The 143,446-nt window shown below is 45.6% G+C and overlaps 8 protein-coding genes and 1 pseudogene across 10 annotated transcripts; 4 read left to right on the forward strand and 5 right to left on the reverse strand.

The window, feature by feature from the left end:
• Window positions 1-15,611: 15,611 nt before the first annotated feature.
• Window positions 15,612-16,240, reverse strand: LOC120666152. The gene has a single exon (XM_039945938.1). The coding sequence runs from the start codon at window positions 16,170-16,172 to the stop codon at window positions 15,837-15,839; it is 336 nt and encodes a 111-aa protein (XP_039801872.1). The 5' UTR covers window positions 16,173-16,240; the 3' UTR covers window positions 15,612-15,836.
• Window positions 16,241-18,637: 2,397 nt separating this feature from the next.
• LOC120667885 (putative cyclin-dependent kinase F-2) lies at window positions 18,638-19,679 on the forward strand. Its single transcript, XM_039947875.1, has one exon. The coding sequence runs from the start codon at window positions 18,638-18,640 to the stop codon at window positions 19,658-19,660; it is 1,023 nt and encodes a 340-aa protein (XP_039803809.1). The 3' UTR covers window positions 19,661-19,679.
• Window positions 19,680-20,550: 871 nt separating this feature from the next.
• Window positions 20,551-28,858, reverse strand: LOC120666153 (5-methylthioadenosine/S-adenosylhomocysteine deaminase-like). 2 transcript variants are annotated; one of them, XM_039945940.1, is made up of 11 exons: window positions 28,472-28,858; window positions 28,194-28,366; window positions 27,040-27,198; window positions 24,343-24,492; window positions 23,834-23,977; window positions 22,866-23,022; window positions 21,993-22,165; window positions 21,754-21,809; window positions 21,345-21,447; window positions 20,995-21,141; window positions 20,551-20,885 (listed from the first exon to the last, which is right to left on the reverse strand). In XM_039945940.1, exons 1-10 carry the CDS (start codon window positions 28,656-28,658, stop codon window positions 21,040-21,042), a joined length of 1,404 nt encoding a protein of 467 aa, XP_039801874.1. In that variant the 5' UTR covers window positions 28,659-28,858; the 3' UTR covers window positions 20,551-20,885; window positions 20,995-21,039. The 2 variants fall into 2 exon arrangements, with proteins under 2 accessions (XP_039801874.1, XP_039801875.1); XM_039945941.1 differs by lacking the exon at window positions 20,995-21,141 and having other exon boundaries at window positions 28,472-28,830.
• Window positions 28,859-36,446: 7,588 nt separating this feature from the next.
• On the reverse strand, window positions 36,447-36,972 carry LOC120666154. Its single transcript, XM_039945942.1, has one exon. The coding sequence runs from the start codon at window positions 36,906-36,908 to the stop codon at window positions 36,573-36,575; it is 336 nt and encodes a 111-aa protein (XP_039801876.1). The 5' UTR covers window positions 36,909-36,972; the 3' UTR covers window positions 36,447-36,572.
• An 18,061-nt stretch (window positions 36,973-55,033) lies between these two features.
• Window positions 55,034-56,380, forward strand: LOC120666155 (annotated as a pseudogene).
• Window positions 56,381-56,946: 566 nt separating this feature from the next.
• LOC120666156 (5-methylthioadenosine/S-adenosylhomocysteine deaminase-like) lies at window positions 56,947-65,171 on the reverse strand. Its single transcript, XM_039945943.1, has 10 exons — window positions 64,859-65,171; window positions 64,581-64,753; window positions 63,428-63,586; window positions 60,750-60,899; window positions 60,241-60,384; window positions 59,272-59,428; window positions 58,394-58,566; window positions 58,155-58,210; window positions 57,746-57,848; window positions 56,947-57,281 (listed from the first exon to the last, which is right to left on the reverse strand). The coding sequence occupies exons 1-10, from the start codon at window positions 65,043-65,045 to the stop codon at window positions 57,192-57,194; spliced, it is 1,392 nt and encodes a 463-aa protein (XP_039801877.1). The 5' UTR covers window positions 65,046-65,171; the 3' UTR covers window positions 56,947-57,191.
• A 3,647-nt stretch (window positions 65,172-68,818) lies between these two features.
• Window positions 68,819-72,476, forward strand: LOC120666157 (cyclin-A1-3-like). 2 transcript variants are annotated; one of them, XM_039945944.1, is made up of 11 exons: window positions 68,819-69,104; window positions 69,663-70,071; window positions 70,165-70,298; window positions 70,714-70,806; window positions 70,904-71,037; window positions 71,137-71,212; window positions 71,296-71,372; window positions 71,453-71,486; window positions 71,579-71,725; window positions 71,831-71,956; window positions 72,049-72,476. In XM_039945944.1, exons 1-11 carry the CDS (start codon window positions 68,874-68,876, stop codon window positions 72,115-72,117), a joined length of 1,530 nt encoding a protein of 509 aa, XP_039801878.1. In that variant the 5' UTR covers window positions 68,819-68,873; the 3' UTR covers window positions 72,118-72,476. The 2 variants fall into 2 exon arrangements, with proteins under 2 accessions (XP_039801878.1, XP_039801879.1); XM_039945945.1 differs by having other exon boundaries at window positions 69,666-70,071.
• A 29,766-nt stretch (window positions 72,477-102,242) lies between these two features.
• LOC120663347 (TPD1 protein homolog 1A-like) lies at window positions 102,243-104,225 on the forward strand. The gene is made up of 3 exons (XM_039942150.1): window positions 102,243-102,345; window positions 102,765-102,881; window positions 103,407-104,225. The coding sequence occupies exons 1-3, from the start codon at window positions 102,243-102,245 to the stop codon at window positions 103,841-103,843; spliced, it is 657 nt and encodes a 218-aa protein (XP_039798084.1). The 3' UTR covers window positions 103,844-104,225.
• Window positions 104,226-131,960: 27,735 nt separating this feature from the next.
• Window positions 131,961-134,749, reverse strand: LOC120666158 (leucine-rich repeat extensin-like protein 3). Its single transcript, XM_039945946.1, has 2 exons — window positions 134,454-134,749; window positions 131,961-133,037 (listed from the first exon to the last, which is right to left on the reverse strand). The coding sequence occupies exons 1-2, from the start codon at window positions 134,662-134,664 to the stop codon at window positions 132,136-132,138; spliced, it is 1,113 nt and encodes a 370-aa protein (XP_039801880.1). The 5' UTR covers window positions 134,665-134,749; the 3' UTR covers window positions 131,961-132,135.
• Window positions 134,750-143,446: the final 8,697 nt, after the last annotated feature.

Consider the following 143,446-nt stretch of genomic DNA (forward strand, 5'->3'; position numbering starts at 1 on the left):
CCATAAAGGTAATCCCGGCTAACACGCACTTCAAACGGAGTAATACGACAGTCCAGTCGGGTAAAGTCCCGATAAAACCACCTGAGCTACATTCGAAACCCAAAGCTTACATGTAACTCACACGAAGGTGAGTCCAGAGAGTACAACATTTCACAAATATATTACATTATCGAGTCTTAACTCATACAAACCAAGTTCGAAATCTCAGAAAGGTACTTGAAGTTCGAATTGAAGTAGTTCAGAGTTTAACTGCAGCGGAAATAAAGCGAGTTCTAAACGACGATACAAGATGTCATGATGAAGCCCGTACATGACATCACTTGGCATTGCCATCGTTGGCCAGAGTCGTCTCCCACTCCACCGACCAACCAGGAGGTAAAGTACACGGCCAAGTCAAGCTAGCTATCTGATCTTCAAACGTATCACCTGAAAACAAAGTTGAGCCACAAGCAAGGCTGAGTATACTAATACTCAGTAAGGCTTACCCGACTAAGGGTATACTTAGCCCTTAATCTAGACATGCAAGGCTTTTGGCTTGAGGGGTTTGTTTTGCTGAAAAGCATTAAAAGGAAGATCCTTAATTTCAGGTTTTAGCTTCCAAATTCTAGTTCAATTAACCATTCTAGGTGAGCATCTATCCAATAGCATACATGGTGGGAAACAATTATCTTTCATCATCCAAACAACCATATTCATCATCATCATCTTTCACTTCTTACTCTATATGGCAAAAGGGTTAAGCTGTCTCAATATCCGTGAGAGACGGACGATTCGAATCGAATTTGTTAACCTGGCCAGGCAGACCTAAACACACGCATGGGAACAAAGTCACCCACGCAACAGTTCCCTTCAATTCCCGCTTCACGGAACAGGCCCACCGCCCTCAAGTACAGTAGTATGACGACTCTGTACTCGCCATTAGCTAGATGTGAACGAGTTCAAGACGGTGGGGAGTATGTTCCGGCCTCGGTTCAATCCAGTACTTAAGCTTACCGATTACCATATTCTCGGCATGTGGTTAGTACGTTCAAACGCTTAACCACCACTACCACACACTGCGGCCTTATCCATTTTCACTAAACAGATGGGGCATCACAAGTACCACAGCCCCGCCCGTGAACCTTATAGTTGCAGTATGTAGTGGACATTCAATTCCTATAATTCTCGCAAGTGACAGAAAATCACTCGACTTCTACCGAACCATTAGCCTAGCCAACTAGCGACCTAAACCAACTAGTGTTCAAGCATAGGTACCTAGGATCATGCAACTAAGGTTTCAATCAACTCCTGTAAATGTAAATGCACAAGTATATAGAAATATAAGTAGTTGCATAAATCTACAATAGATAGGACATGCTCCGGGGCTTGCCTTGCTAAGCAAAGTTAGCCTTGGGCTCTTCCGAACTTTGGTTCGGGTCTTCGGCGGCTTCAGTTAGATTCACTTGAGCTTCACGCTGCTCACTCTCGGACTCGGGCACTAGATCGTACGTACCGTCGGCGAGAGTAGTCGAATCTACACGAGATGCATATGCATGAGTTTACGTGATGATCTCAATTCATGATTTAATTCACTATAAAGTGCAAACCAGCACAACTCCAGTTAAGTTGGAGATTATGTTCTCTTTATTGGGCAATCGTTTATAGAGTACTATCTAACATGATTTTATTCATAAAAGGACTAGGAGTTTGTTGTCTTTCATTTTCTTGACATGTAGAAATGGTATTTTTCTTAATTAATACTATACTAACCTGTAACGCCATAACTAGGGTTACATAAACTTTCTGGTACTGAAATTTTTATGCAATGTACACATCTGAGTAACATGCCTACTGTGTAATTTTTAGCTAAATTCATTGAGCATATTAATTATTAAAAAGATATTAAACAGCTACTACTAGGAGTAAGATTCATTTATACAGAACAAACCATACAAGTAAAGATACTAAAATTTTTACTAAGGCTTCATAATCTTATTTGAAGTCTACTGTTAATTTTTCAGATTTTATGGAGCAGTAAACAGAGCATGAAAAATAGAGAAACATATAGCTGTATGGATCAAAACTAATTTCCATAGACTGTTACACTAATACCTAGAGGCTCAAACTTTACCAAAAGGATTTAATACTCTAATATAAGCTCTAGTAAAAATATGAGATTTTTCTATACAGAAAAACTATTTTTCTTTATTTAGTACATTTCTTCCTACCATAAATTATTTGGATCAGTTTGACTTAACTAAAAATTTCCAAACTTTTTCTGGGGAATACAGGAATCATAATAGAGCAACTGTAAAAGTTTCAAATAATTAATATTAGCAAAACAACCTGGATAAATAAAACTATTTAACCTAGGCATAAAGCAAGATCTATTAAAACCAATAGCTAGATTTCTCCTATGGTCATGAAATTTTTACACAGGGCCAAAATATTTGGTAATAAAACACTGTCCAAAACTCAGAACCATAACATGCATATAACTTGAGATACCATAAAATCTACCTATTCTTTGTATTTTACATAGAGCAAAAACTAATGAGCAAAAGAAAAAGTTCATGTAACAAAAGTTGTAGATCTCTTTGCAAAGATTCCATAACAGTTGAGTTTGTATTTTTCTGATTTTTCTACGATTTTTAAACGAATTTACAATTTCGCTGTTTGAAACTGAAAACTGAAAACGAGATTTGCAGACATGCCCTTGACGTTAGCGCAAAACCCCCTGGGATCTAAAAACAAATCACAACCATGCCCTTGGACGGAGGTTGAAGAAGGGCAGGATAGGGTCGGCCTTTCCCGGCCGAAATCCGGCGGCTCCGGTCGCCAGCGGCGAGGGGAAAGTGGGGGAGGAGCTAGAGGAGACCGAGCTCTACCCGTTTGTGGGCTCAAACGAGGTTGGGGATGGCCGGAGGTGTGCTCCCTGCGGGAGCAGTGGGCGGCGGCGACGGCAGGCCGCGGCGGCGGCGCTCCGGCGAGGGGAAGCGGCAGTGGGGTGGTCTGGGAGCTTCACCAAGCCATGGAGAAGCTAGCTAGGGGGCTTGCTCGGGTCGAGGAGGGCCGGAAGGGAGAGCTCCGCGGTGGCTCAGGTGATGGCGGCGGCCATGGTGATGGCGGAGGTGTGCCTGGGCGCAGGGTAGGCTGGGGCTTGGGTCTTGGGCAAGAAAAGTGAAGAGTGAGGGGTGAGGGGTGAGGGAGCTTCGGCTCGAAGAAAAGGGGAGGGCCGGGGTGAGCTGCAGGGGTTGGGGCGTCGGTGGTGAGCGGCATTGAAGGCCAGCGGCGTCGCCACGGCGTTGTCGCCGAGCGCTCGTCGGGTGGTGGCGTGCGGAGGAGCAGAGGCTCAGCAGCGGTGCAGGCAGGGGCGCAGCAAGGCGGTGCGATCATGGCGGAGGCAGCGAGCAGGCTACGTGCTGGGCGTGCTAGCCGCGGCGTGCTCGGCTCTGCTCTCGGGGAGGAGGGAAGCAGAGCAGAGGAGGGAGAGAGAGAGAGGAGGGAGAGAGAGAGTTGACTTTGATTTTTCTCAAATTTTTCAATTGAAACTCGAAAAATTTTGAATATGAAAATTGTTCAAAATTCTACAACTTTCGTTTTAGGTACAAACTTATTTGAAGCCTAGTTTAAGAATTAAATTTAAATGTTCAATGAATATGAATTATTGCCCTATTCAAGTTCAAATTCAAATTTCTCTTCAATTTTTGTGTAGCTACTTGAAAATCCTTGAACACGAAAGTTTTTCAACATTTAAAACTATACAACTTTGGTTTTGGACAAAAGTTTATTTGAGCTATGGTTTGAAAATTATTTTCAAAGCATGTTGTAAAGATTTGAATTATTTCATCATTTCATGTGAACACTTTAAAATTTGAATTTGATTACTCTTGCAAAAATTTTAAACATCACCTAGGGTGTATATCATTGCATTCTATTTGTCATTTCATGGCGATGGTGAACAAATATATTTAAACCTATAAAAGATGTATTTTACCTAAAGGTACATGCACATACACACATACACATGCATTTATTTCAACTTTTCTTGGTTAATTAGGCATAATGCTATATTTAATTTCTCTTGCTTAGCATTTTAATTACCTGGGTTGTCACATTATGCTGATCACAAAGATTACAATTTTGAGAATAAGATTAGCATACCCAGCGGCAGAGCCGGAAGCACCCGAAAGCGACATGGCTTTGTTGTTGTAGTCGTCCCGCTCGATCCAGTGCAGAGATGTTGCAGTGACGATCACGCTCGCTCACCTAGCGCCGGGAAGAAGTCGTACTGCGTCATCGCCCAAACAGGAAAGAGTTGACGTCGCTACCGGGAACAGGAATAGAAGCGAGTAGTCGTGCCGCCGCCGACACTCCCCAAAAACATATTTGACGTCCTCACCCGAGCAGGTGAACTCACGGACAGCAGCGTTTCGGAGGCCTACTCTTCTGGTGCTCATGCGCGCAAGAACCGGAACAGGGCAGCAGGAATGCAGCACAACGATGGAGCTTTGTGTGTTGTACGTATAGAAGATAGAGAAAGGATGCCTCTCTATAGGTCTCAGGCGTGACCTTTGGCTGCTCAAGTTAATGCCATCAAAAGACACCGTGAAAGGCCTTTGGCTGCCCAGCTTAATGCCATGAAAGACACCATGAAAGGCACCGTGAAGGACCTTTGGCTGCCTAGCTTAATGTCATAAAAACTAGTAACTCCCAGCCATTGAAATGTCCGTTACTAGTCACTAACCACAGGTCAGTTAATAGTCATCAAATTGTGATCCAAAATGACAACACCCTTCTCAACTTCCAATGCGGTACTGTCACAATTGTAACTACCCCAAAATCATGTGCCTTGGGATTTATTGATCATTTTTAATAGGCATTTGGCCCATTAATTCTAACAATCCCCACCAAATTCCAAGGCACATGTTCAATTACACCGTTGTTTAGATATACTGGTGTTTCGATGGAGACCTGGTTAGGGTTGAACATCCACCTAGAGCATGAGCTAGGCTGCAAACTGCATCCCCTCTGTTTGGAGCATATAAGTCGTACTCTCGTGCCTTTCATGAGTCTCTAGAGATTACCCGATCTCATAGACTGTGACTAGCAGTCGAACTCATATAGGTGTGTCTCTTTTAGGATGTCCTGTAGGACAACATCCCTGCTTTACCAAGCCACTCGGATCACATTAAGAGTTTAATCAACCTCCCTAACAGTATTGGAGAGACGGTGCATCTCAAATGAGCTAGACTTTATTCTAAGGAGTCTCTCCCTCAGCCATCCACTAGTTTGTTTCGCCATCCTAATTCACGGGATCTCCGATCACAAAGGATAGGTTACCGCTATGGAATGGCTTCAAGTGGGTCTCAAGCCCAACTCCCTCCATGCACCTTCTATCATATTGCGTGATAGACCCTTAGTAAACTGATCTACCAGATTATTAGATGTATGGACATAGTCCAATGATATTACTCCGGAGTTTCTCAACTTTCTGACAGTCTTCAGGCGCCTTTTCACATGCCTTGTAGACTTCATATTGTCCTTAGAATTGTTTACCTTTGTTATTACAGTTTGATTGTCATAGTTCATGAATATAGCCGGTATAGGTTTCTCTACAATCGGCAAATCCATAAGGAGCTCACGTAGCCACTCGGCTTCAGCGCCCGCAGTATCCAATGCCGTCAGTTCTGCTTCCATTGTAGACTTCATTAAGATAGTCTGCTTGCAAGACTTCCAGGAAACAGCGCCACCTCCAAGTAGGAACGCATATCCGCTTGTGGCATACAGCTCATCAGCATCAGAAATCCAATTAGCATCACAATAACCTTCTAGTACCCTTGGATACCCAGTAAAGTGAATGTCATAACTCATTATGCCTTTTAGATAGCGTAGTACTCTCTCAAGAGCAACCCAGTGAATATCTTCCGGATTTGACACAAACTGGCTTAGTTTGCTAGCAAACGAGATATCAGGTCTGGTTGCACTAGTCAAATACATGAGAGAACCAATTATTTGTGAATATCTCAATTGGTTTATTGCAATTTTCCGATTTTTCCTCAAAATCACGCTTGGGTCATAAGGAGTTGGAGCTGGTGCACAGTCATCGTACCCAAAATGATTTAATACATTTTCCACATAGTGGGACTGCACAAGAGTAACCCCACCATTTCCTTCTTCTCTCTATAGCTTAATGTTAAGAACAACATCAGCCTCACCCAAGTCTTTCATCTCAAAATTGTTAGACAGAAAAATTTTCACTTCTTTGATGACTTCAATATTATTTCCGAATATTAAAATATCATCCACATATAAGTACAAAATGACACCATTACCTCCACCAAACTGATAATACACACATTTATCAGCTTCATTCACCACAAAGCCGGCTGATGTTAAAGTTTTATCAAATTTCTCATGCCATTGCTTAGGGGCTTGCTTTAGGCCATACAAGGATTTTAGCAGCTTACAAACCTTACCCTCTTAACCTTTTGCCACAAATCCATCAGGCTGATCCAAATAAATCTCTTCCTCAAGCTCTCCATTTAAAAAAGTTGTCTTAACATCCATCTGCTGAATGAGAAGACCGTGTGAGGCAGCCAAGGATATTAGCACATGTATGATCGTCAGACGGGCAACTGGTGAGTAAGTATCAAAGTAATCTTCTCCTTCCTTTTGTGTATAGCTCTTAGCCACCAGCCTTGCCTTGTACTTCTCAACAGTACCATCAGGTCTCATTTTCTTTTTGAACACCCATTTACACCCCACAGGTTTACATCCGTAAGGACGATCAACCACTTCCCAAGTCTCATTAGACATAATAGAATCCATCTCACTTTGCACTGCTTCCTTCCATAAGTCAGCATCAATGGATGAATATGCCTCAGCAATGGTTGTAGGAGTGTCTTCCGCGAGGTATACAATAAAGTCCTCACCAAAGGATTTTGCAACCCTTTGTCTCTTGCTCTTTCGAGTGACTGTATTATTATCCTCCACAGGAGTTTCCACATGAGTTTCAAAATCATCATTATTTATCGGTTCATGGACATCCTCAAAAGAAATAGAATCATGATTAGAAGTGCTAGGTGTATTTTTCATGGGAAATTCATTTTCGAAAAATGTTACGTCTCTCGATTCCATGATAGTACCTTCAATCATATCCGGTATTTTGGAACTTATTATTAAAAAATCTATAACCCACGCTGTGTATAGCATAACCAAGAAAAACACAATCAATGGTTTTGGGTCCAAGCTTTCGCTTCTTGTTAATTGGCACATTCACCTTTGCCAAACAACCCCATGTTCGCAGATAAGAGAGATTTAATCTTTTTTTCTCCCATTCCTCGAATGGTGTAATTTTTTTGTTCTTTGTGGGCACCCTATTCAGGACATGACACGCTGTCAAAATCGCCTCACCCCACCATTCCTTAGGTAGCCCCGCAGTTTCTAACATGGCATTAACCAAATCAGTTAGAGTACAGTTCTTTCTCTCAGCAATCCCATTGGATTGTGGTGAGTATGGCAGTGTCCTCTCATGAATAATTCCACGCTACATGCAAAACTCAGAAAATTCATTTGAAAAATACTCTCCTCCGCGATCAGAACGCACCCATTTAATTTTCTTTTCAAGTTGGTTTTCTACCTCAGCCTTATAGTTTTTAAAATAATAGAACGCTTCATCCTTTGTTTTCAATAGATACACATAGCAAAATCTAGTGCAATCATCTATAAGCATCATGAAAAATTTGTTGCCACCTTTGGTCAATATTCCATTCATCTCACAAATATCTGAATGAATTAATTCAAGCGGTGCCAACTCTCTCGCCGCAGCAGCCTTGTGAGGCTTGCGAGGTTGTTTTGCTTCAACACACACATGGCACTTTGAATTTTTTACCACATCAATTTTAGGAATTAAATTCAAACTAGCTAAGCGGGACATGCAGTCAACGTTAATATGACATAATCTCAAATGCCAAATATTAGTCTCAACATTATTAACCACATTGTTCACAGACTTAAAGCAAGTATCAACCAAAGACAAGCGGAACAAGCCTCTGCTCTCATAGCCTTTTCCAACAAAAGTTCCGTACTTAGAAATAACACATTTATTGGATTCAAATACTAGCTTATAACCATCACGACAGAGTAAGGAGCCACAAATCAAGTTCTTCTTTATTGAGGGGACATGATGCACGTTCTTGAGCTGCACGGTCTTTCCCGAAGTAAGTTTCAGATTGACCGTACCAACACCATGAATGGCTGCATGCGCTCCATTCCCCATCAGCAAGGAGGCAGCCCGCCCGGCCTGGTAAAAAGAAAACAAGGAAAAAGTCAGCACATACATGAATATTTGCACCGGTATCAACCCACCAATCAGTTGAATTACAAACTGAAAATGCAGAAGGTAAAAATTTACCATACCCAGAAGTAGCTGCTTCAGTCTCAACGGTGTTAACTGATTTCTGTGCAGGAGGCTTCCACTTAGCCTCCGGACACTCTCTCGCAAAGTGCCCAGCCTTGCCACAGGTGAAACAGTTCATCTTTTCCTTGGTCATCTTTTTCCCTTTTTTGAAAGAAGTGGAGGGCTTCTGCTTAAGCTCTTGCTGAAATTTCTTTTTATGTGGTTTGGGACGACTCTTTTGCACCATATGTGCGCTAGAACTCCCCTCAATGACTTTCTTGCCTTTAACATCTTCTGCTCTAGCCTTGTCCTCAACATCAAGAGTCCCAACAAGCTCAGCAGTGCTAAACTCTTGCCTCTTATGTTTGAGAGACGTTGCAAAGTGAGTCCATGATTGTGGCAGCTTTGCAATCATGCAACCTGCCACAAACTTATCAGGGAGCGCACACCCAAACAGCTCAAGTTCCTTCACCAGTGCCTGTATCTCATGAGCATGTTTGACCACCGGACGGTTCTCAACCATCCGATAGTCATGAAACTGCTCCATGATGTACAGCTCAGAACCGGCGTCAGAAATGCCATAACGGGCCTCAAGTGCATCCCAAATAGCCTTACCAGTCGGAAGCTGTATATATGCATCAATGAGAGAATCTCCAATGACGCTCAGCAAGCTAGCCTTACAATTGGTGTCATCATGATCGAACTGACGTTGCTCATCAACGGTTCAAACAGTAGCAGGCATCTCAGCCACCACATAAAAGCAACGCATAGAGGTCAACCACAGAATAGTTTTCTGGCACCATCTATTGTAGTGAGTGCCCTCAAACGGCGGTGGTTTCAACATACCCGCAAAGCCAATAGATGAAAATTGTCTAACATCATGTTTTTGGATTGTTAGAAATCTAGGCAATTTCATGTTTAATTTATTCCATAAATATGACGCAAACAAGAAATGCATGATCATGATATCATATATGTGCTTATCAAAGGAATTCATCATCAAAGTCATCATGAACATGAAACTAGTGCTAACCAGCAAAGCATGACATGTGAAAACTCTCAAATAAAGCATGTCAATCACAGTGTTTATGCTGATCACAAAGATTACAATTTTGAGAATAAGATTAGCATACCCAGCGGCAGAGCCGGAAGCACCCGAAAGCGACATGGTGCTTTGTTGTTGTAGTCATCCCGCTCGATGCAGTGCATAGATGTTGCAGCGGCGATCACGCTCGTTCGCCTAGCGCCGGGAAGAAGTCGTACTGCATCGTCGCCCGAACAGGAAAGAGTTGACGTCGCCTCCGGGAACAGGAACAGAAGCGAGTAGTCGTGCCGCCGCCGACACTCCCCAAAAACATGATTGTCGTCCTCACCCGAGTAGGCGAACTCACGGACAGCAGCGTTTCGGAGGCCTACTCTTCCGGTGCTCGTGCGCGCCAGAACCGGAATGGGGCAGCAGGAACGCAGCACAACAGTGGAGCTTTGTGTGTTGTACATATAGAAGACAGAGAAAGGATGCCTCTCTATAGGCCCCAGGCGTGACCTTTGGCTGCTCAAGTTAATGCCATCAAAAGGCACCGTGAAAGGCCTTTGGCTACCTAGCTTAATGCCATGAAAGGCACCGTGAAGGACCTTTGGCTGCCTAGCTTAATGCCATGAAAACTAGTAACTCCCAGCCATTGAAATGTCTGTTACTAGTCACTAACCACGGGTCAGTTAATAATCATCAAATTGTGATCCAAAATGACAACACCCTTCTCAACTTCCAATGCGGCACTGTCACAATTGTAACTACCCCCAAAATCATGTGCCTTGGGATTTATTGATCATTTTTAATAGGCATTTGGCCCATTAATTCTAACACATCAATCGAGCTGAGCACATCAATCCCCATCTGTTGTACACCTTCTTCTCTCCAGCCATCTTGCTCTTGCACAACAATGGAATGGCCAACAACAGGCGTGCTGGGGAAGACGGCTCCAACCAACCACGGGCAAACGGCCTAAGAGATCCGTTGTCTTCTCCTTCCATCCTTTCCTGGGTCTGATCCAATCTGTTTACATAGTGATGACGAGGCCTCCAGTACTTTGCGCCGCGTACCTTCTCCAGCCCCGGCGGGCTACTTCAACGACTCCGCGAGGATAATTAGGAGCTCATCCTATGCTACCTCCACGAGAAAGATGAGGCCCATGAGCGCCACTCCGAGGTGACTCATGAAAATGGGTGCCTCGAACGCTGCCAGGACGTGGTCCGCGCTGCGCTATCGGACGCCGAGGGCGAGACCTCCACTACTCGTGCCCAACTGGCTGATGCCAATGCCAGGGTGGCAAGTAAGTTTCCATTCAAATAGAGTCTCTTTAATGATGTTATGGACTAACCAATCTACCTTCTTCTTTTGTCAGCCCTGAAATCGTTAATCCAGGCCCTCCATCAAGCAGCGGCTACCTCTACCACGGCAAGGAACACGAGGTGTGATACTGTTGCCGAAAGCTTGCAGGACATCCCCAACCGCGCTCGGGAGATCGCCGGCCATGGGGTCCAGAAAGGGGCTGTTGTCGCCTTGACCATGGCGCAGACCCAATCTGGGAACGACCTCCGAGGTCTACATCCCGTCTTCCCGGAGGGCGACACTCGGGAGGACTTCGAAGAGCTCGTCACCAAGCTTGATTAAGTCACTGGTACCATCGGCGTCGAGATCAACATTGACAATGTTATCAATAAGGTCTTCCTCGCCAATGACTAGGCTGTAGCAGTAGTTATAGTGGTAGCAACCGATCTTGATGTAAATTCCAATCTTTCGATCGGCTTTTTAAATATATATCAATGAAGAAATTGGCTTCTATCCACTGTCTGATAATGTACAGCTCTGAATGATTTTGTCTTGATTTTTTGCACTTAGGGTGACACGTCTTGTATCGGCCATTATCCAGCCGATCCAAGTTATACAATCAGCTTACACGTCTACACAAAATGCTAGGATGGTACTTCTTTAGAAACTTCCTATTCAGAGCTCGGGAAAATCTTTCTCCTTCAGGTGTCTAAAATGTAAGTGTTACCAAGAACACACTCGTTTATCTGATAAGGACCTTCTCATGTAGGAGTCCATTTACACATATTTCTTATCCTTAGTCCCTACCAGTAAAATCAACTTCAAAATCAATTCGGAAAATTCCTTGACTCTAATTTTCTTATCATACCATCTGGCCACACGCACCTTATTTACCTCGACTTTGATTAAAGCCCTTAGCCAATGAGAAGCTAAATCCTCCAACTCATCTTTCATTAAGTTCAAGTATTCATCAGCTGTTAACTCATTCTACAAAGAAATGCGCCTCGAACCAGCTGTAATTTCCCAAGGAAAAATGACATCATGCCCATAAACCATTCGATAGGCCCAGAAAGCTTCATTCAGAGTCACATGCCATCGCTTCGGCTACTCATCAGTCTTCCTTTTGATTAGCTTAATGATCCCTTTGTAGGATGTCGCTTCTTATCCATTTGCTTGAGCACAATAAGGGGAAGAATTCAGCAATTTGATCCCCGTATTGGTAGCAAACTCTTCAAATTCCCCTAATGTAAACATAGAACCTTGATCAGTGGTAATGGTCTGAAGAATGCCAAATTGATAGATAATATGTTATTGTACAAAGCTGATCATATTCTGGGATGTCACTGTTTTCAATAGAATTGCCTCAACCCATTTGGTAAAGTAGTCTGTTGCCACTAATATGAACTTGTGACCTTTGCTAGATGACGGATAAATTGGCCGATCAGATCAATGCCCCACCCTCTGAAAGGCCACGGCTTTATGATAGGATTCATACTATGCATGGGCTCTCTGAATGTTACCAAACTTTTGACAACCCTGGTAATCTTTGTAATACTTGAAAAAAATCCTCAAGAATTGTTGGCCAAAAGTACTCGTTTCTCATGATAATCCACTTCATTTTATAGGTCGATTGATGTGCACCACACATGCCTTCATGTATTTCTCCCATCAGAACTTTAGATTTTTTCAACACCAAGGCACTTGAGTAGAACACCATCAATCATCCGACAGTGCAAGTCATCTTCCAGCAGAACAAACTTAGTAGCTTTGTATATTAATTGCCTGGAGACTTTCAGTGAAGGATACCTTAGATAATCAACAATTTCCTTCATCCAATCACCAGCCGAAAATTCCAGGGAATATGTTCTGCGCCAGCTTATTGGCTTCATCGTTATACATCTTGGGAATATGTTCTCTAGAAACCATCTGGAATTGTTTTTAATAACTCGAGACATTCTTCATGATAAATTCTCATAATATCGTTGTTGCAATCATATTTTCCAATCAATGATTGATAACAAGCATAGAATCCCCCAAACATTTCGAATGCATTGGCTTTAATTTATCTCGGCAGCTTCAAACCCTTGGGCACAGCTTCATATTCTGCCTGATTATTAGTTGATGTAGCATCAATCGGCAGAGAGAATTCAAAGCTTGCCCCACAAGGCGATATAAGAATTACGCTGATGCCAGAACCTTTCCCACAAGATGATCCATCAAAAAGTAGAGTCCACCGAGCAGGCTCTACAAGTAAAACCTCTGGTCCACAATGATGAGTAAGGAAATCGGCCATGACTTATCCCTTAACAGCTTTGGCCAATTCAAACCGTAAATTAAATTATGTAAGGCTATAATCCACTCCCAATTCTCCCATTTAAAATCAGCAATGACACATGTATCTAACAACATCATCTTTGCAAATAACAATGCATTCAGTCGATAATAAATAATGTCTAAACTTTGGTACACGTGAAATACAAGCATAAACATAGTTTTTTAGTGGGAGAAAACCTGGTTTCTACATCCAAGAGTCTTCTGCTGATGTAATAAAACACGCGTTCATTTCCTTCGAACTCTTGAATAAGGACTGATCCAATAGCACATTCATCATTCGATAAGTACAACTTAAACGGCTTGTGCTTCTGGGGAGGGATCAACACGGGTGAAGACACCAAGTGCGCAGGGGCGGAGACAAGGGGGGGCAGGGGCCAGGCCCCCCCTAACGTTGCTGCAACTCCACGTAAAACCCCCTAATCTCATTGCTAATATTGCTCATTAACAAGGTATGGCCCCCCTGATCTAAATTGCCCCCCCCCTATGTTTCAATCCTGGCTCCGCCCCTGCAAGTACGGATTCAATTTTAACCCATACTTTCTGGTGCACCCCAAAGTTCTACGCAGATCAACCAAATGTTCATGGAGCCCTTTCGACTTGACCACAGCATCATCAATGTATATCTCTACGGTCTTGCCGACGATATCATGAAAGATAAAATTCATCGCCTGATACGTTGCACCAGCATTTTTCAAACCAAAAGTCATGACAACCCACTCATATAAACCAATATGTCAATGGTTGTCTTCAAAATATCCTCTTTAGCCATGAAAATCTGATTGTACCCTGCATTCTTAGAGTTGTCACTTATATTTCCGCATGAAAAATGGTGGTTAATAAATAGGTAAGTTGAATGAATTTTTCTTGGATATTCAACTGTATAAACAAGGGTAAGATAAATAATGAATAAGAGGTAGTGTGACACACAAGTTTCATGCTCAAACTCAAGTTAATCCTATGATAGGGAGAAAGGAAGAAGTTAGTTGTCCGGGTTTTATGTACTTCTAATAATTATACAGCTCATATTACACATTACACCATACACATGATTATCCTAACTCTAGACAACCAGATACTACCGGGTGACCGCTCATGACTGACAGATAAGACTATCTAGCTCATCACGGTACTTTATGGACCTCCTACCCGCCTAACCGAACGTGGAGGATTTCGATGACCAAAATAGGGCTATCACCACCTGCAGGCTACCTCTACAAACCATGAGAAAGGGTGACATCTAGCAATACTTGATTAACCCAAACACCATGTTTACATTAATAAACAATACTCTAGCATCCCGCGTGGAACTCCCACCCTCCGAATGAACATCATACTAGAGCAAACATTTGAATACTGGAACAGGTACCGGTGTACTAAATCTAATTCTCTAGTCATGCAAATCATAAAGTATGACTATAAACTAGTCATAAAGTATATATCTAACACCGCAGGATATAAGTCATGCATAAATAACTGTAAGATAAGTTTGTTATAGCTATCCGAGAATTACAAAGGAGAGTAAGAGCTAGACCCATACCGAAAATCCTGAGCATCCTTGGGGACCCAAAGACTAGCTAATTCATCCTAAATCCACTAGCCAAAAGGACTAAGCAAGAGGGAATTGAAGCTTGAGCAACTTGGAGTGAACTTGTGGTGTGTCTCCAAATGACCCCCCCCCCCCCCAAACCCCACCCCTCATATTTATAGGAGGGAGTCAGAGGTGTGCTCTGTGAGGAATTGCAGCTCACTGACCAAGAACCGCCGTGGAGGACAATGGGGAGGCGTCACATCAAAGGGGAAGGTCGGTGGTGCCGACCCCAACTCGACTAACCAAGCCTAGGCCCCAACCGACCTCAGCTTCGGCTGAGAAGCTGGTAAGTGGGCTCTCGAACTCACTTAGATCCGCCTCTATCTCCGCTTTTGGTTCTGGTGCAACCTCTCTTGCCTAGTTCGACTAGTCGATCAGGGGGGCATGCTGCTCGCTTTGCTTTGCATGCTCGCAGCTAGGCCCTGAATATGTGACGTTGTAGATGTCGCAAGATCATTTGTGAGGCCAAATTTTTTTTCTCCTACTCACTTATTTAGGCCTCACTTGTCAGAGACATGATACGAACGTCTGCTGCCCTAAATATTATCTGGGTCCTACTGACTTATACTTTCTGATACGTGGACTTTTGAACTCATGATTGAACTATGATGGATTCACGAACATGGATAACAGAAGTCAATATGATAACTATGATGATTATACTTTCTGATACGTGTGTGTGCGCGCGCGCGCACACGTGTGTGTGTGTGGAGCTCATACTTAGCTTGAATCCCAATATAAATGTATAACTGAAATGAAAAAGAAATGAATGGAAAGGAAAATAGGGGAAAAAGAATATTTGGTCCTGCTTCGTAACACCAATCGGGACCAAAGGTGCCCTGTTATCCTGATTGCCTGATCCGGGACCTTCAGTCCCAGATTGGTGGTCCCGGTCGAAACTGAAACAATAAGGATTTTCCAACCGGGACAAATCAAGCTTTAGTGCGACCACTTCACCCAAGATCAATTAGAAGAGAAAGGACCACATGAATGCATCAAGTTAATTTAAAATCAAACTATGAATAAGTGCTCTTATTGAGCAGTGAACTGTTTTCACAATAATATCAAATGGAAACCGAACATAAGAGGCTGAGACTATACACATAAATATATAACCACTCCGATCCATGGCGAATTACACCCAGATCAAACGCGCCTGAACTTACGGAAGAACCGTGCAGATCGACGACTGACTGCAGCGCTGCTTAACCGCGGCACTGGTATATGGCCTGGCAGCCGTTGCTGTAGGCCTGCCCGCGGGCGGGGCACGGGCCATAGCAAGCGGCCTTGCTCGCGGTAAGAGCGCCGTAGTTGATGTACCCGCCGCTGTACAGCGCCCTCCTCCGCGGGTACGCCGGCGCCTCCTCGCCCTCCAACACGGAGCTGCTCGCGTCGTCCTCGACGCGCCGCAGCGCGTGCAGTGACGGCATCGCCTCACGGCCAGCCGAGAGTCCTCCGGCTTCTGCAGCGGCGGCGCCGCTGGCCAGCAGCAACAAGGCAGCGAAGGCGAGACCAAGCAGCACTCGAGTTCGCCGCGGCATTTTTTTTTGTTGCTACAAGTGTTTGTACTGCAGTGCAGTGCGTGCTGCCGGAACTGTGTAGAGCGGCAGGGAGCGCTAGGCTGGATTTGTACTCGTCCGATCGGGTGGTTGATGTGCAGTGCGACAGCAACAGCGCGCCTAACAACACACGTGAAGCTAGACGACGATAGTGTCGGCTGACGAGCCCTTTCTTGCTCTTAGCTTGCATGATTAAAGAAGAACCTTTTCCGCCGGAACCATGTGGATCTAGTTGTGGGCTTGTGGCAGTGTAGCGTACCCAGCTCTACTGTGTAACTAACGATGAATTCAGTTCTCAGTTCTGTGCCGTCTAGTGTAGGCATCATACCCAGTGCAATGGTTGTTAGCGTACCCATAACTCAATTAGGGTAGGTAGGCACCGCAATGGTTGCTAGCAAATTTACAACTCAGTTTTTCTGATGATCCGTCACCATTGCATGTCTTTCTGATTGTCCAAACGCTTGGAGGTTTAGTCAATGAGCCGCTGCCCTTTGTCTTCCTCGTACCTCTACACATTGGCATGCCAAATTGGCCCTGCATCCACCCAACATTCACCGTACTATACGTCAAAAACTAACAAAGAAGACACCAAGATTAGTGACGTAAAAATAAAACACATCACTAATGTGAGATTAGTGACAGGTATAGTTCAAAGGCGTCAATAATATCGTTGTCCAAGTAAGAAATGCCTCTAGCCCAGATATATTAGTGACGCGTCTTACATAACTAAGGATAGGTGATTTTTTATTGGAGACGGCTTTTTGTTGAAACGTGTCACTAATGTTGGAAGTAGTTAGTGACGCACTTTCTTTAGCCACATCTCTATTGTAAGCTACTCAGATCTATGGAACAGCTGGAATAGAAAAATGATAGCAACCTGGGTTTGGACCACTGCGGCCTTTCAGCTAGCCCAAAATGCCGCACTTCCCTCTCTGGCCAACATAAAACAAGCCTAACCATTACATAAAGCTATGCATTTAGATGCTCTCACAAGTTTTTTCCAATTAATTGCTTAATTAGTGTAATTTATACATAGACAAATATAAATAAATTTGCTATGTTCTACTTCGTCTTTGTACATAAAAAATATAATATGAGTTAATTATAATCCAAGATATTTGTTTTATCCTTCAACGTTACTTTCTAATTAAAATAAATGCATCTTATAGCTCTTATCCTTTCCTTTACAACCAAAGTTCTCCGATAGATGTATGTCTTCAATGATAGCATCGTTCTTAATGTTTCTTGCGCTTTCACGATCCTAGAGTCGAGCCTTATCCTTTAGTGTGCTCTTTTTAAAGCATTTCTTGATTGGTATATTGTTCTTAGTTGTGTTTGCTGTTTGTTTTGTATGGTTGCGTCCGATGAATGCTTCGAGCAGAAGGAGTGTTGTTCGATGACTTGAAGATCAAGAGTTTCAAGAGAGCAAGAGCCAGTAAGAGTAACTTTCGTTGGAGAAAGGTGTAACATCCTTTGTTTACGGAATGTTATATAGTGAAAATTGTAGTTTTTCAAAAACTTTTTGTGTGCAAGTGTAAATAGTTAGAAATAGTATAAGGTTGAAATCATCTTCCTTCTCAAATTCCTAGTGAAATAAAAATTTTAAATAAAAATAAGGATTAATAATGCTAGTGTGATTTATTTGGAGTTGCTTGGATCTTTTTGAATCTACCTTGTTTAAAAAAAACTTTGAATGGTTTTTGGTTGAAATTGTGTGGGTTTTAATTTGAATTTGGTCATTCAAATTAAAATTAAATCCTAACAAAAACCTCAAACTAGCTTGGGCCAAAACCCTCCTAAGGATCCAGCCCAGCCTCTAAACATAACCGGCTCCAGACCTGCCACAAACCCGTGTGCGACCCACGTCAGCCCAACCAGCTCCCCTCCTTTCTCCGCCCGCTGTCGCTGACAACCATACCCCACCTGTCGGGCACACTGTGCGCCTTTCCCCTCTGCCCCGCCTCTGCTTGGCCACCGCCTACTCCGAACCTCGCAGCCCTCACTCTGCGACAAGCGTCGCCAGCCGCCCGCATCGCCCGCCTCACTCACTGCGCGCGCCCTTATCTGCGCTCGACGCCAAGGCAGCGAAACCGCCGAGCCCGAACCCTAGCTTCGTGGTCACCCAATCCCGCCTTGTGTCCCATGGCCCGGATGCCGAAATTCGCCAGCCTCTAGCCGCACCTCCAATCCTAGCGCCCCTATAAGGGCCACCAGCCGCTCTGTGAACCCTAGCCGGTATGGGACAAAAAGAAGCCTGCGCGCAACGCTTGCGCCACAGGATCGCTGCGATGGGAGAGACGCCACTGGGCCCGCTGCAAACACACCGTCGTGCAACGCGGGCAAAACGTCGTTCCGACTTCCGACTTGCTATGAACCATGTCCGACTGGGATTCTTGGTCTTCGTCGGCTCCAAGTCTTCCGATATAAATCAGCCTTTGCCACTCGCGATGCAGCAAGCAACCTGTCCCATCCGGCTCCTCTCCCTTCTCCCACTAGCGAGGATGCAGCAGGCCGCCGCCACCGTCGACGGCCACGCCACCGCAGGGGCGCCCCTCAAGAGGCAGCGGATACCGATCGCCTGCGCCCAGGACTACGAGGAGATCTGCTGCCTCGGCGTCGTCTCCAAGGCGCGCCACCGTAGCACGGGCGAGACCGTGGCCATCAAGCGCCACCGGTCGAGCCACGGCTGCAACGGGGAGCTCCTGCGGGAGGCGCGCTTCCTGGACGCCTGCAATGGCCTCCCTTTCCTCGTCGGGTACCAGGGGCTCGCGCGCGACCGCGCCACCGCGGAGCTCTGCCTCCTCACGGAGTTCGTCGGCGGCCCGAGCCTCCGCAACTACCTGCGCGGCCGCCGCCGCGGCCAGGGACCCTCGCCGCCGCCGCTGAAGGAGGCCACGGTGCGCGCCGCGATGTGGCAGCTGCTGACGGCGGCGCAGCGGATGCACGAGCGCCGCGTGGTCCACCGGGACATCAAGCCCGCCAACATCCTCGTCGGGGAGGACCACCGGACCGTCAAGATCTGCGACCTCGGCCTCGCCATGCACGCGTCCGAGCCGCCGCCGCACGCGCAGGCCGGCACGCTGGCGTACATGGCCCCCGAGGTGCTGCTGGGGAGGACCGACTACGACGCGCGCGTCGACACCTGGTCGCTGGGCTGCGTCATGGCGGAGCTCCTCGGCGGGAGGCCGCTGTTCGAGGGCACCGACGAGGTGGAGCAGCTCTGGGCGATCTACGAGGTGCTCGACACGACGGACGGCCACCAGCAGCACGACGGCCTGCGCGAGCTGTTCCCCGAGGAGACGCTGTCCGAGGATGGGTTCGTGGTCCTGAGCGGCCTTCTCGCGTTCAACTCGTCGAACCGGCTCACGGCGGACGCCGCGCTCCGGCTGCCGTGGTTCGACAACGTCGGCGCACTGGCGCTGCCCAAGGAGGAAGAAGCGGTGAGCGCGCCGCCGTCGGTGTTGCGCTAGAAGAAGCCGCTGCCTATCATCCCGCCGCCATTGCCGAAGAAACCTAAGGTCTTCTGAGCCCAAGTTGGGAGTCATACGTCGTTGCATTGCGTGCATGTAAAATGATCCTTATTCTTTGCAATACAGCAAGTGACTTCTTGTAATGGCTGTTTTGTAATAGGTGAGATTTTGTGAAATATTACGATTACAGTGAGTGATTAATTACAATACTGTTGTATTGTATTGTAGTATTACAGTGAGTGATTAATTACAATAGAGTGTCTAACCTTTTGTAATGGCTGTTGTAAAGCTTTTTGTGAAACACTTCGTCCATCCTTTCTTAAATATATGACATTGTTAACTTCAACCAGCTATATATATTTAATCAATTAAGCAAGGTAAAATGAGTACCGCTAGGTCTATCATCAAAACTATTTTAGGATTTAACTTGTAGATTTATCTATTTACATAAATATTTGTGTAAAAGACAAAGAGTCAAACGAATGCAAAAAAAGGTTAATGGTATCTAAGAGACTCTTTATATCTTCACTAAAATATAGATTTTGGTAAAAATTTACTCTCCAACGCACTCTTCAATTGGATATCCAAATATAAATATCCTCTATTCATGCTAGCCAAATATGGAGAGCTAGACTATACAAAAGATATAAAAAAGCTGTTGGAAGATACAAAATATGAAAAATAATTTTTACTGAAAAGACTCTCCAAATAATGATTTAGATAGTAGATTTTAAAAAGGCTCTTGAAGATTGCACTACTACAATGTTACAGACATGAGCAAAACAGGCCCGGCCCAACCACTTGGCCTCAACCCAACGTGCTAACCGGCTAAGCTCGGCCTTGCCCTCAAGGGCCGGGCGTGGCGCAGATTTTGTCAACTCGAAAAAGAATTAGCCCAAAATAGTCAAATGAACTATTTTTATCATAGTTTGATTCTTTACAGTTGTTATAAGTCGAGACTTTCATGATGCTCTTATTCCTTCCAGAAACCTATGCTACGGCACATTATTTTCAACTCAGTACTGTGACGCCAACAGTCCTGTAAACATGTCTTCTATCCTTTGGGCGAGCGTGCATCATCTGCAACACCGCAAAGGGTGTCGTGGCAGTGCATGACGAACTGGCAAGGCAATAACTACACGTAGTTCATCCGTTTGGGGAGATTGATGCCAGCTCGCGCAAGGAGGTCGTTCGCTCTTTGCACAGCTGAAGAAATTACCTCCTCCTGGACCAGAAGAAACAGACATGCAGAAACATCAGCTGTATATCTAAGTTCTCTTCTCTACTAAGAAGTACAAGCATAGTGTGCCATCACCAAACAAAGGAACACATAATTTTTTAGCTGATAAAACGCGGCTTCCATTTCAAGTTTCTGATCTTCAGAGATCTGAGGATGTACCCCTTCCAGCATTATTGCTTTTCCTAACTAATGAAGTTTGCGGCAGTTTAACACCGCATGCAAACCTAGTATGTGCAACGCCCTGTGCACAAGTAGTCATTGTCTCTTCAGCTATCACTATGTCACATGCTATCATCAGAAGTGGCATTAGGTACGAAAGTATGAACAAGAAATGAAACAACTTACAATGCCAACGTGTTTAGAGTGACAACGGGTCAAGATTATTCTATGCACTTCTTGGTTCATTTCAATGTTTGAAATACAAACAGACAAGCAGGAAATTACCTCATTGAGATTCATGATTTTATGATCCTTCATAATCCACTGACCATTGCACATAACAGACTCTATATTCTCCGTCCTCATACAATAGACAATGTTGGCAATGCTGTACATCAGGGAGAAGGTAAGTGCCAAATAGCCAATAATACAAAAGCCCAGCAGTATGGCTAGATGACTAACTATACAAATATCAGGTAACATGAAGAGTTGCTAGTTATGCCAATAAAAGAGTTGCTAGTTATGCCAATAAAAGGCTAGAGTACAGAAATTAAATAAATACGAAAAGAAACTACCATATATACCTATAATACCAGAGTGAAAACATTGCCACAATAAACCCAGTGATAATGCCATCATTAAAATAGTAGCAATTCAAATATTTAAAAACTAAACAAAACATAGTATTGCACACCTGTCATGTAAGGGAACCATGGACCATGTAAATGGATTCACTACAACCAAGTCCGCCTACACAACAAGATACTCCCATGTGTCAATAAACCAGATAAATCAAGAGTCAATATTCATCTGTGCTTTCTAGGAAAAATATGTTGACAGCGAGATTTTAGGGTGGTGAAAATGAAGAGATTTATCAACATCTGAAATATATTGAGAATCATACATGAACAAAATAGCAACTAGGAGCATCACCTTTTTCCCGACCTCCAGCGAACCTATTTCATTATCCCATAGAACTGCTTTCGCGCCATTAATAGTAGCCATCTTCAGTACAGTCTCAGAAGGAAGAGCAGTTGGGTTAGTTGTTCCACTGATGTATGCCTCACGTCCTTTGTTAATTAGAGACGCTAGGTACATCTCATCCACTGTATAGCACAAGGTAGTCAAGATCCAGTGGGGCAAAATATGATTCGAAATAAGCAAATGTCCACACTCAGCAGAGATGTAGATATATATTCTTTATTCAAAGGAGATATACTGACAAAAGCACACAGGATGTCAAAGTTTCAAAGACAAGTTGGGTACAGCCTAGGGTGCAGTAGAAAGTTCAATTTCACAAAATTTTATGATCAAACAAGTTACTTTTTAATAAACTTTTGAAAATAAAAGAAGGAAAATTTGTTTATTTTTAACATAAATATGCCTAATTAAATGAAGGCCTCAAATACTTCTTTTTCATTCAATTTGTTTGTAGATTGTTTAATAAGATATGCTTTCACATATTTACCCCTTTTTCAGATAGTTTAGTGCTGCCTCATATAACTGCAGAGCTGAACTACGTAGCAACCTGGTAATCCATTTTCTTTCAAACTACATGTTTAGACATGGTTGTGAAAATTCTAGCAATGACATTGTAATGAAAAATATTGGATATGTGCACCAGAATATAATCATTCTATAAAGTGGACATGAGAAAAGTAATTGGTTGAAACAGACTAACAATAGTCACTTAGGCCCTCCCATCCATATTTTGGAATATAAAAATTCTTCTGTGCGATGTTATGTCATCATCTACGCTCACACATGCTCATAAAAATGTTTGTTGCAAGGATTTTTGAAGCAGACCAATGCTCATTCTGTTATTGCTTGGTGCTCCATCAGTACCAAGGGAGACACAAACACCAGAATCCAGCATTTCTCTAATAGGAGCAAAACCCAACATCCGCATCGCAGATGCAGGGCAGTGAGAAACCTTGACGCCAGCCTTTGAAAAATGCCCTATCTGCAATTTGAGAATCACAGAATGAAACCTTCCTGGAAGGGCTTACTAGAAGCTTTCTTGAAGAAACTGCTGTATTGCAATTTATTATTGAAAAATATATAACAAAAATATTTCATAACTAGCAACAGATCTTAATGTGGCAAAAAAACACTTCTTGTATAGATGTTTTGGCGGTCATGATGACTTTTGCATGATGTAGCTTAATAGATGTACACGGAGGCAACCCTTCGTGAAGAAATTTGCATCAGTTTGTGAGTAGAAGCAGAAGTGTTCGCGTTAGTTTCTGTTTTTCTGAACTGAGAGCCCTGATCTTAGGAAGTAGCGTACAAGGTAGAAACGCATGCATAAACTAGATTACTTAATTCGTAGGCACAGGGCTAGGACATTGAGTCCATGTATTACTAGTCCAGGTAGTACTTTTGTATGGACCAATAATGCGCTGCTTTTTTCAGGAGTCGTGCTCTGTTTTTGTGAAAGGGAACAAAGACATAATCTATGTATATCTCTTGCACCTAGTATTGTTGTTCTTCCCAGCCAAGCTCCTCAGTTCTATTCCCCCTGCTGTTATACACCCCTGCCCCCACTATCTCTCTCCTGCAATCATGGCACCAACAGGATCCCATTGATATCATCATCTGGTATACAATCCATAGCACCTACCCAATATCTAAGGCCATTCGGCCGCAACATTCCTTCAGCCAGAACATTTTCTTGCCTATTTATTATATTTTGTAACTGCTGTACATTTTCAGACTACAAAAACAGTAGACAATGTGAAAGGAAACAATTGATTGTGAAAAAGTTTACTAACCTCAGGTTCATTCAACCAGACAGAGTGGGCCGCCAACAAATTACTCCTCAAAAAATCAATTTTCTCTAAATATGTCACCGTGCCATGATCAATTCCTTTGGTCCGCACTATAAGTTGATTTTCATATGGTATTTCTGCAATATGCTGAACAAAGTGAAAGACAATCTTGTAAGAAAATCTACTGCAGGTTCCTGGGAGCAGCAATTCAATCAGCAACAATAACAGAATCTTTGAGTTCCAAGCTAATTGGGTTAGATTGGGATCAGTAATTCAATACAATTTTTTCAATACAGCATTATAGAAAAGTAGTATTGAACTTAATATACGACATCTGGCGCAACTGCAAAAGAACTTGGGAAGCTCAGATCATAAGCATGCCCAAGTTGAAAACAGCTCAAGCCCAAGTTGGATTATGCATGAATTCTTCTATCAAGTAAGCATGAACCAAACGAAGTAGCACATTATTTAATGTAGATAAACTTCGATACACCAATAAACTTTGTAAGTACCATATGGATTCCAGTATTTAGCTTCTGGGCAACATCTCTTGTTTCAAGCAGTAAACGATCTGTTGCATTCATGATCTGCCTCAACCCAAACCATATCCTGATACGCCCATCAGCTGTATTATGATGCTTTTCATATAGTTCCTTCTGTGACTGTAGAAAATAAATGCATCCTGTTGATTACATCACATAACAGACAAAACAGAAAGAGCAAACACAAGTATACTTCTCCTAAGATGGACACTAGAAAACATAACACACTAGAAAATCTATAATGGATACAGAATACACTCCAATTTAGACTAACTTGGCCAAAGGAACAGTACTAAATATACACTTCTGAGCTTGCACTTAACATGCCTTCTCGTTTATTTGAAATTCGAAATAAATATAGAAAGAACTAGCTTTGAACAGCGTGTGGAAATCAGAAACTGACATGCCCGAACCATGAACTAGGCTATCAGTCCCCTTTTCCTATTACTACTATTACTAATACCTCTTTTTACTTCTTTTACTCTGTTGGATTTCATCTGTAGCCTACCCCAACTTGTTTGGGAATAATTGACTATAAACAGAAATAGATGTTCTGCTAGATACCAACCCTTCCCTAATTTTAGCAGTAATCCTAGTTTGAAGTGTTAGAATAGATGGATGTTCAATGTATTGACTAGCCCCATGGGATATATATATACTACAAGAGAAGACTCTAGACACACTCTCTACACTCTTCTACTCTAACACCCCCCCTCAAACTCAAGGTGGATTACAAGCATTGAGTTTGAAGGTACAATTACAACACTTAAAGGACACTAACATATCAAGCCAGATGACATTTAATCACGAATACATACACCATTAAGATGACACTAATACATTAACTAGATAACATATATCCAAAGTCCAAGCTTGAAGATGTCGCCAAAGCGTGCAGCCAATGTCGATATATGAAGTCGACGATAATAACGATGTGTCAAACCAAGCCAAAGAAGAATAAAGATAAAACCACAGCTGCAAGATGGCAAAGCCGTGATACTATCGTGATGATGACTAAGAAGGCCACTTGGTGATGATGTGTAGCAAAAAGGCTACGAAAAAGGGCCAAGTGGTAAAGATGCATCAACACGACGAAGAAGAAGAAGAAGATGATGATGATGATGATGATGGGGCAGCCACACAACGCGGCAAACCCAATAGAGAAAAGAAATGGCTGATTTGACAACTGAAATTTGTAGACACGCACGGCATTGGCGAACTGGATGAAGTGGATCTGGACTTGGATCGACGCTGATGAATATGACTGAGATGCTAGCGGGACATGAGACAAAAGACTCTGATACATAGTAGATACTAGCACTAGCAGGCATCAGCAATGATAGCAACAGAAGATGGAGAGCAGAGGCCGGACAGCGGTGGAAAAGAGGATAAGGTGGCGGCGGCAGTGGAAGATGGGGAGGGGATGGAGGAGACTGCCACCGGTGGATGAGCTCGGTGGAGAAGATCGGCCGGGAAGGGAGGGTGCCGGGGCCGGGAAGGACCGGCGGTGGCTTGACAGGCGGCCGCAGAGGAGAGGGGGGGCCGCAGGAACGGCGGCCAAGGAAGAGGTGGCCGCGGGGACGGCGCCCGAGGAGGAGGGCCGCGGCAACGAGAGCCACGACGGCGGGCGGCCGCTACTGCGGCCAAGAAGACCGACGCGATGACGAGCAGGACGATGGCCGCGACGGCGGCGGAAGAGATGGCGACGACGAACTGGTGGCGACGGGCCACGCACTGGAGGAGGACGGCGGCGCTGCTGCTGCTGCTGCTACGGCTACCACTACCTACAGCTAAGAGGTGACCGTCCCCGGGAGTGGAGATTGCTCCTCCCGGGGGCAGCAGCGGAAGTGATTCTCGGCGAGCTACAGTGGAGATCGAAGAAGACTCTCGAACCGTGGCTGTGATACCATGTTAGAATAGATGGATGTTCAATGTATTGACTAGCCCCATGGGATATATATATACTACAAGAGAAGACTCTAGACACACTCTCTACACTCTTCTACTCTAACATGAAGTTTGTCCTTGATAATAATTCAAGAACACAACACTACAATAAATAGACGATGCAACATTTGGATCTCCTCAACTCCTCCATATGCTTATGCTATTCAGAGTCTTGCAGATCATCTTCAAAGCATCAATCAGGGTTCCACAGATGGAACTGCCTGTTTTAGCCAGAAAAAGAAAAGTCAAATATCAGCGTCTAATTTCAGTCTCCTGGTTCCAGTTCACTACCCTGAACAGTGAGCCCTTAATCTAAATTAAGCTTACATATCAAGAAGCTTACAATTGCAGTACATCTAACTCAAATATGTAAAGAAGATGAGCCCAGCCCACTGGTCAATACTGCTTCAAAAGGTGTATTTCAATTTCAGAAAAAGTAAACTTTCAAAAAAAATTCAGAAAAAGTATCCTATCTTGAAAGCAACTTTCGCTACAAAGATGAACAAAACCATTCGAATTATGGTAAATGGAATCTAAGATGCTATGTGTTTACCAGATCTGTACAGCGGCACAAGATTACTAATTTAGTCAGATGCAAAAGAAAGGAGCAAACAGAGGATTACAACGTCCGGGAGAGTTGTTATACTGAAAATATATAGTCCTAGGATATAAGAAAATGATGTGAAGGAAAGAATGATAAACTTTATGGAAGATCAACACCTGAATGCAATCGTCAGTGGAGCAAGAACTCCAATTTGTAGGCAAACCCTCACCACAATCCATCGTTGACTTTGTCAAACATGCCCGCAAACCTAACAATTCCACTGCCCGAGCCATTTCGGAAACAAACTGCCCACCTGCTTCAGCAAAGCATGTTACCTGTCATTCAATGGCCAAAGAGGGAAAGAAAGGTCATACACTGTGAAAAATCTCAGGTTATTGCTAGTTTGAGCATACTAACCATTCAACCTATAGTCATGCATATAGATAAGCAGAGTCACACAACAACGGGATAAAGAAGACAGATTTAAAAATATAAAATTAACAGCTGTTCGCTCAGGTAAATAAAATCAATAACTGTTGGCCCAGCATTGTCTTTATCCATACGCATTTCTAGAATCTCCTCAAGTCCGCACTCTCCAGGATTTCAAATATATGAAACTTACAGGTACAGAACGGTTGGTAATTCACCAAAAGACAGACAAGGAACCTCTGCAGCACCTCAGAACTCCTACCAAGCTCTACATCAGATGAAAACCTCCATGAAGATCACAAAAGAAAATACTACCAGATAAGGAAAAAAGATGCAGACTTACATCATAAATATAATAAATAGAACAAAGGAAACCCAACTTTTTCTCTCTTCAGATTATGGTCTCTAGCCACTAGCATGTCTTTTTTTGGGTGATTGGAGCAGCAACAGCAAAACAAAGCTTTCTATATCTGATGATCACAAAAGAACATGTCCATTCATATCAGTTACCAAACTATCATGGCATGACTTCTCTTGAATAGTAGCTCAAACATTTATTATGTCTTCTGTACAAGAAATTTGCATAGCTAAATTAGAAATCATTCATTCATTACGGTGTTGATGAGAGCATCCCTTGAAGTCAATAGATTAGCGAACAAAATGTAGTGTGAGCACACTGCCAATGGGATGTAGTTATCTGCTTTTGCCTAACAAACAACATCAATGTTAGCAATCGGCTTACAGGGCATGCCTCACACAACAGCAGCAACATTTCACATCTTGGGTAGATCCAAGTACGAAAATTCATCCATTAGTAGATTGTTCGTCAAAAAAAAAAATAGTCCGTTCATAGCATAGCAAATCAAACGTCGTATCGGTAAAACGAGAAGTCGATGCTCACCCCGGAGCGGATGAGCTCAATGCCGCAGAGGAGGGTGGAGGCGTAGGAGTCCTCCTCCGTCATGTGTGACTCGTAGGGCCAGATCCTCCCGTGCAGCCACGTCATCAGGTCGACGTCGTCGGCGATCCCCCGCGCCAGCTGCTGCGACGTGTGCACGTGCGTGTTCACGAACCCTGCACAGCAACAGCCGAGGAAAGCAAAACGAAATTCACCAAAAATTAGGCCACATTTCGAGGTGGGGGGGAAGAGCCCAATCAGGCGGGGCCGCGGCCGCCGACCTGGGAGGACGATGCGGCCGCCGAGGTCGAGGGTCCGCGCGGCGCTGGGGAAGGCGGCGAGGACGTCGGCGGCGGGGCCCACGGCGGCGATGCGGTCGCCGGCGACGGCGACGGCGCCGTCGCGGAGGACGCGGAGCTCGCCGTCCATGGTGACGACGACCGCGCCGTGGAGGATGGTGTCCGCCATCTTCGTGGCTCTCCTCCGCGCGGCGCAGGCGAGCGCCCGTACGATGGAGCGGCGGTGGGTTTTGTTTCGTTGCGGGCAGGGAGTTGGACCGGAGACTGGAGAGGTCGCTTGGAAAGCGGTAGGAATCGGATGAAGAATCTTTTCTCCCTTTTTTTTCCTACTCGATTTTTCGCTTCTGGTAGTTGGAAGAGTTCTGCCCCAAACTATGTTCTAAACAACTATTCGGAACTACTCAAAAATGGAGCACAGAACGACTAGTGCCGGTGGTCCCAGTGGAAACAAATCATCAGGTAGTTTTGACCAGCTTGTTTTATTTTTTTGGCGTTTGTAGATAGTCAGCTTCAGAGATACCCCTGAAGTTAAAAAGAAAAACGCACAAGGCCGGACTCTAGATTTTAGCTTTCAAGTATATCTGTCTTTTGGACATCCAAAAGTGTGTATAAACTGAAACACTTAGGACCTACAACAAAATATAGCTAATGCAAAAATCAACAATCGTGTTAAAACAGAAACTCAATGAAAAACCTCAGGTCATGCAAAAGAACCACAAAAAAGTAATACATATGTTAATAAAATGAATTTGAAACATACAAATATTTTTGCAACAATTAAGAAAGTGGGAGTAAAGAAAGCACGAAAAAGATATGTACCACTAGTGTTCACTACTCAAAGAAAGTGGCTATCTTAACGTTGGTCAGAGGTCCGAAATGTAACTCATCATGTAAAGGTTATTATTGAAGGCAAAGCAATTTCAGATTTCATAAAGCATGCAAAGAGTTTGCTAGAGGCTATAAACATCATGGCTTTTAAATGATGCACCTGTAATAAACGCTAAGCTACTTTCAAGAGGATTTTATAGGATTTCATTCTCATTAATTCATATGCCACGTAGAAGTTCTTCTGATGATAAGGCAAGTCTCAATGCATAGTTTCATCACATGATTACCTAGAAAAAAACTAGGTAAGCGAACCTGATGAGTTTCATGGGAATGAAACTCCTCTCACATCTCATAAAAATCTCATTTCTCTTTCATCATAAATATTCTGCCACATCAGTAAAATTAAATGGCATGAAATTCTCGTGAAACTCCACTAAAATTGGCCTAATAGTAGTAGTAGCCTAAGCCGCCTAAGAAATTGTCACGCAAGCAGCGACCCTACGGTGATGGAGAAGACCGGCCTGGGGCAACTCCGTCCGATGGACGAACACGATTCGATCCTTGGTCTGGAAACAAGAGTGAAAGCGCTGTGGAAATGAAGCGACACCTACCGAGACGAAACTGAATTCGGAGGCTCTGTTCGGCAACCCGTGCTACTCAATCATACCACGTTTATACTACCTCCATTCTTAAATATATATATATGACATCATCGATTTTTCCTTCCCAAACTTTGATCAACAATATTTAGCTAAACAAGTGTCATTGTACATCTTTTTTTTGGCGAGTAGATGATCTATCATCAAATGTTCTTTAGATTTAACTAACCGACGTAAACATTTATTGAAATGATAAAAATTCAAATAATGAAGATAACTATACATTGCAAAATTTAAAAGTCCTTTTTCGGATAATGAAGATAATTATACATTGCAAATTTTTTTGCAAGGAATTATAAATTGCAACTTATACCAGCTGTCGGGAACTTTTTATACGTGAGGCTCCGCTAAATCTCCGGTTTAACCTGAGCGATGCGATTGCGTTCTTCTCGTGCCAAGAAATCAGACCGCATCTTTTTTGTTAGGTATAAATGCAACTACACGATGGAAGTCTGGGCGCAACATGGGTGGTAATGGATCGTGGCCCTAATACTCTCTTCACTATCTTAGTTGGCCCTTAATTTTAAACTTGTCACTTTAACTCTATCCTATAACAAAGCTGTCTAATTTTGCCTTAGTTTATAGGGGAAAGAGTACCAATACCCACAACAACAAATTACTTTATTTTGTATAACAACAGTGAAATATATGTTGATTACTCCCTCTGTCCTGAAATATAAGGCATTCGAACATTCTTGGAGAGTTAAAGGTTTTCAAATTTTACCAAAATTTTAGAAAGAGACCTTGGTGTTCAGAACTCCTGCCTTCTGCTAAAGCTCCTACACAAACTGTTCGATAGCGAGATGTCGTCCTGGGCACTATGGGCACGACAACATGTGAACATGGCCTCCCTAGAGGGGGGTCTGCATGGTCACCATTGGGACTCTCTCAGGGACTACTCCCTATCTATCGTGCGAATAGGTAAGTTGAATAAATAGGTAAGTTGTTGAATAAATCTTGTTTGTATATTCAATTGTATAAATAAGGGTAAGATAAATAATGGATAAGAGCTAGTGTAACATACAAGTTTCATGCTCAAACTCAAGTTAATCCTAAGGCAGGGAGAAAGAAAGAAGTTAGTTATCCGGAATTTATGTACTTGTTTTTCCTACCAATGGGGCATTTCCCTTCATCGACCCCATGGGGGTAGTCCACAGGGTTCTCTCACACAGGCATAACTAAAATAAAAAAAGGGAATGCCCATGTACCCTCACCTGCGACTCCTGTGCTCATGGTCGCGTACGTTTCTATTTCTAGATATCTACTTCTATATATATTAGTATTAGTTAATAGTACTATTCTATTAGTTAGTGATCTCAGCTCTGTGAGTTCTTTCTTTCGTGATGAACTATCAGCACCAATTCTACATTTTTTCTCTACGGATCGAGGAAGGGGGCTGCAAGAATGAATGATTCAATCTATCTAGTTAAGGCGCTCGCTCTGCCGCAAAGGGAGGAACGGTAGGAAATTCAATGTGAGTTGTTGGCTACAGCTCATATTATACATTACACCATACACATGATTATCCTAACTCTAGACAACCCGATACTATCGGAAGACCGCTCATGACGACTGACAAATAAGACTGTCATGCTCATCATGGTACTTTATGGACCTCCTATCCCCTAACTGAACGTGGAGAATTTCGATGACCAAAATACCACCTGTAGGCTACCCTCTACAAACCGCGGGAAAGGACGACATCCAGCAATACTTGATTAACACAGACATGTGTCTACATTAATAGCCATACTCTAATATCCCGCGCGGAGTCCCCACCCTCTGGATAGACAGACATCATACTAGAGAAAACATTCAAATACTGGAATGGGTACCGGTGTACTAAAGCTAATTGTCTAATCATGCAAATTATTAAGTATGAATATAAACTAATCATGAAGTATATGCCTGATACCGCAGGATATAAGTCATGCGAATATAAATAACGATAAGATAAGTTTGTTATAATCTGAGAATTACAAAGCAGAGTAAGAGCTGGACCCGTACTGAAACTCTTGAGCAACCTCGGGGACCCGAATACTAGCTAATTCAGCCTAACTCCACTAGCCTAAAGGACTAAGCAAGAGGGAGTTGAAGCTTGAGCAACTTGTAGTGAACTTGTGTGTCTCCAAATGACCCCCCCCCCTCCCCCCTCTCATGTTTATAGGAGGTATCCAGGGGTGTGCTCGGCGAGGAATTGCAGCTCACTCACCAAGAACCACCATGGAGGACCAATGGGGAGGCACCACGTCAAAGGAGAATGTCAGTGGTGCCAACCCCAGCACCACTCACCAAGAACCACCATGGAGGACCAATGGGGAGGCACCACGTCAAAGGAGAATGTCAGTGGTGCCAACCCCAACACGGCCAACCGAGCCTGGGCCCCACCGAACCTCAGCTTCCACTGAGGGACTGGTAGGTGGGCTCTCGAACTCACTTACATCCGCCTCTATCTCTTCTTTTGGCTTCTGGGGCAACCTCTCATGCCTGCTGGGACTAGTCGGGGGCCATGCTGCTCACTGTGCTTCGTGCGCTTGCAGCTAGGCTCTGAATATGTGATGTTGTTGTAACATCCCAGTTTTCATCATGATTAAGGGGGAGTGTTGAAATTTATAATGCAAACTTCTAGAAGGTTCTATAAAAATAAGGATAAACCATGGCGTAATTTTGTTCACCATGACAAGGTTCTAGAATATTCCACAAAAATCATAAGAAGACAAGAAGCTTGGATATTTTCTTGCCATGGTAAAATTTAGAATTTTCAAGAATTTGATATTTGTAGGGAACTTAGATATTTGTAGGGAACCTCCTAGAGTGTGACATGTGTCACTCATCCAAGAGGGTATGAGTGCCTATATAAGGAGGGTGCCACCCCTTGCCATGCCATACTACTCCACTCCATCCCACACACATCCAAGGGCATGGTAGAAGTGAGCATAGGTAGAGTGTGCTAGGTGTGTGTTCCTTTATTCCTTCAATAAGGTAAGCGTCTTATAAGTGTTAGTCTTCCGGTTAAATTTAAGTACTTAGTGTATAAGTTGTGATCCATCGAAGGTTGGCTCTGCCACCCGGGATCACAAAAGGGTCTGAGCTTCATCGAAGGTTGGCTTTGCCACCCGGAAGCCAGCTTCATCTGTTGGTAGGCTCTGCCTCCCGGAAGCAAAAGGCGGCTCTGCCGTCAAAAGGACCCGGTACACTAAGTAACTAGAAGCTGACCGACTCTGAATTGAGTTGGTGTAGGTCCTCAACTTAGTAGGGCTGCCTCAATCACTAAAATAAAACTTATGTTGCAATTAAACTAGTAACGTAAAATAATACTAACGTTATACGAGGTATTACATAACTACTAGGTAAACTATTTTATACTCTTGCCTTGCGTTAGTACATTCGTTCCCTCCAGTAACCAGCATACGCATGCTTGCACCTACGACAAAAATCATCTCGTCTCTTTCCATAAAAGCCTCTCAAGTCACCGTACCATGCCATAATTCCCAGACAATCATGACAGCGCCTACCTCCTTTGCCATAACTTCATCATTCCCTGGAAGCCATAGAGTACCCACACCATTGACCTTGAAAAGACCCGTCATGGCAGCACCCACCTCGCTAAAAAAATCGGGGTCGCCACGAACAGTGCCGGCCGAGATCTTTTTTCCGCCGAACCGCCTCACCCGCTCGCCCTCGCTCGCGCACGCGCGACACGCCGGCCCCATGACGGGACCGCGCACTGCCGCCGGCATCATGCCGTGCCGCCCACTCCCGCGTCCCCACCTCACCCACGCCGCTGCAGCGCCCTCGCCGGCTTTGCCGCCTCGGCGCTCGCGCCTTCAGCGCTGCCACTGTTCGCGTTGACGACAAGCTGCCGCAGCCCACGCCGTCGCCCGTCCTTGCGCGACGCCGCTGCTGCTTTCCTCGCCTATAAAAGGAGCAAGGCCGTGACGAGCCCCGTCACCAGCCAAGCACACCGAGCCGCTTCGCTCCGCTAGCTGAACCACTCCTCCCGAGCCCAGCTCACTCACGAGACGAAGCTCCAACAGTTGACCCTCTTCCTCGAGCTGTTCCGCGCCAAGGTGAGATGGCAGGCAGCTCCCCCGACCATTAACTCCACAACAAAGACCCAAAACACCCACCAGGCCGTGAGCACTTAATCCAAATCATTCTACCAACCAATACTGTAAACTCAATATCTCCTTCATATCAACTCCTCTTCACCTAACTCTTTTTCCTTAACTCTCCTCAAATCATATACTATCTATTCCTCCTATTTTCGTCTCCATTTGAGCTTATTGCTTGCTTGTGTTTGTTTGCCGGTTGTGCCGTTTTCGCTCATAGATCACGGAGTGACCGAGGAGGAGCCTGCCAAGGAGCCAGAAGACCCTACCACGAGCAGGAAGCCGCCGCCGACGACGCGTACGCAAGCGAAGGCAAGTTTCATCGACCCCTACGTGAGCGGTTGCATCCATGTGAGGACGTTTTGCTGTAGCCTGGGTCTAGGATCGATTACATATACCAGTACTTGAGTGATTGAGTGTGCTCATACATGCATATGAGTAGTTATGCATACCCAGAGTTGAGACTAGGATATGAAGGGTTTTGGATGAGGCTAGGGCAGCTGGGTATGCTGGAGCCGGCGCTACCGTGGTGGTAGACTGGCAGGTGAGTGCTACCGTGGTGGTAGGCTCGAGTTGACATGTTGAGGGATGGTTGCTGCCCTGGTGAACCATAAGGACCGAGTTGTTTTGACATCTCACCTAGCTTACTTTCGGTACGACCACATGAGTTTGTATGGGCAAACCTTAGCCTAATCCCACTGGCTAACCTGGTAGTCGTCCGAGGTGGATATGTTTTGGGGAGAGACCTGGAATGGTCCAGACCCGAGGGTTTGGGGGCGACTAGTCGGGGTTGAGCCACGGCTGGGTGTCGGCTATGACGGAGCCGTCTCTGGACGGTGAAGTGCGTGTGGGTAAAGCGTACAACCTCTACAGAGTGTATAATCCATTCGAATGGTCCGTGTCCACGGTTTGGACAGGCTACGGTGTGGTCCTGACAACTAGTGAGCTACCTATTGTGAGTTGTGTCGGGAAGAGTTGCATACCATTAGTTGCATTGTTAGTAGAATGTGCTTATTATGTGTCGTGCATGTCAGTCCCCTCCCGTAGGGTGAGGTGGAGCTTGCTGAGTACTTTTGTACTCACCCCTGTTGATTTTTCTCCAGAGGATCCTGACTTTGTGCCAGAAGACTACGAGTAGATCGTGTCCGCACCCAAGCTGATCGAGTGGAGCCGTGATGGATGAAGAGCTAGTCCTACATGTCGCTATGCTAGTTGTTATCCTATGGTTGTTCTGTGTAGCTTTGTGTTGCCACTTTACTCCTCATGTACGTGTTAAATAAAGCTCTGTATGACTCTGGACTCCACTTGATGTAACATGTATTATGCCGGGGACTTTATTCGGTAGTTAATACATGGTTTAGCCTTGATCTTCGGGTCGGGGCGCTTCAGTTGTAGATGCCGCAAGATCGTTTGTGAGGCCAAATTTTTTTTCTCCTACTCATTTATCTAGATCCCACTTGTCAGAGACATGATACGAACGTCTGTTGCCCTAAATATTATCTGGGTCTTACTGACTTATATATTCTGATATGTGGACTTTTGAACTCATGATTGAACAATTATGGATTCATGAACATGGATAACAGGAGTCAATATGATGATTATATGTAAAACTTTGTTGCACAGTGGAGTTCATACTTAGCTTGAATTCCAATATAAAAGTATAACTGAAATGACAAAGAGACGAATGTAAAGGAAAATAGGGAAAAGAAAAAAAATGATATTTGGTCCTGGTTGGTAACACCAACCGGGACCGAAGGCGACCAAAGGTGCCTAGTTATCCCGGTTGCCTGACTCAGGGCCTTTAGTCCCAAATTTGGCTATACCAATTGAAATCGGGACAATAAGGGTTTTCCAACCGGACAAATCAAGCTTTCTATTACAGTGCGACCACTTCACCCAAGATCAATTAGAAGAGGAAGGGCCACATGCATGCATTATTTTAATTTAGAATCAAACTATGAATAAGTGTTTTTATTGAGCAGCGAACTGTTTTCATAATGATATTAAATGGAAAACGAACATAAGATGCTGACATGGTTTACTTTATCGGACGATATCGGCCGAAATTGCCGATATTTTCCTTTTATCCTTAGGGTCCGATAAAATTAGATATCGGTCAAATTTTTCCTATTTATCCTGCTTCTATACAGACAGCTCAAATTCACCATGCAACGATTTCGCATTTATAATATTCTATTCTTATTTTATCTATGAATAAGTGATGTTTAATAGCTTAGAATAGTTTCAATTCAAATTCTACAATTTTTAAAAAAATAATTTGAATTTGGTCCGATATTTCCGATATATCTTGTTTATCCTATTTGTCTATGACCTCTGATAAATTTTTAATTCCGATAACGAAAACCTTGGATGCTTAGACTATACACATAAATATATAACAAATGGCGAATTACACCCAGATCAAACGCGGCCGCCTGAACTTACGGAAGAAACGTTCAGATCGACTGACTGCCGCGCTGCTTAACCGCGGCACTGGTATATGGCCTGGCAGCCGTTGCTGCAGGCCTGCCCGCGGGCGGGGCACGGGCCATAGCAGGCGGCCTTGCTCGCGGCAAGAGCGCCGTAGTCGATGTACCCGCCGCTGTACAGCGCCCTCCTCCGCGGGTACGCCGCCTCCTCCTCGCCCTCCAACACGGAGCTGCTCGCGTCGTCCTCGACGCGCCGCAGCACGTGAAGGGACAGCATCGCCGCCTCAAGGCCAGCCGAGAGTCCTCCGGCCTCTGCAGCGGCGCCGCTGGCGAGCAGCAACACGGCAGCGAAGGCGAGACCGAGCAGCACTCGAGTTCGCCGCGGCATTTTTTTTTTGTTGTTGCTACAAGTGTTTGTACTGCAGTGCAGTGCTTGCTGCCGGGACTGTGTAGAGCGGCTGGGAGCGCTAGGCTGGTTTTGTACTCGTGCGATCGGGTGGTTGATGTGCAGTGCGCGCGACAGCAACAGAACGCCTAACAACACACGTGAAGCTAGACGACGATGGTGTCGGCTGACGAGCCCTTTCTTGCTCTTGCATGATTAAAGAAGAACCTTTTTCCGCCGGAACCATGTGGATCTAGTTGTGGGCTTGTGGCAGTGTAGCGTACCCAGCTCTACTGTGTAACTAACGATACATTAAGTTTTCAGTTCTGTGTCGTCTAGTGTAGGCATCATACCCAGTGCAATGGTTGTTAGCATATCCATAACTCAATTAGGGTAGGTAGGCACCGCAATGGTTGCTAGCAAATTTACAACTCAGTTTTTCTGATGATCCGTCACCATTGCATGTCTTTCTGATTGTCCAAACGCTTGGAGGTTTAGTCAATGAGCCGCTGCCCTTTGTCTTCCTCGTACCTCTACACATTGGCATGCCAAATTGGCCCTGCATTCACCCAACATTCACCGTACTATACGTCAAAGAAGACACCAAGATTAGTGACGTAAAAATAAAACACATCACTAATGTGAGATTAGTGACAGGTATAGTCCAAACGCGTCAATAATATCGTTGTCCAAGTAAGAAATGCCTCTAGCCCGGATATATTAGTGACGCGTCTTACATAACTAATGATATGTGATTTTTTATTGGAGACGGCTTTTTGTTGAAACGTGTCACTAATGTTGGAAGTAGTTAGTGACGCACTTTCTTTAGCCACATCTCTATTGTAAGCTACTCAGATCTGTGGAATGGCTGGAATAGAAAATTGATAGCAACCTGGGTCTGGACCACTGCGGCCTTTCAGCTAGCCCAAAATGCCGCACTTCCCTCTTTGGCCAACATAAAACAAGCCTAACCATTACATAAAGCTGTGCATTTAGATGCTCTCACAAGTTTTTTCCAATTAATTGCTTAATTAGTGTAATTTATACATAGACAAATATAAATAAATTTGCTATGTTCTACTTCGTCTTTGTACATAAAAAATATAATATGAGTTAATTATAATCCAAGATATTTGTTTTATCCTTCAGCGTTACTTTCTAATTAAAATAAATGCATCTTATAGCTCTTATCCTTTCCTTTACAACCAAAGTTCTCCGATAGATGTATGTCTTCAATGATAGCATCGTTCTTAATGTTTCTTGCGCTTTCACGATCCTAGAGTCGAGCCTTGTCCTTTAGTGTGCTCTTTTTAAAGCATTTCTTGATTGGTATATTGTTCTTAGTTGTGTTTACTGTTTGTTTTGTATGGTTGCGTCCGATGAATGCTTCGAGTAGGAGTGTTGTTCGATGACTTGAAGATCAAGAGTTTCAAGAGAGCAAGAGCCAGTAAGAGTAACTTTCGTTGGAGAAAGGTGTAACATCCTTTGTTTACGGAATGTTATATAGTGAAAATTGTGGTTTTTCAAAAAAAATTTGTGTGCAAGTGTAAATAGTTAGAAATAGTATAAGGTTGAAATCATCTTCCTTCTCAAATTCCTAGTGAAATAAAAAATTTAAATAAAAATAAGGATTAATAATGCTAGTGTGATTTATTTGGAGTTGCTTGGATCTTTTTGAATCTACCTTGTTTAAAAAAAAGCTTTGAATGGTTTTTGGTTGAAATTGTGTGGGTTTTAATTTGAATTTGGTCATTCAAATTAAAATTAAATCCTAACAAAAACCTCAAACTAGCTTGGGCCAAAACCCTCCTAAGGATCCAGCCCAGCCTCTAAACATAACCGGCTCCAGACCTGCCACAAACCCGCGTGCGACCCGCGTCAGCCCAACCAGGTCCCCTCCTTTCTCCGCCCGCTGTCGCTGACAACCATACCCCACCTGTCGGGCACACTGTGCGCCTTTCCCCTCTGCCCCGCCTCTGCTTGGCTGCCGCCTACTCCGAACCTCACAGCCCTCACTCTGCGACAAGCGTCGCCAGCCGCCCGCATCGCCCACCTCACTCACTGCGCGCGCCCTTATCTGCGCTCGACGCCAAGGCAGCGAAACCGCCGAGCCCGAACCCTAGCGCCGTAGTCACCCAATCCCGCCTCGTGTCCCATGGCCCGGATGCCGAAATTCGCCAGCCTCTAGCCGCACCTCCAATCCTAGCGCCCCTATAAGAGCCACCAGCCACTCTGTGAACCCTAGCCGGTATGGGCCAAAAAGAAGCCTGCGCGCAACGCTTGCGCCACAGGATCGCTGCGATGGGAGAGACGCCACTGGGCCCTCTGCAAACACACAGTCGTGCAACGCGGGCAAAACGTCATTCCGACTTCCGACTTGCTACACTGCTAGAGAAAGGCACATCAGTGCCGGTCACAGGACGGCTTAGTGCCGGTCCCTGTGGCCGGCACTAACACTAGGAAAAAGGCCCTTAGGCACCAGTTGAATAGGGCCTTAGGTACCGGTTTTTCCAACCGGTACCCCGCAACCGAGACCAAAGGCTCTTGGCTTTAGCACCGGGTAACTCAACCGGTACCAATGGCATTTATTTTTGTCAAAAATATACATACGGTGGTGGCTGGGATTCTAACTTGTGACTTCTTGCCTCACGTGCACCTTTCTTACCATCTCACCTACACATCACTTGTGATGGGAAGAGAGATATTTTCCTTTTGAAGTAACCCTTGGATGAGCCTTAGGTACCGGTTAGTAACACCAACCGGTACCTAAGGCTCTTAAGGTACCGGTTGGTGTTACCAACCGGTACCTAAGGCTCATCCGTAGGTACCGGTTGATGGTACCACCCAGTACTAATGTAAAAGTTACCACCCGGTACCTATGGTGAGCCTTAGATAACGGTTGGTATCCATAGATTCCATCAACCCCAAAAGTACCGGTATGAAGATGAACCGGTACCTATGCTAGCATAGGTACCGGTTCATTTTCATACCGGTACTTTTAGAGTGGACCTTTGGCTTGTTTTCTACTAGTGTAAATAGCCGGCACTAAAGTGATAGACGTTAGTGCCAGCTACTTTGACCGGCACTAACGTGCATATGTTAGTGCCGGCCCGAAATACCAGCCGGCACTAACGTGCCCGACATCGCCCGGCGTCTGGCAGCAAGGTTAGTGCCGGCTGGTATAACTGGCCGCCACTAAACATTTTTTTCTTCTTTATGTTTTCTTTTCTTTTTTGTTTTTATACATATGGCTATGCGTATTTCTACCGTATGTGACTACGTAGTCGTACTCTTTGCATTGCACAGTAATATTAGGACCGCATATCACACTAATATTATATATATATTCGTCATGTATGGAACACTTCGGAGTTCAAAAGTACTTGAGATATTACAAATTATTAAGCATCAACTATAATAACGTATCAGCTTCCTCGTCGTCGGATCTTCTTTGGCAACGCTTGTCGGAGATCGCCATGAAATTCGCCTTTAGGATTTATGACTTCATCGAGCAAGAATCCGCATATAGCTTCTTGAATTGCCCTGACCCGAGCCATTTCAATGAGTTCTTCTTTCATCCACCAACGCTGTCATATTTTTCGATTAAAACATGAGAATAAAAAATAATTAATTAAAATAATGAGCAGATGTGATTGTGGTCACGTACATTGAATGCCTCCACTATCATTTGCCCTTTTTGACTTGCAAAAGAGTTGATCCACTCGCATACGTAGTATCCACATAAGTTGTTTCCTTGGTCCTGTCTCCAACACTATGGACAAATGTGGGTTACGATATAGAATTTTTCTGATGTTTATTGCGAATGACATTAGTAGCGAGAGTATATTCATACCAGAAAATCAGTCACCCAACGAAGAGGCTCGATTTCACCTATGGGCAAGCCTATGTGTTTGCGGAGGTAGTGGCTCCATGCAGTATTTATCACCTCGATGAGATCTTGGTACTTTGATTTATCTTGCCTTAATGAGTCGTACACCAAGACCTTGTGCTCCTCAATCCGAATACAAAGCAATATCCAATGAAAGTTGTGCATATACATACGCATAACCAATTAATATTGATTATAATAGTTATTAAATAGTATTATTAATATGAAGGGATTGAAAAAAAGGGTAACGATGAACGACTCACTGATGATTGTATGGCAAGAGAATGAAGAGACACATGCTATTCTTACGCAACCCCCTGTATATAACATTCACTATGTCTTCAGGCTTTTGCGCTACCGATTGCTCGTGTATAATATCGGGGTCGAAGAACCCGACGTTATGGAAGTTCTTCTTTCGGCAAATTTGAATTTTTGACCTACGGGACACAAGAAAAACAGGGATCAGTCAACACACAAGACTAAAATAATGAAACGAGAGACAATGCTTACATGCACCATACACTGATGAGAGACTTGTAAAGGGCATCTTGATGGTATAAATTGTAAAGTGATGTAAACTCGATATATACATCATCTGCCCCCAGCCAGAAATACTCATCTTTAATCCGAGCTGGGTACATCTCTAATTCATTAGCTTTAGATTGCACGGCATACCATTTGTGTAACTCGGCCATTCTCGTTGGTAGGAATGGTAGCAACTCTGGCCATATCAAAGGTTCACCAAGTACAAATTTTTTCTTGCCGCGGGCATTCTGTAGGGCCTCCCCAAGCAATTGAGCCCTTGTTAGATCAGTTTGCAATATCATCCCAGCCATGGTCAACGGATCTCTTGATTCATCGGGACATTCTTCACACGGCACTATCAACGGAGGGATCGATTGTTTGGACTGCTCTTCGAGGTGGGGAACGTTCTTTGCATTAATCCACCGATTCTTGGGGTTGTTGTAGCACTTTCTGATCTGCCGATCATAATCCGACTCCCTTTCTTTCTCCTTGGTGGGATCTTTAATGAAGTGTGCCTTTGCAACCGGATCTATTTCTGGCTTCTTGTTCGCAGCCTCCCTCAGTAGCTTGCGCTTCAGCAAGAAGGTTTGAAACGATTCTTCTACCTCTTCCTCTTCTGGAGCCTTCGCTTTCTTCTTTCTTTGCTGCTTATGAGATGGCTGGACCGAAGGTACCGTGTATGCCTTCTGTCGCTGACTCTGATTCTATTGTGCGGCTGGTGATGATGCCGGAATTGGCTCGCTTTGTGTGGCTGGTGATGGCGGATCCATGCTGGGGTCCCGTGCAAGCGGTGGAGAAGGTGGGCCAACACTAGGATTCCTGTCAGCTGGCGTTGGTGATCTTTGCCTTGAGCACCGAGCGGAATCTGTGGCTGCTTGCAACAATCATATGTTGCGCTTTGGCCACGCGATCCATGTGTGTATGGCATGTTGTAGTTCTGTTTCTTCAGGACCTATAGGGATCGGGAGTTCCATGTCTTCCCAGCGTTCTTCAATAATTCGGTCAACAAAGACTCTGGCGAATCCTTCAGGAATCGGCTGGCAATGTATTGTCCCGCCTTCTTCTTGGACTTCCGCATAACCCTCAGCACAAACTTTGAGCTTTTTCCCATAAAGAACCAGAAGCTCACATTGGGTCCTAACGGTGATGTCGTCAATGGGGTCCATCGGCCTGTCGGCACCCAAATTAGGGTGCTCCATGGAAGCAACACTGCTACGACGCTGAGAGGGGGGGCTGATCTCCACATTGGCAGCTGGTTGGTCCGAGCGTTGCCCAACTATTGCCTCAAGTGACATTATCCGGATTTCTAGGCTACGGATCTTCTCTGCCACTACTGCCTTGCTTCTGCATCGGCTTCGGTAGGTTTCGAGATCTCCGAAAAAGCCATATTTCCATGGAACTACGCCCACACCTCGGGTCCGTCCAGTGTGTTCCGCATTCCGAAGAGCGTAAGTCAGCTCGTCATTCTCTCTGTTGGGCTGGAAGGTTCCTTCTTCAGTACGCCTCATTGCATCGTCGAGTCTTTGTGCAGCCTCTCTTAGTACGTCGCTAGTCACAAACATTCCAGTGTCGGGGTCTAGTGTGCCTCCATGAGCACAGAAGTAATACCTTGCTTGTTTGGGCCAACTCAAGGTCTGCGGTACGATTCCTTTTGCAATTAAATTATTTTTCATCTTTCCCCATTTCGGAACACCAACCTTATAACCTCGAGGCCCAAGTCTATGGAAGTTTGTCTTTTTGCTAGCATTCATTTTGCCTTGAATCGAGGCTTCCATGCTGTCAGCACTGTGCTTGTAATTCACGAATTCATTCCACCACTCTCGTTGCTTCTTCCAGACTTTATCAAAATCTGGTGTGAGGCCCTTGTTGACAAAGTTTGCCACCAATTTTTTCTTGAACGAGCCGAACTGAATTGCCATCTTCTTAAATACCCATCACTTTACTTTATCAGCTTTGCCTGGGGGAAAGTTGAAGTGCAACGACACCTCTTTCCATAACAAATCTTTCTCTGAATCTGGCACGATATCTTCAAGTCAATCAGAGACTTTATTTCTCTTCCAAAGCTTGTACTTTATGGGGACGCTTTCCCTAACAAGATATCCCAATTGATTTACAAATGTCGTCTTAATTTGACCAGGGGCTAGTGGCTCGCCGGTTGCTTCGTCGATCTCCGTGATGGTCGTATATCCTACCATCTTCCTCTTGGAGCCACGTTTCCGTTTAGACTTCGTCGATCCTGATGCCTGAAAGAATATCTAAAAATTAATACAAGTTGTCCACGCGTGTGTATATATATATTGACAAAACTTTTATACCTCGGCTTCGTCGAGATTTTTTTCTTCCTCCCCATTAGTATCTTCACCCTCGTCGCCATGATAATGCAAGTTTAAAAATTGGGTGCCATCATTCTCGGCCCCATCAAACTCTGGAGCAATGTACTCGCTATCTTGACGAATGAGCTCGTGCATTAAGTCGTCATGGATGTCCGTACGATCCATTTCCACTACCTGAAACAATAAAATAAATATTTACTTTTCTCGACGACAGAGAGCTGATGGGACAAAATTAAAGGGACAAATGGGCACAGTCTTTTGTTGATGATGTGGCCTAGAAGGCCTACACTGAATAAAGGGAGCCAAGAATTGATGGGATTTGGCAGTAAAAGGTTTGGCCTCTCCTTAGAAAACAAAGTATATTTTAGGTGCATCATAGGAAATTAGTGTTGCATATTTCCACTGAACGGGGCAGCTAAGGCATGAACGGTGAAAACCGATGGTATATGTAGGTGCGAGAAAAACTTCTTAGCGGCACACAGGTACAGACCACCTTTAAGACTCCAATTCATGTGCGAATGCTAGGATACATGTGAAATTGGAGAAAATAGTTTTTTTTGTGACTTGAATTGGAGAAAATAGTTAGGAATCTCTGTTTTTAGCAGTTAGGTACTTGTTTGCTATCAGGTACAGAGTCCAGAATGTGTGATTCCCTTCATACAACGAAACCACAGACCTGGCAAAACATATTAAAGAAAGCATTTGCATATTCTGAATAAAGAGCGTGGTAAAGAAAGTAGAATGAAAATGCACAACAGCCTAATTTCAGTTAGTAAATCCTAATTTGCAGTCTAACCAAATGGACTCGACCTGCACAATAGCCCACTCGAGCAACCTATTTATGTGGTGAAAGCAAAATTTGATTGGTTCACACTTCACAATACTCGAGCAGCTGAAATACTATGTACATAGTGAACCGGATCAACATTCAATAATCATGTACAATCAAGCCAGATAATGGCTGCACTTCGTATTACCAAATGGAAAAAAGATGAACTGCAACAGTACACCCACATTAATACATTCTGCATATACTTTAAGCTCAAGCCAACTAGTGTTCACCTCATAGGAAAATCACTGAATTTACCAAGTGAGCCCTTACACTGCTGCACTAGTAACTGATACTGGTGTCTTACAAAAAAGAAGGCAAACACTATCAAGATTCAAGAAGAAGAAAACTAATAAACCTGCATTGAAGGCTATGCAGGTAGCATCAATTCAGGTGTAAGTAAAGAAAAAACAATATACTTTGTTTTCTATCTCAACATCTTCTCAGTTCTGAAGGATTCAGGTTCTCTGTGAGTAACTGCTGGGCTGCTAGCTATCGAGAGGAAACAAGATTATTTCATAACACGAAATTATTTCATATGGCAGTTGGATTAATTTCAAAACCTCGAAACACGAGTTCCCAATTTACATACCATCTACTGGCATCACTCACAATTGACTTTAGATTTAGGTCCATTGGTGCTATGTGAATGTGAGTATACATTCCATTGCTGCAGGTAATATAACAATGGAACTGAATGGGCATAATCATTTCATTTTCATATATGCATGAAAAGTGCTTGCAAATTCAGTGATTAATATATATATGGAACTGAATTGTCTTAGCATTATGGACTAAATTCATGTTTAGCAAAGGGAATGGCAACAAACATATAAATACATGTGATTGTGCTTCTTAGTAGCACCGTTTCTTCTTAGTTGCCTTGCTATGCTACTGACCTAAAGATCATATGATAAGCTGATGAAGACAATCCTAAGTTTCTTGATTGAACCTTGGTGGGAATATAGGAAAATTCAGATGAACCTTGGCCGGGACGTCGACGGGGACGAGGAGGGGCGGCAGCGCGGACCGGGCGCGGCGAGGACGACGACGAGGCATGGCGGCGCGGACTGGACGAGGTCGAGGAGGCGCGCGGCCGCAGGGCCTGGACGACGACGAGGTGCGCGGCGGCGCGGGCCCAAGGATGGCGAAGTCGAGGCGGCGCGTGGGCAGCTGGCCGGCCGGGCACGGTGACAACGAGCTCGGGGCGCCGGCCGGGGCAGAGCGTCGGGGCGGCCGCCGGAGACAAGGCGCAGGCGCGGCGGGGGACGCAAGGACGACCTCGAGGAGCCGGGGCGGCGGGGGCAGGCGTCACGTCGGGAGGCCGCCGGGGACGAGGCGCCGGGACGGCAGACGACCGGGGCGGCGCGGGCGCGCGAGGACGAGGACGAGGGCACGCGAGGTCGGGGAGGCGGCCAGGACGGCGGACGACCGGGGCGGCGCGGGCTCGCGAGGACGAGGAGATGGCTCGGTGCGCGAGGTCAGGTCGGCTGCCATGGCTGGTGACGGCCGGGACGGCTGTGGACGACCCGGGTGGCGCCGGCGCGTGAGGACGAGGATGAGGGGGATGACCGGCGGCTGCGGCGATGACGAGCCGAGGGCGGCGACGGCGCTAGGCACGTCGATCTGAAGAATTAACCAAGTATGGGTACCGAATCTCTATTTTGGGGGCAGAGCAGCACGTTAATGCCGGCTGACCTTTCCAGCCGGCGCTAGATATTGTTAATTATATCTACACACTTATAATAGTAATCGAAGTAATTTAACGAATATGCAACCATTATCAATTATGTGTAGCTTATAGGGTTTATATGTGTATATGCTTCTGTTATTCATAATATAACGAAAACATTTCATTTTGATCCATGCAAAAATATTCAAAAAACTTTTCAATAGTAGCCTATACAATGATTTAATCAATTCACATATTACTTGATTATTTGTTTGTAATTTAATATTTCAATTTTTCTAGTAATGCAAAATCAGTGAGCGTAAAAAATATTTATACCATGCAAAAATATAATATTATCTGAACATGATATTGTGTCATAATTGGACAAATAGTATCGAGAATTGAGATAAATACGATGCGGTGCGTTACATTACATCACTGATTTAGAGAATTCAATTAATATATAACTTATATAAAACTACTTCTCATTATCATTATCTACTGGAACATTGATAATCTTCCTTTTGACGAAAGTGCCTTGAGCATGATCACGGCGTAAGTAAGGTGTGTCCTCTTTGGATAAGAGGATGCTAGGGTCAATGTCAACTGAGAATGGAGGAAGGTCATCAATCTGGTCATAATCTTCCAAATTGTCCGAAATATCCTCAACTCCAAAAAATTTTCTTTTTTCCTGGGAGAACTATGTGTCGTTTCGGCTCAACTCCAAGTACTCGAACAAGCCGACCGCGCCTGGTACTCTGAACGCGGTCTTGCTTATATCCTCTGGGGCCATGAAGATCTGATTGTAGCCGGCGTTACCATCCATAAAACTCAGCATTTTATGACCGGCAGCGGTGTTGATCAACATTTCTGCCACGGGCATCGGATATTCGTCCTTTGGCGTCGCTCTGTTGAGGTCTCTGAAATCCACGTAGACTCTCCATCGGCCATCCTTCTTCTGTACAGGCACCACACTGGAGATCCATTCTGCATACCTACATGGCCTGATGAACCCTGCGTCCAACATCTTTTGCACCTCTTTTTTTGACCTCCTCCAGGACTTCAGCCTTCATCTGCCTTGCTCATTATTGAAACGGCCGAAATCCTTTCTTAAGCGGGAGCCGATGTTCGACGATGCTCCTATCCAGACCAGGCATTTCAGTATAATCCCACGCGAAACAATCCATGTATTCCTTCAACAGTGCTATCATCGGCTCACGCAGCCTCGGGTCTAGCTTCTTGCTGATAAATGTTGGTCGCGGCTTATCCCCGGGACCGATATCAACTTCCTCCAAATTGTCAGCTGATGTAAACCCGTACCCCAACTTGCCGTCGCCTGTAAAATCGACTGTGGACGCAGGTGACTCGTCATCATCTGCCACGTCGACAGCAAACACGGGGAGATGACAAAAGAAAATTTTCGGCCGAAAGCACGGGCCGGCCGTCTCTGTATTACCCCTCGAAACTGAATGCCCATTAATTAACCAACTGCCAGAGCAGGCTAAAGTCTATCTGCAATGTAACAGTTTCGACTCTAAACAAGAATTGTCTATTTTTTGGGGCCGGTCGCTGGGACAGGCCTCTCTAAACCTGCTAAGCTCCGTAGCGTGACATGATGTATTTATTCTGTGATGCCAGTGGATAAGACCAGCCTCAATCCATTTTTTGTCGCTTCGATCTGATCACAGTCTTCCAGCGCGATCCCTGAGATCGGCTCTTGCCCTTCCGCGTCCCAGGCGTTCATGTCTGCGAGCGAAACCTCGCTGGAGTCATCTGCGCGGACCACCTCCACTTCATCATCATCCCATTGGACCAAACACTGGTGCATCGTGGAAGGAACACAACAATTGGCGTGAATCCAATCCCTCCCAAGCAGCACTGTGTACGTACTCTTACTGTTGGAGATGAAGAACGAGGTTGGGACGATCTTGCGGCCAACTGTCAACTCCACATTGAGGACGCCCTGTGCCTCCGATGGCTGGCCGTTGAAATCATTGAGCATCACGTTGGTCTTGATAAGATCAGCAGCAGAACGACCCAATCGGCGCAGTACTGAGTACGGCATTAGATTGACCGCGGCACCAGGGTCGACCAACATCCTATTCACAAACTTGCCGTCGATGAGGCCCTTGAGATATAATCCCTTCAGGTGCTTGTAGCTTTTCTCCTTGGGCTGCTCGAAGATGATCGGCTGTGGGCCAAGATCCAGCTGCGCGACGGCCAATTCCTCTGGTTGGGGCGCCCGAAACTCCGACGGGAGCACGAACACCATATTCACATCAGCCGATGGCTTTTCATCGGCTCTTGGCTACTTGGGGCGCCACTCCCTCCTTGGAGGGTGCCTTTCCACCCTTCGCGGGTGCCTGACTTGCTCCACGAGATCCGGACGTGCTTTCCTCAGCACGTCGAGGTACCTTGATTCTGCCTCCTCGAGATTGCGTAAGCGCTGCACTCTTCGCTTCTGTGAGCGGCTGAGCCCGTCAGGACACCATCGTGGACGATGATACTTATCTCCCCCATCTAGCTCAAGATCATCCCTGGATGGCCGTTCAACATGGTTGTCGTGATGTGCTTTGGGCCCCAAGCGCTGGAACACCGACGTCTCACCTGGCTGGCGTCCCTGAGGCCTGCACTCCAAGCAATCATCGATAGTAGGCAATCGGCTCATGCCGGAATTCCAACAGTACCTGAAGAACGGGCAATGCCAGTGGTCACGCATAGCCTGGCGCCTCCCCAGCGTCCTCCTTGTACGGTGCTCATACTCCTCCTCTTCCGATTCATATCGGCGGCGCAACTTGTACTGATACTGGTATTTTTCAAGAAGCCGATTGGAAGCTGGGAGTTGATTGCGGATGTGACACACTTGTTCTTCAGTAACATGTTGCTGCTCCGGCTCGTCTTCACCCTGGAAGCGGCCTCTTTCCTCTGCTCGTCACGGCGGCGCATGGGTCCAGCCATGTTAATCTGGAACGCCAAGTTCTGGCCCTCAGGTCTAGAATCCGACAGCTCCACCACGTTAGCTTGTGAGAATGGTTGACTGTCCACCTTCATCATGTGTTGGGCCAGAATTAATCGGCCTTGCTCGATAGCCAATTGGATCTGCCGACGCAGCTCCTTGCAGTCATTCGTGGCATGGGTGAACGAGTGGTGCCACTTGCAGTACAGCCACCCCTGCAGCTCTTGCGTCGTTGGCAGCTTGTGATTCTCTGGGAGCTTCAATTGCTTTTCCTTGAGCAGTAAGTCGAATATCTGCTCTACCTTGGCCACGTCAAAGTCAAAGCCCTTCACAAGCCCCTTCTGTTTGACCCACTTACACGGGACGGGGTTTGCCCCCCGGGTCCATTCTGCCACAGCCACTTCTTGTTCCCTGCTAGAATCATCAGAATCATCTGCTTGGGCCACATTCACATGGCGCTTGAATCTTTCCTGGTACAGATCAGGGTGATAGTGTTCATACGCCATGAGCTTCTGTACCATATGCGCTAGACAGGTGAATTCCAACTGAAAAGCCAGATCCTTGATCGGCTTAGCGAGCCCCAAAACTGCCAAATCAACTGCCTCCTTTTCTGTGATGCGCGAGGAGTAGCATCGATTCTTAACCTCTCTGAAGCACTGCACGTACTCCGACACACTTTTCCCTCGCTTCTGCTTGACTTGGGCGAGGTCGGCAATCCCGGCTTCAGCAGCCTCTGAGTGATACTGGGTGTGGAACTGATCTTCCAGCTGCCTCCAAGTCCGGATCGAATCTGGGGGCAGTGATATATACCACCCAAAGGCTGAACCCGTGAGAGACTGGGAGAAGAAATGGACCCTTAGAGGATCCGACACTGAGTTCATCCCGAGCTGCGTTAGGAATCGGCTCACATGCTCGATAGAGCTGGCCCCTTCTGACCCGCTGAACTTGGTGAACTCTGGGAGCCGATACTTGGGTGGCAACGGGATCAAGTCGTAATCACTTGGATACGGCTTAGAATAGCCGATCGCCTTTCTCTTGGGCAAGATGCCGAACTGGTCCCTTAATATTGCACTGACCTACTCCACACTCAGAACTCCTGGGGCCGAGGGCTCAGCACTCGGCCCGGTAGCGTACATCGCTAGCCATGCCTGCTTCTCCGCATCTGTCCCTGAAGCTCCCATATTCGCCAGCTGTCCCGCGTGCGTTGGGTTGATGTTATCAGGTATGTACACGCACGTGTAGCCGTGCGGGATCTCCTTAGGAGGCTCGCTCAGGAACTGGCCTTCTTCAGGGTCACCGCCGATCTTGTAGACGATGTAGATCGGCGAACCTTGCGGTCCTGGGGCCGTGAGCGAGTACGATACTGGTGGCCTAGAGTGGAGCAAGGCTTCTCCCCTGTGACTCCCCAAGATTGGTCCTGATGGGGAGTACTGGCTCTTGATCACCTCCTGGGCGACACGATGTGCCACACGCTCGAGCTCATTCACCAGGCTTTCTGAGTGCCGATGAAGCGTGTGAGCCACCATGTAGTTCATCTCCTGGCGCAGGGCTCTGGTGCGCTCCTCTGATGGTACGGACAAGTCAACGTTGTCTAGAGCGCCTTCGGGTGAGAACCCCTTCCACCTGATGCCGTGGTTGCGGGTCCTCTCGAAAGAGCCGATGAGATCGGCTTCGAACTGAGTTTTGACCTCATCGTATTTCTGCTTGTGTTCTGGAGTCAGCTCTTCATATGTGACAGGTTTGGTGACCGGCGGAATCGGTGCTTGGTCCTGAGGTCCTGTCATCTCTACGGCGGGCGTTGTTGCTGATGAGTGTCCCACCAGGCGTGCCAGAATGTGTTGTCGGTCAAAACCCACCGGTGAGTAGCGACAGGCAACACGAAGAGCCGGGAGGTCGCCGGGGCGCTGGCAGTCACTGCTCCCTCGTCAACGGCCCGCAATCATGGCACACGCCGCGGCTTTCTAAGACGCAGGGCGTGCCACCTGACCTATACCTGATCAGGAAGGTGCGAACGTGCTTGCAACGATTTGCCTGCATACACAAACACGTGTAAACGTTAGTCCGAGCCGTGGTCGGCTCCCCGGGACGACTCTTGCATCAGCTTTAAAGAGCCGATCGAGTCCCGGTGTCAGATTGGATCTGCATATCCAGATGATAATGGATAAAGCAAATAACTGCAAAAACTGCTTCAATCAAATCTAGCTAATCTAATCCACGACGGTAAAGGCTTCACTGCTAGATCGGAACATCCTACATGTAGTTAGGCCTAACGAGCGTAGAAGATAACCGAACCTTAACCAGAAAAGAGGCCTAAGAACAAGCGAAAGCCGATTCCCGGATCAATTCCCTATTAAGATCAAGGCAAAGCATCTAATACGTCACCGGATCATCCAACCCGTTTGCAAGGCCTAAACTAGCAGATATTACGCCAATTCTTAAGTATAAGAACAAACCATAACAGATTAGATCTACTAGATGAAAAAGAAGCAGAGTGTCATCTCTATGCAACTAATTCCATGCAACGAGAATTAGTATAAGATTAAAACATGATCGTGCAGAGATGACATGATATTCGTAGATGATAAACAACCAAAGCATGATAGATCTACTAAAAGTCATGCTACGAAAATCAGGATAACTAGCACTACTCGCCATCAAAAACGCTTCAGTACGAGTAATACCAAGGTAAAAGCAAGAACAACGCTGCCCTGATTGCAATAAGTGATCAAGGCAGCATGGCGCTTACTTGGACGAAACCCTAGAATTAGGGGTGGCGGTGCACCGAGAGTTGTTGTTTGCAAAATGTGATGGCGTTCTTTCTTTTACAAATATCATAGGGTACATATTTATAGTCCGGAGACTTGAAAAACAATCTAAACTAACGTGTCCATATCGGACTCTATCTCTAACTCAAACTGAACTAAATCTAAGGATACATGGCCCACATGGCCCAAATGCTCACGCAGGAGCCAATTCGTAAGCCTCCTTTAATTTCTTCATTAAGCCCAACTCACTCGCGGCCCATTAATTAACCTGTTAATTTATGGCGATAACAGCTTCAGACACAACCAAGGAGGAATGTTGAACATACATAGGGTCACAGGCCATGTACTATGAGCGCTGCCAAACTCACCGTACGGATTCATTCCATCCGCACTTAGAGCAAATCTTATATTCCTTGGGTCGTTGTCAAATTGAGGATACTCTCGGTTCAGGTTTCTCCACTGGGACCCATCTGCTGGGTGTCTGATCATGTGATCCTCCTTACGGTCTTCTTTGTGCCACCGCATCAACTTAGCATTATTTTTGTTTTTGAAAAAGCGTTTCAGACGTGGTATTATAGGGAAGTACCACACCAACTTTGCGGGAACTCTCTTCTTTACCGGCTGCCCATCAACATCACCTGGATCATCTCGCCTGATCTTATACTGCAATGCGCTGCAAACAGGACAAGCTTCCAAATTCTCGTATTCGTCGCGATATAGAATGCAGTCGTTAGAACATGCGTGAATCTTCTGCACGTCCAATCCAAGAGGGCAAACCATCTTTTTAGCTTCGTATGTTGTTGACGGCAGTTCATTACCCTCATGAAGCATGTTCTTTACAATCTTTAATAGCTCACCAAATCCCTTATCGGTGACACCATTAGTTGCCTTCTATTTTAGCATCTCCAGCGTGGTACCCAACTTCTTCTGCTCCGGTTTGCAAATAGGGAACAACGACCTTTTGTGATCCTCCAATATCTTCTCGAACTTTAATGTCTCCTTCACAGTCTCACTGTCTTTCTGTGCATCAAGCAAGGCCTGACATAGCTCATCAGGTGGCTCCTCTTGTGCAACATTTGCTTCATCCTCGTCCATTGGTTCATCTTGAAAGCCACCTGCTTCATGAACCCATGCCCAATCTGAAAGATTGTTATCACCATCGTCATCTTCTTCATTATCTTCCATCATAACTCCAACTTCGCCGTGCTTGGTCCAAAGACTATAGTTACTCATGAAACCATTCAAGGCTAGGTGATTCCATAGAGTATCTCTTTTCCAAAATTCCTTTTTATTTTCTCAAACACTGCATGGACAACACATTAAACCCTTTGGCGACCTATTTTCCATTGCCGCCTTGAGAAAAGAATCTAAACCCTAAATCCACACCGAGGTGCTCCGGCTTCCGTGCATCCATTGCCGATCTATCTGTAATTAATTACCGTATAAAAACAATAATCAAATCTACATATCTCAAATTGGGATAATTATCGCTAAAAGAATGAACACAAATAAATGTCTCAACATCCAACACAAATTATCCAAAGAAACTAGAATATGTAAACTATCGGCGAAACTTATTTCTTGTGGAACTTATGTACAAATTAAATAAATCAGGAGCTGAAAGTTTATAAGACGATTAAAGTGACAACTCGATCAAAATGCTTTCTTTTACATAAACCTAATCTTAGTCAACATTATCACCACAATCAAATGTAGATGAAAAAATAAATTAGAAGTCCACCCCTAGGAAGTTAACTGCTGCAGGAGCAGAGATATGATTGACATGTATAGTCTATTTCATTTTAATTCAGCTTATTGCAACAGAGTGAAATTGTAATTTTCACTGGCTTGCTTTCTAATACTAGAAAATTCCTAGTCTTCCTGATTTTCGTAAGGCACAGGCGAAGTTAAACTCATGATCTCAATGTCGTGGATATACTTAACCTAGACTTATTCATATAGCTCTAAACACTGTATTTCAATATCTTAGGTGCCGTCAGTATACACTGTAGCAGAAGTTTGAACGGAAATTAGGAGAGTCAAGTTGACAAAGAAATGCCTTCTACTGTTCAACAGAAATAGTTTGTATAAGTTTTTGTCAGACAAGCAGATGAGAACCAATTGTCATTCGTCGTTTCATAAAGAATCCCAATTAAGAATTTAAACAACAGCCTTAACCAATATATTTTGTTATAATTTGACGACTTGGAGTGATTGGACCTTTATTTTTAGAAACAACTATATTTTGTTGATTCACTTTTATAATTGAGGTCTTTTGCGGTGTACAATACCACCACTTAGTCGTATATTGTATAGAGAAGATCTAACCCTTTGTTAGTAAGGGTAATCTAGTAATTAATACCTAATTATAATTGAGAGACAATTCAACTATAAATGTGTCCCCGTGGAATAATTCAAAAAAATACTCTAAATGTGTTATAGTCAAACTATCTAGTAAACCTTCTCTAAAAAGTAACAAATCAATTCTACTTTGCTCAAATTAATGAACAAATCGAAAAATTATGCTCATTTTTCGTCAACCTTAAAATCACTATTTTCTTTATCTAGAATGCATGAAACGAAAAAATAAACACCGTGAAAGAAGAGTGGAAGAAGCTACTAACCTTTGGTGCATTTGAATGGGTGAAATTCACACAAATTTTAGGGAAAATGGGCACCAACTCTCCTCTAAAACGCCATGGGAGAGAGGAGGAGCTCGACCAAATTGATTGGGTCAGACTAGGGGAAGAAGACGCGGGGATATATACAGGACAACTTAGTGCCGGTCAATAGGTCTAGCCGGCACAAAGTGACGCCGTTTAGTGCCGGCTATACCTATTAACCGGCACTAAGTTGCCCTGTGCCAGGTTAGTGCCGGCTAGAATATCTGGCCGGCACTAACCTGGCTTTTGAACGTTGTGGTTGCTGTGAGGACCGTTGGGGGATGGAACGTTAGTGCCGGTTGGTATTTATAGTCGGCACTAACGTGCCCGCCGGGTCCTATTCAGACACGTTAGTGCCGGCTCCTTATTGACCGGCACTAACGTGCTGTACCAATGTGGCTTTCTGCAGTAGTGCTATGAACCATGTCCGACTGGGATTCTTGGTCTTCGACGGCTCCAAGTCTTCCGATATAAATCAGCCTTTGCCACTCGCGATGCAGCAAGCAACCTGTCCCATCCGGCTCCTCTCCCTTCTCCCACTCGCGAGGATGCAGCAGGCCGCCACCGCCACCGTCGACGGCCACGCCACCGCAGGGGCGCCCCTCAAGAGGCAGCGGATCCCGATCGCCTGCGCCCAGGACTACGAGGAGATCTGCTGCCTCGGCGTCGTCTCCAAGGCGCGCCACCGTAGCACGGGCGAGACCGTGGCCATCAAGCGCCACCGGTCCAGCGACGGCTGCAACGGGGAGCTCCTGCGGGAGGCGCGCTTCCTGGACGCCTGCAATGGCCTCCCTTTCCTCGTCGGGTACCAGGGGCTCGCGCGCGACCGCGCCACCGCGGAGCTCTGCCTCCTCACGGAGTTCGTCGGCGGCCCGAGCCTCCGCGACTACCTGCGCGGCCGCCGCCGCGGCCGGGGACCCCCGCCGCCGCCGCTGAAGGAGGCCACGGTGCGCGCGCGATGTGGCAGCTGCTGACGGCGGCGCAGCAGATGCACGAGCGCCGCGTGGTCCACCGGGACATCAAGCCCGCCAACATCCTCGTCGGGGAGGACCACCGGACCGTCAAGATCTGCGACCTCGGCCTCGCCATGCACGCGTCCGAGCCGCCGCCGCACGCGCAGGCCGGCACGCTGGCGTACATGGCCCCCGAGGTGCTGCTGGGGAGGACCGACTACGACGCGCGCGTCGACACCTGGTCGCTGGGCTGCGTCATGGCGGAGCTCCTCGGCGGGAGGCCGCTGTTCGAGGGCACCGACGAGGTGGAGCAGCTCTGGGCGATCTACGAGGTGCTCGACACGACGGACGGCCACCAGCAGCACGACGGCCTGCGCGAGCTGTTCCCCGAGGAGACGCTGTCCGAGGATGGGTTCGTGGTCCTGAGCGGCCTTCTCGCGTTCAACTCGTCGAACCGGCTCACGGCGGACGCCGCGCTCCGGCTGCCGTGGTTCGACAACGTCGGCGCACTGGCGCTGCCCAAGGAGGAAGAAGCGGTGAGCGCGCCGCCGTCGGTGTTGCGCAAGAAGAAGCCGCTGCTTATCATCCCGCCGCCATTGCCGAAGAAACCTAAGGTCTTCTGAGCCCAAGTTGGGAGTCATACGTCGTTGCATTGCGTGCATGTAAAATGATCCTTATTCTTTGCAATACAGCAAGTGACTTCTTGTAATGGCTGTTTTGTAATAGGTGAGATTTTGTGAAATATTACGATTACAGTGAGTGATTAATTACAATACTGTTGTACTGTATTGTAGTATTACAGTGAGTGATTAATTACAATAGAGTGTCTAACCTTTTGTAATGGCTGTTGTAAAGCTTTTTGTGAAACACTACGTCCATCCTTTCTTAAATATATGACATTGTTAACTTCAACCAGCTATATATATTTAATCAATTAAGCAAAGTAAAATGAGTACCGCTAGGTCTATCATCAAAACTATTTTAGGGTTTAACTTGTAGTTTTATCTATTTACATAAATGTTTGTGTAAAAGACAAAGAGTCAAACGAATGCAAAAAAAGGTTAATGGTATCTAAGAGACTCTTTATATCTTCACTAAAATATAGATTTTGGTGAAAATTTACTCTCCAACGCACTCTTCAATTGGATACCCAAATATAAATATCCTCTATTCATGCTAGCCAAATATGGAGAGCTAGACTATACAAAAGATATAAAAAAGCTGTTGGAAGATACAAAATATGAAAAATAATTTTTACTGAAAAGACTCTCCAAATGATGATTTAGATAGTAGATTTTAAAAAGGCTCTTGAAGATTGCACTACTACAATGTTACAGACATGAGCAAAACAGGCCCGGCCCAACCACTTGGCCTCAACCCAACGTGCTAACCGGCTAAGCTCGGCCGTGCCCTCAAGGGCCGGGCGTGGCGCAGATTTTGTCAACTCGAAAAAGAATTAGCCCAAAATAGTCAAATGAACTATTTTTATCATAGTTTGATTCTTTACAGTTGTTATGAGTCGAGACTTTCATGATGCTCTTATTCCTTCCAGAAACCTATGCTACGGCACATTATTTTCAACTCAGTACTGTGACGCCAACAGTCCTGTAAACATGTCTTCTATCCTTTGGGCGAGCGTGCATCATCTGCAACACCGCAAAGGGTGTCGTGGCAGTGCATGACGAACTGGCAAGGCAATAACTACACGTAGTTCATCCGTTTGGGGAGATTGATGCCAGCTCGCGCAAGGAGGTCGTTCGCTCTTTGCACAGCTGAAGAAATTACCTCCTCCTGGAGACCAGAAGAAACAGACATATGCAGAAACATCAGCTGTATATCTAAGTTCTCTTTCTTCTCTACTAAGTACAAGCATAGTGTGCCATCACCAAACAAAGGAACACATAATTTTTTAGCTGATAAAACGCGGCTTCCATTTCAAGTTTCTGATCTTCAGAGATCTGAGGATGTACCCCTTCCAACATTATTGCTTTTCCTAACTAATGAAGTTTGCGGCAGTTTAACACCGCATGCAAACCTAGTATGTGCAACGCCCTGTGCACAAGTAGTCATTGTCTCTTCAGCTATCACTATGTCACATGCTATCATCAGAAGTGGCATTAGGTACGAAAGTATGAACAAGAAATGAAACAACTTACAATGCCAACGTGTTTAGAGTGACAACGGGTCAAGATTATTCTATGCACTTCTCGGTTCATTTCAATGTTTGAAATACAAACAGACAAGCAGGAAATTACCTCATTGAGATTCATGATTTTATGATCCTTCATAATCCACTGACCATTGCACATAACAGACTCTATATTCTCCGTCCTCATACAATAGACAATGTTGGCAATGCTGTGCATCAGGGAGAAGGTAAGTGCCAAATAACCAATAATACAAAAGCCCAGCAGTATGGCTAGATGACTAACTATACAAATATCAGGTAACATGAAGAGTTGCTAGTTATGCCAATAAAAGAGTTGCTAGTTATGCCAATAAAAGGCTAGAGTACAGAAATTAAATAAATACGAAAAGAAACTACCATATATACCTATAATACCAGAGTGAAAACATTGCCACAATAAACCCAGTGATAATGCCATCATTAAAATAGTAGCTATTCAAATATTTAAAAACTAAACAAAACATAGTATTGCACACCTGTCATGTAAGGGAACCATGGACCATGTAAATGGATTCACTACAACCAAGTCCGCCTACACAACAAGATACTCCCATGTGTCAATAAACCAGATAAATCAAGAGTCAATATTCATCTGTGCTTTCTAGGAAAAATATGTTGACAGCGAGATTTTAGGGTGGTGAAAATGAAGAGATTTATCAACATCTGAAATATATTGAGAATCATACATGAACAAAATAGCAACTAGGAGCATCACCTTTTTCCCGACCTCCAGCGAACCTATTTCATTATCCCATAGAACTGCTTTCGCGCCATTAATAGTAGCCATCTTCAGTACAGTCTCAGAAGGAAGAGCAGTTGGGTTAGTTGTTCCGCTGATGTATGCCTCACGTCCTTTGTTAATTAGAGACGCTAGGTACATCTCATCCACTGTATAGCACAAGGTAGTCAAGTATCATCCAGTGGGGCAAAATATGATTCGAAATAAGCAAATGTCCACACTCAGCAGAGATGTAGATATATATTCTTTATTCAAAGGAGATATAGTGACAAAAGCACACAGGATGTCAAAGTTTCAAAGACAAGTTGGGTACAGCCTAGGGTGCAGTAGAAAGTTCAATTTCACAAAATTTTATGATCAAACAAGTTACTTTTTAATAAACTTTTGAAAATAAAAGAAGGAAAATTTGTTTATTTTTAACATAAATATTCCTAATTAAATGAAGGCCTCAAATACTTCTTTTTCATTCAATTTGTTTGTAGATTGTTTAATAAGATATGCTTTCACATATTTACCCCTTTTTTCAGATAGTTTAGTGCTGCCTCATATAACTGCAGAGCTGAACTACGTAGCAACCTGGTAATCCATTTTCTTTCAAACTACATGTTTAGACATGGTTGTGAAAATTCTAGCAATGACATTGTAATGAAAAATATTGGATATGTGCACCAGAATATAATCATTCTATAAAGTGGACATGAGAAAAGTAATTGGTTGAAACAGACTAACAATAGTCACTTAGGCCCTCCCATCCATATTTTGGAATATAAAAATTCTTCTGTGCGATGTTATATCATCATCTACGCTCACACATGCTCATAAAAATGTTTGTTGCAAGGATTTTTGAAGCAGACCAATGCTCATTCTGTTATTGCTTGGTGCTCCATCAGTACCAAGGGAGACACAAACACCAGAATCCAGCATTTCTCTAATAGGAGCAAAACCCAACATCCGCATCGCAGACGCAGGGCAGTGAGAAACCTTGACGCCAGCCTTTGAAAAATGCCCTATCTGCAATTTGAGAATCACAGAATGAAACCTTCCTGGAAGGGCTTACTAGAAGCTTTCTTGAAGAAACTGCTGTATTGCAATTTATTATTGAAAACTATATAACAAAAATATTTCATAACTAGCAACAGATCTTAATGTGGCAAAACAACACTTCTTGTATAGATGTTTTGGCGGTCATGATGACTTTTGCATGATGTAGCTTAATAGATGTACACGGAGGCAACCCTTCGTGAAGAAATTTGCATCAGTTTGTGAGTAGAAGCAGAAGTGTTCGCGTTAGTTTCTGTTTTTCTGAACTGAGAGCCCTGATCTTAGGAAGTAGCGTACAAGGTAGAAACGCATGCATAAACTAGATTACTTAATTCGTAGGCACAGGCTAGGACATTGAGTCCATGTATTACTAGTCCAGGTAGTACTTTTGTATGGACCAATAATGCGCTGCTTTTTTCAGGAGTCGTGCTCTGTTTTTGTGAAAGGGAACAAAGACATAATCTATGTATATCTCTTGCACCTAGTATTCTTGTTCTTCCCAGCCAAGCTCCTCAGTTCTATTCCCCCTGCTATTATACACCCCTGCCCCCACTCTCTCTCTCTCCTGCAATCATGGCACCAACAGGATCCCATTGATATCATCATCTGGTATACAATCCATAGCACCTACCCAATATCTAAGGCCATTCGGCCGCAACATTCCTTCAGCCAGAACATTTTCTTGCCTATTTATTATATTTTGTAACTGCTGTACATTTTCAGACTACAAAAACAGTAGACAATGTGAAAGGAAACAATTGATTGTGAAAAAGTTTACTAACCTCAGGTTCATTCAACCAGACAGAGTGGGCCGCCAACAAATTACTCCTCAGAAAATCAATTTTCTCTAAATATGTCACCGTGCCATGATCAATTCCTTTGGTCCGCACTATAAGTTGATTTTCATATGGTATTTCTGCAATATGCTGAACAAAGTGAAAGACAATCTTGTAAGAAAATCTACTGCAGGTTCCTGGGAGCAGCAATTCAATCAGCAACAATAACAGAATCTTTGAGTTCCAAGTTAATTGGGTTAGATTGGGATCAGTAATTCAATACAATTTTTTCAATACAGCATTATAGAAAAGTAGTATTGAACTTAATATACGACATCTGGCGCAACTGCAAAAGAACTTGGGAAGCTCAGATCATAAGCATGCCCAAGTTGAAAACAGCTCAAGCCCAAGTTGGGTTATGCATGAATTCTTCTATCATGTAAGCATGAACCAAACGAAGTAGCACATTATTTAATGTAGATAAACTTCGATACACCAATAAACTTTGTAAGTACCATATGGATTCCAGTATTTAGCTTCTGGGCAACATCTCTTGTTTCAAGCAGTAAACGATCTGTTGCATTCATGATCTGCCTCAACCCAAACCATATCCTGATACGCCCATCAGCTGTATTATGATGCTTTTCATATAGTTCCTTCTGTGACTGTAGAAAATAAATGCATCCTGCTGATTACATCACATAACAGACAAAATAGAAAGAGCAAACACAAGTATACTTCTCCTAAGATGGACACTAGAAAACATAACACACTAGAAAATCTATAATGGATACAGAATACACTCCAATTTAGACTAACTTGGCCAAAGGAACAGTACTAAATATACACTTCTGAGCCTGCACTTAACATGCCTTCTCGTTTATTTGAAATTCGAAATAAATATAGAAAGAACTAGCTTTGAACAGCGTGTGGAAATCAGAAACTGACATGCCCGAACCATGAACTAGGCTATCAGTCCCCTTTTCCTATTACTACTATTACTAATACCACTTTTTACTTCTTTTACTCTGTTGGATTTCATCTGTAGCCTACCCCAACTTGTTTGGGAATAATTGACTATAAACAGAAATAGATGTTCTGCTAGATACCAACCCTTCCCTAATTTTAGCAGTAATCCTAGTTTGAAGTGTTAGAATAGATGGATGTTCAATGTATTGACTAGCCCCATGGGATATATATATATACTACAAGAGAAGACTCTAGACACACTCTCTACACTCTTCTACTCTAACACCCCCCCTCAAACTCAAGGTGGATTACAAGCATTGAGTTTGAAGGTACAATTACAGCACTTAAAGGACACTAACATATCAAGCCAGATGACATTTAATCACGAATACATACACCATTAAGATGACACTAATACATTAACTAGATAACATATATCCAAAGTCCAAGCTTGAAGATGTCGCCAAAGCGTGCAGCCAATGTCGATATATGAAGTCGACGATAATAACGATGTGTTAAACCAAGCCAAAGAAGAATAAAGATAACCACAGCTGCAAGATGGCAAAGCCGTGATACTATCGTGATGATGACTAAGAAGGCCACTTGGTGATGATGTGTAGCAAAAAGGCTACGAAAAAGGGCCAAGTGGTAAAGATGCACCAACACGACGAAGAAGATGATGATGATGATGGGGCAGCCACACAACGCGGCAAACCCAATAGAGAAAAGAAATGGCTGATTTGACAACTGAAATTTGCAGACACGCACGGCATTGGCGAACTGGATGAAGCGGATCTGGACTTGGATCGACGCTGATGAATATGACTGAGATGCTAGCTGGACATGAGACAAAAGACTCTGATACATAGTAGATACTAGCAGGCAGCAGCAATGATAGCAACGGAAGATGGAGAGCAGAGGCCGGACAGCGGTGGATAAGAGGATAAGGTGGCGGCGGCAGTGGAAGATGGGGAGGGGATGGAGGAGACTGCCACCGGTGGATGAGCTCGGTGGAGAAGACCGGCCGGGAAGGGAGGGTGCCGGGGCCGGGAAGGACAGGCGGTGGCTTGACAGGCGGCCGCAGAGGAGAGGGGGGGGCCGCAGGAACGGCGGCCAAGGAAGAGGTGGCCGCGGGGACGGCGGCCGAGGAGGAGGGCTGTGGCAACGAGAGCCACGACGGCGGGTGGCCGCTACTGCGGCCAAGAAGACCGACGCGACGACGAGCAGGACGATGGCCGCGACGGCGGCGGAAGAGATGGCGACGACGGACTGGTGGCGACGGGCCACGCACTGGAGGAGGACGGCGGCGCTGCTGCTGCTGCTGCTACGGCTACCACTACCTACAGCTAAGAGGTGACCGCCCCCGGGAGTGGAGATTGCTCCTCCCGGGGGCAGCAGCGGAAGTGATTCTCGGCGAGCTACAGTGGAGATCAAAGAAGACTCTCGAACCGTGGCTGTGATACCATGTTAGAATAGATGGATGTTCAATGTATTGACTAGCCCCATGGGATATATATATACTACAAGAGAAGACTCTAGACACACTCTCTACACTCTTCTACTCTAACATGAAGTTTGTCCTTGATAATAATTCAAGAACATAACACTACAATAAATAGACGATGCAACATTTGGATCTCCTCAACTCCTCCATATGCTTATGCTATTCAGAGTCTTGCAGATCATCTTCAAAGCATCAATCAGGGTTCCACAGATGGAACTGCCTGTTTTAGCCAGAAAAAGAAAAGTCAAATATCAGCGTCTAATTTCAGTCTCCTGGTTCCAGTTCACTACCCTGAACAGTGAGCCCTTAATCTAAATTAAGCCTACATATCAAGAAGCTTACAATTGCAGTACATCTAACTCAAATATGTAAAGAAGATGAGCCCAGCCCTCTGGTCAATACTGCTTCAAAAGGTGTATTTCAATTTCAGAAAAAGTAAACTTTCAAAAAAAAAATCAGAAAAAGTATCCTATCTTGAAAGCAACTTTCGCTACAAAGATGAACAAAACCATTCGAATTATGGTAAATGGAATCTAAGATGCTATGTGTTTACCAGATCTGTACAGCGGCACAAGATTACTAATTTAGTCAGATGCAAAAGAAAGGAGCAAACAGAGGATTACAACGTCCGGGAGAGTTGTTATACTGAAAATATATAGTCCTAGGATATAAGAAAATGATGTGAAGGAAAGAATGATAAACTTTATGGAAGATCAACACCTGAATGCAATCGTCAGTGGAGCAAGAACTCCAATTTGTAGGCAAACCCTCACCACAATCCATCGTTGACTTTGTCAAACATGCCCGCAAACCTAACAATTCCACTGCCCGAGCCATTTCGGAAACAAACTGCCCACCTGCTTCAGCAAAGCATGTTACCTGTCATTCAATGGCCAAAGAGGGAAAGAAAGGTCATACACTGTGAAAAATCTCAGGTTATTGCTAGTTTGAGCATACTAACCATTCAACCTATAGTCATGCATATAGATAAGCAGAGTCACACAACAACGGGATAAAGAAGACAGATTTAAAAATATAAAATTAACAGCTGTTCGCTCAGGTAAATAAAATCAATAACTGTTGGCCCAGCATTGTCTTTATCCATACGCATTTCTAGAATCTCCTCAAGTCCGCACTCTCCAGGATTTCAAATATATGAAACTTACAGGTACAGAACGGTTGGTAATTCACCAAAAGACAGACAAGGAACCTCTGCAGCACCTCAGAACTCCTACCAAGCTCTACATCAGATGAAAACCTCCATGAAGATCACAAAAGAAAATACTACCAGATAAGGAAAAAAGATGCAGACTTACATCATAAATATAATAAATAGAACAAAGGAAACCCAACTTTTTCTCTCTTCAGATTATGGTCTCTAGCCACTAGCATGTCTTTTTTTGGGTGATTGGAGCAGCAACAGCAAAGCAAAGCTTTCTATATCTGATGATCACAAAAGAACATGTCCATTCATATCAGTTACCAAACTATCATGGCATGACTTCTCTTGAATAGTAGCTCAAACATTTATTATGTCTTCTGTACAAGAAATTTGCATAGCTAAATTAGAAATCATTCATTCATTACGGTGTTGATGAGAGCATCCCTTGAAGTCAATAGATTAGCGAACAAAATGTAGTGTGAGCACACTGCCAATGGGATGTAGTTATCTGCTTTTGCCTAACAAACAACATCAATGTTAGCAATCGGCTTACAGGGCATGCCTCACACAACAGCAGCAACATTTCACATCTTGGGTAGATCCAAGTACGAAAATTCATCTATTAGTAGATTGTTCGTCAAAAAAAAAATAGTCCGTTCATAGCATAGCAAATCAAACGTCGTATCGGTAAAACGAGAAGTCGATGCTCACCCCGGAGCGGATGAGCTCAATGCCGCAGAGGAGGGTGGAGGCGTAGGAGTCCTCCTCCGTCATGTGTGACTCGTAGGGCCAGATCCTCCCGTGCAGCCACGTCATCAGGTCGACGTCGTCGGCGATCCCCCGCGCCAGCTGCTGCGACGTGTGCACGTGCGTGTTCACGAACCCTGCACAGCAACAGCCGAGGCAAGCAAAACGAAATTCACCAAAAATTAGGCCACATTTCGAGGTGGGGGGGAAGAGCCCAATCAGGCGGGGCCGCGGCCGCCGACCTGGGAGGACGATGCGGCCGCCGAGGTCGAGGGTCCGCGCGGCGCTGGGGAAGGCGGCGAGGACGTCGGCGGCGGGGCCCACGGCGGCGATGCGGTCGCCGGCGACGGCGACGGCGCCGTCGCGGAGGACGCGGAGCTCGCCGTCCATGGTGACGACGACCGCGCCGTGGAGGATGGTGTCCGCCATCTTCGTGGCTCTCCTCCGCGCGGCGCAGGCGAGCGCCCGTACGATGGAGCGGCGGTGGGTTTTGTTTCGTTGCGGGCAGGGAGTTGGACCGGAGACTGGAGAGGTCGCTTGGAAAGCGGTAGGAATCGGATGAAGAATCTTTTCTCCCTTTTTTTTCCTACTCGATTTTTCGCTTCTGGTAGTTGGAAGAGTTCTGCCCCCAAACTATGTTCTAAACTACTATTCGGAACTACTCAAAAATGGAGCACAGAACGACTAGTGCCGGTGGTCCAAGTGGAAACAAATCATCAGGTAGTTTTGACCAGTTTGTTTTAACTTTTAGGCGTTTGTAGATAGTCAGCTTTCAGAGATACCCCTGAAGTTAAAAAGAAAAACGCACAAGGCCGGACTCTAGATTTTAGCTTTGAAGTATATCTGTCTTTTGGACATCCAAAAGTGTGTATAAACTGAAACACTTAGGACCTACAACAAAATATAGCTAATGCAAAAATCAACAATCGTGTTAAAACAGAAACTCAATGAAAAACCTCAGGTCATGCAAAAGAACCACAAAAAAGTAATACATATGTTAATAAAATGAATTTGAAACATACAAATATTTTTGCAACAATTAAGAAAGTGGGAGTAAAGAAAGCACGAAAAAGATATGTACCACTAGTGTTCACTACTCAAAGAAAGTGGCTATCTTAACGTTGGTGAGAGGTCCGAAATGTAACTCATCATGTAAAGGTTTATTGAAGGCAAAGCAATTTCAGATTTCATAAAGCATGCAAAGAGTTTGCTAGAGGCTATAAACATCATGGCTTTTAAATGATGCACCTGTAATAAACGCTAAGCTACTTTCAAGAGGATTTTATAGGATTTCATTCTCATTAATTCATATGCCACGTAGAAGTTCTTCTGATGATAAGGCAAGTCTCAATGCATAGTTTCATCACATGGTTACATAGAAAAAAAAACTAGGTAAGCGAACCTGATGAGTTTCATGCGGATGAAACTCCTCTCACATCCCATAAAAATCTCATTTCTCTTTCATCATAAATATTCTGTCAGTAAAATTAAATGGCATGAAATTCTCATGAAACTCCACTGAGACTAGCCTAATAGTAGTAGTAGCCTAAGAAGACATTGTCAGCAAGCAGCGACCCTACGGTGATGGAGAAGACCGGCCTGGGGCAACTCCGTCCGATGGACGAACACAATTCGATCCTTGGTCTGGAAACAAGAGTGAGAGCGCTGTGGAAATGAAGCGACACCTACCGAGAGGAAACTGAATTCGGAGGCTCTGTTCGGCAACCCGTGCTACTCAATCATACCACGTTTATACTACCTCCATTCTTAAATATATGTGACATCATCGATTTTTCCTTTCCAAACTTTGATCAACAATATTTAGCTAAACAAGTGTCATTGTACATCTTTTTTTTGGCGAGTAGATGATCTATCATCAAATGTTCTTTAGATTTAACTAACCAACGTAAACATTTATTGAAATGATAAAAATTCGAATAATGAAGATAACTATACATTGCAAAATTTAAAAGTCCTTTTTCGGATAATGAAGATAATTATACATTGCAAATTTTTTTTGCAAGGAATTATAAATTGTAACTTATACCAGCTGTCGGGAACTTTTTATGCGTGAGGCTCTGCTGAATCTCCGGTTTAACCTGAGCGATGCGATTGCGTTCTTCTCGTGCCAAGAAATCAGACCGCAACTTTTTTGTTAGGTATAAATGCAACTACACGATGGAAGTCTGGGCGCAACATGGGTGGTAATGGATCATGGCCCTAATACTCTCTTCACTATCCTAGTTGGCCCTTAATTTTAAACTTGTCACTTTAACTCTATCCTATAACAAAGCTGTTTAATTTTGCCTTAGTTTAAGGGGAAAAAGTACCAATACCCACAACAACAAATTACTTTATTTTGTATAACAACAGTGAAATATATGTTGATTACTCCCTCTGTCCTGAAATATAAGGCATTCGAATATTTTTGAAGAGTTAAAGGTTTTCAAGTTTGACCAAAATTTTAGAAAGAGACCTTGGTGTTCAGAACTCCTGCCTTCTGGTAAAGCTCCTACACAAACTGTTCGATAGCGAGACGTCGTCCTGGGCACTATGGGCACGACAACATGTGAACATGGCCTCCCTAGAGGGGGGTCTGCATGGTCACCATTGGGACTCTCTCAGGGAACTACTCCCTATCTATCGTGCGATTACCACGGTGGATATTGGTGACGGCCGAAGCACTTCCTTCTGGTATGATGTTTGGCTTGGGGACGATTGCCTGGCTGACCGCTACCCATCTCTGTTGAGCCACTGCAGGACAACGGCACAGACTGTACAGGATGTATGTGAAACTGGGCTGCGTCGGCACCTTGTTCCCCGCCTGAGCAGGGCAGCGGCAGCGGAGCTAGCGGCGGTCGAGGAGATTGCCGAGAACACATGCCTCAGTGAAGCACGTGACAAAAGACTTTCACCAATGATCACTTTGGATGGTTCCCTACAAACATCAACTCTGTACAGGCTGTTGAGATCAGGGCAGGGAGCACCGGACGCAGCTGCCAAGTTCATCTGGTCTGCAAGCACACCACCCCGGCTACAATTCTTTGGTTGGCTGCTAATTCATGACCGCGTGCAGAGCAAGGCAAACCTGCATAAGAAGAAGATACTTGAAGATGCTGTTTGTGACCTCTGCGGGTGCACTGCAGAGACGACGGCACACAAGATGTTCGGATGCTCAGTTGCGTCTAGTTTCTGGAGGGCAATCGGGGTACAGGTCCCGGCTGGCTTTGAGATCAGCTCTCTGCACGAGATCCCGAAACCACCTCAAGTCCCTTGTGCGCATTTTGAAACGTTGATCCTTCTCTGCTGCTGGCAACTGTGGAAGCGACGAAATGGAATCGTCTTCGGCAGGAAACCATGATTCTTCAACAGCTACTTGCACGGCTGCCCCGGAAGGATATCGTCGTTGGCGAGCAATGGTGTAATTTCTTTTCTTTGGCAATGTAAACCAGGCAAAACTCTGCAAATGTAATCATCTCATGGGCATGCTGGGCCATAATCAATCAAATCAGGTGGGGGATCCTCTCCCCTTCCGTTGATCGTAAAAAAAAATTAGAAAGAATCATAAAAATTTATAGCACCAAACAGATATATTATAAAAATATATTTGATGGAGAATCTAATGGTATATATTTGATATCATAAATGTTATTACTTTATTGTATAAATTTGGTCAAACTTGAAAAAATTTGACTCTCCAAAAATATTGGAATGTCTTATATTTTAGGGCGGAGGGAGTATGTATTTATTTGGTATTTAGGGATTCTTTCCATATTTTTAAGCTTAATGAAAGTTAGAGATGTTTGCTTTATAATAAAATTAAAATGAATTTAGAATACCCAGACAATGAACGCGTCAGCACAAAGTGGGTAAGTCAAGATAATGGCGTGCCAAGCACATAAAGTGGCTACAGCTAACATGAGAGATGACGAACTAAAATGAGAAATCTTCTTGCTAGGCTGTGAATGTGATAAACGTTCCCTGATTTGGCAGGAAACGGTGTATAGAAGAATTTGACAGTGTAAAAAAGGCAAATTCAGTGCACAAACAGGTGAACATCCGAAACAGATTGCCGGTGGGTAATCGGAAACATGCAAAACGATGAGCCACAGACACGCGGGCCCCACCGGCTGTTTAACGTTCACACAGCCCTCCTCCCTCCGCTTCCACGGTTTGAAAAAATTTTAAACGGCAGAGCCTTCCTTCCATCCGTGCGCCCCTCCCTCCCGTCCCGAATCCCAACCAATCCCCTCACCGATGTCGAGCGGCGCCGCCCCCCGCCGCTCGTTGTCAGCCGCGACGGCCAAGCGCCCCGCCATGGCTGCGGCGGAGAGAGCCGGCGTGGGGGCGAAGGCGGCGCAGGCCAACAAGCGGGCCGCCCTCGGCGACGTCACCAACGTCGCCTCGGGGGAAGCCGAAACGAGAGGGAGGGCCGGCGGCTCCAGGTCCAGGCAGTCCTCGGCCGCAACGGCGGGCGCCGCCGTCTCGGTACGTCTTTGCGCCTCTCGGCTGTTCTCAGGATGGATCGAGTGCGTGTGCGTTGCTTCTGTATTGGTTCGGGGAATTACTGATGATCCATCCTGAAATGTGGTCATAGATGTTCGTTTATGTGCTATTATTGTTTGGCCACATTACTAGTTGTATCGTTTATACAATTCTGCTGGTTTCTCGTCATCCACTTGGCCATGATCTGAGTTTGCAACCGATTAATTTAGCACATGTACTTGCGACGTGCGTCTTCTTGCTAATTTTAAGACGATGTTTGATGGAATTGGTACGTTTTCTTGATTCAAATCTCCGTATACATTGACGGATGCTCAAAATGCTAGGATGTGCCTGACCATGAAATGTGTCGGCATTTTAAAACGAACATTTATCAGTGCTCCCAGTGTGTCGATCCTTTGTCTCAGTTTACTATGGAACCTTCACTTGGCAGTACAATGTTATGCACTAGTAGTATAGAGAATTTTTTTTCTCCTTTTTGTGTGCAATTAGTGAGGATCCAAATTTATAGGTTTAAATCAACTTAATCCCTTTTGTTTGCAGCAGCTGAATTCAGCTACCTCAGCTGCACCAGTGAAGAAGGTATCATTGGCAAGTGCTTGCAATGTGGGCTCAGGTCAGGGTTCCGCTGTGCAATCGGCTACTGCCAAGACAGGTCAAGCCGTATCTGACCATGACAGCACAACACAAAAGCACAATGTTCCTCCTGTAGAAGTGGCCACTGTTGTGCGTGAGCTGAATGTTTCTCCTAACGTCCCTGCACTCTGCAGCAGCATTGCGTCTCCCCAATACTCAGAGGACTCAGTTTACACTGATGGGACGGTGTCGACCTGCGACTCAATGAAAATCCCAGATTATGAGTACAGTAATAATGGGGACTCCTCAATGCTCACACCATTGGAGGGACAAGCAAATAAGAACCTATGTATCTTGGAGGATAGAGATGATCATGGTTTGTTCTCTGCCGAAATCCTTTTTGTGATTTGTGCTTAACACCACAATCCTTAGTTGTTGCTCATTTAAGTGTACGTCTCTTTTTTGCAAGAAACTAAGTGGAAGAAAAATGCTCCTCATCCAATGGAAATAGACTGTGTCTGTGCTGTTGACAATAACAAGGACGATCCGCGGTTGTATCCTGCTCTTGCTTCTGACATCTACATGCTCTTGCGTGAGGCTGAGGTGACACATTCTTGTCTGAAGCTATGAGCTTGTGCAAAAATGGTTATCCTTAAAGAAACTGTTATTGCATTCATCATAACAAGGAGAACTTAGAAGTTTCTAAATTCTATGTGGTTTCTTAGTTGTATTGTAGCAGATATAAGTATGCTTCTCATTGAAGTAATTTTTCATGTAATTATGTTTGAGCATATCAGTGCAATTTCCCAGTTTGGGAGATATAATGCATTGCTTTTTTCAGAAGTTGTTTGTTGGTGTATGGACTGAACTGCATTTGATCAAATGAATGTATAAATCCGATATGTGGAGAAAAAACTTCGGTTTGGGCTAGACATGATCTATATGTTCAAGATGTCTAGAATCCTTTTTCTTCAGTTTCTATCTATCTTGTTAACAGTGCTGCATTGCTTTCTAGCAGAGTAAGGAAAGGCCGTCAGCTGATTATATGGAAACAATTCAAAAGGATATAAACCCAAGCATGAGGGCTATTTTGGTAGATTGGCTTGTGGAAGTAAGCTTTTCTGCTTAGTAAAGTAAATTTACTTAAAACCCTAAATATTAATCTTGTTTGACCTAACATTGTATTCTCTCTTTTCCCTCATTTCCAGGTTGCTGACGAATATCGTCTTGTTCCTGATACTTTATATCTGACAGTTAACTACATTGACCGATATCTTTCTGGCAACAAAATCAGCCGCCGGAGACTGCAACTACTTGGTGTTGCATGCATGCTTATAGCAGCGTAAGACCCAGCCAGTCCTTTTTACTTATTTTCAGTTGTTCTCGGTAGTTTTACAGTATTAGCATACTGATTTTGGCATGTTGACAACTTCAAATTCAGAAAACGCGAAGAGATATGTGCGCCCCAAGTAGAAGAATTTTGCTACATAACTGACAATACATATTTCAGAGATGAGGTCTGTGATACGACTTTCCAACATTTACTTGTTTTTATCTGTCAGTTCACGTCACTGCCACTCTCTAACTTATACATGAACAGGTTTTAGAAATGGAAGCTTCTGTCCTGAATTCCCTGAAATTTCAAATGAGTGCGCCTACAGCAAAGTGTTTTTTGAGGTTCTGATCTTTGATCTTAAAAAAAAAATCATGGCACTAGTATAAATTGAACTTCACTAACTCTGTCTTGCTTACAATAGGAGATTTCTTCGTGCTGCACAAGCATGTGATGAGGTATTGCTCTTTTAAAATCGAATGATGAGTTATTGCAATTTCATAAGGTATAAATGTTATTCCATTGCACTTGCCCACTTGTCTTTCTACAGGATCCAGCCTATATTGAGGTTCTGGCAAATTACATCACTGAGCTATCATTGCTGGACCACAATCTACTTTGCTACCCTCCTTCACAAATAGCAGCCTCAGCTATCTTCTTGGCAAAATATATACTATATCCAACCAAGCATCCTTGGGCAAGTGACTTCATCATGATGTTATTCGCATACATATTTGTTGCAGTTGCCAAATCAAATACCTGAATAGGCTAACGGATAATTCTCATTGCAATTTGGAAGCAGAATCCCACACTTGCTCGCAACACACAGTACAAGCCATCAGAATTGTGCGAGAGTGTAAAGGCGCTGCACCACCTTTTCAGTACTGCTCCTTTGAATAACCTTCATGCAGTCAGAGAAAAGTACAAGGTACGGCCATGCTCCACCAATTTGTTGGGTCAACAAGACAACAATGCCGTTTGCAAATTCTAATGGCGACCCTCTCCCTTTCATTCAATCAGTACATTGTCACAACGATGCAATGTCCAGCATCGATCCCTATTGGGTTCTTCGAAGACTCGACGTTCTAGAAGAAACAAGAAGCCCAGGAGAAGCTAGAGTTGCTTGCTGAATTCTTCCTCAGATGGCTCAAATGGCAAGTTGCGGGGAGGACCTGCACAGGTGTTGGTTGATGCGGGAGTGCCCCCCTGTTAATTCAGGTGATTACATAGTGTAGATTTGAGGCCGATGATTATGACAGTGGTGTGCTGTTTTTTCCTTTGGGACGTAGCGCTCGCTAATCGGAGATAATTGTAGCAAAGCGCAACATCTCGTTTGATGTGCATTAGACTTGAGGCGCCATTGTGCCAGGTTGGTGTCATAGGAGACAGGACTGCCTAGTATCATAATAATAATGTCATAAAAGCATCCCATTTTAAAACAGTGTTCATTTAATAACTGCTACAACGTTTTGGAAAAGTACTCAGCTTACCAATTTGAGTCTGTTTTTCGTTCTCAGGATGTATTTTTGTTTGAGTGAACAATAGACCCTACAGATGCTAACATTTGGTTGGTTTTGAAAAGTGATCCCCACTTCGTACCCTCTTTGGGTGGGCCAAGTCAGATTTGTTCGATTGCTCATGGAATGAACAATGAATGGATTTCTAGCTACTTTGTTAGATAGCTTTAGTAGCACTTGTTAGATTTTAGGTCCAAATCCCAATGGAAGCGAGTTTTATGCTCGTGTTAAAAAAATCCCTCTCACTAGCGCGACCTGAGCAAATTTATGCTCGGGTTAAAAAATCCCTCTCACTAGCGCGATGTGAGTGAAATGCTTGGGTTAAAAAAAACCTTCACTAGCACGACTTGAGTTCTCTTCGAAATATACTACTACTTACCTGTTGATGTGTTTCTTAAAATTTATGAACCAAAATATCATTGTCTTCTTCCTCCTCTCATCCATTCTCTCCTTCCTCTCTCTTATGGCGTGGGCCGGCCGCAAGGCCCCACCCCATTCCCACTGCTGGCTTTTCTTGCGCCAACACCGCTCCTCGCCTCTGCCGTCGGGGAGGACCACACCACCAAGCGGAGCGGCCGCCCCAGACATGTAGCACGGCAGCGAGGTCCCGCTACCATCAGCAGTGGTGCGGACGAGCTCGAAGTACTCTCAGGAGGTAGCAGGGACGGCAATTGACATGGCGACGGCGACCACGATGCCGCCTGCGCCCACCCCAATGGCAACTCCCACAAGGACCTGCTTCTGTAGTTGTCGAGTCTTGTACGCCTTCCTGGCAGCTTCCTTCCCTCCTACGCCGCCGGCAAAGACACGGCGGTTGCGAGGAGCGGGAAGCAGCGGGTGACGGCACAAGCAGGTCGGTAGGGATTGTAGGAGGAATTAGAGACGAAGAGGGGGTGGAGCCGCGGCGGGGAAGGATGCAGGAAGAACAGGGCTGGAGGGGTGTGGCCACCACCACCGCCACCATGGGAGGTGGGAATGTGGTGGGATGGGGGGCATGATGGTGTGGTCCTCCCAGTGGTGGAGGCAAGGAGCGGTGGTGGTGCGGGAGAAGGCTAGGGGCAGGGCCTTACGACGGCGCAGGGTGGAGGGGGCACTGGCCCATGGGGGCGATGGCGGGGAGTGGTGGACTGCTCGCGCCATGGAGAGAGAGGACGAAGAGGGGGGATGAGAGAAGGAAGGAGATGGAGTATTTTGGTTTATAAATTTTAAAAAAGCACATAGAAGAAGTAAATAGTGGTATATTTCGAAGAGTTGTAAATTATGATGGCAAAGTTTTAATATGATAAATTGTAATGACAAATCAGTAAACTTGGATAATTGTAGTGACTTGATAAAAAACAGTGGGAGTGGGGGGTCGTTATACGCATTCGAGTTCATGGAATGAATCGTGTCACATCTTCAAGTTATGCCTTTTGATTGTGTTGGAGTGTTAGGAGGAACCCGCTTGCTCGAATACACAAATCAGCACAACCACCAACTGGTATATGTTGCAATCACACCATGAATCCATGATACAAGTTAAATGGAGAAAAGGTGAAACAATGTCTAGAATTGAAGTTAGACAGGGAAGAGCTAGGAATCAAGGACATGCACTTAAAATAGGCAGCAATAAAGAGTAGGTGATTGTTTTTTAAAAAAAACAAGAGTAGGTGGTTGTGAAATCAGAATCACCTAGCATCACGCCCAGGAAAAATGGATTTTGAGATTTTGGCAGGGAATCTTTCAGCATTTGAAGTATTAAATGTAGACTAATAACAAAACTAATTACAGATCTCGTCAAACTGCGAGACGAATCTAATGAGCTCAATTAATCCATCATTAGCACATATTTACTGTATCAATTTAGTGTCCAAATATGACCTAGTTAAGCTCATTAAATTCGTCTCACGATTTACAGTTTATTTGTGTAATGCGATTTATTTTTCGACTACATTTAGTATACCATGGAAGTGATTTATAAAAATTTTGCATTTTGAATTGTAGATAAACAGGGCCGGAGGGGGAGCAATCGGTGAACCCAGCAAACTGCAGGAATCAGGGAGCAGCGGGTCCGGAGGAAGATCACAGCCACGGGTGCAGCTTTGGCCGGGCAGACATGGTACCGTACGGCACCACAGACCCGGCGCCGGAAGCAGAGTGGCGAAAGCAGAGTTGGTGCCCGTTTGCCCGGCAGAAATGTCCATGATCTGTCATTTTATTTTCTTTGAGCACGAAATAGCACAAAAGTGAAATCAGTACTAGCTTGTTTGATTCTATCGCTCAGGTGTTCTAACCGTAATTCCTTTTACTTCAACTAGCCTGGTTGTAGTCACGGGCGAAACCACGGTCAAATTGACCAGGGCAACTAACGTACTTTCTCATGATTATATGATGAAAAAAATTGAGTTAGTGGTAAAAATAAAGTTTACCTCATGCATGTGCACCAAGGAAACCCAACATGCCGCGTCTCTAGTTGTAGTCATTCGCGTGTAAATGATCAAGGTCGAAACTTTCCATTATTGAAGAAAACAAGTTCAACTAGCCAACGTGAGTATGAAGATGGTTGGCAGCACAACAAATATTTTTACACACAACAAGACTTTCCTAGTTGTTCCATATACAAAGATGTGCATATTATTGTACACCCAAGAAAATCCCGCTAATCAATTTATGATGCACATATTTTTCTAACACTATACTAGAGTTGAAGAAATTATGGTAAAATCATATCTCTTTTATTATTATGATTGCTCTCGGCTGTTCAACTTTGTGACTTTGCCCCCGTTTTGAACTGAAGGCAGCATTTGGCCCTATTTTAAATTCTGTTAGCATCTCCAACAGTATCCAAAATACATGCCTTAAACCAATTTTTGGGAACAGACTCTAAAATGCTGGCTCCAACAGATGGCCAAATCGGTGCCCAAAGTTTCTGCATGCCCAATCCGGACGGCAAACGGAGCCAGTTTTCCGCCTAGCTCTTCGCACTCCCAATCACCGAAATCATACTGGCGCGCGCTAAGAGCAGGTTGAAGCGTCCCCTCATAAGAGAGAACTTAAATGTGATACAAACATCAGTCCCAGGAGGCTGATGCCACATTTATTACATCAGATGGTTCATTACCGTACAAACCTCCAAGGAGGACACTCTATACAGATGATAATAACTAGTAACCAAGCTACGACATAACACCAGACCGCAACCCACATGGGGTCTAGCTCGGGCTCAGAGTACTGCGTCAGCGAAAACATCTCGAACAGGGCCGGTTCCACAGGCAAGGTTGGGTGTAGAACGATAACCCTACTCGGCGTCGTCTGGTACGAAGTCTGGGTCTTCTTCTGTAAAAAATAAGAATGGGTGAGTACAAATGTACTCAGCAAGTCCAACCACACCCACGGAGGGGGTATAACAGAGTATAATGCACAGGGTAAATCAAGGATAAGGTCAGGATTTAATTTGCGGAAAGCAATATTTTATGCAGAGGTTCTTTTGAAAGAAAACATTTCTAAAACCAGTTTCCGTATACCCAGTAACACAAAGGGTTGATCCACACGAGATCCATGTTTTAGACTGCTACCGGACTCCTCATCCGCAGTAGCACACGGCACAACTGCCGGACATATTTCCAAAACAACTCACGCCAACCCATCCCGAAGTAAACACTAGTTGTGAGACCACACCGTAACTCGCCCAGTACCGTGGGCACGGACTATTCGAATAGATTCTTAACTCTGCAGAGGTGTGCAACTTTACCCACAAGTGGGGTACCGCAACTCGATCACCTTAGTGTTGGTGCAGATCCCAACAAAGCCATTACCCACCTTAGCTAAACCTGACTAGCCATCACGGGATGCACCAAGGGGTCATCGACCGTTCACTTAGGTATAACCGGGCATAAGTCACTCGGGGCTTATCCCTTCTCCTTAGTCACCCGTTGCTCTCAGCTCTCCTAATGGCTATCAAATTAACTAGTGGGATTTATGCTAAGCCGTTGCCCATTCAACGGTCGAGTGGTTTGCACGAGAGTGGAGTTAGGTGAGATGTAACACCAACTCGGTCCTTAGGGGTGACAAGATGGACATCTCCCTTCCTTGCTCTGCCACACCGGCACGAGCACACCAAATGGCAAATCCGTAGAAATGCCATCCATCCCGTCTAAACTTTCTTTACAAAAACACCACATTTATCCCATCCCACGCACACACTTTTTCTTTATAAAACAAGTTGTATAAAGTAGCGGGTCCTAAGCGTTCTAGTATCAATTAACGTCTAAGCAAAATCAGACATTAATCTAGGTGGTCAAGGAATGGTCATCACAAATCAAGGGGTGGCTATCCAACCGTGTTTTCATGCAAGCAAAATATATGCAAATAAAGCAGGCCATTGGGTTGTGTTTTTTTAAAAAAAACTAGGACAAAAACATGCATCAAAGGATGGGATTGAACTTGCCGTCTTCGTAGACTTCGGGGAGGTCCTGTCCTTCGGGCTCGGGGTCGCGGAACTGGTCCTCGTTCCCTTGCTCGCAATACTGCTCGTTAGCGGGCTCTCCTTTGTTCACACCGTGGTCTACGACACGCACAAACAAACACACAATCAAGAAAAGGAAATAAAAGTTTTATCGTTGAGCTCGAATCGGGAATGAATAAGATACGGAGTTCGGAGTAATGTTTTCATGTGGTTTCCTAATAGCATGGCCGAATCGTTTGGTGCATGAAATGATAGGTTATATACAGGTTTAAGAGTTAAATAAAAGTCCAGGGACTTGTTTGTAAATCTTTCTAATAGTGGAGGGGCTTGATCGTAATTCCTAGAAATAACCGAGATAAACTGAAAAGGTGTAGGGGTTTATTTTTAATTAATTTTATATGGTGGGGGTTTGTTTGGGAATATAACAAAAGGGAGGTTTAAATTGTAAAAGGGGCTTAAAAGGGTGGGGTTTCTTTAATAAAATGGGAGGAGAGGGAGGGCCTAAAGGCAAAAGGGCCACTCATCCCCTTCCTCCCGACGCAGAACAGGGGAGGCGGCCAGGGTCGTCGTCGGTGGCCAATCCGGCCGCTCCGGGCCACGGCGGCGGCCGGGATCATGGGGGAAAGGAGGAAGGGGCTACTGGGATTTGATTCCCGGTCCTACCTCAGGCTGGGACGGCTCGATGAAGTGGGGCGACGAGGGCCGACGGCGGTGGGCGGATGTGGCGGCGGCGGCGGCGCTGCAAGGTCGTGGAGAGGGGCGTGCGGGGTTGGGCAGGTTTGTGAGGGAGCGGAGGTGAGGCAGGGGCCCTTTTATAACCGCAGAAAGGCGGTGGAGCGGTGGGAGTGGTGGAGGCGGCCGGCGAGCCTCGCAGGCGCCATTAATGGCGTTCGGGGCCGGCTCAGCGTTGCCGCTCGGTCGTCGAGGCAAGCAGTGAGGAGTGGTGGCGCGTAGCGGGGACGACCGGCTGATGCGACCCCTCGAGCAGCCGTGCCAGCACGTGGGGGGGGGTCCGGCGTTGAGCGGGGCGGCGCGGGCGGCGAGGCCGCGGCGAGCGCGTGCGTTGGCACTGCAGCGGGGAGGCGCAGCGATGCGCGGCGCGCGTTGTGGCCAGGCACGCACACGGGCACGGCGAGCGGCGCGGGTATGATTCGACGCGCAGCTCGGTGCACGCGGTGCGCGTGCGCATGTCGCAGCTAGACGCGCCGAGGGTGAGCGTGGGCGGTTGGTGGGGCTCGCGCGTGGGTGGGCCAGTGCGTGCCACGGTGCGGCGAGCGCTCGGGGCACTGGGCGCGGCGAGCGCGTACGCGCGCGTGTGCGCACGGCCCAGGGTGGCTCGGCGCGGCACACGAGAGAGGGCGTGCAAGCGGACCGGGTCAGGCGGGGTGCGTGTGCGGGAGGAAGGCGGCCGGTGATGGGCGCGGCGGGGTGCGGGTTAGGGGTGCGAGCGGGAGCGGGACAGAACAGAAGGGAGGAGAGGGAAGGAAGGAAGGAAGGAGAGGGAGAGAAAAGAAAAAAGAGAAAAAGAAAACGAGGAAAAGAAAAAGGAAGAGGGGAAAAGAAATGGAGAAAAGAGGAGAGAAGATGGAAAGGAAAGAAAAGGAGGGGGCGAGTGCACGCCGGCGGCGACCGCGGCCGCGGTCGGCCACGCGCGGCGTCGGTCGCGCGTGCGCGGGCCAGGGGGAGGTGGGGCACGCACGGCGCTAGCGGCCAAGCGGCGCTCGGGTGCGCGCGGCAGGGAAAGGAAGAAAGAGAAAGTGAAGAGAGATTCGCGGCGACAATGGCGACGGGCGGTGAGGAAAAAGAGAGAAGTACGGTCAGCGGAAAAAGAGTGGAACGATGAATGAAGTCGGGTGTCAGGACGGCGGAAAATTTCAGGGAGGGGTTTAGGGTTTAGAATTAAATGAGCTCAACGATGAAAAAGAGTTTTGAAAAAAAAAATTAGCGTGTGATTTATTTGGTGAATATTTTGGGTCGTTACAAACCTACCCCACTTAAAATGAATCTCGTCCTCGAGAATCGGCTGGCTCCTAAACAGGTGGGGGAAGTGCTTTGGGAAAAACATCTGGGTACTCAATTATTGCTGGAATTTCTTCCAAGGACTTGGCTCTCATGCTAAGCACCATTGGGTCTGATCCCCTTTCCCGGGTATGACGGGTTACTCGGACTCCTTCCGGGTTCGTGAGGTGTACCACTTTGTCAGTATATCCTACGAGGCCATTGTGTCGGCTTAGCCAGTCCATTCCAAGGATTACGTCTATTCCCTTGGACTTTAGTACTACTAAGTCTGCTAAAAATTCTACCCCACTTAAATTGATCCTTACCCGTAGACAAACTAGTTGACACTTGATGTCACCTCCAGGCGTCCGGGTTATTAGGGGTGCCTTTAGTAGTACTGTAGGTATATTGTGTTTTCCCACAAAACTCGAAGATACGAACGAGTGTGATGCTCCAGAATCAGATAGTACTGTTGTAAGAGCTGAGCTGACTAGGTACTCACCGAACACTATGCCCTGAGCTCCTTGAACCTCTTGTGCGTTGATGTGGTTGACGCGGGCTCGTCCAAATGACTGCTGGGGCTGCCTCGTCTGCTGACTGTTGTTGTTGGTGTGGCTGTTGTTGCGGACGGGCACTCGGTTGCCACCTGACAGAACTGGTCTTGGTCCATTCACAGAGTTGGAGAAGGTTGAGGCTGCCGGCTTGTTGTTGGCATACGGGCAGTTAGCAATGAAATACCCTGTCTCTCGACAGTTGAAACAGGCCTTAACATTGCTGTTGTTGGTGACCTGACTTGCATTGCTCTGCGGAGCCTTCATGGAGTTCTGGCTCCTGAACTGCGTGTTAGAGGCTTGTGGGGCTGTCACCTGAGACTGGGTCCTATACTGCATTGGAGCCTGAAATCTTGGTGTAGTGTAGCTAAAGCTTCTGGGTTTCGGAAAGCGGTCCTGCTGACGGGCCTTGCTTTCCATAAACTTGCGCTTGTTGTCCTTTCTTTCTTCCACTTTGGCCCTTTCAGTGAGAATGGCCTTGTTCATCAAGGTGTTGAAATCCAGGTAGATTTGAGGGGTAAGCAGGGTCCGGAGTTCTGGGTTCAACCCCTTCTTGAACATGTCTTGCTTCTTTTCATCATCATCCACCTCCTCTGGTGCATATCGGGACAGTTCCATGAATTGATGGGTGTACTCTTCCACCGACATGCTTCCTTGCTGCAGAGCGCGGAACTCGTCCGCCTTGCGCTTCATGGTGGCCGAGGGGATGTGGTAGCGGCGGAACTCCTTCACGAATTCCTTCCAAGCGATGGTGGAGGCATCTTTGGCAGCAGCGCAGTAATTCTCCCACCAGGCTAAGGCAGACCCGGTGAGTTGGTGGGCTGCTAGAAGGACTTTGTCTCGGTCCTGGCATTCAAACGGCTCGAGCTTCCTCTGGATCACACGCAGCCAATCATCTGCATCCAAGGGGTTGCTGGATCCAGCAAAGGTGGGCGGCTTGGTCCTCAGAAAGGCCGTCAACTTGTCATTCAGGGTTTGCTCTCGGGGCTGCCTGTTGACAAGGGCATTGGCCAGTGTTTCTAGGATGAGGGTCTGATTGTGGATTATTTGTGCCAGGTCTCCGAGGGGTGATGGTGGTGGTGGTGGCACTTCTTGATTTTCTCCCCGGTTCTGGCTCACTTCTTGTTCATCCTGAGGGGGATTCTGTCCATTAGGCTGCGCTCCCGTGCCAGCGACTGCAGGGTTCCAAATGCGGGAGGCCCTCGTAACACTTCGGGAGGCCATCTGTAGATTGGGTAGGGTTTTGGTGAGAGTGGGATTTAGATTATGTGATGTTTAAGTTGTTTAAATCGTATTTTTGAAAAGATAGAATCTACCTTCTGCCGATAAGCACACAAACCTAGCAAACAACAAGCACAACCATCTTCATTACTGCAAGGGGGGTACATCACGGGGCAAGACTAAACACGTACTACACGACTGGGTATAGGTTCATACTAAGGGTACAACTCAAGCCAGAGGAGCTGGGAGGCTACAACACTGGGATGGCATCGGGCATTCTACTCGTGGGGCGAGCCTTCTTCTGGGGCAGAGTGCGTGAGCAGTCCTTGCTCGCCGTCCTCTAAGTTCCCGTTCTCCTGGGGTTGCGTAGCAGCTTCTCCTTCACCGACGGCAGTAGACCCTTCGGGGTTCTCGGGTGGGGCTTGTGGGGTTATCACGAGTGGTCCCCATCCTATGACGGGTGTCCCGAGTAGAACTTGGTCTTCCCCAATTGCCGGGACTGGGGTTCCACTTCTGGTCCATTCTTGCATACGTCGGTCTCGGGCTTGCCTGAGGCTCTCCTGAGCAACTGCTTCACTGCTAACCGCGGCTGCGGCTCTCGCCTCGGCTTGGGCGGCTCGTATCTATTGTAGTCTCACCGCGAGCTCTGCTTGCTCGGCTCGATGGGTCTGTTCCCTCAGAATATTGGCTTGCTCGTCAAAGAGCTGATCCAAGGCAGCTAGGTAGGTAGCCACTTGGTACAGAGGGTTCTCTTCTTGGCGGCGGCGTTCCAGACTTCTCATGCGTGCTTCCCAAACTGGGGTTCTGATGGCCGGCGGGAAGAACCTCATTAGTGTGGGTGCTAGGTGTTCTTCGAAAATCCAGCACAGGTAACGGAGTGCCTTTCTGATGGCCAAGGGATAGGTGTCTTGGTGCCTAAATCCCGTAGCGGTCACTCGCCACGGCTGGATGTCGGGGTAGCGATCACTCCTGGCGATGACCAGGATCACCCTGCAGCGGAGGGTACCATGGTGCTCGTACTCTCTGCTGTAGTACCTTGGGCGTTCCGTCACGCCAAGGCTTTCCAGGGCGTTGATCAACAGGCTGGGGAAGCCAGGTGCAGCTTGGCAATCGCCCTGGGTCTATCCTTCCTCAGCCATCTGAAAAACAATGATTAAGTGAATCCGTTTTGCATAAAAACGGTGTGTGAGGTTAAACAGGGTTGGACCTACTGGGAAAGGCTTGGAAAAAGAGGTCTCGTTCCTAGGGTCACGTCCTACGGCCAACCTACGGCTCTGATACCACCTGAAGTATCCCCTCATAAGAGAGAACTTAAATGTGATACAAACATCAGTCCCAGGAGGCTAATGCCACATTTATTACATCAGATGGTTCATTACCGTACAAACCTCCGAGGAGGACACTCTACACAGATGATAATAACTAGTAACCAAGCTACGATATAACACCAGACCGCAACCCACACGGGGTCTAGCTCGGGCTCAGAGTACTGCGTCAGCGAAAACATCTCGAACAGGGCCGGTTCCACAGGCAAGGTTGGGTGTAGAACGATTTATAGTTTATTTGTGTAATGCGATTTATTTTTCGACTACATTTAGTATATCATGGAAGTGATTTATAAAAATTTTGCATTTTGAATTGTAGATAAACAGGGCCGGAGGGGGAGCAATCGGTGAACCCAGCAAACTGCAGGAATCAGGGAGCAGCGGGTCCGGAGGAAGATCACAGCCACGGGTGCAGCTTTGGCCGGGCAGACATGGTACCGTACGGCACCACAGACCCGGCGCCGGAAGCAGAGGGGCGAAAGCAGAGTTGGTGCCCGTTTGCCCGGCAGAAATGTCCATGATCTGTCATTTTATTTTCTTTGAGCACGAAATAGCACAAAAGTGAAATCAGTACTAGCTTGTTTGATTCTATCGCTCAGGTGTTCTAACCGTAATTCCTTTTACTTCAACTAGCCTGGTTGTAGTCACGGGCGAAACCACGGTCAAATTGACCAGGGCAACTAACGTACTTTCTCATGATTATATGATGAAAAAAAATGAGTTAGTGGTAAAAATAAAGTTTACCTCATGCATGTGCACCAAGGAAACCCAACGTGCCGCGTCTCTAGTTGTAGTCATTCGCGTGTAAATGATCAAGGTCGAAACTTTCCATTATTGAAGAAAACAAGTTCAACTAGCCAACGTGAGTATGAAGATGGTTGGCAGCACAACAAATATTTTTACACACAACAAGACTTTCCTAGTTGTTCCATATACAAAGATGCGCATATTATTGTACACCCAAGAAAATCCCGCTAATCAATTTATGATGCACATATTTTTCTAACACTATACTAGAGTTGAAGAAATTATGGTAAAATCATATCTCTTTTATTATTATGATTGCTCTCGGCTGTTCAACTTTGTGACTTTGCCCCCGTTTTGAACTGAAGGCAGCATTTGGCCCTATTTTAAATTCTGTTAGCATCTCCAACAGTATCCAAAATACATGCCTTAAACCAATTTTTGGGAACAGACTCTAAAATGCTGGCTCCAACAGATGGCCAAATCGGTGCCCAAAGTTTCTGCATGCCCAATCCCGACGGCAAACGGAGCCAGTTTTCCGCCTGGCTCTTCGCACTCCCAATCACCGAAATCATGCTGGCGCGCGCTAAGAGCAGGTTGAAGCGTCCCCTCATAAGAGAGAACTTAAATGTGATACAAACATCAGTCCCAGGAGGCTGATGCCACATTTATTACATCAGATGGTTCATTACCGTACAAACCTCCAAGGAGGACACTCTATACAGATGATAATAACTAGTAACCAAGCTACGACATAACACCAGACCGCAACCCACATGGGGTCTAGCTCGGGCTCAGAGTACTGCGTCAGCGAAAACATCTCGAACAGGGCCGGTTCCACAGGCAAGGTTGGGTGTAGAACGATAACCCTACTCGGCGTCGTCTGGTACGAAGTCTGGGTCTTCTTCTGTAAAAAATAAGAATGGGTGAGTACAAATGTACTCAGCAAGTCCAACCACACCCACGGAGGGGGTATAACAGAGTATAATGCACAGGGTAAATCAAGGATAAGGTCAGGATTTAATTTGCGGAAAGCAATATTTTATGCAGAGGTTCTTTTGAAAGAAAACATTTCTAAAACCAGTTTCCGTATACCCAGTAACACAAAGGGTTGATCCACACGGGATCCATGTTTTAGACTGCTACCGGACTCCTCATCCGCAGTAGCACACGGCACAACTGCCGGACATATTTCCAAAACAACTCACGGCAACCCATCCCGAAGTAAACACTAGTTGTGAGACCACACCGTAACTCGCCCAGTACCGTGGGCACGGACTATTCGAATAGATTCTTAACTCTGCAGAGGTGTGCAACTTTACCCACAAGTGGGGTACCGCAACTCGATCACCTTAGTGTTGGTGCAGATCCCAACAAAGCCATTACCCACCTTAGCTAAACCTGACTAGCCATCACGGGATGCACCAAGGGGTCATCGACCGTTCACTTAGGTATAACCGGGCATAAGTCACTCGGGGCTTATCCCTTCTCCTTAGTCACCCGTTGCTCTCAGCTCTCCTAATGGCTATCAAATTAACTAGTGGGATTTATGCTAAGCCGTTGCCCATTCAACGGTCGAGTGGTTTGCACGAGAGTGGAATTAGGTGAGATGTAACACCAACTCGGTCCTTAGGGGTGACAAGATGGACATCTCCCTTCCTTGCTCTGCCACACCGGCACGAGCACACCAAATGGCAAATCCGTAGAAATGCCATCCATCCCGTCTAAACTTTCTTTACAAAAACACCACATTTATCCCATCCCACGCACACACTTTTTCTTTATAAAACAAGTTGTATAAAGTAGCGGGTCCTAAGCGTTCTAGTATCGATTAACGTCCAAGCAAAATCAGACATTAATCTAGGTGGTCAAGGAATGGTCATCACAAATCAAGGGGTGGCTATCCAACCGTGTTTTCATGCAAGCAAAATATATGCAAATAAAGCAGGCCATTGGGTTGTGTTTTTTAAAAAAACTAGGACAAAAACATGCATCAAAGGATAGGATTGAACTTGCCGTCTTCGTAGCCTTCGGGGAGGTCCTGTCCTTCGGGCTCGGGGTCGCGGAACTGGTCCTCGTTCCCTTGCTCGCAATACTGCTCGTTAGCGGGCTCTCATTCGTTCACACCGTGGTCTACGACACGCACAAACAAACACACAATCAAGAAAAGGAAATAAAAGTTTTATCGTTGAGCTCGAATCGGGAATGAATAAGATACGGAGTTCGGAGTAATGTTTTCATGTGGTTTCCTAATAGCATGGCCGAAACTAGGTTAAGAAAGGCGTGGTAAAGTTTCGGGCCGATCAGAGTTTGTTTGGTGCATGAAATGATAGGTTATATACAGGTTTAAGAGTTAAATAAAAGTCCAGGGACTTGTTTGTAAATCTTTTAATAGTGGAGGGGCTCGATCGTAATTCCTAGAAATAACCGGGATAAACTGAAAAGGTGTAGGGGTTTATTTTTAATTAAGTTTATATGGTGGGGGTTTGTTTGGGAATATAACAAAAGGGAGGTTTAAATTGTAAAAGGGGCTTAAAAGGGTGGGGTTTCTTTAATAAAATGGGAGGAGAGGGAGAGCCTAAAGGCAAAAGGGCCACTCATCCCCTTCCTCCCGACGCAGAACAGGGGAGGCGGCCAGGGTCGTCGGCGGCGGCCAATCCGGCCGCTCAGGGCCACGGCGACGGCCGGGATCATGGGGGAAAGGAGGAAGGGGCTACTGGGATTTGATTCCCGGTCCTACCTCAGGCTGGGACGGCTCGATGAAGTGGGGCGACGAGGGCCGACGGCGGTGGGCGGATGTGGCGGCGGCGGCGGCGCTGCAAGGTCGTGGAGAGGGGCGTGCGGGGTTGGGCAGGTTTGTGAGGCAGCGGAGGTGAGGCAGGGGCCCTTTTATAACCGCGGAAAGGCGGTGGAGCGGTGGGAGCGGTGGATGCGGCCGGCGAGCCACGCGGGCGCCATTAATGGCGTTCGGGGCCGGCTCAGCGTTGCCGCTCGGTCGTCGAGGCAAGCAGTGAGGAGTGGTGGCGCGTAGCGGGGACGACCGGCTGATGCGACCCCTCGAGCAGCCGTGCCAGCACGTGGGGGGGGTCCGGCGTTGAGCGGGGCGGCGCGGGCGGCGAGGCCGCGGCGAGCGCGTGCGTTGGCACTGCAGCAGGGAGGAGCAGCGACGCGCGGCGCGCGTCGTGGCCAGGCACGCACGCGGGCACGGCGAGCGGCGCGGGTACGATTCGATGCGCGGCTCGGTGCACGCGGTGCGCGTGCGCGTGTCGCAGCTCGACGCGCCGAGCGCCGTGTGCGTGTGCGCGTGCGGGCGCACGGGCTGGCCGGGGCGGCGCGCGTGCACGCGGGTGAGTGGGCGCCGCGGTGTGCGCGAGCGCGGTGGGTAGGAGCAGGCCGGAGCGAGGGTGAGCGTGGGCGGTTGGTGTGGCGCGCGCGCGGGCGGGCCAGTGCGTGCCGCGGTGCGGCGAGCGCTCGAGGCACTGGGCGCGGCGAGCGCGTACGCACGCGTGTGCGCACGGCCCAGGGTGGCTCGGCGCGGCGCGCGGGAGAGGGTGTGCAAGCGGACCGGGTCAGGCGGGGTGCGTGTGTGGGAGGAAGGCGGCCGGTGACGGGCGTGGCGGGGTGCGGGTCAGGGGGTCGAGCGGGAGCGGGACAGAACAGAAGGGAGGAGAGGGAAGGAAGGAAGGAGAGGGAGAGAAAAGAAAAAAGAGAAAAAGAAAAGGAGGAAAAGAAAAAGGAAGAGGGAAAAAGAAATGGAGAAAAGAGGAGAGAAGAAGGAAAGGAAAGAAAAGGAGGGGGCGAGTGCACGCCGGCGGCGACCGCGGCCGCGGTCGGCCACGCGCGGCGTCGGTCGCGCGTATGCGGGCCAGGGGGAGGTGGGGCACGCACGGCGCTAGCGGCCAAGCGGCGCCCGGGTGCGCGCGGCAGGGAAAGGAAGAAAGAGAAAGAGAAGAGAGATTCGCGGCGAAGATGGCGACGGGCGGTGAGGAAAAAGAGAGAAGTACGGTCAGCGGAAAAAGAGTGGAACGATGAATGAAGTCGGGTGTCAGGACGGCGGAAAATTTCAGGGAGGGGTTTAGGGTTTAGAATTAAATGAGCTCAACGATGGAAAAGAGTTTTGAAAAAAAAATTTAGCGTGTGATTTATTTGGTGAATTTTTCGGGTACACAGGTATTATGGTCGCCGGTTTGCCGGCTTGGTCCGACGTGGTGGAGAGAGAAGGCGACTCGCGATGCGCCCGCGGCAACCGGCCGAGAAGCACTCCGTGCACCTGCTATTGGTGGAGCTGGCTGCTGGGACTTAAATTTGGCGGGCCCCGCCACCATTGCAGCACTTCTTCTCGCCAGCAAGCGGGCGCGACCATAAAACTTGGTCTAAATTATCTTCTCCCGCCCGCGTGATTCCTTTCACCTGCGCGCCATTCTCTGTCAGTCCCATCCATCTGTCTATGTTGTAATGTCATGCTAGTGTTAGGCACACAGACTTGCCCCTTGTTTAATTGCCTTTAAAATTCTAAAATTTTACAAGATTCACCATCACATCGAATCTTTGAATGCATACATGAAATATTATGTAGCTAAACAAAATAATTAATTACACAAATTGTTTGTAATTTGTGAGACGAATCTTTTGAGCCTAGTCAACCCATGATCGGATAATAATTACCAAATACAAACGAAAGTGCTACAGTACTTCACACTCAAAACTTTATGCATCTAAAGGCTTGGTAGTCGATCGATCATGCAAACTATAGCGTGTTGAGCTTGTCATCGTAATACGAGTGTGGAACATGAGATGCGTACGATGTAGTGGAAGGAGTTCCGTCAGATGGGTGTAGTGGAAGGAGGCCCCCACGAGGGATTGACGTGGCATATTTTATCTTTTTGCAAAATAGGACCACTGTTGGAGGTTGAGGTCTTTTTGGATGCCTAAATTCTTTTGGGAGGGTCTAAAGCTAGATTTTTTGGATAGCAAATATTAGGCACTCTTGGTGATCCTCTTAGTTAGTGTTGGAATAAGCAATTTTTTTTGAAAATATATGTCGGAAAAAAATTGGTAAAAGACCATAGGTAACCTTATCCGGCGACCCCAGCCGAAGCAGCAAAGTTGCCGAGTGCTGGGCGGCGGTGGGCCGGCGTGAGGTCCAGCGTCACCAGGACGGCCTTCTTCCTGTTGAAGCGTGCACACGGGCGCGCCGGACACTCCGCCAGGAGGCCCATCGAACGGAATGGCAGAAGAGGAAAGGGTGGACGGGTATCCTATTATTATTATCCTGTCGCGGCAAAAATAGCAGCGTTCCAACGACGCTCACCATTGCAATCCTAACAGCAGCAGCACGAGTGACGGAAAAGAAACGGAACAAAAACCACATGGCCTCGTGCACGTGTGTGCTCCAGAGTTCACCTAACCGGTGGGAACCGGTCCGGTTTGACCGGTTACCGGTCAAACCGGTCCGGCCCGGTTCCGGTTTGGGCCGGTATCAAATCAGCCCAAATTTAAAATTTAAATTTAAATTTAAATTTAAAAAAATTTAAAAAAATTCCTAAAAATACTTTAAGGTGCGACGAATCTAATGATGTCAAATTTTCTCAAAAATTCGTTCATTTAGTATAGTTTGCGGGGATTTGAAGTTAAACAAAAAAACATGCATACATAAGTATACAAATACAATATAAAAGTAGTACAAAAGAGGGTTGGAGGGTTCATTTAGACTAAAATATGTTATACAAACATTTATTTAATATACTTTGCGGGCATTTGAATTTAAACCAAAAAAGAAAAAAAAAATTGACCGATTACCAGTCAAACCGACCGGTTACCAGTCAAACCGGCCGGTAAACCGGTCTAACCGGCCGGTATACCGGTACGAACCGGTTGAACTGCGCCATTCGAATTCAAATTTGAATTCCACCGGTTCCGACCGGTAACCGGTCAAACCGGACCGGTATACCGGTACCGGAGCCCGGCGGTTACTGGAGATCGGTCGGAAATTAAAACCCTGGTGTGCTCTCGCTGGGATTTCCCCACCCTTCCCTCCCAGGTTCAAAAGCCATGCCACCCGTCCCGGGCCCGCATGCCAGCGGCAGGCAGGGTTAAAAATCCCGACCGGAACCGGTCCGGTTTTACTGGTAACCGATCAAACCGGTCCGGGCCGGTTCCGGTTCCGACCGGTTTCAAACCGGCCCAAATTCAAAATTCAAATTTAAATTCCAAAAAATGAAAAATTCCCAAAAAAAAAATCCTAAAAATACTTCAAGTTGCGATGAATTTAATGGTGTCAAATTTTTTCAAATATTCATTCATTTATTATACTTTACGAGCATTTGAAGTTAAACAAAAAAACATACATACAAAAGTATAAAATACAATGTAAAAATAGTACAAAAAAGGGTTGGAGGGTTCATTTAGGCTAAAACATGTTGTACAAACATTCATTTAGTATACTTTACGCGCATTTGAATTTAAACCAAAAAAGAAAAAAAATTGAATTTGGCCGGTTACCACTCAAACCGACGGTAACCGGTCAAACCGGACCGGTTTACCGGTAAACTGGTCGGCTAGCCGATAGAAACCGGTTGAACATGAGTTTTTAGGTTGGATTTTGAATTTGGCCGATTTTTTCCGATAACCGGTCTAACCGGTCCCGTTTACCGCTATTGGTGGGCGGCGGTTTTGTCCCACCGGTTGATAAAAAAACCCTGGTGGCAGGCGTCTCACCTAATGGGGGCCCACCCGCGGCCTCGGCGCCTCGCCTCGCTCACGCAAGGGGACACGTGGCCATGGTGGATGCCCCGGCACCATTCCATGATGGCCGTTCCTCCTCCTCCATGCAGCGCACACCACCGTCAGAGACTCGGAGTCGCACATGCCGTATCTTCTTCCTCCGCAGCGCCAATTACCCCAAAGTGGTAGAGAGACCAGGGAGAGAGCGTCGCAGAGGCCACGCACCGATCTGCTCCTCCACCCACGCCCGCCAGGCGTGCGCCTTGAGTAGCCCATGATGGCATGATGCCGAGCAGGAGCAGCTAGCTAGTTTGGGTCGGTTCAGCACCAGCGAACTGGGCCCCACCTCTCAGCCACCGTCCCAGCCTGCGTGCCTGGGGGTTTCTTTTTTTTCGCCGACGTGTTCACGTTTCGCCCTTTCGGATCGTCGCCGACTACTTTATCGGCTTCCTTGTTCGGGATGATGAATCTGCGGGTGACCGTAAACTCAGCAACACACGGTCGACGACCGACCCACGTGATGGACCCCACTCGCTCTCTCTCCACTGAGCTCTCTCTCCTCCCCCGGCTCTCTTCTCTCTCTTCCTTTTTCTCTGGGATCTCGGCTCCGGACCGTAGGAGCTCCGCTCTCCATGGCGACCGCGCCTCTCCCATCCCCTTCCCCCATCCCCTTCCCTTCCCCTTCCTTCCCCTAGACCAGAAACATGGCGGCGGCGGGGAGGTGCGGCGGCGGGCCCGCCTCGGGGTGGAGCAGCGCCGGGGCGGCAGCGGGCCGGCGACGAGCCCCCTCCCCCTTCCCTCCCCCCTTCCTCCCCCCAGGTCAGATACATGGTGGCGGCAGGGAGGCGCGGCGGCGGGCCCACTTCGGGGCGGAAGCAGCGACGGGGCGGCGGCGGGCCGGTGGCGGGCCCCTTTCCCCTTCCCTTCCCCCAAGCCGGATTCATGGTGGCGGCGGGAAGCCGCGGCGGTGGGTCCGCCTCGGGGCAGAGCAGCGACAGGGCGGCGGCAGGCCTGCCTTGGGGCGGAGCGGCGACGGGGAGGCAGCGGGGAGGCGCGGCGCGGCGGGGCCGGCGGCGAGGCGACGCGGCGGATGTGGGCCGGCGGCGGGGAACGGAGGGGCCGGTATTTTTTTCTTTTTTTATTTGTTTGATACAAAAAAATTAACAAAAAAAAATTTTATTCGAGTTTTTTATTTTTGGATGTAAAAGTATTCCTCTTTTCAAATTTTTTTTCAATTGATTCTGTAAATTTTTCTCTTTCAATTTTTTTTAACTCCAAAAATTTTCTTGAAAAATTTTTCTGCCAAGAAAATTTTTCCACCCTCCAAATTTTTTTTCTTTTTTTTCTGACTTTTCGCCCTTCAAAATTTTTCAGCGATTTTTTTTTGATTTTTTATCAGAAAACGACAAAAATTTACCCAAAACGGAAAAAAACATAACGGTCGGGAGATCGACCGTAGGGATCCTCTCCATACGGTTAACCGTAAACTAGCGGTGCCCTTCCTTGTCCTTCCTTGTGAGCACCGGAATTCTTTTTTTAATTTTTGCGTATACGTACCGGCAAAAATCAGGTCGTCTACGATCTGTGCCACATGGACTCGAGAAGCTGGTTTCGATTTTCAAACAACCTTTCTAGGCTGTGTTTGGTTTGGGCTGAAAAAAAATTCGCGAAATCTTTTTTATATTTGATCACTAATTTAGAGTATTAAATAAAGTTTAATTACAAAATCACCTGCAGGATCCTTGATAAATTCGTGAAACCAATCTAATGAGGCTTTTGACCGCACGATTAGAGGATGGTTACAGTAGTACCACTGTAGCAAATCTTGGATTAATTACTGTCATTAAATTAGTCTCAAAAAGTTACATCTATTCGTGAAAAAATTTCGCAAATAAATTTCGTTTAGTATTCTATGTATGCATTCGTCTTTTTTGAAAAAAATTTGCTGGTGTAAACCAAACACGGCCTCCGCGGCGGGAGCTCCGAACGATCTTTTCAAACTCCAGTTCATCGCAGCAGAAAGGAGGCCGAAAGGGAGCTCGAGCCTGCCTGCCCAGCCCAGCCTTCCCCAGACTCTGCGACTGTTGGTTCGTGCCACCGCAGCGGCAGCCTTGGGGGCAGCCTTGACCAGAACCGGACCTGACCGGATCGCTTCTGGCTCGCACCACTGACTCCGGGCACCCCCGCCTGTTGGGCCCTCTCCCGGACCCACCAGCCCGGCCTGCCAAAACCGCCTCCTCACCCCACCTTTTCTTTTTCCATCTCAGGCAGCCAGAGTGCCAGACATCGACGGCCGTCGTCGCAAAACTCAGGGTTGGCTCTTTCAAAAAAAAACAATCAGGGTTGGGTATTAAATATTGACCTGCAGACAAATATTAAATGATGCACCTGTAATAAACGCTAAGCTGCTTTCAAGAGGATTTTATTGGATTTCATTCTCATTAATTCATATGCCACGTAGAAGTTTTTCTGATGATAAGACAAGTCTCAATACATAGTTTCATCACATGGTTACCTACAAAAAAAACTAGGTAAGCGAACCTGATGAGTTTTATGGGAATGAAACTCCTCTCACATCCCATGAAAATCTCATTTCTCTTTCATCATAAATATTCTGTCACATCAACAAAATTAAATGACATGAAATTCTCATAAAACTCCACTGAGACTGGCCTAATAGTAGTAGTAGCCTAAGCCAAGACATTGTCACGCAAGCAGCTACCCTACGGTGATGGAGAAGACCGGCCTGGGGCAACTCCGTCCGATGGACGAACACGATTCGATCCTTGGTCTGGAAACAAGAGTGAGAGCGCTGTGGAAATGAAGCGACACCTACAGAGAGGAAACTGAATTCGGAGGCTCTGTTCGGCAACCCGTGCTACTCAATCATACCACGTTTATAGTACCTCCATTCTTAAATATATATGACATCATCGATTTTTCCTTCCCAAACTTTGATCAACAATATTTAGCTAAACAAGTGTCACTGTACATCTTTTTTTTGGCGAGTAGATGATCTATCATCAAATGTTCTTTAGATTTAACTAACCAACGTAAACATTTATTGAAATGATAAAAATTCGAATAATAAAGATAACTATACATTGCAAAATTTAAAAGTCCTTTTTCGGATAATGAAGATAATTATACATTGCAAAAAAAATTTGTGAGGAATTATAAATTGCAACTTATACCAGCTGTCGGGAACTTTTTATATGTGAGGCTCCGCTGAATCTCCGGTTTAACCTGAGCGATGCGATTGCGTTCTTCTCGTGCCAAGAAATCAGACCGCATCTTTTTTGTTAGGTATAAATGCAACTACACGATGGAAATCTGGGCGCAACATGGGTGGTAATGGATCGTGGCCCTAATACTCTCTTCACTATCCTAGTTAGCCCTTAATTTTAAACTTGTCACTTTAACTCTATCCTATAAATTGACCAGAGCAACTAACGTACTTTCCCATGATTATATGATGAAAAAAATTGAGTTAGTTCTAAAACTAAAGTTTACTTGATGCATGTGCACCAAGGAAACCCGACTCGCCGCGCCTCTGGTTGTAGTCATTCGGGTGTGAATGATCAAGACCGAAACTTTCCATGATTAAAGAAAACACGTTCAACTAGCCAACGTGAGTGTGAAGATGGTTGGCAGCACAGCAAATATTTTTACACACAAGGTTTTCCTAGTTGTTCCATATACAAAGATGCGCTTATTATTGTACACCCAAGAAAATCCCGCTAATCAATTTATGATGCACAAATTTTTCTAACACTATACTAGAGTTGAAAAAAATGATGGTAAAATCACATCTCTTTTATTATTATGATTGCTCTCGGCTGTTCAACTTTGGGGGTGTTTAGTTGATGAAAAAGTTTGGGTTTGGGTACTATAGCACGTTTCGTTGTTATTCGACAATTAATGTCTAATCATGAATTAATTAACATCATTAGATTCCCCTCGTATGAATCAGTTAGACTGTGTAATTAGTTATTTTTTCCAACTGCATTTAATTATCCATGCATGTGTTTGAAAAACTTGATGTGATGGTTACTGTGAAAAAAATTTGGAAACTAAACGCTGCCTTTGTGACTTTGCCCCTGTATTGAACTGAAGGCAGCTCATCTAGCTTGACCGGAGGATCCCCTTTTCGCTCGCGTTCCCCTTTCTCGTCTACAGTAGAGAGCAGAGGAGAGGGCGACCGCGAGGCGAACGTCGCTTCCGGCGGCGATTCCGCCGCCCTCCTTCTTCTTCGTCGGCCGTTTCGGCGGTGGAGAGGGAGGAGGGGGTAGAATTGACGCGCGGATGTACATAGCTTAGGTAGTAGGCTGCCTAGGGCTAGGGTTTGCTCGCCGTCGGGCTCTGGCGGTGGAGCTAGGGTTCCGGGGATGGCTGTGGCGCCGTTCCGCCGGATAATAAGGTCGCCTGCTGATGGGGCGACGGGTTTGCTCCTCCAGGAGGGCTACGCTGGTCACGTCGTCGGTGTTGATGGCGCCGGATCTGCATCCTGGCCTTCCTGCAGGTTAGCGTTTTGCTGCGGCAGGGGATCGAGCTTTCGTCTCTCCTGCGTCGCCTGTCTTTTCCGGGTTCTCGGCGCCGTCGGGGACCCCGGATTTGCTTTCCGATCGATGGTTTGCCGGCCGTCGGGGCGGATTGTTTTCTTCCTCTTTTCTTCTTCCTGTTTGGTTGCTTGGTGGTCTTCTTTGTGTTGCTTTTTCCGCGGATTGGAGCGCCGAGGCACGAGGAGGCGAGGGCAGAGCCATAACGGGGATGCTGATGGCTGTGTTCACTTCCTGAGGATTTCTTGCAACCTTTCAAAGTTTGGAGTCAGATCTTCGTTATGGGGGGAAGTAGAAGGAGGGTTGGGGCTTCGGTTCGAGTTTCAGCGACCGGATGGTCATCGTCAATTGGTCTAGAGGAGGAAGATGAATAGTATCGTCAGCAGGGGCCTAGTTGTAATTTTCGTTTCTTTTAGGGTCTTTCCTGCAAGAAAGGGTTGTACTGTGCTATCACTTTTCTTAATGTAATCTACTTCCTTTTCTCGCAAAAAAAAAAGAACTGAAGGTAGCATTTGGCCCTATTTTAAATTCTGTTAGTTAGTGTTGGAATAAGGAATTGTTTTTGTAAATATATGTCGGAAAAAATTGGTAAAAGACCATAGGTAACCTTATCCGGCGACCCCAGCCGCCGAAGCAGCAAAGTTGGCGATGCAAGGGTGCTGGGCGGCGGTGGGCCGGCGTGAGGCCCAGCGTCACCAGGACGGCCTTCTTCCAGTTGAAGCGTGCACACGGGCGTGCCGGGCGGCTTTTTTATTTTTATATTTTTTAAAAATATTTTTTTACATAAATATATTTTCGATTTCACATTTTACAGTTTTATACCCCTACCGTCCGGCAGGGGGCGTACCGCTCGGCAGGGGGCGGCAGGGACCTATATGTAAATAAATATAATTTTTTTTACCCGGAGGCCCCTGGCGGGAGCCTGCCGCCCCCTGCCGCCCGGTGGAGGGGCGGCAGGCAGCTCGCCCGCCCGGTAGGGGGCGGCAGGTTCCCCTCAAATATAATAGCTGAGCCCGTTCTCTCGCACCCTCATTTCCTGCCCACGAGATCCAGAGAGGAGAGGGGAGAGAGAGAGGAGGGGTGAGGGAGGTAATTCCACCGGCGAAGCCCTGCCGGATTTTGGATCCGACTGCAGGTAACCAATATTTCTCAACTTTCTCATTAAAATTTTTTTGTATGTTTAATTCTATGATTAGTATTTTTATTATTGCAAGCACTTAGGGTTCGGAGGTGGTGCAGTTTGACTTCACGAACCTCCGGTTCTATGTGATTGCGGAGGCCAAGTACTATCACCTGAATATCTTCCACACCTCATTCGTCTTGTTTGCGGCATGAGTCCACCGAAGATACATACCAATTTACGAAAATTTGGTATTGATTTATCAATCACCTCCGTGTCCTCGGGGTAATCCTTGCATATAATTACACAACAATTTTAAAATTAACGGAATATGAATTATAAATGACTATAGATATTAGATCCGAATGATAGTTATCTTAATGTGCATCTCATACACCTCTGACCGCATCCATATCGTAGAAGTACTTTGTACGAAACCAATAACGTTAGGATGATTAGCTAGTTCACATACCCTCATATACATCTTACGGCGTTCTAGCAGGTATCCCTTTACATCTTATGTTGTAATACTTCGAAACAATGTGAAATCTTTAAACTCTACTAATTTGGACAACAACATCTCTATCATACCATCCGCTAATGGATCCAACTTCTTACTGATTACAAGATGTGTCATGATCTCAAGAATTATACTAGATTTTTCTTCGGTCCATGAAAATCCAACAGAATTGGAGACAACCATTGCCTTATGCTGTAATAGCAATAAGGTACTGTCATTCTAAGTTTACTATTCTATATTTCACTATCCAAAAACTAAATCTATTCTAATTCATAATTATTTTAGAAACAAGTCTATAATAGTTCAGAAATATTGGTTACCTGCGGTTCGGATTCAAAATCCGGCAGGGCTTCACCGGTGGAATTACCTCCCTCCCCCCTCCTCTCTCCCTCTCCCCTCTCTGGATCTCGTGGACAGGAAATGAAGGTGTGAGGGAAGGGGCTCAGTTTTTATATTTGGGGGAGCCTGCCGCCCCCCCTGCCGGGCGGGCGGGCTGCCTGCCGCCCCTCCACCGGGCGGGAGGTGCCTGCTGCCCGGCAGGGGGGCGGCAGGCTCCCGCCAGGGGCCTCCGCGCAAAAAAAAATTATATTTATTTACATGTAGGTTCCTGTCGCCCCTCTGCCTGGCGGTAAGCCCCCTGCCACCCCCCTGCCGGGCGGTAGGGGTATAAAATTGTAAAATATGAAACCGAAAATATATTTCTATAAAAAACATTTTTAAAAAATATAAAAATAAAAAAGCCGCGGCGCGCCGGATACTCCGTCAGGAGGCCCATCGAACCGAATGGCAGAAGAGGAAAGGGCGGACGGGTATCCTATTATCCTGTCGCGGCAAAAAAAATAGCAGCGTTCCAGCGACGCTCACCGTTGCAATCCTAATAATCCAACAGCAGCAGCACGAGTGACGGAAAAGAAACGGAACAAAAACCAGCGTTGGCCTCGTGCCCGTGTGCTCCCGCCTGGGATTTCCCCTTGCCGCCAACCACCCTTCCCTCCCAGGTTCAAATGCCATGCCGCCCGTCCCGGGCCCGCATGCCAGCGGCACACGGCTCACCTGGTGGGGCCCACCCGCGGCCGCGGCCTCAGCGCCTCGCCTCGCTCACGTACGCGCGGGGGGACACCTGGCCGTGGTGGATGCCCCAGCACCACCTCCGGCTCCGATTTGTAAACAAGTAGAGATGAAAACAGTAGGGAACGGTCGGGAAAATCCCTCAACTGTTCCGCAACTGTATTTTTTGGTCGGGAACGGAAACGGGAACGGAAAAATCGGACGGTAAAACGAAATCGGTATTACGGGATATCGGGAACAGAATCAATCGGTCGGGAGCATGCCGATTACGATCGGGAATCGATAACTCAAAACGAGAAAATACATACAACCACTTCAAACATTTATTTCGATAAAATAATTACAACAATGCATAAATAACATAGAAACAAGACTCGTATAACTAAGAAACACAGGTAAAGTGAATCACGAATTCACAATTCACGTTGGAACACATGCAAACAACAATTCACGTTTCCAACACAGGTAACACAGCCGACTGCGACAAATACGGGAATTCCCGCGGGAATTTTCCCGGCTGAAAACGGGAACCGTGAAAACGGTCGGGAAAACACCCCAACCGTTCCCGTCCCCGCCCATTTTCCCGTTTTGTTTTCCCATTTTCCCATTTTTTTCACGGAAACGGTTTACGGTCGGTTTAAACTGTAAACGGAGCCGGTCGGGACGAGATTTTCCCATCCCATTTTCAACCCTATAATAAACAAGTGCCAGGCGGGGCACCTCCTCCCTCTCCATGCAGCACACACCACCGTCAGAGACTAGAGGGTGTGTTTAGATCCCATAAAAACCCCCCAACATCCAAATTTTCCATCATATTAAAATCACATCAAAACATTAAATATAACAAATAATCTATGCATGGAGTATTAAATGTAGGTAAATAAAAAAACTAATTTCATAGTTTTGATGTACGTTGCGAGACGAATCTTTTAAGCCTAGTTAGGTCATGGTAGGACAATATTTACCACAAACAAATGAAAAGTGCTACAGTGTGCTACAGTGTCCGATGTGACTTTTACATCCCTTTCCCTCCATCTAAACACAGCCAGAGTCGCACGTGCCGTGTCTTCTTCCTCCGCGGCGCCAATTACCCGGCAGAGACCAAGGGAGAGAGCGTCGCAGAGGCCACGCACCGATCAGTTCCCCCACCCACGCCCGCCGCGCGTGCGCCATGAGTACCTCATGATGCCAAGCAGGAGCAGCTAGGCCGTGTCTGGTTTACTTTTGATAAATTTTTTTTGAAAGAATCTGGTATGCATGGTGTATTAAATAAAATTTATTTGTAAAAAAATTTCATGAATGTAAATTTGCGAGCCGAATCTAATTAGCCCATGATTAAATACAATAATGCTACAGTAATCGTGCTCTAATCATGCTCTAATCGTACGATCAAAGACCTCATTAGCAACAATACTACTACAGTGCCATGATTGTGAAGATAGTTTTGTAATTTAATTTTATTTAATATCTGTAATTAGTGATCCAAACTACAAAAAAAATTTGTTCAATTTTTTTCAGGCCAAAGCAAACACGGCCTAGCTAGTCGGGTTCGGTTCAGCACCGGCGAACCGGGCCACACCTCTCAGCCACCGTCCCAGCTATAATTGGCTGCGTGCCCGCGGAATCCTTTTCTCGCCGACGTGTTCACCTTTCGGATCGTCGCCGACTACTACATCGGCTTTCTTTTCCTTCCTTGTAAACACCGGAATTCTTTTTTCTTTTACTTCTGCGTAGATGCGTATGCGTACACGGACTCGAGAAGCTTGGTTTTGATTTTTCAAACAACCTTCGAACCGGGGCGGGTCTTTTGAAACTCCAGTTCATCGCAGAATAGAAAAGCAATTTTAGCATACTATGAATAGTGATATTTTGACCGCTAATTATGGTGTCAAATAAAGACAGTTTATAAATCAACTCCAGAACTCCCACACTAGTGACCTTGAAGAATCTAATAAGTCCTTTAACCGCGCGATTAGAGGAGAATTACTGTAGCATTACTGTAGACAATCGTCGATTAATTACCATCATTAGATTCGTCGCAAAAAGTTACACCCATTCCTAAAAAGGTTTTACAAATAGATTTCATTTAGTACTTCGTGCATGCGAGATTCTTTTTTAGGGAAACGTGCGTGCTATTTTTGTAGAATGCCAAACAAAGCAAAAGGCATCGTTTGGTTCACGCTAAGATATTAGCATGCTAATAAATAGTGATATTTTGACTGCTAATTACGGTGTCAAACAAAACCAGTTACAAAACCAACTCCAGAACCCTCGCGCTAGTGACGCTGAAGAATCTAATAAGGCCTTTGACCGTGAGATTAAAGAATGATTACTGTAGCATCATTGTAACCAATTATCGATTAATTACCGTCATTAGATTCGTCGCGAAAAGTTACACCGTACCTAAAAAAATTTTATAAATAGATTTTGTTTAGTACTTTATACACATGAGATTTTTTTTTGAAAAACATGTGCGCTAGTTTTGTAGAATGGGGAAAGAAGGCCAAAGGAGGCCAAAAGGGAGCTCGGGCCTGCCTGTCCAGCCTTCCCCGTACTTGGTTTCGTGCCACCGCAGCAGCAGCCTTCTTGGGGGCAGCCTTGACCAGAACCGGAACAGACCGGATCGCTTCTGCCTCGCACCAGCACAACCTCGCCTGTCGGGCACACTCACTCGCCCCCTCCCGGACCCACCAGCCCGGCCTCCCAGAACCCCACCTCGGTTCACGGCCGTCGTGGCAAGGTCTTTGATGAAAAGCAATTTTTTTAATGAAATCTTGCTAATTTGAAGTACTAAATAAAGTCTATTTACAAAATTTTTGCACAAATGAGTTGTAAATCGCGAGATGAATCTAATGATGCTAATTTATTCATGGTTAATTAATAATTAGCTGATGGTTACTGTAGCATCACTGTTGCAAATTATGGATTAAATAGGCTCATTAGATTCGTCTCGCAATTTACAGCACATTCATGCAAAAAGTTTTATAAATAGACTTCATTTAGTACTTCATGCATGTATCCAAATATTTGATGTGACGTTTTTTTGTGTTTATGGGGTTTACAGGGTCTGATCTAAACAGGGCAATGCATTGACCTGGAGTCTGGAGACCAATATTGAATGCTGCACCTGTAATAAACGCTATGCTAATTCAAAGAGGATTAATAGGATTCCATTCTCATTAATATGGCACGTACAAGTTCTTCTGATGATATGACATGCATCAAATTTAACATGCGCCCCTAATGACTGGTGGTGATCGCCTGATTAGTAGCCTTAAGCCAAGACTTTGTCACGCAAGCAGCGACCTAATGGTGGGGCAACTCCGTGAGAGGCCGAGATGGACGAACACGATTGGATCATTGATCTGGAAACTGGAGCGAGGGCTAGTCCGAGGTGTTCGGCTAATTCGCGCAAAGCAAAATCCAAAATAGATCCGAAAAAAATACCCAAAATTTCGAATTCAGGTTTAAGTTTTCTCGAAATACCCGATCAGTTGTCAAATCTTTGTCTGTCCATTAAGAAAACAAGTAAAAAAAGAATCAAATACAAAAATAAGGTCAATATATCACTATTATTGCACAAATCAAACAAAAAATTTTCTTATTTGGTTGTCATGGTCAAGTGAGTGGATTAGGCCATGACCTATTGGGTTTTTAAAAAGTTCGAGTAATTCGGATACCGAGAGTTAAAACCCGAATTACCCGAACTAAATTCAGATTTCTTAACTTCCTACACGAGATAGAGGTAGGGTAATATCGGATTTGGGTAATTCGGATTTAGGATTTGGGTTCGAAAAATTGTGCTCACCCGTAGCGAGGGCGATACGGAAAATAAGCGACACCTACCGAAACGAAACTAAATTCGGAGTCGGAGGCACTGCTCGGCAACCCGTGCTATTCTTTCTTAAACATATATAACAACATCGATTTTTCTTTTTCCAAAACCTTGATCAACAATAGTTAGCTACTCAATCATTTAAGTAAAGTAAAATAAGTATCATTGTACATCTGTACCTATCATATCAAATGTTCTTTAGATTTAACTAGTGGATGTGAATATTTATTGAAATGACAAAAAGTCAAATGGAAAAAGAATCAACAGTGTCATATAATTTAAAAAACGGAATTAATATACATTTAAATCGATGGCTCAATTCTCCAATTCCCACCGTACCGAACATAACTGTTCATTTTTCGGATAATGAAGATAATTACACATTGCAAACATTTTTTTTTGCGAGGAATTATAAATTGCAATTTTTACCCATGTAGCTCTCGGGAACTTTTTATACGTGAGGCTACGCCAGAATTTCCGGTTTAACCTGAGCGATGCGCTTTGTGTTCTTCTCATGGCAAAGAAATCCGACCGTATCTTTTTTTTGTTACGTATAAATACAACGTTTTTTTCTTCAACAAGAAAGAGCACTTGTCATGCTAAACCACAGTAGAACTGCCAAGTTTACCTTAAGAGGGGCCGTGAGAGATTTGGGGCCCTCTCCTCGTGCAGGCCCAGCCCAGGAGCGCCGAGCGCGGCCCTGATCTCAGCGGCAGCGAGAGCCGGTCTCCCCCTCCCCTCCCTCCCTCCGTGTCCCTTGCTATATAAGCCAGCGTCACGTACGGGCGTCCGCTCGCAGCAGCGCCACCTCCCTCGCCGCACGCCTCCCAAACATTCCTCGCCGCGCCTCTCGCCCGTCCCGTCCCCGTCCGCGCCCGCGACAGCCGCACGTGCGACAGCGAGAGGGGGCTCGGCTTGGCCGGCCGGGAGGGAAACCCTACTACTGCTCCGACCGGCGTGCCGGCCACGCCACTGCGAGGTCGTCGTCGCCGCCGGCCGCCTCCGACGGCTCCAGCTCCTCCAGGTAGGCGCCGCCGCCCCGCCCTCCGTCCGCCACCTCGTGCTCCTCTCGCTCCCCGCCCCTGCTCCCGCCGGGACCGCGCGTGCCTGGCCTGCGCCCCGAACCCCAACGTGCCAGCGTGGGCGCCGTGGCCGCTCGACCGTGGAGGCCCGGGTCGCCCCGCCGCGGCCGACGGCGGCGCGGTGGTCCACGCCTGCTTGCGCGCGCGGCCGCTCGCCGGGGACGCGCGTCGCGGTGACCTCCCTGGGTCCGCTCGCCGGTGAGGCTCCTGCCAAGCGCGTCGGCGCCCGGGACGCGGAGGCGAACCAAGCAAGCGCGCGTCCGCGCCAGGAGGCGCGCCGGCGGGGTCAGGGCGAGGCCCCCATTAGCGGAAGCGATTGCTAGTTGTCCTCTCGCAGGCAGCACGCGCTCCCTCGCTTGCTTTACGCAGCTTTCGTTGCCTTCCAGTAGTACCTCCTCGTCGTCGTTGTGGGTTTCTCCTCTGGTCGGAGACCCCGAGGTGCCTCCTAATTGATCTGACGACCAACTCGGCTCCTTGCGTTCGTGTTCTCTGCAGGGACCCGGCGCGATGAGGGCATCTCCGCCGTCGTCGACGAGTGCGCTCGCCGCCTCGGCGTGGCTGATCGTGCTGCTCGGCTCCGCCGCCCTCGTCACCGCCTCCCACGACGCAGGTGCCGTGCCGGTTCCGTCCTGTGTGCTACTTTTCCGCCGCGCCAATGTGGCCTTGGTTCTCTCCGATTCCGTTGATTCGAATCTACTACTCGCTCGCGGTCAGGAATTTTTGATCAATTTATCCGCTCCACGGAACCATTTTTTTAATTAATTCCAGCGTTAACCACCACCATGAACTCTGCTGATGAAATCTACGAAGAATCTTTCCTTCCATGGAACTGTGCTATTTCGGAAACTTGTAATCCCCAACTTACATGATCCCGTGCTCTCGACGAATGCATGGTCTGATTGCTTTATCCCAAATGTGCTTGTCACTGTTCGTTGGAATTTCGAAACCGCGAGATATTTTTCGTTGGAATTGTTCCGCCCTGCACTGTACTAATGCTTCCGTCCAACCACCTCCCGTGTGTCACTGCAGGATTCTCGCCGCCGCCGACCGCCGTACCCGCGGTTCCGCCGCGCCCGGCACCCCGCGCCGTCGCCACCGCCGCGCCCCGGCCCCTGCCCCTGCCCCGGAAGATCCTCCGCCCGCCAGGTAAACCGCAAGCCCCGTCCCGTCCTCCGCGGCCCATTCCCAAATCCCAATCCCCCCCCACCCATCCCCCCGGCCGTCCGATCCGGTGGTCCGACGGCCAGGGCCGTGCGCGGCGCCTCCTGGGGCCCCACCGCCCCGCGCTTTCTCCGACAGGCCCCTGCCCCCGCGGGCCCCGCCGCCGTGGCGGTCGTGCGGCCCCATGCCTGGCACTGTTTTGTCGTGGGGTTCGTTCGAACCGATCTCTGATTCTCGTCGAGGAACGAAGGGAGGGGAGGACTTGAGGAAAAAGTACACCCTTGTACTCCTTCCGAACCCACATCCACATCCCATGCCGGTGGCCAACTGCTCGGACCCTCCAAGGCTCCAAGCGTCCATTCTTGATTCATTCTGTCGCGAGCCTGGACAGTGACACGCGGGCCCAATGCAAGCCTCTCTTTTGTTTGCTGCGTCCTGCACGACTGGCACACTCTGCCGCGTCTCACCACAGTTTTGTTGGCTTGTTGCGCTCCGGCAATAATGATGCAGGCGTGGACGGCGGCGCGGCGGGCAACGTCACCGGCGGCGGCGGGGGAGCAGGAGCGGGCGGGCCGGTGCGCCCGAGCCGGATGGACGAGGGGTGCGCGGGCGCGGAGGACATCGAGATCTACCAGGGCCAGGCGTCGCCGCTGCCGAGCGGGGTGCCGGCGTACAGGGTGGACGTGGTGAACCGGTGCCTGGGCGGCGACCTGGACGGCGGCGGCGAGTGCGCGATCGCGGGCATCCACGTGCGGTGCGGGTGGTTCAGCTCGGTGAGCCTGGTGGACCCGCGCAAGTTCCGCCGCCTGGGGCACGACGACTGCCTCCTCAACGACGGCCGGCCGCTGCTCGGCGGCGACACCATCTCCTTCGAGTACGCCAACTCGTTCAAGTACGACCTGTCCGTCCGCGTCGCCACCTGCGTCGACCCCACCGCCTCGCCGTAGCCACCGCAACCTCGGATCCACCCCGTCCCACGATACGAGTATAAACTCAATACCACCACACTACAGTTAGGAGCATCTATCAGTTGGTCAGTCAGTTGCCAGTAGCAGCACAGCACACTGCAGGGAATTCTTGGTTCTCGCTTCGCATGGGTAGGCAGTCAGTCAAGAAGTGTAAGTAGCTGGTAGGTGAGGGTGATTTTGTTAGCTTGTTGGATCGTGCCTGCGAGCGAGCTGTGAGGGAAGCTGCGTTTTATGTTTTTGTTTTGTTTTTGCCAGAGATCCAGGATCACGTGTACTGTACATGACACGCTCGCATGGAGCGGTGCAAACTGCAAAGGACCCCCCGGGAGGAAATGCGAGCACTTGTTTGGAATGTGACTTTTGTTTTTTTGGGTTCAAGTGAGCAGACAGACCTCTGGTAGCTGTAATGGCAAGGCTTCTTTCAGCTGGAGGAGCAGAAGCGGTTGCGAATTTGCGATAAAGAAGGCGGGTGCTTTCCGTGCTTGTTGGCAGCTTGGCAATGCAAGCTTTCTCCTTTTGGCTGGGCTCTGTGCGTGAGCCCCTGCTGGTTGTTGCCGTGCCGTCTCGCCTAGGGAGGGAGGGGACGGTGGGTGCTCCAGCGTTGATGTGTTTGTGTTTCACCTTCACCGTCTGTCCGTGCGGTCGTGCAGCTGTGTGCGTGTGTCCTGACCTTTTTTTTTTTGAGACGAAAGAAGAAATATATTAGACCATAGCCGAGTATATCATCAGATTACAAGCACGCTGGAATACAATCTGATCATCTAAAAGTCTTGTATAGTCTAAAAACTCAACTCCAGATTTATATGACGCTTCGTATAGAAGACTGCACAGGCAAATACTCGGCGTGCACAGGTAAACACCTGGCAACAGACTCGAGAACAGAAGCCCAACGAATGGCGGCCAACACTCCTGCAGGCGAAGTGGAGAAACTTCTTTTTTATTGTATCTTCTGTCTTCTTCTTTCTGTCACCGAAGAAAAAGAAAAACTGATCTGCATATTCTCCCTAGTCCTTCATTGTGGTCAGATCTAACCACAACAAAACGGAGAAGAGACTGGAGAAAATTATTCCATGACGGCGGCATCATCTCCACCTTGATGTCACCACCCGGAAAACCAAATCTCCATGTCGTTAAATTGATGAAGTTACTGACGTCGGTGTCGCCCTCATCTTCAACAGATTCGCCATGGAGAAGACGAATCCACCCTGCCCCCTTGCCGTCACCGGAGAGGAGGAGGAAGAAATAAATCTCCAATACCAAGAGATTTGGCATGTAGAGATTCTAAACCAAGAAGACTTTAACTCTAGATGACTCGATCTACTGGAGAAACTAGGAAAAAACGATGGATCACCACTCCCTTCGGCCTCTGGCGAGACGCCAAAGGGGAAGGGAGGGGGACCAAGCGGTGTTGGAGGCGGGAGACGCCGGCGGCGGTGCTAGGGCTACGAGCGTGGGGAGAGGCGGGGGCTATCTACAGTGTCATGGCCTGTGCTCCTCTGTGTGACTTGCTTTTTCTGGGCAAGGCTGTGCCCCTCTACTTGCGCCTGTGACTGGTGGCCCGGTTGGAGAGGGATGGCGGTGAGTGACCGTGCAAGTGCGGCATTAAGGGCACCCGCAATAATGCGGCATTAAGGGCACCCGCAATGGTTGTAGAGAGCAAACTCTCTATAACTCATCCAACTTAACTATAGAGAGTGTCTATAGATTACCCACCTAACAGGTTGACTATATTCCATCTCAGTAGGTCCCACGAGTTACAATTTTTTAATCTTCATCCTACTCCTCTATTCTCTCCCTCATCTCCCTCATGCCGGCAGCCACAAGCTTCGGCGCCGCCGGCTTGTCCACGCTCCGGCGGTGGCACGCGAGCTTCGGCAACCCGCTCCTCCTTCGCGCTCCCAGGCAGGAGCTCCGGCCGTGCGCTGACAACGCCACGCCCCGCCAGTAGCTCTGAGCCCGCACTGCCGATGCCGCGCCCGCCGGCCGCTCCTACCCACGCCCGGGCTGTCTTTCGCCTGCGACCGTGGCCGCGCGCTACCCCTGATGCCTAGTCCCGCCCTGCCTCTTGCCGCTAAGCTCTGGTTTGCGCTCGCCTCGCTGACCGCGACGAGCACCTCGAGCTCGGCTGTAGTGGAGGCCGCCGGCGATGCTCGCCCGCATCCTCCTGGAGTCCTGGTCCCACCTCCCCGCCAACGTCCTCAAGCCCGGCGAGCTCGCGACGAGGCACTGGCAACGTCAAGCTTCTCCATGGCGGAGCCAGGGTTAACCAAACCGGTCCGGCCCGGTTTCGGTTTGGGCCGGTACCAAACCGGCCCAAATTCAAAATTCAAATTTGAATTCAAAAAAATGAAAAATTATCAAAAAATTCCTAAAAATACTTTAAGGTGCGATGAATCTAATGGTGTCAAATTTTCTCAAAAATTCGTCCATTTAGTATAGTTTGCGGGCATATGAAGTTAAATCAAAAAAGAAAAAGAAAAAATGGGCCGGCCCATTAAGGCCCACCGCATATGGCGACCGGTAAACTGGTCAAACCGGAAAACCACTTTTAAACCGTCGGATTTTTTGGTTAAAACACCGGTAACCGGTCAGACCAGACCGGTAAACCGGTCAAACTGGTCGGTATACCGGTCGGAACCGGTTACACATGTGCTTTTGAATTTGGATTTGAATTTAACCGGTTTTCGGTCCAACCGGTCCGATAAACTGCTACCGGAGGGCGGCGGTTTGACCGGATCGGTCGGTTTTGTAAACCCTGGGCGGCGCAGATAGGTAGGCAGTGGAAGGATGCAAAAGGAGTGTCGGTGTTTGGTTTATGCAGTGAATTTTTCGCGCACGTTTTCCGAGAAGAGAATCTCGTAAATGAAGTCTATTTGCAAAATCTTTTCAGAGATGAATCTAATGACGGTAAGTAATTGATTATTTGCTACAGTGATGCTACAGTACCATACTCTAATCACGCGGTTCAACGCCTCATTAAATTCGTCACGAGATTTGCGCAGGGGTTGTGGAGGTGGTTTTGTAATTAGACTTTATTTAATACTCTAAATTTGGGGTCAAATAGCAAACAAAACACGGCAGACGTGGAGAATTGCTCATGGTGGGCCCGCTGTGTTTGGGAAATGTGCTATGTAGCGCCATGGTCTTCTCTCTCTTTGTTTTTTTACGTGGAAAAGGTGACATGGACTCGCTATATAGAGAGGCCTTAACGGCCTGTTGCGGCTGCCCTAATTGGAGCGTGATGGCTGTGCAGGCAGGGGTGTGTAGGGGAGTAGGGGACTGCGGCGGGACGTAGGACTAGGCTTTGTGTAGGGGCCTGCTGCCGGGGTCACACTCACACGTGTTGTTGCATGCACTGTCGCCGTGGGAGCTGCCACTTGTGCTGCAACGGCAAGGTTGCACTTGAAGGGAAGGAATTCTGTATTTTCCGTATTCGTACTCGTATTGTATGAGAAGAGGGAACGAAATCCGGAATTGAATGTTTGAACAAAGGCCGCGTTTAGTTCCCCATCCAAAAATTTTTGGATGTCAAATCAGCACTTTGACCGGATGTCGGGAGGACTTTTCGGACACTAATTAAAAAACTAATTTCAGAACTCACTTGAAAACCACGAGACGAATCTTTTGAGGCCTTCGACCGCGTCATTAGCACAGGTGGGTTACTGTAGCACTTATGGCTAATCATGCACTAATTAGGCTTAAAAGATTCGTCTCGTCATGTACATCCAAACTGTGTAATTAGTTTTGTTATTTAATTACATTTAGTGCTTCATACATGTATTTAAAGGGGAGGTGAAAATTTTTGTGTGAAAATTTTTGGGAACTAAACGCGCCCAAAATGAATGAATAATAACGTGATGGTGCTGTAGAATCTGGCGCACCAGTTGTAGGTGTGAGTGAACAGATACATGACGTGTACACGCCGTGGAATCCGCCGAAGGGTACGCCCTTCAACGAGCAACCAACGGACGCTCAGATTCAACGAGCAGAATGTGCTGCCAGTCGCATCTGGCCCATCGGCAATGAGTAGTGAACAGTACCTCACCGGTCACGTCGGCAGTGCGCGGGTCGTCGCGCGGCCCGGCGCGGGCGACCACCATGCACGAACCCACCAACCGATGCGCCCGGGCGCGGAGGACGGCGCGCGCCACCACCAGCCGTACCCTTGCACAGCGTTGGCACAGTGCTCACAGGTCTGGACTCTGGAGATCCGATCGACTGGCCTGCCCGCCGGTGCGTGCTCTCTGTGCGGGCTAGTGCCGTGGGCCGCGCAGTGCCCAGGCCGGCAGGCAGCAACACAAGCCCGGCGCCCCGGCCACAGTACACAAGCCGCGGCAGCGCGCATGGATCGTCCGCGCTGGCTCTACTACTCCAGGGAGCTGACCTCTCCCTCTCTCGCTCTCGCTCTCGCTCTCGCTCTGCGCGTGCACGCTTGCCGATCGACGGGGACGGGCGGGCAGTAGCATAGCAGCGGCGACCAGAGAGAGGGGACAGACAGCCAGGGGTTGACGGGTGCCGATCCATCAATCAATCCACCAGCCCAGCCCAGAACAGCTTCGGCAGCAGCACCTAAGGATGGATTCGGATGTCCATTCAAATGTCAGATTTTTAGTCATTTTTCTTCGATTATGAACAAATAAGATGTAGAATTTACTATGTAAATTCATAGTCTTGTACTTAACATTGATCTTGTAAAGATTCAAAAAAACTAAACCTCAAATTTATCATATATATTCTCAAATAATAGATATAAAAATTCGAATACGGATCGGATACGGATACGAATCTTTTTTCACTTTTTTAATTGTAGGGAGCAAATAATACATAAAAAAATTATACAAAATTTTATTCTTATGTGTAATAATATGCTTGATATTATAAAAAAAATTAGCATAAAATTTTAAGCATATCTATTTTAAAATATCAAATTTGTTCTAAGAATTCGGATGTTTAGATCCATCCCTAGCAGCACCCAGCGCTGCTGCGGCCTCGGGACGGCCCCGGGCCCCGAGTTTAATTCCCTCTGCACGGCACGCCGCGGCTGCCCAAGGGATCATGCTACGCTGCCCTACCCTACGCCCTCCTGCCTAGCAAGGCCGGACCGGCACCCACCCGCCATGGGCCCTGGCCGTCCCACTCTCACCAACCCTGTTCCAATCCCTCGATCTCCTGGGTTGCGTGCGGCAGCGCTTGCGCTTGCCTTGCCTGATGCGGGCGACGGAGGACGGCACGGCCGCCGGGTGCCTGTATTCTACCACTCCTTCGCGTTTAGTTCCAAAAAATTTTCAGCTCGAAATTTGTGACTTTCTTTTTGGATACATGCATGAAGCACTAAATGTAATTAAATAACAAAACTAATTATATAATTTGGATGTACACGACGAGACGAATCTTTTGAGTCTAATTAGTGCATAATTAGTCATAAGTGCTATAGTAACTCACATGTGTTAATGATGCGGTCAAATGCCTCAAAAGATTCGTCTCGCGGTTTCCAAGTGAGTTCTGAAATTAGTTTTTTAATTAGTGTCCGAAAAGCCCTTCCGACATCTGGTCAAACCATTGACGTGACACCCAAAAATTTTTTGTTTGAGAACTAAACGGGCCCTTTTTTTTTCTGCCTGCGTACACAAGGGATCAACATTCAGCAGGAAAAGAAAACATGGTAACGATCAAACTTCACAGTTCACCACAACAAAAAGGATCGCAGTTCTGTCGCGCGAGGATCACTACGGCGTCCCATTGCATGCATAAATCCTACATGCACAAAACAAGGGGAATGATTAGGAAATAAGTGTGTATAACTGTATTATAGTACTCCTCCACTTTACGTTGTAATATATGTTGTTTTGACTTTTATAAATACATAGTTTTATCATACATCTAGACATAACACATGCATCTAGGTGGTATAGCAAAAATTATATAGATAAAATGACTTATTTCGACAAGCAATAAAGCTTCCTTCCCCAGAAAAATTGATTAATTTTAAGATCTGATCCACCATATATAGGACAGAAGCTTATTTGAAGCTGAAGCTTCACGCTAATATTCGATTTATCCAAATAGCTATTTTCTTCCTTCAATTTAGCTCAAATTTGTCTTTCACCTATTAGATCCGTCAATTCACTCCCCCAACTTGATCTCTGCTTGCAAAAAACGGAGAGAAAACAATAGGTGAAGCCATCAAATATAAATTATCTTTCATACATCACACTCAGTCTCATATATCATCCTAATAAAAGACGCAAAAATAGATCTTGTGTAACAACTCATCTAAAGGTCCATATTGCTGACTGGGCACGCCACTCGAAGAACTAAAATAGCTATTTTGCCTGTTTATTATCTGCCATCTATTTACCGTCAGATGTAGGAATTAAATCAAGGTGAGCTTACTTCTCGGTCACCATCGATACCTTTTCTTCCCCTTCTCCTCATCTTCGTCCTTTATTTGCTTCTAATGGAAGTGCTGGGGAAGCCCCTCGCACCCCTCTAAATCCGCCCCGGCTACCATCCATGCAGATGGCTTCTGAATATCCATAATCTAGTAATGGGTTAAGTTATGTTATAAGAGTGCCACGAGCGCTTTATTCAAATGAAATTGATTTCATCCAAAATTTATTGCGTATGCAGTATGCTCTAGGGCATATATATGCTCTTCCACTATATAGTATTTATATAGTATGCATATGAATCTCCATTTTTGCAAAGAGCTATATTAGAATCATTTATTCCTCGCAAAAAAAAACAATCATTTATGTAGGGGATCTGACAGAAAATAAGGTGCAGCTTTTACGATTTAGGGTGTGTTTAGTTCATTTTGCAAAAACTTGTAAACATGTAAACAAGGCATTTGAAGTATTAAATGAAGTCTATTTGCAAAACTTTTTGCATAGATGAGTTGTAAATCGCGAGACGAATCTAATGATGCTAATTAATCCATGTTTAATCAATAATTAGCGGATCGTTACTGTAGCATCACTATTGCAAATTATGGATTAAGTAGGCTCATTAGATTCGTCTCGCGATTTACAGTCCATCCATGCAAAAAGTTTTGTAAATAGACTTTATTTAGTGCTTCAAATTAGCAATGCGTTTACGGTTTTTTTACGTTTACATGTAAAGATCTAAACATGCCCTTAGTCCCTTTTATGACAGCGTTCGTTAAAACTTTTTATGGCTAATTGGCTAGCTGCGCAGCTACAGGGCAGCTGCATGCCTGCATCTAGCCGGAAATGGTTGTTGTTGGGACGTGCGGCTACAGGCGCAGCCAGCCGAACGCTAATAGCAACTTGGGCTGTTGCATAGTTTTAAAAAGATCACAAGCCCCTTGAGACCGCCTAGTTCTTTAGTAAGATTACCTGGTCACGCATTAGTTTCCTTTTGATAGTCTTTTTTTTTCTTGTTCTGCAGATTGACTATCGGTTCCGAAACCAACCTTTTGTTAATTTATCATATTTCTGTTTTGAAAAATGTGATGAACTATGGTCAGACAAATAGCAATGTGGCGCGTTACCTTGTGTCTGAATTGCAGAGACATAGCGCGCGTGACAGCCAGCACACCGGCGCCCGGCTTTTGCGCCATAGTGCCGACAGAAAATATTTGTTTTCAGAAACTGCTTTCCACGTTGATACATTTGAGAATTTCTTTTGTAGGTTCGAATTATAAAAAGTGTCATCATTATATAGAGGAGAAGTTCGCAATGCAACGACTCGGCATCGGAATCGATTAAACTTTCTTTTTAGGAAAAAAATCCCTCACATGGTACTAGTTTAAAACACTGGTATCCTTCTTTCTCAATACCTTTCTTTCTGGAATTCGTGACCCTTCTATAATTAGTTACAATAATACTACAGTAATTATTCACTAATTATGCGGTAAAATATTTTATTAGATTCGTCTCGTGAAGTAGGACAGAGATTGTGAAATTAATTTTGCAAATTGTTTTTATTTAATATCCATAATTAATAGTCAAACTTTACCCTATTTAATAGCACAACCAAACCAAACAAAATCTGGATAGGGAGACACCATGGCAGATGAGCCAGGAGCATCGAACGGCACGACAAAGGTGCGGGACAGGCTCTACCTCTACTGTTGGCTGTTGCGGTTGCGAGCTCTGGTCCAAATACAGAAAAAGAGGCACCGCTTTTCCACTCCTGTGTGTGTGGGTGTGTTTAGTTCGGGAAAAGTTCGTGAAAAAGTTGCTGTAGCATGTTTCGATTTTATTTGGTAATTATTGTCCAACCATAGAGTAATTAGTCTCAAAAGATTCGGCTCGTCATTTACAACCAAACTGTACAATTAATTATATTTTTTAACTACATTTAATACTCCATAGATATATCGTAAAATTCAATTTGATGTGCGTCAGTCAAAAATTTTGAGAACTTTAGATATATCGTAAGATTCAATTTGATGTGCGACAGTCAAAAATTTAGAGAACTTTTCGCGGAGTGTCAAAACCATGGCAATGCAAGAGCGCCCAAAGCCCCAAACCACTCGGGCTTCGTGTTCGTTCGTGGCAGCGAGACGAGAGCATCGATGAGCAGAATTGCACTCAATCACTTCAGTCCGTCACATCACATTCATGGAGCCTTTGCGAGACGCAGCTCTTGTTTAGTTGTAAAATTCAAAATTCCAAATCTATCACATGTCGAAAAAGAATTTATATGTATGAAATATTAAATCTAGATGAAATAAAAAACCAATTGCATGTTTGTTTGTAAATTGTGAGACGAATCTAATAAGTCTAATTAGACTATGATTAAACACTAAATTTCTACAGTAATTACTACAATCGCATGCTCTAATGATGGATTAATTAGACTCATTAGATTCGTCTCGTAATTTATAAAAAAATTTTGTAATTAGTTTTATAATTAATATATGTTTAATACTTCAAATATGACAAAATTCCATTTCAAAAATTTTAAGGGCGCAAAACAAGCCGCAGTGTACTGCAATAAACAAGCCGCAGTGTACTGCAATGCCGATGGAGTCCGGACTCTGGAGTAGCATGCGCGGAGCACAGAGCAAGGGATCTTGCTCGAGATCTTGCGCAGGCAGGATCTGAGCCCAACGGATAGAGAGATGCGTGTCGCAGGAGGATCTCTGTATTTCTTTCCCGGTCCAGTACGCGTGTGAGTACTTTCGAATCCGTTTCTCAGCGACGGCAAGAAGTCCGAAGCAAGAAAAATTGGCTTCCGAAGCAAGAAGTCCTCCCAGGCTAGTGTGTACCTCTGCCTTGTCCGAATTGATACGCGCGGCACGACCTTGAGCAGTGCGAGCCCAAAGCCCAAAGGTGTCGGGCAAAATGTCCTGCTCTCTTGGTCGCACCGCTTGTAATTTTGTACTAATAATCATCGTTCCATTAAAAATAAATTTCAACATGCAAATAAGTAGGTTCCATGGAAAATAAATCTGAACATGAAAAATCTGGAGACACGCACTCGTTTTGCTTACATTTTCAAACGTACAGTCAAAAGTAGCAAAAGGCAAGGTACGGTCCGCAACAACTTCTTTTTACCACCAGAGAGAGGGAGCAGCAGTAGTTAAGCGCATACTCCTACCAGGAGATATGCATGATCAATTGATACCTAGGAGCTGCACTTTAGTAAAGTAACTTGCCTGTGTTTAGTTCCCCCAACTTTCTCCAAACTTTCCAAAATTTCCATCACATCAAATCATTAAATGTATCAAAAGGCACATGCATGGAGTATGAAATGTAGGTAAAGAAAATAACTAATTTCACAGTTTAGATGTACATTTCGAGACGACTCTTTTGAGCATAGTTACCTCATGGTAGGATAATATTTACCACAAACAAAACGAAAAATACTACAATTCGCTACCACCGTGCCAATTTTACATCATTTTGCAGTATCTAACCACACCCCTTGTTATCTTCGTCACCTGGTGCCATGATATATATATAATAATCCGGATGACGTTAAGCTGATCGTGTCACAGCCTCACAGGCAGCAGCTAGCGGCAGCCTAGCTAATCAATCATCATTTGCAAGCTACCAAGAGATTCCCACTGTTTGAACGCATGCACGGCTTGCCAACCGATGGCGTAAAGCGGCGAGCGAATCTAGTCAGCTCCGCGTCTTTCATGTGTCAAGCAAGCGCCTATGGTTGCACTTGCACACAGCCGCACGGGCCGGTCGGCTATCTGTCGTGGGGCCCAATTGGGCCGGTCCGCAGGAACAGCGGCAGGGCCCGTAATCCATCTAATCTCGTATCCCGTGTCGTCAACTGACGCGCGCGTACGCCTCGTGTGATGATCGACGTCGTCCACGTGAAAAATCTAAACCAAATGTCCTGGCCGCCACATTTAATCTCTTTCTTAATAATGTTTAGGAGTATGCGTTCTGCAAAAATCACACACACTCCGTAGTTGTACGTATTTGCCTCAAAAGACTAGCTGGCAAATATGCTACTATTTTCATATTATTTTCTTAATCCATGTACGTATGCAGTAGTAGTACACGCCCTCCGTCCCTAAATAACTGTCGCTTTCGCTTCCCGAGAAATAAATTTGATTAATTTATATAAAAATATATTAATATTTACGATACATAATTAATATCATTAGATAGATTTTTTAATCTAGTTTTTTAGCCAATTTACTTGGAGATACAAATGTTGCACGTTTTTTTTCTTCTACAAATTGAGTCAAATTTGTAGCACGTACACCAACGACAACTAAAAAACAGAGAGAGTACGTCGATCACTAGATAGGCTCTGATAGAAAACAGGCAAGATCAAGTGATCAACACAGCAGCAAGCTAGCTAGGGGGCCCTGTTAATTGTCCAATTAAAGGTGCTGGGATTGAGAGATGGATCTGATGAGATGAGGTTTACTGACAAGGACTCAGCTCTCCTTTCCACACGTACTAGCTCAAAACAGGAAGGGATGGAACTAAAGGTGCAACGAGCCATGCGTGCGTGTTGCACGCACGCGTACGTGTGCGTGGGACACCGATTGCCATGTCCGAAATATGCTAATTGTTGGCCCTGTAAACGACTTTGTGGCTGTGCTTGTGCGCAGTGGCCTGATCAACGGCGACCCCTGCTAAGCTAGGTCTGCTCCGACGCAGGACACACGGAGACAGTACAAGATTTTCGCTGCTTTGTTATGAGCTTTATTTACTTCTTCAGCTTTGGCCCCAGCTTTTCTCCCCCCTTCTCTTGGAGGGTGGATCTAGCTACGAGAAATCCGTGCTTCCATGTTTTCCTGTTCGTGCTCCTTGAAGATCCAACAATGCAAAACCAATCTCGAAGCAATTCGACATAATTCTTAGTGTACGAAGAAAGAAATTGTTCAAGGAGGTACAAATACTCCTCCATTATTCTGATTATTTATGCCTATATATCATGGACAATAAAGAATAAAAGTGGATAGATATATAGCGAGACGGTAATAATGTCTTATCACTACTAGAGGAAAACAGGCTATGAGAACCAGTTGGAAAAGACCTTAGGCACCGATTTTCCAACCGGTTCTCGCAAACCGAGATCAATGGCCTCGGCTTAAGATACCGGGCTTTTCAACCGGTGCTTCAGGTTTCCATTAGTACCGGTTGGAAAGACCAACCGGTACCAATGACCTTTTCTTTTTTTCCCAAATCCAATTTTATTTGTTATATTTATTACTGTTTATTCTTTTATAATTGCTAAACGCATTCGAGCTCTACAGTACTATACGTTCATTGGTCGTTCGTGTTCGTTTTCAGAGAATATTTAAAACTAACTAAAAGTGAAATGCGAGCATATAATTAAGTTAATTAGATGAACTAATATATTTATAAATATACAAACATCAAGGCATCACATTTAGAAATATTTACAAATGTACAAGTCATGTTTGTAGTCCAACTACTGGTCCCCTCAGGAGCTCGATGGAAGTCCTCTATGGATGTGACCGTCGTGGTAGAACTCGCCTCTAGGATCCAAGATCTCGTTCAAAATGAATCCGGCGAGCTGCTCGCACACGGCGTTGATCCGATCAGTAGAGTAACATTCATCCCCCATTTGAGACATCTATCATTTAGGAAAAAAGGATTAACATCATGTGCGTTAGTACAATTATGAAAATGTACTAGTGAACGGTTTGGACGTACTCTCATGTCCTCATCAGTAGTCTTCCCGCATGGAGTCATGATGTGCAAGTAGTCGCATACGTAGTACCCGCACCAATCAGTTCCTTGTTGTTGTCTCGCACATTTAAGAAGAAACAAATAAATTACTCAATTTAGAACAATTTGGGATTATATACTTAACTAGACAAACTTTATGAATCAACATACCGAATAATCCATTTTAACGTTCAGTTCGGGCCTCCAGTGACCACGTCCTTTGTTATTTTTCATAAATTTTTTCCAAACCCTGCACTCAAAGTTAAGTTTGATATTCAGGAATTGTTATTAACAGAAAAAAGATTTGATTGTGCACACTGAACTTACTTGTTCAAGGGGTCTATGATATGTTGGATTGCGGACTTTGGATTTCTCATTGAGTCAAAGACTATAAGATTGCCGGTCTCTACGGAAAGTATGAGTAAAATCCAACGATAACTGCAGATATAGATAGGATATATACATACATGCATTAGACGACTTAGTATTTATTTAGTAATATAATAGAGGATTGAGTCGACCAAGACTTACCCAAAGTTGTATGGTATGAATATATAGGATTTGTAATTTTGCCTAGTCAACGAATCGTACATGCTTTGGCACGTTTCCTTGTAATTTTCGTTGAGCACTTTCTGGTTGACTAGCAAAGGAGACATGAAGCCGATCTGATGGTGCCATCCATGTTTTCGGCTTCTTTGGGTCTCCTGTCTAAACAATACAATAAAAATTTTATAATGCACACATATAATTATATTCTTGTTAACAAAAAGTATTAATGTAGAGGTAAGTGATACTTACAAAACCCAAATGGTGATGATAGAGGCGTCGAGGGCTTGTCGATGGTAAATGTGATATAAATTTTCGAAGTACACCCAGAAGTCGTCCTCCCCGCGGAAGAAATCATGGTCACGATACTTGACTCCAAACATTTTCCCTTCGTCATTCGACATTCGCAGGTACAATCTATGCAAATTGAACATCTGCGTGCCTAGACTTTTCTCCTCTTCCTCAGTGACAAAAGGTTTTCCATGCTGGAATGGAGTAAGAACGGGAGCGACAGGGATTTCCACCTCCACTTGTCCCGTTGCCTCCTCTTGCGTTAATCTAGTTTTAGAAAGAAATATCGCGGCCTATAGGTCCGCCTGGAGTTGTACGTCCGTCGGGTGTAGGAGTGGCAACCCTAGCACCCGGAGGGGCTCGAGTTCTTTTTGTTGTGTGCCAAGCTGAGGAATGGTCTTGCCACATTTTTTCTTCATATTTCTCACCTTGTGTGCCTTTGTCAGAGTACGTTCATAGTTCGAGAGTAAGGTTTTCGGTTGTGGTGGGTTGTTTAGGCTCGCGAGAAGCTTTTTCCCTAATTCTAGAGGTACCTTTTCCCTCGACGGGGGGACTTTAGGTTTCAACTGTTCGAGCAGTGTCCTCTTCCAACTCCTCAGCGGTCTTCTCGTAGGTCAATTTTCTTTCGACCGTTTTCTGCTTCTTCTTTGAGGGTCCAGCCGTTGGGAGGGATGCTGTCTTTTTCTTTCCTTTTTCTGGTGCAGGAGGAGTTGGAGTACTCATGGCCCTTTGCGCCGGCGGAGATGGTGGTGAAGGAGCTGGTTGTGGGCACGGCGGTGAGAGAGGCCGCGAAGACGGGCGATCGGTCTGCACTGGAGCCGTTGTGCTTACAGTAAGTTTGATGTCGGCCTTGCACCATAGAACGACCCCGTGCAGTGCATCTCCCAATGTCTTCTCTCCATCCCATCCAACGAAGTCGAGCTCAAGATCCTCATTGTTTCCAACTATCTACTCGACTGTGACGAAGGTGTAGCCAGGGGGTATCGGCCTTCCATGAATTGTAGTAGAAAGATTCAGGGGCAGGGCTGACCCGTATGCGACATGAATGGATATATTCCTTGCTCGCACATGAAGCTCGCATGGTGTCGGCATGATGACATCATCCACTGGATACCTCTGGTCATCTACCGCCACTGGCTCAATCTAGGGTTGCTGTTATGCTTGTACGTCGGGCGCCGCCGTGGATGCACAGCTGCTACGTCGCTGAGAGGCCGGGCTTATCACAACATCCGGGTGCGACCCAGCAGTGCCCCTTTGGCTCAGAGCTAGCTGCACTGCCTCATTGACCCTGTCGTCCATTTGAGATTCCAAGGACGCAACCTTCCTGTTCATCTCTTCTTGTATGGCACAGAGTTTCTCTTCCTGTTCGGCTTTGCTCTTTCGGTTAGTCTTGTAAGAGGAATCTCCGGCCCAAGCAACTATCCATCGGACCATGCCGATGCCGCGGGCTCGTCTAGGGTGTTCCGGATTCTTTAGTGCCCTTGTCAGCTCATCATTCTCCCTTTGAGGCTGGAATGTTTCTTGTTGGGTCTCATCTATTACAGCGACTAGATCGCGGGACACTTCTTGCATATGCTCGGGCACGACCAAACTTCCATCCAACTGGTTTAGTGTCACGCCATTAGCAAATAACCACAACTTGGATCTATCCAGCCAATCTCAAGTCGTCGGCCTGATGCCTCTATCCATAAGGTCCTGCTCCATCTTCTGCCTTTTTTTGACTGACTTCTTGTACCCGGCATCCCCAAGGTGGTGGCTGTACTTCTTATTTGCTGCATTCACCTTGGCATATTTGGATTTTTCTTGGGCTTCCTCTGATAGTTTGTATTGTTTTAACTCCTCCCAGTATGGTTTAACCTAAGGGAGATCATCCCAGATCGCCTCTTTATCCTTCTTGATGTAATTGATGTACAACTTCTTCTTGAAAGTTGCAAAGGCAAGGGCCATCTTTTTTAAGGCACATTTCTTCAGAAGTTCTTGGTCAACCCCTTCAGGAAGAGTGAACATATCCTTGAGTTCTGCCCATAGCATTTCCTTCTGATGTGCAGGCACGGCGTGTTGCTGTTCTTCGGGTTTGCTCGTTTTCCATAGTCTTGTGGTGATCGGAATTCTTGCACGAACAATAACCCCACATTGGTTGACAAATTTTGTGCTAGCAGCCTCTGGAGCACTTGGACAGCCCTCTGCGTCCACTTCTGTGACGACTTGTCTTCCCTCCATTTTCTTGGTTGGCCGGCGTCTCCCTTTTGACTGGCTCAATGAAGTCAATGCGGAGGTCTACTAAATTACAGAAAAGATATGTTAATCGCAAAACTAATCTATCGAAGTCACCATGCATATAGTTTTAAGATTCGTACTAGAACATGCTGCTGTTGATTGGGCGGCGGCGCAAAGTCATCATCTTCTTCATCGGCATCTCCAGACATATTCAGGAACGAATCAGCTGTCCGAGCATCTTCTTCACCGATTGGCTGGGTGGTGTTGGCCCTCGTATCTTCGTTTATTGCGTCCAATATGTATTTCCTGGCGGCATCGTCATCACTGAAGGGGTCCATCTTTAACTAAAATCGTAAAAATATGTTAGAGTATGTGTCAATCCTTAAATGAAACAGGAGAATTCAATTCTTTGAACGAATATGTGTGTTTGAAAGAGAGAGTGTGTGTGAGAGAGTGTGTGTGTGTATGTTAGAGGGAGGGAGAGAGAGAGTGTGTGTGTTTGTGAGTGTGTGTGTGTGAGAGAGTGTGTGTGAGTGTGTTAGTAACGCGTTAGAGGGCCGCACTCTAAATTTAAAGCGTCGACGTGTTCGAGCTCGAGAATTAATTTAAATCAATCTAAATTACACATGAAATACATGTAATGAGTTACACAGGAGCTTGATAAATTGAAGTCTTTGAATACATGTCCATTTACAATAAATTTAATTCTTTAAATACATGTATATTTACAATAAATTGAGGACTTTGAATACATGTACATCTAAATTACACTTGTAAAAAAAGTAACAAATAATTGACATGTACATTATTCACTGCACAAATTAAATAGAATTTATTTCTTTTTCATTATACTAAATTCTCTACATTCTCTCTATCTAAATTCTTCTCTCTATACTAAATATTCACTACATAATTAAATAGTACAAATAGAAATTACAAACTAGAAAATTACACATTATTCACTACATAATTAAATACTAGAAATAGTAGAAAAACATTAGATATAATAATTAAGAAAAAAAGGAAAAAAAGCAAGAGCCGCCGGCAGCAGCGCCATTGCTTACGTCGATGGGGGGAGGTCGGTGGCAGTGGTGGAGGGGGAGCAGCTCGGCGCGGCGCGGTGGAGGAGGCCGGCGAGTCGGCGCGCGGCGCGTAGGAGGGGGCCGGCGTCGCAGTGGAGGGGTCCGCGCGCGCGGCGTCGAGGAGGAGCACAAGGGAAGGGCGGCGGCGCGCTGGGGGCATAGAGGGCGGGGCCGTGGAGGTCGATGCCGGGGCGCTCGAGGTCAGCGCGGCGTGGAGGTGGCCGGGGCGCTCGAGGTCAGCGCGGTATGGAGGCCGATGCCGGGGGCACTTTAGGGGCCTACGTCGACGGCGGGGGCGTCGAGGGCGGCCGGCGTGGAGGGCAGCGGCGTTGAGACGGCGCGGCGGTGGACGACGAGGCACGGAGGGGGCGGCGGAAGATCGGGCGTGGAGGGCATGGAGAGTGCGTCGCGGAGGTCGACGATCGGGCACTGGAGAGGAAGCAGAGTGGGAGGAAGAAGAACAAGGCTTTATACCCTGGCCCTTAGGTACCGGGTGAAAACATAACCCGGTACCTAAGAAAAGCCTAAGGCACCGGTTGTAAACTCAATCGGTACCTTAGGCACCGCAAAGGTACCGGTTAGGTTTACGTCCGGTACCTTAGTTCCCAACGGGCGGGAAACTAAAAAGGACTAAGGTACCGGTTAAATAATACCAACCGGTATCTAAGGCTGAAAATTCTGTTGTCTTTAGTATTTTTGCCGCCCGTTGTTTTGAATTCACAGAGTAGCTCAATGGCAACACTACACACTTTGCAAGCTGCAGCCAGGGTTCGACTCCTGCTGCAAAACCTTTTTTTTGCGAAAAGGTACCTTTGGTACCGGGTGAATGTTTCAACCGGTACCTTAGGCCTCCTTTTCTATTCTTATTTTTCTTAATAGTTCACAAACAAATCAGTTAATTACATAGAAAATTATTTAGTTGCCCAATAAATATATTAATTGCGTAGTAAATCATTTAATCATCTAATAAATTAGATAATTGAGTAATAAATCTGATATTTGCCTAATAAATAATTTAATCATCTAATAAATTAGATAATTGAGTAATAAATCTAATAATTGCCTAGTAAATTATTTAATCATCTAATAAATTAGATAATTCATAATAAATATGATAATTGCATAATAAATCATTTAATCATCTAATAAATTAGATAATTCACAATAAATTTGATAATTACATAATAAATCATTTAATCATCTAATAAATTAGATAATTCATAATAAATCTAATAGTTGCATAATAAATCTGATAATTGCCTAGAAAATCATTTAATGGCCTAATAAATTAGTTAATTCAATAATGCATCTAATTAATGCTTAATAAATTTGTTAATTACTCAATAAATCTATTAACTACCTAATAAATCATTTAATTTCCTAATAAATTTGATAAATGGCTAGAAAATCATTTAATTTCCTAATAATTATATTATTTGTTAAATTTACCATTTGATCATCTAATAAATTAGTTAATTGAATAATAAATCTGATAAATGCTTAGAAAATCATTTAATTGCCCAATAAATATGATAATGTTCATGGAAACTATTACAAGAGATAATCAATCAACTAATGGGATATTAACGATGGTTCGCTTTACAATCGTCCTTTCATTGTGATCATGATGTGCGTAGGGAGCCTCCTCTTGGGCTAAAAGAATACTTGTGTCAACCTCCACTGCCAATGGAGTCATGTCTTCGACCTTGTTGTATTCTTCTTCATCTGTGACATCGTCGACTCCCATAATTTTTCTTTTGCCTGCCAGAACTATGTGGCGCTTTGGCTCATCTCCCGCACCTACAAAACTTGATTTTTTTCTAGTCTTGTCCTTTTTTGGTTTGCTAGACATGTCCTGCACATAGAAAACTTGAGTGACATCTTTAGCTAGGACGAATTGTTCATCTCGATAGCCAAGCTCTTTGAGGTCTACCGTTGTCATTCCGTACTCGTCGATATCGACACCTTTTCCTGTCAGTTCAACCCATTGGCAACGAAACAGAGAGATCTTCAGCGGCCCATAGTCGAGTTCACAAATCTCTTCAATGTAACCAAAATATGAGTTCGTTTGGCCACTAGAGTCAGTGACATCAATACAGACACCACTATTTTGATTGGTGCTCTTGTTATCTTGGGCTCTTGTATAAAATGTGTAACCATTAATTTCATATCCTTGGTACATCAGGATTGAATTTGCCGGACCCCTGCCCAGCCAAGCTAGCCGCTCATGAATTTGATCGTTGGCCATGACTTTCTTCTGCAACCAGGTGGCGAATGTATCGTTATGATGTTTTGTAATCCATGTCTCAGACTTGAAAGGGTACACGTGTAAGGATCGATGGACCAAGAGGGGGGGGGGGTGAATTGGGCCTTTTTCAAATTTCTAAAACAAATTAAAGCAATCTTAACCTATGCAATACTAGTAAGGCTCAATTCACCAACCGGCTAACTAAGCAAACTACACAGGCTGTAAAGAATACAACAAGGTATGAAACTAAGCAAGGTAGAGCTAAGTTATGATCTCTAAGGTCAGGCACATGAACAATTGCATGAAAGTAAGTGATTGAAAGTAAAGAGTGGGCAAGAGACAACCGGATTTTTTTCCCGTGGTGTCGATGTGTTGGCACACACCCCTAATCCACGTTGTGACACTCACTAAGAGTCTTGTCACCTCCCAAGTCACCGAGACAAGGGCGCTCACTAAGAGTCTCCGTTCACCATCCCGGCGTGGTGGAGCTCAAGCCATGTACAAACTTCTTCGGGTTCCCACAATCAACTTGGCAAGCTCCGGAAGAAACACCTCAATCACCAAGATCGCCTAGGTGCTGCCAATCACCACGAGTAACAAGCTAGGGCCTTCACTTGAGCAAGAACCGATCACCAAGAATGGATGCACACAACCTTCTCTCTACTCAAGTCCTTAGTCTTGCTTCTTGAATGATTGAATGATCAAAAGTGTGGAAGATGAAGCTCAAGGTGGCTCTCAACAATAGTATGAGTGTATGAATGTTGCCTGGTGTCAAGAGAGCTCAAAAAGACCCATTGGAGGGGTATATATAGGCAGCTCACGCGGATAGAGCCGTTGGAGAAAAGCTGCCAGAAAAGTACGCAACGCTGGTTAATCTAACGGTCCTCCAAAAGTCATCGTCGGTTTAACCGATGAATGTAAACTGCCCATTTGGAAAACTAGCCGTTACAACTCAGGCAGATTAACTGACGTATCATCGGTTTAACCGGTGAGTGTAGTTGTCCACTGATCAACTGAAAAACCAACTCTCTGGACAACTGCACCAGCGTTAACTCAAATCCATCGTCGGTTTAACCGGTGAGTATAACTTCTGAAATCTCTGGAAAAACCAACTCTCTGGTCAATTGCACCGACATTGATTTCAAATATCGTCGGTTTAACCGGTGAATATAACCTTGAAACACCTTGGAAAACCAACGTTCCGGACAACTGCACCGACGTTAATTTCAAATATCGTCGGTTTAACTGGTGTATGTACTTGTCCAGACTCTGATAACTGCGTTTAACCGACGTATAGAAAATTGGAGTCGTCGGTTAAACCGGTGTATGGACTTTTTCTGATTTTGCCTTTTCTGATTTGAGTCTTGAATGAAATCCAAATATTCTTGAGATATAAGTTGAAAACCACTTATTTGAACTTCTAATAACCTGAGTGACCAAAGTGTGCATCCATTTTTGATTGACCATGTCCATGCTCAAGTTACTTGCCCTTAACTCCTCTTAATAGTGCCATCTCTACAAAACTATAAAATCTATACTAACCCAAGTGTCCTTCTCAACCTTGTGACACTTAGGACTAGAAAGATCCTTAGTCTTGTTACATACTAGAGTTGAATACGGAGATCGCCTTTTTGAATAATGAAATTGAAGGGCCTCTTTAACATATGACCAAATGAGCAATAATATTTCATTAAGCTGCACAAACTCATTAGTCACAATAATGGTTGTCATTAATCACCGAAACAAACCTAGAGGGCCTAGATGCTTACAATCTCCCCCTTTTTGGTGATTGATGACAACACAAACATAAAAAAAATAACGAGAGAGCGAGAGAAGTAAACAGGAGAAACTCAAGCAAACTCGAAAGAGAACCAAAGAGCTCAATGGCTCAAACGGAATCCATAGATATGTCTCAAAACACAGCATACACAAGAGTCAAATATACATATCCATGAACTAACATCAAATGAGATATAAAACATCAAAGTCCTGTAACTACGAGCTCTCTCTAGCTCTACCCCCTGACTCCAACTCCCCCTGACTCTCTCCCCCTTTGGCATCAAAGCACCAAAAAGGCGAGCTACGGGTCCTGCTGTCGCGGCACGGCGAGGAAGCGGTCCAGGTCGTCGTCGTCGTCGGACAGAGAACCCTCGGTGACGGACGGGAGCTGCGGGTCTGAACTGACTGGAGATGTAGCTGTCGTGGAGGCTCTCGTGCTGGCATTGCCTGGAAGAGGATCCGTAGAAGTGGTAACTAGGTCAGCAGAAGAAGTGTCAACCTCTGAAGTCGTGACTGCTGAAGCTGCCGGCAGCGTCGACTGTGGAAGTATAGACTCCTCTCCTCCTCCTCCCCCTGAAAGTGGTGTCTGTGGTACGACGGGGAGGGCGACTAACTGAACCGCTGACGGTGAGTCCTGAAAGAGCGTAGTCGCTAGCAGTGGCGAGAAGAATGGATGACCGGCGGACCCAAGAAGTGCGGACATCGAGAACGTGGTCTCCGGTGTCATCGAAGAAGCTGGAGCTGCAGTAGGGGCTGGAGCTGGTGTGACTGCAAGCTGAGGGGCTCCAACACCCTGATGTCCTGGCGGCTGCGGGGCGAGTCTGGTGTGAGTGTAAAGCTGTGTGATCATCCTGAACATCGCCATCATGCCCTGCTGCATCTGCTGGAACTGAGCGTCTGTCCTCTGTGAAACGCGGTCAATAAGCCCAACAAAACGCTCCTCGGCTGCAGCACGCTCTCGGGCAGCCTCCCTCTGAATAGCTGCAAGCTGAGCCTCATGGGCTCTCCTAGCCTCCTCCTGTGCAATCCGATCCTCTCTCTGCTGAGTGACAAGCTGCTGAAGGAGAGAGGTGAGCTCGGACGGCTGAGTCACCTGGGACTCTGTGACAGTAGCAGCTGCTGGTGATGATGGAGCTGGCTCTCTGGACCCTCCTGCCTCATGGTCGTGACTGGCTGGTGCTGCAGGAAAGTACTCGTCATCCTCGGAGGAGTCTGACTCAAGCTCAGACCAGTGAATCTCATCATCTCCTCCAGGAAGCTGTGCCTCGGCTGCTAGTAGTGCCTCGTCCTCCTGTGCCACTCGAGCCTGCACCTCAGGTGACAGTCGTGCCATAGCAGCTCTGTCTGCCTGTCTGCGCCTCCTCCTGTCCTGTGGTGCTGTGGGACGGTAGACTGGAAACCTGGGAGCCTCATCCTGACGGTAGACACTACTGATGGGTGACTCAGCTGGCACAATCATAGAGCAGATGTAACTAATCCAGTGAGCATAAGGAAACTGGCGCACTACACCCATCCCGTCAGTGATCACATCCTCTATCTCAACCAGAATAAAATCCACTATATCAAATGGCTCGTGAGTGAGGATGTGTAGGAGCAGTAACTGCTGCAGACCTGTGAACCCCTCTGGGTAGCCACTCCTCGGCAACAAAGTCCTCCGGAGTGCCATGTGAACTGCGTAAGCCTCTGGGGTCAGCAGGCTGGGAACTCTAGCATATGATGCTGGAAATGGCTGGCGGAAGCACAGAGAGATCGCCTCGTGAGAAGGTGCAATCCCGCCAATCATCGCCCTGCGAGGTGGATCTGCATCTCCATATACTCTAGATTGGACATTCACAATGGAATTGTGTTATCTGGTACTCTCTGATGGCTTCTTTTGAGCTCATCTGAAGTATAAGAAGATGGGTTAAGAAATAAATCATATCATAGCTCATCTGTACTTATTGTTGTAGGCTCAATATAGGCACATGATTATGATTCCATTAGGTACTTGCTGCAGGCCATTTGCATCTAGTGATGGGTACTTGTGTATTGTTTTCTCATTGGTGTTCCAATTCTCGTGTACCTACAGACTAGGATTTTATCCTGAATGTATTAACTGAATCTGTTGCTTGTCATGTGATGCAGATCGTCCCGCTCTCCGGCGACAAGCCCTTCTTCACCATTGTCTTGTCTAAGGGCCATGTAGAGAAGCCTGCCCAGCTGGTTTGTATAGAGGTAATTTTATTGTTCATTCATGAAGTTCACTCAACTGAATGCTGTTGCTTATTCTTGTGCTCAGGAGATCCCGAGTCGTCTCCACTCCCACCTGCCGGGCTCGCGTGTCCTAGCAGTGCTCCTGTTCAGCAACTAGTCATGGGTGGTGACCTACTATGGTGAACTCAAGTGCAAGAAGCTCGGTCCGGGGTGGAGGGACTTTGTCGTCGCCAACCGTCTGCGCATCGGGGACGGCTGCGTCTTCGAGCTCATCACACCAGCTGCTGGAGGAACTGGGAGTGAGGGTGATGGGAAGGTGGTGTTCCGGGTGTAGGTGCTGCGCGGGGACTTGCCGGAGGAGATCACCTCCAGGGGCGCCACCTCTCAGGACCCCATTGTCATCGTCGACAACTAAGAACCGCACTCTGTTTAGCAGTAGCTAGTAGCTAGTAGGAGATGACAAATGGCTGCAAGCTAGTAGCTAGTAGGAGATGAAAAATGGCTGCATGTTTGTTGTTTGAGACTCTGTTTATGTGTCATGTGTTGTTGGCTGCATGTTTGTTGTTTCAGACTCTGTTTATGTGTCGAGTTGTTGGTGCATGCTCAACTGTAGTTGAATTTGTGTATCCTGCTGTCTATAATGACTGGAAGGTTAATTTCATGAAATATATATTTGTGTATTATGCTGTCTGTCTATCAAATTGTTCAAGCAGCAGAGATGCTGCCAAAAATGTTCAAGTAGCAGAGATGCTGCCAAAAATTTGAGCAAACCAGTAATGCTGCTCAAATGTAATATGTTCTGACATCCTGCGGCTGCAAGTGGTGGTGCTGGCTAAAGTTTTTTTTCATCTGCAAATGTGAACATATGCAAGTGGTGGCTGCAAAGAATGCATTCAGTAAAATTAATAATCATCAGAACCTTACTTGAAGAAGGACAAGACCTGCAAGATGAACGTGATGGAGTTTCAAATAAAAAAAAGGTGTATCACATGGCAGCAATTTCAAAATGGGACCATTTCACCATCTCAAAACAGAACAAGCTGGTCAAATTAATTAAAATAATCTTGTGCATACACAGAACATGATCTCAAATAGTCTTGTGCATAGAAATACATGGTCATATTATTTAAAATTGTTCATACACTAGATAATTGCAAACTGAACAAGTAGCTATTCATCATCACTGTCAACCTCCAGTGCCGCTGCTGACCTGGCTCGCAAGTGGGCCCCACTCAGCAGACCACGTGTGTGCTGACTAGGCTGCCACGTAAGCATCAAATAAGAGAAGAAAAAACTTGAATTAAAAATGAAAATGTCAAAACATATAGTTAAAATAGCTATGACGATTTTTTATGACATTAATGTTAAAACATCATGTTTTGTGGGCTAAATTATGACGAATTCAATAAAACATCATATTTTGTGGGCTCAATTATGACGAATTCAATAAAACGTCATAAAGTTCTGGGCCTAGGGTCCATACCTTCAAATTCGTCATAGATTGTGTGCAATTGTGACGCTCCATTAAAATGTCATAAAATTTTCGTCATAGATCACCATATTTCTTGTAGTGATTTTCTGTGGTCCAATTATGGCAAAACTTTAATAGTGACCTAATCATTATATGATTGAGCTATAGTAAATATTTCATGCTTATTAGATTATGTATGCCTTAGCTATAGATTCAAGAGTTTAATTCCAAGCTATATCAGACTATTCAATTGTTCAAGCTTAGATGTTCCAATGAACATGAAATTCAGCTCAAGCATATAATGATTAGCCCACCATAAAAATTTCACCATCGAAAAATGTAGATATGAATTAATTACAGAAAAGTCAATATCTAAAAGAAAAAATATTTTTTACTAAATTATATCATATCTTATGTTCACTACATAGATCTACTCTTGTGCAGTCCAACAAAATTAGATATTTCATATTATAATTTACTATAGTTTTCCAAATATTGTGACTAAATATGATCTTGATCTATAGCTCGGATCCAAAACAAATATAAAAGGAAAAAAAAGAGGAAACCACTAATAGAAACCAGCAAGATAGGTCATATGAGGAGCCCAAATAGCCGGTTCTCGAGTCTAGAGTGAAAATGTGGACTCGACACATTATCCAGGGAGTAAAAAGACTTTTTGCTTACCCACCTATTGAAAGGATCGTGGCCCAAGAAGGGGGATGAATTGGGACTTTTTAAATTTCTAAGTCCTTAACCTACTTCTAGTGTTGCCCAAGCCTATAGTTTAAAGACCTAAGATCTAGAGCACACTAATATGATGAAACTAAGTAGGTAAGCACAATAACAAAGCAAAGCCATTTTCCTTAAGGGATCACACTATCATGCAAAGGCTAGCCCGATTTAAGCAAACTACCAAGAACAAGTCCTAGTCTCAAACAAACAAACATAGAGCAAGAACTAAAAGATAACTAAGTAAATTACTTGAAAGTAAATGAGAATGGACAAGAGACAACTGGATTTTTTCCCCGTGGTATCGAGGAGTTGACGCTCCTCCCTAGTCCACGTTGGAGCACCCACAAAGGGTATCGCTCCCTTGCATCACGAAGAGCAAGTTTCCACTAAGAATACCCTTTATTCATCTCCGAAACGGCGGGCTTCAAACCGTGTACAACTTCTTCTTCTTCTTGGGGCTCCCACAAACTCCAAGAGCTCACCAAGAGCCTCCGATCACCAAGACCATCTAGGTGTCGTCAAACACCAAGAGTAACAAGCTCTAAGCCTTCACTTGACCATCACTCAGTTAGCCCTAAGGTTCTAGCACACTTGCACTCTTGCAATAGATTGAATTCTTGTTGAATTGCTTGATCTCAAGTTGTGGATGTGTTCACTCAACTCATGGGGTGGCCTCAGGTGTTCAAGGGTTCAAAAGGCAATGAAGAGACCCGAGGTACCCCCTTAAATAGGCTAGGGATCACTAAGTGGCCGTTGCCCACTTTCTGGAAAAAGCAGATCATGTCGGATAACCCGACATGGCAAAAACCACAGTGTCGGATCATCCGATCCCACATGCTTTTCCAGTTTAGCCGTTAGGGTTTAAACACTTGCTGATGTCATCTGCCCGACGTGTTTATCCGAACCAAGGTTGGTCACTGCGTCAGATCATCCGGATCAACTGAAGATTTGAATTCCAGATCAACGGCTCTTGATCATTGCCACTACCAGTTACTCCAACGTTCTGACTCAATTACGTCGGATAATCCGAGCCTGAAGCATGAAATCCAACCAGAAAACAAGCTCTCTGGTACACTATCTGAGCATTTATCCAACATGATCATTTCCAACTGTCGGATAATCCAATCTTAAAGACATTTTTTCATCCCAGAAAACATGCTCTCTGAGTAATACTACCACTCATAATCCGAGCTATATTTATGTAGGGTCGGATAATCTGGCTGCTTCTGTGTGTTTATCCGACCTCTTGATTCGGATAATCCAAACCCACTGACATTTTTCTGTTTCTGGTTTTCAGACTCGGGGTTGGTTTGAACGTCAAATCTTTCTGCTTTTCTGAGTTCCATGGCTTGTCTTGAGCTAGTCCTGAGCAAGTGTGCATGAAATCTAAGGCCAACTATTTGATAATCAAGCTACTAGCTTCGAACCCTCCTTAATAGTACGGCCATGAACTAAAAACTATAAAACCTATACTAAATCAAGTGTCCTTCATCTCCTTGTTACACTTGAGTCTAGAAAGATCCTTAATCTTGTTCAATTGAGTCCATGACATTGAATGTTGATTTTGAGGGGTCTCCTTTCATTTGCGACTTTAACGATTAAACGATAAGCGCTACAAAACACGCATTAGTCACAAACATCGTCACTATTCACCGAAACTTACCGATTAGCATCTACGGGCCTAGATGTTTTCACCTACCCCTAGCGCACAGCCCAACATGGTCCGATATATATGAATAGCCCAGCAACCGGTTCAGCTTGAGCTCGAGTGACCCAGCGGCCAGCACGCAGCCCCCCGTATGGTTTTCTAGTTTCTATTTTCTAATCACTAGCAACATACCCGTGCGTTGCAACGGGAAGATATAGATGATCAAAAAAAGTTATTAGAATTGCATGTATCATAGAATCATAGTACATGCAAAATTAGTCATCAAAGATGTTAAATCCAAAAATATATTTCATAATGTATATAGTGGTGTTTTTTTTTGTAATTTAGGATAGTTTGACTTATGATAAACTTAAAAATATATGATATTTTTGGATACGGATGAACTATATATCATGTGAAAGAAGAAACCAGCAATTTTCCTTTTAGTGCTTTATTTATTTTCAGCCGCTGCTCTGCACGTGAAAAGTGAAAACTGAATTATACATATCATAAATAAACAACTTTAGCTTTGTCGTCGGTGGTCAATGGCCAGTCATCCTACACGAACAACGCATACATAAATATTTGTTTAAGATGCTATTTCCAGGAGCATCTGTGTTGATAATTTTTCCTAGAAAAGTAATTTTTTTGGATGGATTAGTCTTGCACTCTTTTTTTTGAAAATTAATTAATCTTGCACTCTTAGCGCAAATTAATTACTATTTTCTTGAAACCCAGCCTGAGATAGTGATCCACAACGCAGCCCATTAACTTGCCTGGAACATTCTTCGTTGGAATCTTCCTCTTCCTCTGCAATGTGATTCCTTCAGCTCGACCACTCTGCTCTTCCGCTCTGCAAATCCAATCCAATTTCGATCCCTTCCCCTCTCCTATTCCATTAGAGCACCACCAGCACCACGATGACATCGGGGTTGCTAGCCGTGGCAATGGCTGTAAGCCCCAAGTGGTGCCCGGCAATTCTGCTCCTTCCGCTCTGTGAAAATCAAATCCAATTACGATCCCTTGGCATGGCTGTCGAGTGGCTGCTAGGCACGGGGATGGCGTAGGCGGCGAGGCACACGATGGTATTGGTGACCCTGCGGCCATTGACAGCCCAGCAACCACGGTGCAGCTACAACAACCGCGAGCACCGAGAAGAGCATCCCCATATCATCCTCACGAGATCCGATCAACCACATGTACCTACCTTGCAAAGAACGAGCACCGATCAAAGCTACTACTGTCTTCCGTCGCTAGAAAGCTCTGACGGGAATCAGGTAGGGGAATTGACGTGATGGAATGTGCGGTGAAGATGAGAGAGTCCGACTCTGGGGCGGCGTAGATGATAGAGTTCGACTCGGGCCGGCCGGCGTGCGGGCACGGTGTCCTGATCGTCTTTAAATTCTGCGTGCGGGCACGGCGTGCGACCAAAAGTTAAAATACTGCAGAAATGATCCGCTCTTTAAAAATAGATAAAAATAGGGTATTTTGTGTCCTGACAGTCCAATCAACATTTTTGTATTAAATAACCCAGAAATTAACTAATATTCCGCATGCATTTCCTTTCACTAATAAAAACGGCAAGTTAAAAACTGTTTTCCTTCTCAATGACGTTTTAGTAGTTAAGGGCCTCGCAATCTGACTTACTACTTTGAGCTTGGACCCTGATTGCACACTGCCAAAGCATCTGAGATTCTGAGAAAGCTATTACCCTAAAAAAACTGAGAAGGAAATTCTGCACAAGTCCTGTGTTTAGAACCTAGAAATTCTGCGTTTATATATGTATAAGGGTGCAAGCACAAATTTACATTCATGTTCATACAGCTAAGTGGATATAAAAACAGAAAAAAGGAGGAAATTCATATACCAAGCAGTGTTTTGCACATTATCCTTCCCAGCAGGAGCAGAACTATAACTATTTACTTTATGGCTGATTACCGGAAGGAAACCAATTGCTTGGATCTTTCCGAGAGTACTTCACAGGCGGCGGAGATGGCCCTGGAGAACCTGGAGGGAAGAAAGGTATTGGCGGGAATGGCCAAGGAAATGATGGTGGTGGAGGTGGCGGCGGCGGAGGGGGCGGTGGATACAGTGACGGCAATGGTGGCAAGTGCGGCAACGGAGGCAGCTGTGGAAGCGGCGGAAACGGGAACGGGAATGCTGGCGGCGGCGGCGGCGGCGGGGGAGATGGTGTAGTAAAGATCGGCGGCAAATGAGGAAACGGGAATGACGGCGACGGCGGAGGCGATGGCGGCGTCCATGGCCATGGTGGTAGCGGGAAAGGGAACGCTGGTGGCGGGGGTGACGGCGGTGTGAGGAACGGTATCGGCGGCAGCGGGAACGGGAACGCCGGCGGCGGCGGCGTGAAGAACGGTATGGGCGGGAACCACGGCCGCGGCGTGCAGAACGGGATGGGCGGCCACGGCCACGGCGGGCAGTAGAACAGGGACGTGTTCAGCGCGGCCGGCGACACGCCGCCGCCGCCGTCGCCGTCGCACTGAGCGGGACCCGGCTTGCCGGGGCGGTAGTAGAGGGAGTTGAGGCTGTAGAAGCAGGAGTTGGGCTCCTGGCTCGGGAAGGAGATGTGGCCGACGGTGGTGGTCACGGCCGGCACGTTGCAGAGCGCGGAGGGGTTGTCCAGCACGGCGGCCCGGCAGAAGGACTCGGCGGCGGCGGCGCCGGGGGCGGCGCACTCGAAGCCGTCGATCGCCGGGATGTCCAGCTGGAAGGCGCCGTAGCTGTTGGTCACCTTCTCCGCGGTGATCTTGATATCCTCCTTGGAATTCGAGTTCACTTTGATCATACAGTCCAGCCTGACTTTCACGCCTGAGGAAGGTGAGAAGGAGAAACAATTGAAGTTTATCCGGATGCAGTGATCAATTCTAATAAAAATTCACTTTTAAAGCAAACCCAAGAATTTGCAAATTTTTCAAGGCTTGCACTTCATCCCTGCTATATAGTTAGCTTATGCAGATTAGGGGCCAATTTATTTTGCATTGATGCGTTCTGCATGCTAAGTATGTAAGTAAACGTTTGCAGTTGCACTGAATTACCTTGTGCCATGAGTGCTTTTAATGGCTGTCATGTCAAAGAAACATGACAGTATCAATGAATAAGGCAAATCCTCCATCCTATCTGCACTATCTTGTTGGGTAGTGGTAGTGGCATGATGATGCAGAGGAGGCCAGGCCAGGGTTTGCAAGTTGTTTTGTGTATGCTTCTTCCACAATTATTTGAAAGATGCAACTTACAAATTTCCATAAGATAAAAACGGTAAATCTGAAAATATAATATAGTCGCAATGTTTAAACTCTTTTGAGGCAGGAGAAAACAAACAATCAGGTGTTTGCTGCAATCAAAACAGAGTATGTGCACAAGCAATTCGCGGAGTAACCTGATGAACTGATCAATTCGAATAAAAGATTTACTTCAGAAGCGCATTAATACAGAGAAGTTTGCAAAGTCTTTTAGTTTGAATTCTTTCATGCCCAGAATTTGCAAAGTATTCGAGGTTTGTGCTTCATTTATGCAATAGTCAGCTTCTGCAAATTAAGGGACAGTTTGGCGTTGCTGTGTTCTACTAATTGTGTTACTGAACATTTGGACTTTGGACTAAATTTCCTTGTGCTTTAATCGTTCAGAGGAAGGTATGTTACCAACATGTTGATGTTAGAAAATTGAGTGATTTTAATGGCTACTATGTCAAAGAAGCATTGGAGTATCAACGAATTAAGCAAATCTTCCATCCTAACTGTATTATATTGTAGGGTAGTGGAAGTGGCATAATAATGCAGCTGAGGCCAGAACAGGGCTTGCAAGTTGTTTTGTGTATGCTTCTTGCACAATTATTGGAAAGGCACAAACTTAAAACTCTGTAAGTGAAAAAAATTGTAAATTAGAAACAAAAACAGAGTTCCAATGTTCAAATGGGCAGTGACAACCCTTCTGAAGGCAAAGAGAAACAAACAATTAGGTGGTGGCAGCAATTAGGGCAAAGTACAAGTGTACAACCATAAGCAATTCACAGAGTAATGGAATGTCCTTACAAAGAAGGTTACGACTTAAAGTTCTGACAATAGTGCAGTGCTTCATTTGAAATAACACCATGTACAGTAATACCAAACAAGAAAGAATAAGCATAATTTACAGGCTAGAGCTGTTTCATCTTCCAAGTTTAAGGAGGCAATAGGGGCTAAATAACTCTCAATAATTTAGAATGCAACTGACATATGCGAAGGGTACCTGGCAAGAAGTAGCTGTTTTTGGAGAAGGAGCTGGAGGAGCAGGCGTCACAGAACACGGTGCCGATCACCGTGAGATTAGCGCCGCCGCCGCCACCGCCACCGTCGCCACCAGAGCTGCCCTGAGAGCTCTGGCATTGCGCGCCGTGAAGAAGAGCGGCAAACACCACCACCAGGATCTCCAACGCGAGAGGCGCTCTTGGTTTCTTCATGGCGGAGAGTCTTCGTTCTTCACATAGGTAGAGGTCATGTGTGAGCTTCTGTAATGGCTGAGAAGAGGGTGATAGCCCCCAAACCCTGCTTTATACCCATTCCGTCATAGTACAGTAGCACGTCCACCTCAGCCTTATTTGCTGAGGTGTCGAGTGGCTTATGCCGAATGTCATGACTCATGGTACATCTAAAAAAAGCACCAATATGAAACAAACAAAAAAAAAAAATCAAAACACCCAATGACAGGTGGGTCCTCTGAACTCTGCTAACTCGGCTGTGTCTGCATTTTATGAAAAGCCAAAGCACTCATTTAGTGGTTGGGACTTGGGAGATCAGGAGATGGACAAGGAGTGAAGTGTGCTGCTGAGTGGAGCATGCTGAATTGCTGTGGTCTGAAAGGGCACATCCCTCCAACTCACAAGAAACAAGGGCATGTGAAGGCCATCTGGACCTCTTGTGACTCGCGGCATTTAACAAAGGGCGCGGACTTCGATTTTCGCGGGCGTCTCGGGGTCACGGGCTCGATTCTGGTGTTTCTGGAAGCATCACGGTTTTGGAGCGTACCTACACTCGTAGCCGGAAGAGTTGGAAAGGAAGTCCAAGGACGGCTTCAGTTCATGGGGACCTTGCAGATGGACGGAGAGATGCGGAGACGCGATTGGGCAGCCGGAGGAGTTGGACGAGAAGATCGTTGGGACTGCGTTGCGGACTCCTACTGTGAACCGCTGGTCATCCGTGACATTGCCGCGCTGTGGTGGCTGTAAAATCATGAGAGGCTGGATCGTCCGTACCCTGCAGGATCCATGGCGTCAGATGTCGGGAAATGTTGCATTGATGTGTTGTTTAGTTGCAGGGTGTAAATTTTTTTAAAATGAATCTTTTTATATTTGAAATATTAAACATAAACTAATTATACAATTAATTACAGAACTCGTCTGTAAATCGCGAGACGAATCCAATGAGACTAATTAATCCATCATTAGAGACTGTTTTTTAAAAATGAATCTTTTTACATTTGAAATACTAAACATAGACTAATTATACAATTAATTACAGAACTCGTCTGTAAATCGCAAGACGAATCCAATGAGACTAATTAATCCATCATTAGAGATTGTTTACTGTAGTATTACTGTAGCAATTTAGCATCTAATTACGGACTAATTAGATTCATTAGATTCGTCTCGCAATTTACAGGTAAACTGTGCAATGCGTTTTTTTTATTTCGTCTAGATTTAAATCTCAATGCAGATTCCGGAAAAAAAATTAGAATTTTGAATTATGCAACTAAACAAGGACTTAGTAAAGCTCGCCCACAGTCTTCAGCTCACCTGGTAGGCTGGTAGCATACCAGAATACCTGATGGTCATACCGTACAGTATGATAGATAGTACTCCCTCCTTCCCCGTTTATAAGGCATGGTGGAACATGACACGGTCTTCTAAATAACACTTTGACCATTTATTTATCATATATTATATCACTTTTGATTATAAACTTATAATCATTGTAAACTATGTTTGATTATGAATCCAATCATATGAAATTTGCATTATAAAAATAAAAATTTAATAGTCAAATTATTGGTCAAAGATGAGAAGGTTTGAATCTTGATATACGTGTATGCCTTATAAACGGGGAAGGAGGGAGTATGATAGTAGATGGAAAGCACGGGTCAATAACTATCAATAATTGTTGCAGCAGACTACTAGAATGCAATCACTAAAAATAGGATAGAGAAAAAACCCTCTACATTTAGAGGAGAGAGAGAAGTGTTTTAATGATTACCACAAACTCCCTACATTTCGGATGAACTTGCTCCCCGCCTCTCACCTCCCTCAATCATCTGCGCAGGGCGGATCCATGTTGCAGCACGTGGGTGCGGCTGCACCCAGCCCAAAAAAAAAACAATTGTTGCTATTAGATTTTCACCCCATGGGCACCCCCTTCCCCAAAAGGCTGCACCCACAGCCCAGCCACGACAGTCCACATCCTAACATCCAGCCCACACAGCCACGCAGGCCTGCACTGCACGCATGCACAACAGGAATTGGAGATGAGTCCGCCTGTTCCTTTCCTCCCTCCCATTGAATCGTTTCGCCTCCCATCTTCCGCTCGCCTCTCGGTCTTCTCGACTCCCGCTCCATGACTTGATTCGGTTTGCATCCTTGAATTGAATAAGTGGATGATCGCAAAGAAAGGCAAGGACTCTCAAAAACCCTCTCAATTATTTTCCTTGGGTTACTTGTTTAAGTTGTAGTTTTAGTTGGGCTTTCGTTGTGTTGCCACTGGACAAAATTAATTTTAAATGTTCCTGCAAACGATAGGTAGAACATGTAGAGGTTTTTCAAAAGAAAAGCACCAGAGCAAGATCATGTCAACCGTGCTACATGTCTACCAGAGATTTATTGGGAAGAGGAGATTAAATATGATCTAGGCTTGAGAAAAGAAATTGATTCTTATCATCCAAATCAGAGAGAGAAGGTGAGAAGGAAATACATATAGAATGGGCCTTGCCAACCTCGCACATGCATTCCCCCCTACACAGCTTGGAGAAATAGAAAACCCAAGAAATTTCCAACTGGAGTGGTTCGATGAGTTTGATTGGCTTGAATATAGTGAAACAAAATACAGGGCATATTATTTTTACTGTTTCTCATTCAGAGAACAGAAGGATATTTTTGATGGCTGGAATGGTTATCATAGGAAAGAAAGGCTAAAGATACATGCAGGTAATGTTGGTGGTTTACATTATAATGCAATGAAGAATTGTGATGCTTTGTTGAGAGAAAATAACACATAGATGTTGCTTTCAATAGGTAAGTGATGCAGCCAAAAAGGCTTATTTACTCGGTTGAATGGATCGATTGATACTGCTGGTTACTTTTGAACCAAGGATTGGCATTCCGGGGCCATGATGAGTCCAAGGAGTCCTACAACAAAGGGAATTTCTTGGAAGTTTATGATTGCTTAGCATAGCATGATCTAGAATTGCGCAAGGCAGTGGGTACTGCAGTTAATAGTTCTTTGTTGGCTCCTGAAATACAAAGGGACATTATTTTTGCAAATGAAGTTATACATTCTATCCTTGAAGAACTTGGGGATGATATTTGGCTTGCTAGTTGATGAGTCAAGTGATGTTTCATGTAAAGAGCAAATGGCTGTGGTGTTAAGGTATGTTGACAAAAGTGGAACTATGAAAGAGAGGTTTGTTGGACTTGTGCATGTGACTGAGACAACTTCTTTCTACCTCAAGTCAGCTATTGATTCTCTATTTGCAAAGTTAAAGCTAAGCTTAAAACAAGTTAGAGGACATGGATATGATGGTGCTAGCATTATGCGTGGTGAATTTAATGGACTACAATATTTAATTATGAGAGAAAACAGTACAACTTATTATGTTCATTATTTTGCTCACCAACTTCAGTTAGTCATTGTGGCCATTATGACAAGCATTAGTGATTTTTAACCAAGTTCTCCATCTTATTAAATGTGGTGGGTGGATCAGATAAGAGGAAGGATATTATGGGAGAAATCAATCATGAACAATTGACAAAGACCTTAGGTTGTGGGCAACTTGAAACTGAGAGAGGCTTAAATCAAGAGCAATGCCTTCAAAGATCCAGAGATACTCGTTGGAATTCCCATTATAAAACTCTCAAAGGTTTGGTTGACATATTTTCTACAATAATTGAAGTGCTGAAAGTCGTGGTAAAGATGATAGAGATTGGAAAAAAAACCAAGCATCAAATCTGCTAGTGTATTTCCAATCTTTTGACATTGTCTTCTATTTGCATCTCATGTTAACTACATTGTCCATCACAAATATCTTGTCATTAGCATTGCAACGCAAGGATCAAGATATTGTGAATGCCAATAAATGTGTGAAAGCAACTAGAATCAATTTGGATGATCTTAGAAAAGATGGGTGGACAAATTATTAGATGAAGTGAATGAGTTTTGTGACTATCATGATATCAGCAAGTTGGAAATGGAAGATGCATATGTTTATCCCCAACAACAAAGGAAAAAAAATCTAGAATCATAAACAAGCATCACTATCAAGTGGATTGTTTTAATAACATTATTGATTAGTTACTTCAAGAACTTCATAGCTGGTTTAATGAGACAAACTCTCAGTTGCTTGTTTGTTCACCTGTGTTCAGTCCAAGAGAATCATTTCGTGATTTTAATGTGGAGAGTTCGATAAGCCTAGCAAAGTTATACCCTGATGATTTTGGCTCTACGAATTTGAGGGATCTTAGGGCCCAACTTAACATATACATTGCTGATGTGCGAGAAGACAACAGATTCTCAAACTTAAATACCATTAGTGAGCTTGCACAAAAAATGGTGGAGACAGGAAAAAATCATTGTTATGCATTGGTTCATCATCTTTTAAAGCTTGTACTAGTGCTGCCTATGGCTACTGCAACAATAGAAAGATGCTTGTCGGCCATGAAGCTTGTGAAGACATATCTGTCCAACAAAATTGGTTATGAGCACTTGTTTTTATAGAATTTGCTATGTGGAGAAAAAAATTGTTTAAGAAAGTTACCTATGATGCAGTGGTTTTGTCGTATTATGAAAATGGAAGAAAAAGGACTGAAATATGACCTCTAAAAGTAGGACAATCATTTTTCCTTTTCTTTTTGGAATGAATGATTTTATCATTTCTTTGCTTGAAATTGACTTGTTCCTTCTTCTTTTCTTTAAGCAGGGAGGATCTTGAGTATTTTTGGCAATTGTGGCACGTTATCCCTTGCTATATTTGATTTTGGTAAATGATAAGATAACCCCTATCACCGTTACTTGCTGTTGTACATGACGAACTATTACTTTACATTATGTTGCTTGAACATTTATAATTTTTCATGATTATTAGTTGAACTTTAATTGATATGAAGTGTTGCCCTCGCACCCCCTCAACTTTGCTCTAGCTCTGCACCTGTACGGAAGCATCCTTGATTTTACACATTGATCTGATATTTTATTGGGAGTAAATTAGTTATCGGGATAATTGATTGAAAAAAGTTTACAGCTACGTGTTTCGTACTTCAGTGATATTTTTTTTACAAAATTCTTGTTGCAGTTGCTTAGTTACACTATAGTTATTACACACAAAAGTGGTTTGCATTTCGAACTTAGTATTTAGATAAATCTAGTTTCTATTTATGAGTCCAAAGAAAATAATTATAATAAATCTTGTATTTGATCAGAGAAAAGCTAAACTTTTGCATGACTTCTTAATTTAATAAGTCAAAGACCACATGTGAAAAAAACTGAGCTCATTTGGATAAAGATTGGGCATACTTGTTTACCAATTTGACACATCTCTTACGGATCAGTTTCATAAAACTCAATGCAAACTTAGAAATTGACACTGAATCTAACATCTTATAAGTGATATGCACTTCCAACTATTTTTAATAATCAATACAATATCTATAAGGTAATGTTTGGATGTAGATGTTGAAGGCTAGAATTTGGAATTGATATTGAGTACGTTCATTATCAGCTGTTTGGATGTTCTCGGAATTGGTATTGCAAAATTCATTCAATGCCAAACTGTATTTAGCGTGTTACAGCTATTCCATCCCCTACCCCTCCGTATTCAATTGCATTTCACATCACCATTCTTCTTCCCGATGCTCCTCCTGTTGCGGCCCTCCGCCTCCGCACCGCTTCCTCCTCCACCGGCGTGTCGATGCCCCCCGCCACTCCGACTCCTCAGTTTTGCCGCTCCCTCTGCCTCGAAGCCCTTCCGCCACGCATTCAAATCCCCTGCACCTCTTTTTGTTTGCCTATGTACCCCTCTATCTCGAGGACCCCGCGATGGCCCGTCCACCTCCACGCTTGTCCGCCTTGAAGCCCCCCGTGCTGCTCCATCCGCCTGGAAGCCCCCAGCACCGCTCCATCCACCTCACGCGCACCTCCGCCTCAAGGCCCCCCGCGCCGCTCCCTCCATCTCCGCACCTTCAAGGCACCATGCGGGCTCCCTCCTGCTCCTCCGCGCCGAGCAGTGTTGAGGAGATGAAGATTGATCGATGTCCAAATTCACAGTATGCACATCCAAACATGATTTGGTATTCGTCTATAGATGAATTACATCTAGCGATTCCATCTACATCCAAACAATAGTTTTGGTATTTATGCCATTCAATGCCTAGGCTGATTTGGTATAGAAACCAATTCAATGCCAAGCACTCCGATGTCGATAGCCAAACGGAGCCTAAGTCTTGTATCAGGAGATTCAATAATTTTTAAAGTTATTTACTATTTTCTAGTGATTAATATATTTTCTATCATGATTCTAAAAAATAATTATGCTGGCGGTTATTTAATATGCCTGCTAGCATAAACATTTTGTGCTGGCGGTTGTTTAAGAAGCCTGCCAACATAAACCGTTTGTATTGGCGGTTGTTGAAGAAGCCCGCCAGCATAAACAATTTGGTACTACCGGTTTGTTAAGTAGCCCGCCAACATATATGTGGTTTTGCAATTAACGGCGTGCCCTCTGTCCGAGTAGATAGCATGTTGCTTGCTTCGACCGCGCCCCAGCTCTCGGACGTCCCCGACCATGCCCTAGCTCTCGGACCATGCCGCCCGGCCCCAGCTCCTTGACGGCGCCACTGCCTCGACCGTGCCTCAGCTCCTGGCTAGTGCCACTGCCGGATGCCGATGACGCGAAGCTGTTGACCTGTTCTTCCACCTCAAGTTCGTCGACATCACTCGAATTTTAAGGAGAGGTCTACCACATGGCGAGAACCACTAGCAACACATCGGTGAGTAGCTACTAGTTCGTGCCTCTCCACCTGCCTGACTGCCCGAACCAGTATGTCGCACCAAGATCATGTGTCTTAGGAGAAAGGCCTCACGACATCTTCTACAAGTGCCCCAATCACTACAAAGTGAGTATTTAATGTATTAAGCTCATTTTTTCTAGTTTGATTATCATTTTTACTTAGCTCATTAGGCATATCTATCTTATCTTGCTTGTTTAGTGTATTTCAGTATTCCAGTTAGATTTTAGTTCTATAAAATTAGATCTGTGGGTAACTGGTAAGATGATCTGAGATCTTGTCCGTCCTACTGGTGGTCAGAAAATGTATTCGTGAGGTGGCTGGCAGACAATCATCTACATTTGTTGCTTAATCATATCTAGTGTCGTGGGTCCCCGTAGTGCAGTTGATGCTCAATCCTCAGCAGCGACACCAGGACTGGTTTAGCCAGCCTTTTTCAGCCAGAAAGAATTGTTGAATCAGGTACCATTAGTCTGAGCATGAACTTTCAGATTTGAAGTTGCAAATGTGTGACATGAAGATGGAGATGTGAATGAAGATTCAAAATGGAGAAACACATTGTTGCATTGCTGACTTGAAGCAGAAGGCTGCTAATAATAGCCTGTTTGGCGGGACTCCAGCTCCGGCTCCCTTGCGGCTCCTTCTGGAGCCCTACCAAATGCTCTAAAGGTGTGGAGCAGTGTTGGCGCTTGCTAACGACCAATTTCAAGCTGTCAATTTGATCAGAAAATTTTTAGATTTTAGATATCTCATATGCATTTTATTCAAAATAAAGTAGAAATCCACTATGTTCCTAGAAATTATGGAAAGATGGAAAATGGGACTAAAGTGCAGGTTATGAGGACATTATGATCCACTGGAAAAATCGTCGACCAATCAGAGCGCATAATTCAGGCTCACATGGATCAAAGGATCCACATGCAGCACCAAACCGACCTACCAGAAGCTCAGACACGTGGAAAAAGAACAAGAGGACACGTGGGAAGCAACCAGAGAAGACTGGAGGTGGTTGGGTCCACCTGCCAGTCGGCCGACCACTATGGTCGGTCGAGTGGGCCCCACCTCCACCGACCTCCAGCCTTCAGGGGAAGCTTCCTACTGTCTTCCTTAAGTTAGTTTGGGGTGCCGCGCATCAAGCAACCAGGTGCAAGACGCCCATTGAGCCCCCCTATAAATATGAGGTGGGGGGGGGGGGTAAGAATGGGGTAGAGAAGCAAAAGCACTCCTCTCACTTTCTCTCTTGAGTAGTTCTAAGGTTAGTGGAGCTTAGGTGAAGTAGTTGTCGGGTCGCCGGACATTCTTCAGGAATAGGTATGAGTTCGCTACTAGATCTCTTTTGTAATTTTTGGTCGTGTATACATAACTTATCTTATAGTTATTTTATATTTGCATGATTTATGCCCTGCTGTGTCAGACATAGACTTCATGATTAGTTTACTTTGTTACTATATGCTTTGCCTGGTTAGAAACTTAGTTTCAGTTAATTTTTATATGCTCCAGTATTTGTATATTTGCTCTAGTACGATGTCTGTCCATCCGAAGGGTGGAGGCTCCACGCGGGATACTAGAGTATCGCTTGCTAATGTAGACATAGTGTCTGGGTTAGTTAAGTGTTGCTGGATAACACCCTTTTTGACGGTCCTCCCCCGTGCGCTCCCCTTCTTCCCACGGCCACCCATCCACATCCTCGGCCTCCGGCGCCAACAAAACACTCGCCATGGGCTGCCACAGCTTCTGCTCCATGCGAGACTAGATCCGCCGACAAGCTCTTCCACCCTCGCCCCCCCGCCACTAGCGATGTGCGTCGCCTGCTTCCGCCGCTGACACCGTGCGCCGTATGCTTCCGCCGTCGACATCGTGCACCACCTGCTGTCGGGGAAGGGAGGATGATGCTGCAGCCGCAGCTGGGAGAGGTCACGCCTGCCCAACGCTCTTCCTAGGGAGGTCCAAGATGGAATAGCTCAACCGGCTTCGACAT

This window comes from Panicum virgatum, chromosome 3N (assembly GCF_016808335.1).
Source record: "Panicum virgatum strain AP13 chromosome 3N, P.virgatum_v5, whole genome shotgun sequence".
Classification (NCBI taxonomy): Eukaryota; Viridiplantae; Streptophyta; class Magnoliopsida; order Poales; family Poaceae; genus Panicum; species Panicum virgatum.

Coding starts and splice junctions, on each gene's coding strand:
- LOC120666152 (XM_039945938.1), bottom strand. CDS start 16,172: ATGCCGCGGCGAACTCGAGTGCTGCTTGGTCTCGCCTTCGCTGCCTTG.
- LOC120667885 (XM_039947875.1), top strand. CDS start 18,638: ATGCAGCAAGCAACCTGTCCCATCCGGCTCCTCTCCCTTCTCCCACTA.
- LOC120666153 (XM_039945940.1), bottom strand. CDS start 28,658: ATGGCGGACACCATCCTCCACGGCGCGGTCGTCGTCACCATGGACGGC. Junction 27,199..28,193: donor TTGAGCTCATCCGCTCCGGG/GTGAGCATCGAC, acceptor ATTGAATGACAG/GTAACATGCTTTGCTGAAGC. Junction 21,810..21,992: donor CGCTGGAGGTCGGGAAAAAG/GTGATGCTCCTA, acceptor CTTGTTGTGTAG/GCGGACTTGGTTGTAGTGAA.
- LOC120666154 (XM_039945942.1), bottom strand. CDS start 36,908: ATGCCGCGGCGAACTCGAGTGCTGCTCGGTCTCGCCTTCGCTGCCGTG.
- LOC120666156 (XM_039945943.1), bottom strand. CDS start 65,045: ATGGCGGACACCATCCTCCACGGCGCGGTCGTCGTCACCATGGACGGC. Junction 63,587..64,580: donor TTGAGCTCATCCGCTCCGGG/GTGAGCATCGAC, acceptor ATTGAATGACAG/GTAACATGCTTTGCTGAAGC. Junction 58,211..58,393: donor CGCTGGAGGTCGGGAAAAAG/GTGATGCTCCTA, acceptor CTTGTTGTGTAG/GCGGACTTGGTTGTAGTGAA.
- LOC120666157 (XM_039945944.1), top strand. CDS start 68,874: ATGTCGAGCGGCGCCGCCCCCCGCCGCTCGTTGTCAGCCGCGACGGCC. Junction 70,072..70,164: donor GGAGGATAGAGATGATCATG/GTTTGTTCTCTG, acceptor CTTTTTTGCAAG/AAACTAAGTGGAAGAAAAAT. Junction 71,373..71,452: donor ACAGCAAAGTGTTTTTTGAG/GTTCTGATCTTT, acceptor TGCTTACAATAG/GAGATTTCTTCGTGCTGCAC.
- LOC120663347 (XM_039942150.1), top strand. CDS start 102,243: ATGAGGGCATCTCCGCCGTCGTCGACGAGTGCGCTCGCCGCCTCGGCG. Junction 102,346..102,764: donor CACCGCCTCCCACGACGCAG/GTGCCGTGCCGG, acceptor GTGTCACTGCAG/GATTCTCGCCGCCGCCGACC. Junction 102,882..103,406: donor GAAGATCCTCCGCCCGCCAG/GTAAACCGCAAG, acceptor ATAATGATGCAG/GCGTGGACGGCGGCGCGGCG.
- LOC120666158 (XM_039945946.1), bottom strand. CDS start 134,664: ATGAAGAAACCAAGAGCGCCTCTCGCGTTGGAGATCCTGGTGGTGGTG. Junction 133,038..134,453: donor AAACAGCTACTTCTTGCCAG/GTACCCTTCGCA, acceptor CACCTTCCTCAG/GCGTGAAAGTCAGGCTGGAC.